The sequence below is a fragment of the Gouania willdenowi genome, chromosome 11 (genome assembly GCF_900634775.1).
Source record: "Gouania willdenowi chromosome 11, fGouWil2.1, whole genome shotgun sequence".
Lineage (NCBI taxonomy): Eukaryota > Metazoa > Chordata > Actinopteri > Blenniiformes > Gobiesocidae > Gouania > Gouania willdenowi.
The window spans coordinates 11,117,161-11,249,942 of NC_041054.1; the positions used below are offsets into that span (position 1 = coordinate 11,117,161).

The 132,782-nt window shown below is 38.2% G+C and overlaps 4 protein-coding genes across 6 annotated transcripts; 2 read left to right on the plus strand and 2 right to left on the minus strand.

The window, feature by feature from the left end:
• Positions 1 to 6,244: 6,244 nt before the first annotated feature.
• On the minus strand, positions 6,245 to 7,693 carry fabp4a (fatty acid binding protein 4a). The gene is made up of 4 exons (XM_028461485.1): positions 7,533 to 7,693; positions 7,142 to 7,317; positions 6,919 to 7,020; positions 6,245 to 6,521 (listed from the first exon to the last, which is right to left on the minus strand). The coding sequence occupies exons 1-4, from the start codon at positions 7,603 to 7,605 to the stop codon at positions 6,468 to 6,470; spliced, it is 405 nt and encodes a 134-aa protein (XP_028317286.1). The 5' UTR covers positions 7,606 to 7,693; the 3' UTR covers positions 6,245 to 6,467.
• Positions 7,694 to 9,170: 1,477 nt separating this feature from the next.
• mrpl53 (mitochondrial ribosomal protein L53) lies at positions 9,171 to 11,919 on the minus strand. Its single transcript, XM_028461486.1, has 3 exons — positions 11,788 to 11,919; positions 10,560 to 10,672; positions 9,171 to 9,377 (listed from the first exon to the last, which is right to left on the minus strand). Exons 1-3 carry the CDS (start codon positions 11,880 to 11,882, stop codon positions 9,259 to 9,261), a joined length of 327 nt encoding a protein of 108 aa, XP_028317287.1. The 5' UTR covers positions 11,883 to 11,919; the 3' UTR covers positions 9,171 to 9,258.
• A 6,616-nt stretch (positions 11,920 to 18,535) lies between these two features.
• On the plus strand, positions 18,536 to 71,233 carry pag1 (phosphoprotein membrane anchor with glycosphingolipid microdomains 1). 2 transcript variants are annotated; one of them, XM_028461961.1, is made up of 9 exons: positions 18,536 to 18,731; positions 54,800 to 54,835; positions 56,750 to 56,978; positions 58,954 to 59,011; positions 60,201 to 60,297; positions 60,418 to 60,587; positions 61,436 to 61,846; positions 69,683 to 69,742; positions 70,503 to 71,233. In XM_028461961.1, exons 3-9 carry the CDS (start codon positions 56,794 to 56,796, stop codon positions 70,854 to 70,856), a joined length of 1,335 nt encoding a protein of 444 aa, XP_028317762.1. In that variant the 5' UTR covers positions 18,536 to 18,731; positions 54,800 to 54,835; positions 56,750 to 56,793; the 3' UTR covers positions 70,857 to 71,233. The 2 variants fall into 2 exon arrangements, with proteins under 2 accessions (XP_028317762.1, XP_028317763.1); XM_028461962.1 differs by lacking the exon at positions 18,536 to 18,731 and adding an exon at positions 51,908 to 51,929.
• Positions 71,234 to 76,475: 5,242 nt separating this feature from the next.
• Positions 76,476 to 121,041, plus strand: znf704 (zinc finger protein 704). Of its 2 annotated transcripts, XM_028461951.1 has the most exons (10): positions 76,476 to 77,053; positions 85,231 to 85,418; positions 110,135 to 110,238; positions 110,377 to 110,472; positions 111,872 to 112,149; positions 116,574 to 116,674; positions 117,664 to 117,949; positions 118,918 to 119,055; positions 119,128 to 119,219; positions 120,727 to 121,041. In XM_028461951.1, exons 1-10 carry the CDS (start codon positions 76,790 to 76,792, stop codon positions 120,839 to 120,841), a joined length of 1,662 nt encoding a protein of 553 aa, XP_028317752.1. In that variant the 5' UTR covers positions 76,476 to 76,789; the 3' UTR covers positions 120,842 to 121,041. The 2 variants fall into 2 exon arrangements, with proteins under 2 accessions (XP_028317752.1, XP_028317753.1); XM_028461952.1 differs by lacking the exon at positions 110,377 to 110,472 and having other exon boundaries at positions 120,727 to 121,039.
• The last annotated feature ends 11,741 nt before the right edge of the window (positions 121,042 to 132,782 follow it).

Genomic DNA, 132,782 nt, shown 5'->3' on the forward strand with positions numbered 1-132,782 from the left:
CCAGCTTCGCCCCCCCCCCAACCTCCACCACAGGGGCCATAAGCCAGCTATGTAGACGGTGAACCCTCTCCAGAGCAACGGACCAGCCAAGCAGAGCTATGCTCGCTGAGGCCCTGACTCTCTCTGCAGGGGAGGCTGGTTGCCATGCATCAAGATTTATTTTCCCTAAAGCTCACAGTCTAGTTGTACTCACATTTCATCAACAAGTCTGATGTTTGATCAGCAGAGCTTGGCTGGGCTGGTCTCTGAACCTCATACTCAGAAAACGCTGTTTAAATCAGATATATCTATGTTTACATTCACATAAAGTAGAGATTTACGTTTCCTACTTTAGGTTTTTATCTAATCAGGTTTTCATCAATGTTAAAGGTATTGTGGAGGATGTTATTTTGGCTTCAAATTCCAGGTAGATCATCAAGACTATTGGTCCTCCTAAGTGTCAATCATTCTGACGTAAGGCTGTCGTACGTGCTCGTCCCTAGCTAGCTTTCGCTTGCTGCGCATGCGCACGTTCAAGTGTTTAAAAGAGGGTGAATCACTAACTGGAAACGGACTCGGAAGAGCATCGTAGTGGTATGTTTTTGAGTCAGATTTGACAATAATCAACCTAGTAGTTATTAGTGGAGAATTTTATCCTAATGTAATGTTTTCTCCTTTGTGTTTTCTTCGCTTTTTCTATAATTGATCAAATAAAATTGAGCGAGTTCAACTTTTGGTGATTTTCTTTAATAACTTTTATCCATTAACTAGTGGGTCAACAAAAGACATTGCCACGGTTACATTATGTTTTTAATTCGTAATTAGTGATTTTGAATCAAATTATTTGGAATTAAAGTGTTCTGCTTCGTGTTTACATGGAAATACTAATTCCGAATTGAAGTTTACATGGAAAACCAGTTTATTCAATTCCGCTGTACTGTAGGTCTGTGGGTTGGGAAGGCTCTGATTGGACAGGGGGCGAACGTGACGTATTCACGTCTATCGGGAAAAACTCACTACAAACCTTTTTTTTCGGCTACAACATAAAAGACCACATGAGAACTGTTTTCACCTTTATTTTTATTATAGTTTTGAAGCAGCAGCTTTTTCACTTTGTCTCCGCGGCGCAGAAGAGAGGTAGAGAAGCGGAGAAGAGAGATAGAAGTCCGTACTTTGGTCAATCAAAGCCAGCGGTTAATGTAATAGTTGCGCTGCCTCCACCATAGAGGACGATGAGTGAAAAATAAACTTTATAATGATCCGCACGTCATTAGTGAAGCTCTGGCGCTTCATGCCCCAGTGAAGCCGTTTCGTTTGCCGAGGTCCATGTGTGTAAAAAGTCTGTGTGTCTGTCTGCATGTTTATGCCTCTGTCCGTCCACTCTTTTCATTATATCCATGTCTTTTAAGGCTCTTGTTAAATAAATAGTCTCGGCTGGAGTCTGGGCGGCCATCCTGGACTATGTCGTCACCAGCGCATCATGGCGGCAAGTTGCGCATGCGCAGAACGACCAGAATTAATTTAAAGCGGAATTAAGTGTTTACAAGAAAGAGGAATTACTTAATTCGGAATTAAAATTGGAAAGAATCAGCCACCTAGTTCAGATTTAAGATGAATTCGGAATTACATTTGCATTAGAAATTAGGTGTTTACAAGGTCAGTTTAAGAGGAATTAGATTTTATTCAGAATTAAAGCACCCATGTAAACGTGGGCAGGTCCTTTGCTGTATATATTAAAGGCTGTATTATATTTACCCTAAAGCTCTCTCTGAACCACTGGCTGTAAAAGTGGCTGTTGTTAATATAAATTTCAAAGGCCTCCAAGCTGTGTGAAGAGGAAGCACATCTTTGCATTCCAGAACACAAACAGTTCATGTTTGTGAAGTCATCCCAGCAGGAGTTCCTGTCAAGGTTTTTCACTCTGAGGTAGTTTTGTATAGCTCACAGGAAGGATGGTGGACATTTAAGAAAATGATCCGATGGAAAACATTGCCTGAACAATAGAATACTCCAGAGAACACTGTGTGTGTGTATATACGTAAACTATCCCACTGCCATAGATTCAAAAGTGTTGAACTAGTCACTCTTTGGGCTTTAAATCCAACATAATCCGTCTCAGTTTATTCGCTCCTCTTCCTGCTACAATAACTGTGTGACAGGACATGTGATCTGAACTAATCTGGTGGTAATTGGGAATAATTTGGTCATTGAAATGTGTTTGAGCATGCTGAATATATGTGGGCACTGATGGACAAGCAACACGATAGCGGCTGCTTTGTTCACACCAAGCCTCCTTTGTGCTGCAAAGAACTCTGTGGCCTGCAGTGTGGTTTGTTTTCTGGAGAAAGAGCATGAAGAGCATGAAGGGAACTTCTGTTTGGACAAACTGACTTCAAACACAAAATCCTTTCACTGTTTAAACCTAAAGGTGCAATAATCTATATGTGCATTTCTTCCAAGAAGTGTCCACATTTCTAGAGAATATTCTTAAAACGCGTATCTCTAAAGATTGAAATGAGGTTTTTAGTACATGTTAGGAAATGCATCACAGTATAGTGATGTGCAGTGATGTTCATGACTCCTTGTATTTTATCTCTGACATTAAAACATTTAGTGGTTTTCAAACCTTTAACCAAGTCCATACTGTCCAACAATACAATATCAATAAAAAACTACATTAATTTTAATGTAAGGCCAAATTACATTTTTATTTATTTATTCTATGCTTATTCTGTTCACAGGAACCTTGGCCGCTGGATAAAACCTCTAACTGTGCACAATAGAGCACATAGAGGAGAGTTAGAAAGACAGAATGAGGGATGAACACGGGTTTTAATGTGGTTTCAGACCATGGCTGTACACAAACACCGTGACCTTCTCATGCAGGTGGTACGGCTGGTTGATGTTGATGTAATAAAGGTCATATTCTGTCTGCCCCCATTTTACTGGTTCACAAATCTTTTTTAATCTTGCTGTGTAGCAACAGGAAGCATTTGAGGGAAGGGAGCACAGCTATAACTCAGCTTTAACTTCTGAGGTTCAGCACATCTGATGTTTGTTACAGCTTGAAAAGTACAAAAGAGAAACACACCGAGTTTCCAACAACCAGAGAAAATCATGTGTTCGGTATGTTCCAGTGTTGGGTATTTATCTTATATTTTATAAACTTTAGAAGAGATTTGAAAATAAGTACAGGTTGTGACTGAGTAAAGTTGGTCTGGTGGATGATGGAGTTGTTCTGTAGGTCAAAGGCACTTCCCTGCCTTGTAAAGTACAGCGAGATAACCGCTACCTCTGATAAACACAAGGAATACGGAAGCCATCCGTCAGTCCATCACCTTCTGACCTTTTTACTAATAGTTCCACAACAGCATAACCCCAAACAGCTGCCAAGGTAGGATATAATGAAGAACTTCAAATCTTGATTTCAAATGTGGTGCAAATAAAACACATGGGCTACTCATTCCGTATATCATTCGTTTTTCATTATGTAACAAAAACATGATAAACGAAAAAAAATAAACACTAATTATTTGATATTTGTTTCCAAAACCAAAATGAAAAAATGGAAAACGCCTTGTTTTTCAAATTCAAGCTCTTTTGCTTCGGTACAGAAAACGAAAAACGGAAAACAAACACCTTTATTTGTTTTCTCCATTACCAATTTGCCAAAGTATGCGACCCGGAAGTGTACTCACATCCGACGCTAACGGCTATGCTAACGGTAGTTCGGCATGACAAGATCGCTGCTTCCAACTGTGCATCCGAAACGTGTCCTTTTCGCTTTAGCTGGTGTTGGGCACAGAACCTCCTCACAGACATTTCAGAGGATTTAGAGACTCCTAAGTGTTGCAGAGCGAACGATATCTCGGAATGTGTAACGCTTCACTTCCGGGTCACGTACTTTGGCAAATCAGTAATGGAGAAAACGAAAAAAGGTGTTCGTTTTCCAATTTTCGTTTTCTGTACCAAAGCAAAAGAGCTTGAATTTGAAAAACAAGGCGTTTTTCATTTTTTCATTTTTGGTTTTGGAAACAAATATCAAATAATGAGTGTTTTTTTTTTTTCAAGTTTTTGTTACATAATGAAAAACTAATGCACGAATGATACATGGATAAGGAAAATTACTGGGTTCATGAACCATGGATCTTATATTTATGGTGTCAAACCAGTTGATAGGTAACAGACTTTCATCAAACGTTGTGGTTATTCTGAGGTCTGTACAGCTGCTTGATTGGAGAATCATGTGAAACCCAACAGGAAAGAAGTCATCTGTCTGACCTGTGATGCACAGCTGCACGTTAAACAAACAAGCAGCCTCTGTGGGTCGGCCCTTTTGTTCGCTGTGCGTCTTTTCAGGTATTTCTGACTGTGAGAAAGTAGACACAACGAGAACTTAAAACTAGAGCAATGAATCCTAACTTTATCACCGAACTCGTGGAGTAGGAAAACCGCATGATTACAGGTCTTTACTGTTGGGAATTGGGAAAAGACCACTGAAATGTGTGGTTGATGGGAAAGCTGCTTTAATCCTCCCTTCTCTCTGTTGGTGGTCCTGTCCAAACTTCATTGAAGCAGAGCTAATTTACTTAATCGGTTCTCGTGTATTATGATATAAGGCAAAACTGGGATTTAGGATTTTCAGGCCACTTTGCTGCCTCAGCAGATGCTGTTCTCATTCAGTGGACACACTTTAGTGTTTTAATAAATATCATATTTTCTTATGACTTCAGCATTATCAATATGGTTTTTGTTTGATAAAGTGCAGTGAATTGTATCCAATCTTTAGAGACACTTTGATCACCTACATTAAACAGAGTGATCCTGTTTGGTTTGAGACTTAACAATCCAGCACAAGACTTTAAATGTGCAAAATCTGGCAGGATGATAGATTTTTACAAGTCCGAGTAATCGAGACATAACGGAAACCGGATTAGGGCCAATTTTGATGGGGAAAATAATTTTGGGCAAATCAAGAATAAAGCGAAATGTCGAGATTACGGACAATTAATATTTGCTTCAGGGTGAACGGTACAGGTAAATAAAACAAGGGATACTAAACTGGAGTGACGAAGGGGTACCAACACATTTGAAGAGAGGCTTGTTGCGTACACAAGACAGAAAATGTTGGAAAACACTAAAACTCTAAAAACTGAAACTCTAAAGGGCCAAATTCATACCCCAGGTCTGACATTCCACCATAGTTTGTCATCGTGTACACCAGCACTATTAAGGATCCTGGGGGTGCTGGAGCACATGGACATGGACCCTGGACAAGTCGTCATTCTGTTCCAAGGCCATCAAATACAGAAGAACACAATCTCAGGAAGACACAGATTCCCTCCCGCAGTCTCCAGACATTTTAAAACAACATCATGTACGTGGAAACACAAGTACACGTTGAAAATGTAAACAAGCTCAGAGAGAACATGCAAACTTCAATGAGTTTGAAGAATCAGAACCTTCTACCTAAAGGCCAGCATTGCTATACTACTTCCCCTCGCAGGAAAACGTCTCTATTTGTCTCCCTTTTTTTACAAGCTGTGAGACAACATAGGTTACTTTTATGTTTCAGGCAGTTAAAGACTACATCCACTATACTTGTTGACCTTTGCCTTCTGTTCATGTTGATACTGAACGCTCTATTGTTCCAGCCAACGGGGTACGAACGCCCGACCCTCGATTCCACCTGCTTCAGCTGTTTTGACCATTACACCCAATCAGTGCTGCAGTCTCCCTTTCCTGTCATGGGAAAGAGTCCGTCGCCGCTCGAACAATCTCAAGCACACAAACACACACACATAAAATGGAACTTGACCAGAGAAAAAAAGGGTGGGGTCGTTTGCTTGGACGACTCAGATGCTTTTATATGTGCGATGGGAAATGTTCGTCCTCCCAAAAAGGAAGAAAGAACACATTTCCCTGCTGACCCCTCTCACAACTCCACATTCCTCTGAGCCCCTGCCAGTACTAATCATATATCATCGGCACCACTTGTCGCACGGAACATGTGTACGATTTTCTAACTCCACATTCCGATCACCATGGGGAACAAAGCTAATGGAAGTCAAAGGCCAGTGGGAAAGCCAGAGCATGTGGATCATTTATGTGAATTAAAAGTTAGGAGATTAGTGTCCCAGATTAGGCATATTCCCATTAGAGCCCATTTTTCTGTTACATTCCCCAACATTAATGACTGGAACACATCACTTAGTAGACATCTGACAAAACCTTTCATGTTTGACAAAATTCCCCAGACACGTACAAAATTGAGACAAATCTTTATTCAAAATCACCACAAATGCATTCTAATCAAGCCAAACGTGTCATGTTTGAGAACAGAGACACAATATTTTTTTTCATGTATAACAAAGTGAAAAAAAAAGAAGAAAAGAGAACACGCCATCATTTAAAGTTTGGTTTTACGCTCATTCAACTGAGCCTGTCAATTAGGAACGTGTCCAAGGAGCGAAAAATGAACGGCGACATCATACTTCCTTTACGTATGTCCTCACTGCCACCACATCTCCCATGATGCATTTCTGCAGGAAGAAAGAGATCTGGTGAGTTAGGCTAAAAATACATGGTTGAGCGTACATTGGTATCAGTTCATTTTAGCAAAGAGAATCATCATTTCTGTCATTACGGTAGTTTTTAAATCAACTGATGGCCTTTAAGTATTAGTATCAAAACTTATTCTTATAGTATTAATAATACAAATACAAATAAATGTTGTAGCAACACATTCTGGGGTCAGGGTTCAATGTCTGCCAGTGTGTGTTTGCTCTACATTGGACTGGTGACCTGTCTGGGGTGGGATCGGCTCCTGTTTTGTCATACAAGTCTGATCGAAAAGTATCTGTTTAAAGTCTGTTGACACATTTGCTGTTTTTTTTTTGTTTTTTTTTTTTTTTTCTGGAAAAATCCAAAGATCCTTACCGCTATCAATTTCCCGTCCGCGATCTCCCTCTCTATATTTGTCTCTTTCCCGTCCCAGGTCTGTTTCTGCACAAGTTTTCCATTTTCCAGAGTGACCACAGTCTGTATAGGACACAGAGACAAGATATCAATAACAGCACAGAGGAGGCAAAAAACACAGTATTCTAAGGAATGGCTTGACTATGTGATGGGAAGGGTGTGTGTTATATTCAAGCAGACTGACCGTGGTTTTCCTGTCGTCTGCGGTTGTCTCATCAAAGGGTTTGTTGAGGGTGAACTTGATTTCCGTGGTCTTGAAGGTGCTCTGAGACTTCATGCATATGACGCCATTATCGTCCACAGACAATATTAGGTTGGGTTTGGTTCGGTTTCCCACCTGCCGGATGGCAAAGCCCACACCTGCATAACAAAGGACAACATTATGTACAATATGTAAAAAAATAAATAAATTTAAAAAAAAGTTCTTTATAACTAACTTGAAATGTTAGCATGTATTTTTCTACCTACATAGTTATGCCATCAAAATACATGAAAAGGAAAAAAGCTCTACCATGATATAGAAAATGCTGTAGCCTATTATATTAATATATATAAAAAAATATGCACTTTCTTACCAATAGCTTTCATGTAATCATCAAAGTTCTCACTGGAAACCATCTTCCAAGTTCCAACAAACTGCTCAACCATCTTGCAGACTATAGCTTGTGATGTTCCCTACTCTAGAAAGTGACGCACTGACCACTACTGTGGGAACCAGTCACTGAGCGCTTTTAAAGGGCCAGGACGTCCTTTAGACGCGCTGAAAGCAGCCAATCACAGTCACTGAAGTCACACAACTCCCGCCTGTAATGTTGACACTGCTTTGGCTGCATGTTTGCAGTTTTACATCGAGACAAACAATCCAAAAATGACTGATAACCAAATCAATACATTTTACGTTTTTATTTATTTTTAAATTGACCAATAAATAATGCAAGCTCAATATAAGATTAGGCAACATTGTTTTGTTTATAAAGATTGAAAAAAAAAAAATAAAAGAAAAAGAAAATGCTAAACCTTTTGTTCCAGGGGTTTATATACTGTATATAGTTCAAGCTTTAAATCACAGCTACATATAATAATAAAATGTAATATTTTTTATTTAAAATACACTTTACATTTTACAATTGTGTGCATAAAAGTCCTAATTTACGATTACAATGTTTTTTAGTACATATGTAAATCTTAAAAGTGTGATTACCTTGAAGATATAAAATCTTCTCTGATTGGCTGTATATTTTCTCTTTTTCAAAACCCAATTGTGATCTAAAAATGTGAGTTTTAATCTCAGACAGTGTTTTAATACCTGTTACCTGTCTTTTTAAAGGTGCAAACAATGTTTTATTCACCATGTTTTCCATAAACAGAGGTGAAACATAGATTAATAGGAATACATGTTGGTTTGTCCTTTGAAACTGACATGAGGATCAACGAGGGATACTAAGCTTTCATTTTTTTTCTTCCTTCTGGGCTTCAAAGTTTAAGAAAACATTTTTAATGGAAATGTATTTATGCAAAATGAGTGTGACAGTAATTCTCTGTTACAGATGTAAAAGCAAAGTGCTCAGATCACTCACATTTGAAGCCACTATGAGGCAACCTTGATATTGTACTTTCACAGATCGTAAATGGAAAAATGTACTTAGTTCTTATTTAAATCAACATGCAAGAAATAAAGTGATGTAATAAGGTAGAAAAAAAAAAAGAAACAGATACACACCCTGCATATTTTCACTGTAAGGTCAACATCACTGGTCCAAAAATATAAATAATCTAAATCCTTTAATAAGAAATCACAAAAAACCATTTATTGCTAAATCATTCTCTCCCAACTTTAAAGGACCTTGATCTTTTTCGGCATGTACAAAAAAAGAAAAAAAAAAAAAAAAAAAAAAAAAGTGAATGTAACCATGTCGGAAATAAACTGAATAAATAAAAATAAATAAAAATAAAATAAATCTTCTTATTCTATGTTATCGCCATTAATTTGACAACCTGTCACTCAATATGTGCAGTAACTAAGTTTATTTAAAAAATGGCTTTATTACAGTATTTATATCCCAAGTGCTTCAACATCTTTTAAAGCATGAAGTTGTTTTTTAGACTTTATTCCAGATTTGATATCTTCATAGTCTCTATTTTCTTGAAGAAAAGATGATTCAGATGATTCCTTAATGTGTGAAAAAAGGTCAATGAACACCCGAGGCATCACGTCATCTCAGTCATATCTCTTTATAATACAGCGGCAAACACACGTAAATACAAATAAACACAGCACTGGGATCCCAGACAAGCATGTGGTCATTTTTTGGCTCCTGGTTTGCCCTGTGGGTCTTTAGCTATGCATCTGGACTGAAACGCATCCAGCATCTCTTTGCAGGTCAGCTTGGCTGCTTTCATCCTCAGCGTCTCTCCGTCCACTGCCAGGAAGACACGAACAGGAATGACACATTGTTCAGGGAGGACAAGGGGGGAGTGAAGTGCCAGTAAAAGTCAAGGAAAACATAGCACGGCTGACCCTTGGCTGGCTTTAAAACTGCTGCTAAAACATGACTCACAGTGGGAATCAAGTTTAATATGTGAAAGTTCAACAACATTAGCAAAAAAAAAAATATCCTGTTTCATTACTGCCTGACTTTATTATGACAAAACAAAAGTATCTTGTGCACTTTCACTTATATACGATATATTGCATATATTATCAGTGAAGAAATTCTGAATTTATTGACTGCACTAAATCCATTTCACAGGAATTACAAAACATTTCTTTTCTAAAGGAGAATTTAAAAAAAAAATTGAAAATCGAGTTTGAAAGGATTTCCGTTTGGAGCTAAAATTGTCCAACGTTGACGTTTGAATAGTTTTGCTTCCTACGCAAAAAGCTGAGACTGTATTGCAAAGCCCAGCTCCATATATTCACACATGGACACGCATGCATGCGCACAGTAAATTTGTAAATATCCACTCCTCACCTATTGTCTCATTGTACTGTATTATCTCCGTGTATCATGTATATACGTATATTGTTTTTGTCATGTCTTGTATGTTGCAATATAAAAAATAAATAAAGAAATGTAAAAATAAAAATAAAAAAAAATCAATGTTTGGCGCCAGTATATCGATAATGTACGGCAAGACAAAATATCACAATATATCATTGTATATACACAATATATAATTTTAAGCACTTGGTAGATATTTAGGAACTTCTCTATTCCAAAAACTGCACAGAACACACTTTTTTAAAGTCTCTAGCTGAATAAGGCAGCAGGAAGTAGGCGTAGGCAAACATATTTATTTTTAAACAAAAGCTTTTGGAGAAAACCCAAACGCTACTGCACAAAGGTGCCACCAACATTACAGAATGTGTTTAATGAGTAAACACTGTTTGTGTATATGCTTTACAAAACAAGTCCAGTCGTGATAAGAATTATTTCAATCTAAAAACAAGAAAACTTGGTAAAAAATGTGTACAATAATGTCTCACGTGACTTAAAGAAAACAGTGGGAGCTAAAAAAGAATGATCTGGGTTTCCCTGAAGGAGAAAAAGAAGAAAAAAAAGATGGGGCGGAAAAAAAGTCATTTTCAGTTTGAAACTCACCATAAATCACTTCAACGAGAGGATCAGATTGATCGTGTTTCACCGTGGTTAGAACTTCACAGTTTATGTTGGTGGATCGAGCTTTTTCAGAGCCCACACGGACAAGAAATTCCCTGCAGGGAAAAAATAAGAAAACATCAACGTCAAGTAGAGATGGTGCTTTCAACAAAGACAAACATGATTAATCCTAGAGATGACACACATTCAGCACTTAAATCAGACAAGGGGAACAGGTGGATGTCCCCAACTTAAACGTACAAAATGACAAGAAAAAAAAATCCACACAAAACCACAACAAAAAATAGAGCTGGGTATAGTTTCAAATTTCCCAAATTGATTCCATTTGATTTCAACTTGATTTAATCTGATTACATTTGACTTTCAAATGTACATTTGGTTCAGGATATTTCAGTCACACACTGTAAATACGTTACTTGAATGTGGATGAGATTCTCAAAGATCTAATGCTGTAAATGAGTAAAAAGTAACTCTAACTTGGTGCAATATTAATAATATCAATGTTTACATGAGGAATTGAGCCCATGCAACACTGCATTACACATGTATCGAATAATTAATTTTAGGGGTTTTTTGTAATCAATATCGAGTCACTCAATGGAAAATCAATGAATAGTTCTTTTTTTTCTTCTTCAAACCCAGCCCTAATCCAAAAATACACAAAATTAATCCAAAACCAACCACACACACGCACACACAATATGTCAACAATATACTAAAACTAAAACTGAAAAACACAAAAATTACTCCAAAAACAAACAACATTACAGATAAATACACATGATGGCCTCAAAAATACTAAACTACAGAAAAACGCACAAAACAATAACAAAAACACACAATTAGAAAAAAAATGTATTAAAAAAAAAAAAAAAATACAATGAAAATCTCCAGAAAAGTCAAACAAAATTACCGGAAAATGTATGGCTACAAAAATAAACAAAAAATATCAGAAAAATATACCAAAAAAAAAAAAAAAAAAAAACATAAAATGAGAGAAACAAATACAAAACAACAGAAATACAGACAAATCACTTAGTTTATTACTGTATGAATGCTGAACAGTAGTAAATACAGCTATAGCTTCTGAAACAGACACTAATAGATCTTCTGTCAGAAGGACACAAACGGTCGCCTTATCATTAAAACTTCATCCTATTCTGTCACAAACAGATACAGAAAGACACACAAACAGACCCGCGTGTCTCACCGTATGGACCGGACATTGGACTCGAAAGGACAAAACTGCACCGTAATCTTCTTCACAGCTTTCAGCACCACCGTCGCTCTACTGGGAGCCGCCATGTTTGTTACTACAGTGACCTGTGAACTCTGAGAGATATTAGCTGTAATGCTCTGTTCAGCCGCTAGATGGCAGCAGTAGATTAATTACACAACAATATTGATACCAACAAGTGTTGCTGAAAGGCGCCAAATGTAAAAAAAAAAAAATTTAAAAAAAAACACACATTTTAAGATTATAGCTAGCATATTTATACCCTGTTGGTATGGGGCGCAGATTGAAAAGTTGGGCTTGCTAAAATAAACAGCAACTTTTTGCAACATTTAGCAAAAGAAAAAGACACGTTTAAAAAAACTTATGCAAATTTAATTTTATTTTCTATTTTCTATTTTTCTATGTTACTTTCAACCACATTTACAGCAATATTTGTGAAGAATGTGATTTTTTTTTCTCCTCATAAAAATACAATGTCAATGTTACATCTAAATGTAGAATCTAACTGTAAATGTTAAATATTAAATCCAAAAAATACATTTAAATCTAAATGTTAAATCTAAATGTGACATGTAAATGTAACATCTAAATGTTAAATATAAATGTTACATCTAAATGTAACATCTAAATGTTACATCTAGCTGTTAAATCAAATTGTTAAATGTTAAATCTAAATGTCACGAGTGAAACGAAATATTTAGCTATTATGCAAATTCACCGGAAGTACCAAAATAAAAGCTCAATAATGCGAACGATTTAACATTATATTTTACGTGAAAAAAATAAATAAATAAAAATGTTCCCACAACTTTTACAAATCTGGTCAAAAGTAGCATCAAAACATTCACATATGTTTTTAAAACATGGTTTGTTGCAAAATGTTGCAAAAAAATGCTGTTTGTTTTAACACGTGCAACTCTACATTCTACACCCCATATGTTGGAGATTTTGTGGATAAAAGATTAAACTTTGACCATGAACCATGCATTTTTTTGTTCATCTTCCACAGAAACTATTTAACATTCACAGCTGGCAGTCTCTAAAAATCAACAATGTACCACCCTTTTCATCCAAGGACATTATTTATTTCATGGGCAATCTGGACTCAAGTATGTCCGATGTCATAGATATTATTTTAATGGGTAAATATTTTATTCATACTTGTAAATGGAAAGACTCTACACCTTTGTGTAATGCCTTTATTATTATCTGGTTCATCGATTACTTCAAGTCTCTTAAATTGATCAGACAAAATACCTAAAAGGGCACCAAAAATCCTGGATTTAGCACTTCAACTAATTTCCATTCACAATCCCCATAAAAAATTCTTATTTTATTGAAATAATTCTTTATATTTAAGTTTTATTTTCATACTGACATGTCTCAGCAAAAACACACTTTAGTGTATCAAATGAGGAAACATTAAGAATAAAAAACACTGAAATAATGAGAATTGAGAAAGACTGTCTCAGTTATTTTATCAAACTAGTAATTACTTCGTCAAATATACCAACTTTTTAAACAATTAGGCACATTTTTTTATGCTGCGTTCACACTCAATGCGTCTTCTACGGCAGCGGACGCATCTGTCGTACGAAACGTACCGCAGGGTCCGCAGGATCAAAATATGTCCCCAATTCGCGTCATACGTGTGTCTGAAGCAAAGCCCCACCCACCAGCTTCTACTCCATGGTTGAATGGGTGAACAGACCGGTGTCTGTGTTGACGGCCTGATGTCATCGTCAACAAAGACTCTGATTGGCTTTCGTCATGCAAAACAGCCGTGGGAGTTCAATATTTCCAACTCTTGTGAATGTGAGGATATGCGTAAAATCGGGAGCGCGCTCGCACGACCAACGCACTTGGCGTGCGGATCGAAACGCACCGCCGCACAAGAAAGATTTCGCATCTGGAACGCATCTATCCATTGACTTTGTATGTAATCTGGACGTACGGACATTTCGTGACGCATCCGGTGTGAATGCAGCATTATTATACTAATGCTACTTTATGGAAGAAAAATGGAATCCAGACATGATCTTCTTGCAGTTTGTGGTTTTTTTGCTTTTGGAAACCAAATAATCAGAAAACCCACTACAGCAAATGTAAAATGATAAGCAACAACAACAACTGACCTACTTCATCATGTCAACTCATCCAATCAAATTGAAAATACTGGCCGTGGCACTTTCTTTTAATTCATACTCTTTAAATGAAGTTAGAGGACATGAGGAAGGAGAAGATAGAAGACTGTCAGGAAGTGAGTCAATAAAGGACGAGCAACTCCTCTGCAAATAGTCAATCAATGACAGATCCAATAACCCAAGATTAGAAGGACAGTCCCCAGCTGGTACTGTTTCCTCTTTACACTCAGCTGACGGAACAGGTCGAAATCATGTGAAGACAACAAATGACAGTTTAAGCCGATCATTTTTGCAAATAGAAGTTTTGAGAAATTTCACAAGATGAGTTTTACAGCAGAGTGTGGAACAACACGGGTGTGTAACTCGCACTTTATGAGTGTTCAGCATTTCCCCCATGATTACACAACTGCTTTGAGTGATCAGAAAGGTTCCTGTTTTCAAATCAAATACAAACACTGCATACTATTCCCCTTATCTGTTGGTTCAGCCCTGAACCTGAGCTCTCTGCGTCGCCACTGACTCCCATGACCTCTACTCACTGTAGCAGCCAGGGGTATTTATAGGTGCACTGTTTTCAGGGCGTGTGAGAAAAACACTCACATCAATGGTGGCTATGCTTGTGCAATTCATCCAAACTTCAAGACAGCAACTGACTCTTTCCTGAATGTCTGACAGGCTGACACAGGCGGTGACAGTTGGACAGTAGGGAGGCACACTGCTCTAAAATTAGATGTACATGCAGCTACTCGGAGGCATAAGCATTTCCTTTAAACACCCTCACACACTCCTAATATGAGCTTAAACTGCACTGTAAACAAAGTAAAAAAGAAAGTTGGGGAGAGGCCATGGAGAAACAATGAACAGTTGCGGGGCAATCGGACCACAAAGGAAACAGGAATTGCTTTAACGCAGAATCTACTGCATCAAGGTTTCTTCTGAAGTGAAATTTGGAAAGGACACGTGCCTTTTAATGAATGTACAAGTACGTAAAAACAATGGATTTAGCATTTCAGCTCATTTCCATCCATTGTCCCCATAAATTAGGGGTCACCAACCTTTCTGAAACTGTGAGCTACTTCATAGGTACTGCATAGTCCAAAGGGCTACCATTTAAAAAAGAAAGTGTGTATTTATACGGTTGCTGTACGGACAACCCCTGGTGCTATTGGTACATTTACCGAAGTACACGTACGTAGCTTCTTAGGGTTAGGATTGGGGTTAGGGTTAGGTTATAACTAGGGATGTAACGATTCACTCAACTCCCGATACAATTCGATTCACGATACTGGGTTCACGATACGATTCTCTCACGATTTATTTTACAAAATGGGACTGTAGACAATTTAGAAAATACGGTACTATTTTCCTTTTATTTTTCATTGTCAAAAGAATTCCTTGATAAACTATTCAAAACAATGCAATTTAACTAAAAATAAATCTTGAATAAAATAAATAAAGGAATAATACAAATGAAAATGAAGCCTATTAATTTAAATTCTGGTTCTATAATAAACAATCCATCTAACTGAGCTTTACATGTTGTTCTGAGAAGTAAAAGCAGCGACTCCTAAAACTAGTATTTTGATACATAAGCTATAATATATACAGTATATTATATATATATATATATATATATCTGAAATATTATAGTTTTCTATATCGCCAAAATAGAAAACTTGATACATCTTGAATCTCAATATATCGCCCAGCCCTAATTCCTAAATTATAAAACAGCCTAATTAAAAACATAAATGTGTATATGAAGCACATTTGTTTATTTAATATACTTATAGTTTATATATATAAGTCAACACGTTGTATATTTACTGTTAATTCCACATTGCTTGTCTTTAAGTTATACATTAACATTTTATTTTCATCATATTTTTTCTTATAAGTTCTCATTCTCACTCTCTGATATTCACTAGTGACTTATTAGACACATTTGTTGCATTCTTTAACACTTTTTGAAAGCAGTGTATATTTGTGGGGCTTGTGATTTTTCACAGTGACTGTGATAGATGTTAAAATCTCAGTTATTAATCTAACAGAAGGTGTAACTGTGTCCCATCCTGCTGCTCTTTAGGAAAATAAACTCTCTGTCACATTTCACAACGTATTTACACCAGTTCTTTGTTTTTTTCGCCGGAACGTCTTCATTCATCATCTCTTCTCTGAGTTGTTTCTGGGTTTGTTGGTGCTGTCGGCACTAATCTCGCGAGAAGTGCCACCAAGCCAGGCCATTTCAGGAGACAGTTCTCGCGAGGCTAGTGACGGCGTTCAGTTTAGTGAGGCATCTTTTAATTATTATTACATTAAAATACGAGATATTTACGGGAAAATACTAATACGGGAAGACTGCGGGAAAGAGGGGTGAAATAGGGGAGTTTCCCGGCCAAAACTGGATACTTGACAGGTATGCTCATTGGTGACTAGAGTTGCTAAGGGCCCCTCACATGGTCCAGGAGGGCTACCTGCTGCCTGCGGGCACCGTGTTGGTGACCCCTGCTATAAATGGACATTTCCTCTTGTTTTATTGACACTTTTCTTTATCTTTAAGTTTTACTGAGCAAAAACACACTTTGGTGAATCAAATGAGGTTTCATCAAGAATAAAAATACTGAAGTAATGTTTTGGACCGACTTTTTGAGAAAGACTATGAATAGTCACTCAGCTGTATTATCAAACTCGTAATAACTTTGTCAAATATACCAACTTTTTTAAGGTTTCTTCTGAAGTAAATAGTAATCTGTTCAGAATTTGGAGTCTGATGTGTGTTTAAAAATTGCTGCCAGGCATTGGCTTTGTCTATTGTCTGTGTATGTACTACTGCGACCCCATGACCCCCAAAATGCCACTCATTTTTGCATCTCACTACTGTTACAAAATGTTGTTTTACTGGAGTTCACACCTTGATGATAACCATAAGAATCTGATATTTTCAGTTTTAAGGCTAGAGCAGCACTCAAATCACAAAGATCCAAAGAATGGTTTCTCGTGCTAACACTAACACGTTTGTTTTAGTGTAAAAGGAGCACAGAACGCTACACCTATATATGGTGTTCATTACAATGGCTTTAAACCCATACGCCTAAAAATACAATTCTGATGTCAGGATCCTTTTTTTTTTTTTTTTCTCACAGAGACCCATTATTAATTTCCTTCCTGGTTTTAGCTTTGTTCCTCATCCAAATGATATGAGACTCATATCACACCAGATTTTGTAACTTCTTGTCAACCAAATAATCGTAGAAAAGTGATGGTTTAAAAAGCAAGACAAAGGAAACTTTGTTTTAACTTAAGTCTAAAAAAAAGATAAGATAAGATAAGATGACTAACACAAATGCTTTGTTTGTATACTTTAAAAAAAACAAAAACTTAAATCCACACCTATTAGTTATTAACTAATGAACTTTTTAGATTATTTCCAGGCCACTAAAGAGCAGGAATGCCTAACGAAAAAGATGTTGTTTAAAAAATGTTTTGACCACGATGTTATTGCCCTTAAAGTCTTATCTATTTAGATTTTAAGAAAAACTTGTTCTTATGTTGACAATTAAAATACATCCACTAACACAGACTTGCGCAAATGGCCCTCAGCCTAATTTTATGCAGCCCCCAAAATGACTGAAAAACATACAAAAATGACAAAAAAAAAACTCACATAATAACAAAAGAGCAAACGATATTAATATGTAAAATGACAAGAAAACAAACAAACAAAAAAAAAAAATCACAAAATTGAATCTGAACACACAAAACAACCAGCTCACACAAAATGGGAGAAAAACGGGAAAAATGACAGAAAAACACGCAAAGCTTATTCAGGACGTGTCATCATAAGAGATGGTTCACTTTTATTAGAATCAGAATCAGAATCAACTTTATTGACCAAGAGTGTATTAATACACACAAGGAATTTGTCTTGGTGACCTGTGCTCTCTCAGATAGTGTAACATTTAATAATAACAATCAACTAGAATAAATAAAAAATAAATGAAAAAAGAAGTATAAACATAAAAATAAGAGTAGTTAGACTAATATGTGCAAACTAAATAAAATAACAAGATAATAATAATAATAATAATAATAATAATAATAATAATAATAATAAAAACGAAATAAAATAAAAAATACAATAATAATAATGATAAGATGATAGTGCAGTAGTGCATTGATGAGTAGTGCAGGTGAACATTTAAATGAAAATATTATGTCCATGAACATTTCGCTGTGACAGGTTGATCCAGGGTTATTAGGTTATTTATTAAAGGCTCAGTGAATGTGATTAATTGTAATTGAACTGTAGTAACTGAGAACGTAATTGTAATTGAAAAAATAATCATAATTCTTGTAATTGGGGAAAAAAATGCTGGTCACTGTAATTGTAATTGAACATGGATAATTGAAAACGTAATTGTAACTGAAAAATGTAAACAACGCCAAACCTGCGTGGGCCAGTAAAGGTTGAGAAACACTGGACTACTAGTGGATGTTCCCCAAATGACGACTACATCTCCCATAAAGCTTTGCGGTTCCTCCATTCCTCCTCCCTCCCTCAGCAGAGGTCTGGGCAGTCGGAGCTCGGAGCGCTCCACACTGAAAGTGAAGAGCCGAGGAGGGACACGGATAGCGCCCACTGTCACTGAACGCAACACGGTCTCTTTGAAAGCACCGCATCCCGTCTCTGAATCCTGGTTCACGCTGTAGCTGCTTCAAATTCCTGATTTTTTCCCCCTTCTTCTTCTTCTTCTTCTTCTTCTTCTTCTCCTGGTAAGTCATCGTTTCTCTGCTCAGTGTGTGTGTTCGTGTGTGTCGCTGCATGGTAAAGTTTATGGTCGTGTGTGTGTGTGTGTGTGTGTGTTACTGCGGCTGTCAGAGCTGATGCTGGGACTGACTTGTTGCCTTCCTCTGTTTCCTGTTCATAAGAAGCTGCAGCAGTGACTGTTGTTATTACTACTGCACTACATGTATTACAGCTGCAGCACAACCTATACACACTCAATGCAAAACTCTGCATCCATCGCATTATCAGGACGAGATGATCATGTGACCTCAGTCACACAGAGAATCTTCTCATGTGTGGTTCCTTCCACCAAAGTTACACATGTGCGCATTTTTCTGACGTTTTGATGAGGTCAAATTAAAATGTAGAGGTTATGTAGTTTTTTGATTTTTTTCACCCTTTTTTTTCAGTCGAAGTGTTAAATTGTCATCAGTTTTTCGGGTGTTCATCACAATGCACGTGAGCGTGGACTCCTACTGACGACTGTTAATCATCTATTTTCAGTTCTAGTGCATTTTTATTATTTTTTTTTCTCTTGCCCCACCTTGGAGTAATAACAGTCACACTTTGATCCTTAATCCCAGTTTGTGATTGGCTGGGGGATTCTTTGATCTCATTAGGAAATCGTTAAAATAATGGAGTTGATTAACGTTTCAAGCTTAAGTTGTGTATAAATGGGCAACAAGTTGCACAAAGATGTGATTGTCAAATTAAACTGAAGGCCACATTGTCAACATTCATATCAGCAATAGGAATAATGACCAACCTGAACATCAATACAGTAAAGAAGAAAGGGTTTAGTTTGTTTTTCTTATCGTTTTATGTATTTTTCTTGTTACTTTTGTGTGTTTTCGGGAGTCATATATTTGTATTTTTGTTGGCATTGTATATTTTTTTTTCATTGTGTATTTTGCTGTTGTTATGAGTGTTTTTGGCATCGTTTATTGTATTTTTGTATTCCTTTGTGTGATTTAGGGAGTCATTTAGTGTATTTTCTATTCTATATTTGTGTTTGTGGAGCAATGTTGTGTTTTTTATTTGTCATTAATATTTTAAATCTGTTTTTTTGTATTTTTGTACTTGCCTTGTGTATTTTGCTGTTGTTATGAGTGTTTTTTTTGCCTAATTTGTTGCATTTTTGTATTCTTTTGTGTGTATAAGGGAGTCAATTAGTGTATTTTCTATTCTATATTTGTGTTTATGGAGCCATTTTGTGTTTTTTTATTTGTTGTTAATATTGTAAATCTTTTGTTTTTTGTATTTTTTATAGTTGTCTTGTGTATTTTGCTGTTATGTTTTTTTTGCATCATTTGTTGTATTTTTGTATTCCTTTGTTTGATTTAGGGAGTCATTTAGTGTATTTTCTATTCTATATTTGTGTTTATGGAGCAATTTTGTGTTTTTTTTTATTTGTCGTTAATATTGTAAATCTGTTTTTTCACAATAGTCGTCTTCTGTAGTTGTCTTGTGTATTTTTGTTGTACTTTTGTATATTTTTCTGTAATTCTGTACGTTTTGTGAGTTATTTTTGTGTCATAAATTTGAGGGACGCACAAAATTAGACAGAGGGCCGCATGTGGACCCCGTACCGCCAATTGCTCATGTGTGCACTACGCAGAGGATGTGAATGAACCAATTTCATTCTGATTGAAACCTGCGAAACCTCCAGCTCCTCAAACTGTGTCAGCTCACCTCCAGTTCACACAGACACGGACACGTCTGATCTGGCAAACAGCAGTGGAACACCACAAACTGACATCACCCCCATCCCCTTCCTCCTCCTCCTCCTCCTCCTCCTCCTCCTCACCTCGTGTTGGCAGAGTGTTTACCAAGCAGCGGTCTGGCTCTCCCTGTTCACTTTAGCAAACACAATCTGCACTTTGTTTAAGCTTCCCTCTGCATTCACTCCACTTCCTCAGCCCAGAGGCTAAACATTAATGTCTAGTTGGGTTGTTTTTTAACACCTGAGAGCATCTTTAGATAAGATCATGGTCATCTTCACCTCTGTGACCAATGTGCTAACATTTGTCCTTTCAATCCTGGATTTGGAACGCAGCTAAAATTAGCTCATTTTCAAATATTGCATAACGGTATCAGCGCATTTCAGGGAAAAAAATATGGCTTTTGCTCAAAAGCAATGTGTGCGCGGGGAATTATATTTTGGAATTCCCACACCAGAAGTTAAAATCTTTAAAGCATATTAGAAAACCTAAATAAATGAGAAAATTCATTATTAAAAAAATATAGACAGGCTGAGGATTAAAATGCAAATGGCCAATATTCTTTAATTCTTAGGGTCTGACATTAATATATTTATTTTTTTATTTTTTAATTGAAATGATTCAGTTTACTCCAGTGGTTCCCAACCTTTTTTGGATCGTGAACCCATTTTGATATCAAGAATTTCTGGCGACCAGGGCTGAACAATTTTGGAAAATAATCTAATTGCGATTTTTTTTTTTCCCCTCAATATTGCGATTGCGATTTAATATGTGATTTTTTTTTCTTCTTCCAAGAGCCTCTTGTCATGTATTTTTCAATGAACACAAGCAATAAATCAATCTGTTTCATAATAAACTATTTCAGATTTATTTAAACTTAAAAAAAATATAAAATATACATTTTAAAGCACAGATTACAACAATAAAGCAAACAAATCTGTGGCTTCAACATATTTAACTAACATGTGGACTGCACTTCTTAAACACTCTCTGAACTTAACAGGACAGTACAAGACAGGACAAGAAGAAACATTTTTTTTTTGCAGCCTTCGCGATTAGAAACCTTTGTTTTATGATATCGCGATAATATTGCAAATGCAATTAATGGTTCAGCCCTACTGGCAACCCTTAAGACATTTTTTTATTTCTGTAGAATTCGTTTTTGATCATGTTTGTTATACTGGATTAGTGACAAGTTCTGGCAGCTCAGTTTTTTTTTTTACTCCATTTTAAATAAAATGAGAAGAACTACATTTATATGTGACAAAATGATAGTATAGAATACAGATTGTGTTTTAATTTGAAATAGAATAATAATGAAACAATCAGTCATTTAAACCTGTTTTTATTCATTACTAGACATCTCAGGGGCCCGCATTTAAACTCCAGGCGACATCACATAGGGTCCTGACCCCAAGGTTGAAAAACACTGGTTTACTTTATTCATCATGTGATTGGGAATGGACGACAATAAAATCCAGTGGTAGAGGGAAAGATTGGGAACATGACAAAAGTAATAGATTACTGATTTATTTAGATAAATGTAATAATGCTACCAATGGGTGCTGCTAAAACTGATCTATTATGATTAGAACTGCTACACAAAATAAATGCAGTTAAGATAAACCCATGAACTGACAGCACTGTTGGGGAACTCACCATAAAAAAGACTAAAATAATAAAATACTGGAATGTGTGACGATCCATTCAGGTTATCAACTCATTTTAAAACACCTTCAATTGCATTGTGGGATGTGGAGTCCTGTAGACAGATGCATTCAAGTGTTTTTACTCCATTCTTACTGTAATGAGGCCATTTAATTTCAGGCCATTCCTTTAAAAAGGTTAATTTTGCAAAAAATCTGTATATGATGAGATGGGTTTACTTGACCATTGTGGTCATGTGTTGCTGCAAATGTAATGTTGGTGAAATGTGTATAAATTACAACAGTATTTCAGATTACTAGTTAAGGACAGGATGTAATTTTTAACTTTTTTACATACAACCCTGAGTTCATAGAGTTTCTGTCCAAGGTTAGTGTGAAAATCAGCTTTTTAAAGGTTGTTTTTTTTTTAATGAAAAACCCTTTTGGTTTTAAAGTACAAACAAAGTGTAACAGGAAAACGTTGAAACACAGAGCAGACATTTAAAACCATTATTATGAGGGAAGATGAAGGAAATATGGCTAATTTTAACAATAAAAAGAGGATATTGATCAGCAGAGCATGGGTTGGGTTACTGCTCACGCTTTCTCTCTCTGTCTCCTCAACACTATCGACCCATGAAAAACAGTTTTTTCATTTGTATGTTACAGTTTAAAGGGCACTTTTTCAAATTCTATTTGGGGTTATTCATGAGGATCAAGGAACTGAAGTACACAGTCTTCTAAAGCCAGTCTGTTGTGTTTCAACAAAATGACCACTGACAGGTGAAGTAGGTTCTGTTTTGATGCCTAGAAGTAGTCGAAAATTGTTTTTATCTTTGACAATAATGCCAATCTTTAGCATTATCAGTTTATTTGTCTATATTTAGCGACTGTTAAATTTGTAAATGTATCAACTACTTAGCCATTAGGGCGAGATTTTCCATCTGATTAAGGAGGGTCCTGTTCTGTACGACCAGCACAGCAGCAGTGCTGAATTCTGCCTAATTTTTTTAACATGAAGGTCTTTCCACTCCGTTACTTTTTGTGGTAACGGAGTGGAATGGAGCCATCACTCACTGAGGGGCAACCCAATGGTTCCTGTTGTAATACCTAATGTCCACCATTGCCTTTTTAAAATTTGACATCAAAAAGTTCTTCTCGAATTTCCATAGATACAGTTGATGGTAACGGAGTGCTGAAATTCATCTATCGAACCTGCATTACAAAAAACTAGCAGAACTAGAAAGCTAGGATTTTTTTTTTGCTTTATTAAAGGCACACTATGCAACTTTTGGCCACTAGGGGTGGTAGACCTGTAACTTTCACCTCAAGCGCCCCTAGTGGCCACAAGCGCTGCAGCACTGTCGCAAAAACCAACAAACAGTCAGTCGGGCCAGCCTCAAATGTCTTTTGATTGTGTATGCAGACAGTAGTTGACCTGTAACTTCGGGATAAGGAGTGGCTCTCAGGGCTGGGTCGGTCAGTCTGGGGTGTGAAGCGGGGCTGGGCTCGCGCCGCGGCTGGAGGAACAGCCGCCGCCATCCTCCTCTCCCGGCGCTCGACCCCCCTTGTATCGTGGGTGGCGCTCCCCCCCCCACTCCCTGGCCTCGTCGCCGTCGTCGGCCCCCTTCATCAGAGGTCGGCGCGGCGTCCGGGGTCAGGGCGGACAGGGGACGGGCGACCCGACGTGTGCGCGGGGCAGTGTCTGGCACCGGGCGGAAGGCGAGTCGGTGGAGGGGGCCGGTCTTGGCGGCGTCTTTTTAGCCTCCTCAGAAGCAGTTTTAAACTTTTTGCTTGCCTCGGCCATGACCAGGAGTCAAACAGGCGGAATAATACTAGCCAAAGCCTTAACCCAATGTGTTTACCCGAGCCTGTGGTCACGTGACTGCCGTAAAGTGATACGTTCTCCAGGCATTCTCCAGGTCACATGACCTGACCAAAGACGGTCCGTCTCTCTAAACTTACATGGGCGGTATTTCAAGAGGTAAGCCCTGGTCGGAGTATTGATACAGCCAAACGCTGTATATTGGCCTGAGGAATCATTTAAAATAACTCGTATGGATCAACTCTTTAGGTCAAAAAGTCTGCGGTGTGCCTTTAAGTAATGCACGCTTGATAATTCAGTGGGTACATTTTTTTCCTGAAAACAATATTCTAAAAAGTATATGGGCCCAGACATACTTTTTCCAAAATGTGCCCCTAATAAAAATGTTGCACATTTAGGTGATCAAATCACTGGCTGTTTAGTTTACAACTGTTACAAGTGGCAACATGTCAGGCATGGTACTTGTTTGTCCTCACCCCCTTGTTTTTCACTATGTTTGTGTTCAGGTGTGTACTGTACTCATGGCAAGAAGCAGCAACACTGCTGATCTCAATATGTCAACATACCAGACTTAAGAATGCAAAATCCCAGACAAGTTTGTGCGTCATGTGTATGTTTGTATCACTGAGATTAGCCATCGCTAATCTATCTATCTTCCTGCTTGATCATGCTTTGAGAAACACTCGTATTGAAGTCAGACACACATAGATTTCCTGACACAGTTTAATGCTGAAGTTCAACCTGAGCTTTTAACTGAGCAGCAGCAGCAGCTCCGTCATGCCTCGCACTGATCAGCTGGATTGACAAATCCTCTAAAATCTCTCTGGCATTTAAAACCTTCCACCTGTTGACTTAAAATGCAACAGCGCTCAATAGCACACAAGGGGGCATGGAGGAAAAGACAACAGCCTGCTTTAAACCAAGCAATAAAGGAGTGGCAGAGTAGCTTAGAAAATCTTATACTTTAGCAGATTAATATGCAATTTTTCAAGCTCTCCTATGGGTCCAGGGTTTGTTAGTCTACATTCCGATCATAAATTCCCTTTTCTAATCTTGTAGCGAATTCCTTCTGGTCACAGTGATTGAACTATTTAAACCCGTGTATCATTTGTTCATTAGTTTTTCATTATGTAACAAAAACATGAAAAACAAAAACAAAAAAACACTCATTATTTGATATTTGTTTCCAAAACCAAAATGAAAAAACGGAAAACGTCTTGTTTTTCAAATTCAAGCTCTTTTGTTTCGGTACAAAAAACGAAAAAAGGAAAATAAACACCTTTATTCGTTTTCTCCATTACCGATTGCTCTGCGGCCGGGTTATTTCCTCGTATCTCCAGCACATCTAACTCGGTCACGCTTTACAGCGATGATGATGATGATCATGAAGAAAGATTTTAACTGTGACTCGGACAGAATGCGGCCAATCCTCAGTCACACTGCAATAATCTGATCAAATCAACCTGTTACATTGTTTATCAATGAAGGCATTTCAAATTAAAAGTGAACTTTATCATTTTCATGGATTTCAATGACATTTACATGCGTTGGGAAAACTTCCATGTTCCGTGATTTCTAGACAGCCCAAAAAAAATGGCATCACCACCTCCTTTCCTTCAGCCCACCTTCATTCACACATACGTGCTTTTTGGCTCCTTACGCGCGGTGGGCGTGTCAGCAGCCTGGACTGGAGAACACGCATAGGAGAGAAGTGCGTAACTGCAGATACGCAAGAAAGCGCTTAAGTCCAGACGGGAGAATAGACCCCTATAAGAAACCACCACACCACTGAGTATGCAGCATCTAGCTAGAAATCAAGCTAATGCTAAAGCTAAGCTAGCGCGGCAAAGAGCCATTTGGCTGCTGTTGCAAACTTGTATTACTACTAGTGTGGAATTATTCTACAATATTCACTCATCATGACAGTAAAATAGACCATTCTAAATCAATCTACTGCAGTAATTCCTCTCTCAACCAACCAGTAGAAAATGCTGTGAACACCTGATTATGCATGAAAAAAATATATACAGTGAAACCGTGATATACATTTAGCCCTACAGATTCATAATAAGTGTGTGATACAACATGATTTTTCCCTAGCGTTAGGAATCTTAGGTTGAAGCTCAGCTTAAGTTTATTTGGATCAGGCTTTTGTTGTTTAGGATTTTCAGCATAAAATGCCATTAAAAAAAAAAAGAATGTCAAGAAGAAGTGACCTTGGTCTTGTGACTTCTTGTTCCTTCCTATTCTAGTAGCCATGTATTAGAATGTGAAGACTTCATCAGTGTTTTAGTCATTCTACAAGTGGTTTTATGCCAGGCTTTAGAACAAACTAAATACTTTGATTACATTGTGTCATTCCTCAGGGTTTCTGGTAGGAATCATGACTGCATTATGCTGATTTATGTTCTGGTTCATCGTTATTTATCTTTTTGAAAACAAAACAATCAACCTTAACAAAGGATTTCTTTAACCAAACTTTGTTTTTTAAGCCTCTCACATGTTCAGAACCACTATCTAGGTTTTGTGAGTTTTGTTTTAAATTGACTTCAGAAACATAAAAGATGTTTACACAAGTGTAGGGATCTTTCTTTGTGGGTAACTCGTCACAGTTCACTTTACTCTCAGAATTCCTTTGTGTGACTGTTTCCTTTTCTTAGAGGTCACGTTCATATTTCCTCTTCCACGAGATTTACCAGAAGACAAGCCACACATGTTTTTTTTACCAGCTAGAATATTTCAGGAGGATTGGCACTGAGGTCTGGGGGATATTTTTTTCCAGATAGACTTGACAATGTAAGGTTGGTAGTTCATACTTTGTGAAGAGATTTGAGCTCTCATACAGTTCTTTGAATTTCAAAATAAATTGTTTATCTTTATGATAAAAAGCTCGCAAATCATTTTCAAGCTTCCTCATTTAGACACATACAGTACCTGATAAATGTAGTTTGAGCATACACACGTTAAAGGTTTGGGGCTTTGTTAAAGGTACATTTGTTAATATCAAAAATGTTACTTATTTAACCAAGATTGTCCCTTAAAATAAAGCACACAAAAATAAAAAAACTAATTTCGTGTTTCACATTTGGACACATGAGAAGGCAATCGATGACACAAATGTAGTACGTTTTCGCACTTTTAATTGCCTTTTTATGGAAACGCAAATTGTTGCTAGTTTGGTAAAGGATCCTTGTTTGGTATTGTACATTTTTCAACAAAGTAATTTGACAAAACATTCATAATTTTTTGGAATTAATGCAAATTAATGTGGGGAAAGCTAGTGCAAAAAAACTTAGCACGCTGGTGTAATGGTTAGCTCCTTTCTCTCACAGTTTGGAAGGACCATGAATATTTCTAAATATTTTATTTGTACAACCTAAAAGAAATTTCTGATTTCCACTTTGTAATTTTTTTAGGACATTCCAGATTCTGAAATTTTATTTCGTTATATCCATATGTTCCGGTGTTACTGTAAATTGTTGCGTAAATAGTCTTTACTTTATATCCACTGTTTACCTGATTGTGCCATGTCCTTTTATTTCTTGTTCATTCTATTTGTGTGCTTTCTCTTCCTCTTTCTATATTTGTTACTAGGATACTTGACTTTTTTTTTTTTTTTTTGTCTTGGTTTCTGCAGCTACTCTAAAAACTGTACACTTAAACAATAACATTAGAAAAAGTGAGTCCTACCTACAAGTGTTATCTCATTCAGTTTATTAATATTAATACAAGTTATAGACAAACAAGGTGACGGTTTAAGCTCTGCTATTACCAACTGTCTAATAACAATATTTTGCACATATCATTGTCTATGGCACTAACACAACAATGCTTATACATTTAAAACTAAGCTTTGTCACTTGTGACTTGTGTTATATGTGGCAGCATTTTAATTCTAATATTTATTCAGTAGAGATGTAACGAGTCACTCAACTCCCGATACGATTCGATTCACGATACTGGGTTCACGATACGATTCTCTCACGATTTAAATACTATACTATTTTCCTTTTATTTTTCATTGTCAAAATAATCCTTTGATAAACTATTCAAAACAATGCAATTTAACTAAAAATAAATCTTAAATGAAATAAATAAAGGAATAATACAAATGAAGAAGAAGCCTATTAATTTAAATTCTGGTTCTATAGTAAACAATGCAAAACTGCACAATAGTTATTTTTCATTTTTAAAAGTGCAACTAAAAATGTTTTTTGTGCCTTAACAATTGGACTTAAAAAAAAAATCAGTCATTGCATTGTATTTACGGCAGATATTTGTTTGGACCAGCAGAGGGCGCTGGTAGCCCAGTGGTCGATTGGCATGCAAATATTCATGCAGTGAAGAAGAGATGATATGCGTTAGCAGCTAATAGAAAAACGTGACTTTTACAGATATTCATGTAATATTACAGATATTCTTTCGGTGCTAAAGGGGTAAGGAATCATTTATGAAAATGTTTAAGAGTAGAAGGTGGCCAGGAGGAAAGTAGTAGCAGATTCCACCCGCCGCCTACACTTTTAAACAAGAGAATGATAAATATATTTTTAAAAAGTACTGCGATTCAATTTTCAGAATATCGATGTGAACCGTGATACCTATGAATCGATTTTTAACTGCCTTACGATTAATCGTTACATCCCTATTATTCAGGCATTTTCACCATATTTGCAGTGAAGGACAAATTCAAAGGATTTATGTCACTATGGTAACACCAGCAGAAAAGTGTCCCTACAGGAACGTATAGACCCTCAAAGAAAGACTCCTAAACTCCGCTTTACCATCTTAATTTCTACAGATATTTATTTTTTAATCAATTGTTCAGAAGTAAGTAATCATAGGTGCTCATACAGCCATTTTCTGAGGTGCTGCTTCATCTGTTGGGATTTCCTGTTTGTATCTTTCTGTCTCCCTTTATTTTCGCCTTCCTTTATCTTCCAGTTTGTGTCACTGGTTAAACTCTTTGAATAAGCCGGTTGTTGTTTGCTTCTTCTGGTAAACACGCTTTTACAATTCAGACTGAAACACTGGCAATGATTAAACGTAAAGGAAGGGAGAGAGAGTGTCAGATTCACACAGTGTGTTTGTCATCTAGACAGAGAACTGGACTGGGATGAATGAGGAAACAGATTTGGAGAAAAGATGTTTGAGCCAAGTGGGAGAACAAAGAGTATATTGTGGAAGTGAACTGAGGAGCCTCTCAATTCCTGGACAGTTGATCCCTGATGTTTTTTTAGATTCCCTTTAAAATGATTGAGGAACTGTGTGTGTTTACTTAGGGCGTCTGATTTTATGCGATTCCGGAAAATGGCCGAAAATCACGGAATTTACTTCCTGAAACAAAAATTGGACTATTTCATTTCAGTTCTGTGTCTTTATTTTCTGCTCTAATGCAGTTTTTATATTTATATGTTAAAGTTTTTTTTATTCAGAGAAGGTTTTTCAGGAATTTTTTTTGACATGTTTTGACTGTCAACTGCCAGTCTTCCTCAGAGGTGATATGTCCCGTGGTGTCCCTACACTGTAAACCTGATTAAATAGAGTTCTACTAACTTAATTATGTCAAAATGGTGCAACATTTAGTTCTTTTTTGAGTAACTTTAACTAATCATTTTTGAGTAATGCAGCTTTATTTGTTTATAAGTAAGCATAACTTAAAAACACAACTTAATAGAATTAAGTAATTACGTGCCAAGAATGAGAGAGTTCTGTTATTTCTGTTGTTCCAAATAGGAATTATTTAAAAATAAGCTTAAATCATATAGCACTTTGATTTCACTGTTATCAAAAAGCAAAAGTACCCAGTCATCCAACCTTTTAAGTTCTGGAAAATTTTGACTTTTAAGTTAATCAACTTTTTAAAAAAAAGTTAAGGCAATTGATTGCCTCAATTCTTTTGAGTTCTGGTAACATATTCGGGTTTACAATGTACTAGTTCTCTAATAAGGAACACATCGGGGCATATCAAAAATTTCCTGAAAAACCTTGTTTGAATAAACGAAAACCTTAACGCATATTTCAAAATTGAAGACAAAATGAACTTACTGGAATTAGTCTTTATACTTCTTTTTAATTTAATCTTGTCATTTTCTCAGGCAGCAGTTACTAGGGCACCCACGTACGGATTATCCAATAAATTGTTTTCAAGTATTCTTCACATCTGCATCTTCAGTCAGTGTTGTTGTCGTGTCTTTGCTTTTTATATAAACTGCTCTTTCAAAGGTCAGCGAGGATGTGATGTGCGCGTTTAGCCTAGGGTTAGGATTAAGGTTGCACTTTTGAAAAACGACACAGGATGCAAAGCTTAATTGCTGTTTGCTTTGTGGAAGTTCTACCTTTTCTATGAATAGTTGTAGTGAGAGTTGTGATAAGATGAGTGGAGATGAAGGGAACAATGAAAGTCACTTAGCTCCCAGAGAGAGAGGAAAGGGCAATTCTTTGATAGACAGAAGAGCTTATGAAGTAAAAAAGCTCAGCACAGCTGGGTGCAGCAATCAGGGACCCATGGCTCCAGATGAACACAGTAAAATAGTGCAAGAGCCGAGAGGGAAGTAAAGGTGGAAAGCAAAAGGACAATATAAATAAGGGAACAAACACAAATCGTAGGCAAGGCAAGAAAAGGGGAATTCCACTTGTTCCGCTTTTCACACACAGGATAAACAAGCACTGACCACAGTAACTAACCTCAGCTGCCCAATGGTTAAAATTGGAAAATCTACTGACCTGTGTTTGACTTCTTGACTTTTGATCATGAAGACCCTTACTCAACTTGCTAGACATTACATTCCCTCTAAAAAAAAGTTCTTCCTACCATGATTTTTTTAAATCAAGAAGCGACAAGTTTATTATGTTTGATGGTAAAAAAAAATGCAAGTAATCCAAATGTGTTCAATAATAAACAATTCAACAGAAATAATAAACCCTCATTTGTATAGATTTGCACAGTTTTTGGAAGTAGAACTTAAAAAGTAGGCAGTGGCTATCTGTACGGTTGCCGTATCAATATACCAACATTCTATCCGTACGCATCATGTTTATTTTCTGCGTCTTGGTTTTTGCTCTGATTTAGTGTTATCCAGTGTTTAGTGTCCTGTTTGATAGTCAGCAGGTTGCAGGTGCTGAAGTATAGTATCCCACAGCAGAGAAACTGATGGCAATAAACTTACACAAGCGTTCAATTAAGGAAGAAAATTAAAAGTCTGAGTCAGAGTGACAAATGAGGCTGGTGATTCGGTTGTTTTAAAGGGTTGGTTTACACCCTTGTGTGAAAAACTAATTTATCTCTGTGTCAGGCTGTCAGAATATTTTATTCTTTTTAACCCAACTAACAAAGATGCTTATTGTAAACCTCTGAATCCTAGTAGATCTTGGAATATCTGTCTATTAACTCAACCTCCACTGTAACTAATCACTCAGACTGCATAGCCATGTCCTCTCATTAGCCATGCTATGCACCAAATGCTACACTGCTAAGAATTTGCAATGCTGATGTTACACTTTTTTAAATCTATAGAGCGATCTAACAAAATCTGGATTAATATACTTATTCCAACTTGGCAAATGAATAAAATCTATTATTATTTTAAAGAGGATAGTAATCAGGACCCAAACCTGAGCAGAAACAGATCATCAAGAGTAAAAATAGACATGCAACAGCATCTGTGAACAGTGATGTGTTTTGTATGAAGGAATCATGTGATAACTAGAATATTTGCATTTCCTGAAGATAATGCAAATGAGGATGCAGGTGCTGGCCCACGTCGGACTGCAGTAGCTTAGCATTAGCTAGCATTAAAAATTAGCATAAAATTAGCTTAAAATTTGCATTAACTGGCATTAATATTAGCATTAATCTAGCATTAGCATAGCATTAGCTAGCTTTAGCATTAGCCTAGCATTAACACTAACCTAGCATTAACCTTAACCTAGCAATAGCTTTAGCACTAACCTAGCATTAGCCTAACAATAGCATTAGCCTAGCATTGGAACCAAATTAACATGAATGCTAACCTAGCATTAGCATTAATCCAGCAATAGCAGTAGCCTAACATTAGCACCAAAGTAACATTAGCCTAGCATTAACACTAACCTAGCATTAGCATTAATCTAGCAATAGTAGTAGCCTAGCATTAGCATTAATCTAACATTAGCACTAACCTAGCATTAGCATCCGCCTAGAATTAGCATTAATCTAGCATTAACATTTGCCGAGCAATAGCATTATCCTAGCATTAGCAATAACCTAACATTACCATTACCCTAGCAACAAACAGTGTAGGAAGAGTTAACACAGACGGAAGAAAAAAAACGGATAACATTCGTGAGTTTGCCTCCTGCATCCTCACTAATGAATGTAGACTAAAATGGATGGAAGGGGACACAGTTATTAAGAAAGGAAGACATAAATAACCAATAGATAAGAGAGATAATCCATCAAACTACAGTGTGTATTCATTCATAGTCACAAACAGTTTAACAACGGCCATGCTAAATGCTACTAAACTGTACAGACACACAGCCTAATCATCTACATGTATCGTCTGTGCGATCTGTTGGTTGCCAACCTCCTGTCACCCTGGGTTACATGGTTGCTAGGGGAAGGATGGGCTAACCAAGCATTTACCGTGGTGTCAGCTGTGTGGGTTAAGGAGAACCTTCACCGTAGACGTTTTGCAAATCTGTGAGACCACTAAACAAATGTGGTTAATGAGGAGTCATCTTTAGTGTCACCGCTGTCCGTACAAACAGGAAGTCTCATCATCACCATCCTCCTGTTTCAATTCACTTTAGTAACATCTTTTTTTCCACAATTAGCTGATAAAGTTAACACATCATAAATGGACTTCCTGTTTGTGTCCATTTATCAAGTTGTCATGTTGACGGATGCCTGTGTTTGCTAATTGGAGCTCAAATGTTTTGTAACTGTAAAGTGCTTAAGTTAATTATGATGCCCCATTACAATGGGCTGAAAGTTCAGAGTGTGTGTGTGTGTGTGTGTGCGTGTGTGTGCGTGTGTGTGTGTGTGTGTGAGAGAGGGAGAGAAGGTTTGTGGCGCCGTCAGAGAGGATATGTCTGGCAGCTGTGTCATTTTACTGAGAAAAAGGATTATGGGAGAGTAACGACCACCGAGCAGGAGGCTCCACGTGTGTAACTTTGTTCTTTGACTGTGTGTGTGTGTGTGTGTGTGTGTGTATACACGTGCCTGTGAGCGTGAGGGAACCTGTTTGTCTCTATTTTGCCACCAGTAACTCAGCACTGAGGCATTTGTAGCAGCTGGTGTTGCTAAGAAAGACGTTACCTGTATGAATACACACAAGGTGGTTGTAAAATGTAAAAGTTTTTAATACTAATTTAATTGGAATTAGGCTGGCTCATTACGCTGAATCTAATATAATTTTTGTACAGTAAGATGTATGTTAGATCAATTAGAGCAGGGGTCGAAACTCACTGGCCGAACCAGAAAAGTACACATTTCTTTGAGGGAAAAAGTGCAATCAGATCATTATTGTGCTGTAATTTAAGTCACTCTTTACTTTGAACAATGTATGTGATGGACTTCTCAAAACATTCTTAAAGGTGCAGTCCATAACTTTCAGATCCCTCCCTCCCGCTGCTGTCTTGCCCTGCCTCCAAAGTCCCTCCCTCAGAGGAGCTAAGAGCTAACGTTAGCCCAACAGCAACATCACAGTAATATAACATGTACTGTTAAAAGCTTATTACCGCAGCGCTTCTCTTTCTCTCAATGTGCACACACAAATCTATCAGCAGCAGTGTAACAACACAGTGTCACAGCAGCCCACACGGAGGCTGCAGTGGTGGCAGTGCGCACATGAACAAACAACACATACACTACAGAGTTCTAGTGTAACAATTACAAATCAATCATAATGTAAATCAAGCAGCAGTAAATACATTTCAAGCAGAAAAGTCACCAATTTCATCTTCTACTCCTCCAGACCATACACTATAAAAAAGACGGCGCTCCAGGCACTACCTTGCTATGAGCATTTCTGTGTTTTGGCCACGACGGAAGGGGGCGGGGGCTGTGAGCAACAGCTGTCAGACAGTCCATCAAACACAATCCTGCCTCTGATTGGTTCTTTTTGCTCGGTCGCGGTGCATTCTGGCAATCTGCCAAAGGCTGCAGGAGCAGCAGGAGGGACTCGGTGAGTCTGTTTTTTTTACACAAACTACTAGTTTCATGAAAAGCTGTCCTTACGTACTGACAGCTTTAGCAAATATGACAAAAAGTCACTTTTATAAAAGTTACGGCCTGCACCTTTAAGCATAATGCAATAATATTCATGTCTAGTATTTGACCTAAAGGATGGATGAACTTGCATCATTAAAAAAAAAAAATACCGGCAATAATATTATTAGGGATTTCTACATGACTATTTGTGAGAAAGGGTAAGTTTTGTGGAAAAATGTTATAGCAAACAATTTGTGATTAAATTCTTAAAAAATTAGCATAGAAATATTGCAGGGTTCCATATACCGGTATGTCAGATTAAATCATTTAATTTATGAATTTAGAAGAACAGAAATATTTGCAACTGAACCATCCAGTGCTAATGATGTTTACTTTGTAATTTTCATTTTGAACAAAATCCTCCCACAGGCCGAATAGAAAGCTTTGGCGTGCCGGATTTGGCCTACGGGCCTTGAGTTTGGAGGCCAAATGGCTTTTTTTCTTTTTTCTTTTTTTACTTTAAAAAGTTGGTTTTTTTGGTCCATGTCTTTTCCAATGTGGTACACTGCTGCATCCTTAACCCTTTTCTCCTGAGCGTCTGTCTTGTTGTATAGGACACTATGGGAAAATGAAGAAGCTGCTTCAGAGCCAGGTTTTCATTCTGCTGTGCAGTTTGGATAGAAACACACTGCTGAGACTCCAGTGTGTGTTTCCTCTGGAGATGTTGAAATATGTTTGTCCTGCTGCTGTAATTAGCAGACATTGCCTTCAGATAAACTTTACAGTGATCAGTGGTGGCTTTTCATCTGAAATCGACGAAGCCATCCAATTTCCACACGGCTGATTTGCGAGTAGGGACGTGAATCTTTGGGTGTCTCACGATTTGATTCGATTCCGATTCTTAGGGTCACGATTCGATTCAAAATCGATTGTCGTTTTAACCGATTCTCGATTCAAAAATTGATACAATGCAATGTGTGTTAAGGCAAATGATGGCATCAAAACAATACAGTTTGTATAAGATCATTTTAAATAAACTGATTCCAATGATGTAATCACACAAAGGCAAACTTAAGACGAAAGGTAACATTTATTCATGCTAAACAAATAAAAACACACTCCTTGTGCTGTCTATGTAATACATTGTAAGTTGGGGTCGCTGTTGTTTCCTGTTGGGATCATGTGATGGACTGTAATTGGAATTCTTCTTGCTTTATTGATAATAACACAAAGTTTAGGAATCTGAACATCTTTCATTAGTTTAATGTTGTCATATGACATACACATAGAGTACATCTCGAGTCCGCAGTGTGTTGGAGTGGTAAATTGTTTGCCTCTTAAATGTCTTTAATTTAAGTTAAGCTTTAATAAATTGATTTACACTGCAGCTAAAATAACATCTAATAATCCATTCTGAATGATCAGCACTTTATCTACACTGCAACTAACTACAATTTTGCCATTAATTATTAACCTAGCATCATTTTAGGTCTTCTTAATAATTTAGTATATTTGGGTTTAGGCTTTATGACAGGTGCACAATAGTAGGGCTGGGATGATATGCTTTTGTCCAGAATCCCGATGTGATTTGATCATGAAACTTGAGTGTGGATTCGACTTCTATTGTTCTTCTGATTCAGTTTGCGATTCGATAAAAACGATTATTGTGATCTCCGTATTTTCCTACACTAATAGAAATAAAAGACCAGTCACAGTCCCAAAAAACAATGCAGATCACAAGTCAGTCAGTTGGTCTGACATTTATTTCAGCTGCACATGATCACATATGCAGACATGGTCAAATAAATAATTTATTAAATAAATAGAAATTTTAAAGTTGATTCTAGGAAGAAATATACATTTCCCACCCTTACATAATACAAGGTATTCTTATTACTATCCATACATGTAAGTTGTGCCACCATGTGACTTGCAGGTGCCTGCACGTTTTACATTTTTGTTTTAGCTTCTAAAAGACAAAACAGTTTAAGGTTATATATATATATATTTTTTTTAAAGCAGAAGTTGTAGCCAAAAATAACCAAGGTCATCAAATACCATTTTGTACCTACAAACTGAAGTACAGGAAAGAAAACCTGCCCAGTAAGCAGATTTACCCTAGTTGGCTCCATGGGTTAGTGAGTCCCATATGTGCCGCTGGCTTTGAGTCCAGGTTGTAACACAACGCATGTCACAAACTACACCTTCTGCTTCTCTTTTCTGTGACATTCATAGTCTTTCCTCCATGAATGAATGTGGTACCCATTACAGAATCCTCTTATGGATCACCAGATCACTTGGTGAATCAATTATTCATGTGTATACACTGGAGTAGTGTGTAGCTATCATGCAAAAACACTTATTTTGTCATTTGTTGGACTTGAACACTTAACATCTGGCCTTTTTGAACATTGTCTTTTTCCAAAACAATCATTAGAGGATGAGGAAGAGGTTTAATGAGTTAACACTGACATCTGTTCTTCATCCCATCCTTTTTTTCTCATTATTTTGTTGTTTTGCTGGGACAGTGAAGGCTTTTAATATAAACCAGTGGTTACCTTCATTAAAGTATGCAAGATCTTTAAAGTCTAAGTTCAAGAAAGTAAAAGTAAAAAAAAAAAAAAAGCAGGATACGTATTTTGTTTATTGAATAACTAATTAAAAGTTAGGTACATCCTTTTGTTTTGAAGGCTATTTTGAACTTTAAAATGATTTTAAAGAGTAACTAAACCCAGAGGTTTTGGCTGACGTGTGTCGAGGCTGGAAGTTCAAAAAATGCCTTGATTATGGGCGGGGCTCCTGGAGCAGTTAAGACATTCCCAGTCTGAACTTTAAATTATCCAAAGAATAATCAATGCTACGCTAACTACCTACTCAATATTCACTATAATTCGATAGTCGCAATTCTCTCAATCCAACCTGCTCTCCAGAGATTGCAGAGTCGAGTTTTATTGGAGGGGCGGGGCCAACAATCCTGGTTTTTTAGTACAAAGTCATTAAAACATCACAAACCACCACTTTCAGCCAATAGCAAAATTTGACTGTAATTGTCGGGTTTAAAACCCATAGAGGACAGTCACTCTACCATTTTTACAACAATAATTAATTAATTGACTAAAATGTCAAGAGTTGGACAAGAATAAATCAACAACACTTCTTCATACTTTATACAGCTCTGAAGCTGTGATGTAAAGTGAAATTAACATAACATTTTCATTCCTTCTCGGTTTCAAGAGTACACACTTGGGAGCTCTAGCTTTTAGATTTGCTTGACCATTGATCAATGACCATTTATGTTAGAATGCGGGAGTGTCCGAGGCAAGGTATGAAGAGAATTAATCTGTGCAACTGGGCTGTGATTTATCAAGTGCGTGAATGTTTCAAATGTTTCTTGGCGCAGCACATTTTCAGATTTTTGGCGCACGCATACTTTTTGTTGACCTCAGGGACCTCGTTCTTCAGTCATTTTGAGGTTTTTAAGTCATTTTTTTAAGTTGGGTTTTAAGTTAATTTTAGTAGTAGCCGGTATCGGAAAAAAACTTAACCGATACCCAGAGGTGTAAAGAGTACTGATGTATCAACTCAAGTAGAAGTACTGTTACTTGATTGAAATTGTACTCAAGTACAAGTAAAAAGTAGCTCAATAAATAGTACTTAAAGTAAAAATTACTAGTTACTTTTACCCCTCCACGTTTATCTTTGGTAATAAATCTTGCCACGGTTCCCTTGCACACAGTAAACATCTCATGTATAAACTTTAAAAAGGACCAATTCTTGCACAATTGGAACTGCATTTATTTTCCACAAAGGCATCTGTATAAAATAAAAGGTGTTTGTCAAAATGTACAATTCTTTTTTAAATAAGAACAAAAAAAGTTGAGAATCACATACATTCTCCTACGCTAAAATAGCATTTCTTCACTCAAAACTACTACTTTATAATGCCCCCTTTCCTGCTTTCTTTGTATATTCTCCATAAAACAGGCAAGAACCTGCTGTATATTACCAATATGCTACCAGAACAATAACTGGCTCGTGAAGCTAAGCTTACGAACAACAGGAACTGTAGAACACGACTTGCAGAAGTCAAAACACAGGAAATTAGCTGCAGTTTCCTTTTACTGGTCTAGACGTGTTCCTAATTAATTCCCCCAATGTGGGGCTCTGATCAGCCTGTGAGTGTTACTGAAATATTTTGTTGGTGTTGCTTTGGAAGTGAAGCAGTATTTGACCCATTTGTGCCCCCCCAGGACTGTGTTAGTCCTACTGTAATCCCTCATCGACCCAGAAAGTCATCTCTAGAGCAGGTTGTTATGTGGGCCGTGAGCCTAATGATACGACAATGGTGTCATATGGTTTAGAAAGTGTTAATGTTGTTAATGTTGTTCTGAACAATAATGTAATATTTACCAGGAAGCATCAAGGAGCAGAGGTCTATCATTAGTGTGTAAGTGACCGATAAATGTATACAAAGCAACTGGGTTAAAGGTTGACGCCCCCTCATAAAACAAAACAAAGCCTGCGGATTACAGTAATGCGTGTGTATCTCCTCTGTGTTTGTGTGTGAAAAATGATACAGTAAACATTTAGAGTGTCGCGATCCGATATCAGAGCTACAGTATATCAGAAAAAAACCTAATATTGGATTATATAGGCCTGCATCTAAAACCTTCAATATAATGTATTGTTTTTATTGGATTCATTGATGTTATTTTTCAGGGTCTTCTAATATATATTTTTGTTTATTTTATTCCATTATAATGATATTCTTATGTTTAAGGTTACATTTCTGTAACACATTGGTTGATACTGAATGGGTCAATTTTTCTCCTACCTACTGTTCAGAATCAGAAAGTACATTTTAAAACATCCATCCATCCATTTTCAGACCCACCTATTCCTGTTTGTCAGGGTCGCGGGGCATTTTAAAACAGCACAAGGAATTTAACTTGGCAGTTGGTGCAAAGAACATGCGTACCAACACACCGAAGCAGCCATCTGCGGAGCCATCATACTTAGATGAAAAGTGGAAAACACAAGGTAAGGAGAGGGGAAAAAGGCAGGTCCCAAACTATGCTGCTCTTTTAGAGGGGGAAAAGTGTGAGACTAGGAAAAAAACTCCAGCACATAGAGGCACCAAAAACACAGTTTGAGTAATATCTAGGGATGTAACGATTAATCGTAAGGCAGTTAAAAATCGATTCATAGGTATAACGATTCACATCGATGCTGTGAAAATTGAATCGCAGTACTTTTTTTAACCAGCAAAGGGCGCTACCCAGAAGTGTTGGCGGCGAGCGAAATCTGCTACTACTTTCTTTCTGGCCGCCTTCTACTCTTAAACATATTCATAAATGATTCATTACCCCTTTAGCACCGAAATAATATCTGTAATATTACGTGAATATCTGTAAAAGTCACGTTTTTCCATTAGCTCTGTCTGCTAGCATAGCATCTCTTCTTCACTGCAAAATATCTGCATGCCAACCGACCACTGGGTTACCAGTGCCCTCTGCTGGTTCAAACAAATATCTGCCCTAAATACAGTAAAATTACTGTTTTTTTTTTTTTTTTAGTCCAATTGTTAAGGCACAAAATACATTTTCAGTTGCACTTTTAAAAAGAAAAATAACTATTATGCAGTTTTGTATTGTTTACTATAGAACCAGAATTTAAATAATAAGCTTCTTCTTCATTTGTATTATTCCTTTATTTATTTCATTCAAGATTTATTTTTAGTTAAATTGCTTTGTTTTGAATAGTTTATCAAGGGATTCTTTTGACAATGAAAAATAGTGTAGTATTTTCCTAAAAAAAATAAAGGAATATTTTTCAATCATTTATATACAGTCCCATTTTGTAAAATAAATCGTGAGAGAATCGTATCGTGAACCCAGTGTTGTGAATCGAATCGTATCGGGAGTTGAGTGAATCGTTACATCCCTAGTAATATGACTTGATTAAACCTTTTCTAACATTCCACATTACAATATAAGTAATAAAAGTATGGATGATTTGTGCTGATATTGTATGGGACCAATATTGTTATCTGCTAAAATGCAAGGCTGTAATATCGGTATTGTATCGGAAGTTAAAAAGTTATATTGAGACACCCTTAGTAAACATTGGATTCCAATTTTAAATCTAATCCAGTGGTTGGTCTAAAATCTTAACAAACCTCCCCATGAGAAACATGTAAAATGTATCAATCCATTTCAGGCCCCTCTAATTGTTTAATGTATTTATGTGACCTTTATTTTGAAATGCCATCTTAAGAAACCAGTGTTAGAGTAACAAAATGTTCCTTCGCATTTTAGTCTTTCCTCTTTAGTTGGCATAGAAATGGAACAATTCTGGATTTTTTTTTCTAGATAAGCTTATAGTAAGACATAGAAATGGAACAATTCTGGATTTTTTTTTCTAGATAAGCTTATAGTAAGACATAGAATGGAACAATTCTGGATTTTTTTTTCGAGATAAGGCTTTAGTAATGCATAAAAATGTAACAATTCTGGATTCATTAAGTTTTGAATAAGGTTATAGTAAGATATAAAATTGAACATTCTGGATTTTTTCCTAGTTATAATATATAGTTATAGTAAGACAAAAGAACTGGGATACTGCTGCATCTTTTCCTGATGTTCAGCTTAATTTCGCACACAGGATACTTAAGGATAAACAAAACGGCTGGAGGTTATATCCCAGAATAAAGCTGCATTCCTGCTTGGTCTCATGGGAATCTTCTGGAGGACAGTGTGTGATTTGAGTAGAGGACAATCCCAACAAACCGTAATAGCCTCTGGAGTGTCTTTTTCCACATGGAACCTTCGTCTCACGGCCTGTGATGAAGAACTTTGTGTGTGTGTGTGTGTGTGTGTGTGTGTGTGGCCTGTGTACATTCCACAAAATCCCCACGAGAATCCCACAATGCATCCTCTGCAAACTAGCTAACATTCTGTCCTCAGACCAATAAAGCATCCCTGTCTAAGAAACTAACATTTAGTCGTGCACACAATTCAAGTTTGTCGTGTGCTGCTCTCCCTCCCAGAAAACGCAGATATCTAGGAAACCATGTTACAACCAATTCTTTGTATCAGGCGAGCCGATTGCAGATGTTATTTTGTGCCCAAGCAGCTTAGGGCAGAATCTGCAATCTCTTCTCTGGCCCTGTTCACTCTGCTAAGTCTTCATCAAGCGATGATTGTATGCTCCTTGCTGTGTAAACGGCTTAGCTTCTCTATCTGGCTCATAAAAACGGATCGCGTGTTCTCTTATGTGTTGCGTTCTTGTTCTTAGTCAGAGTCTTTCTAGACATTCTCAGAAAAAAACCCCAAAGAAACATCTTCCCTGTGCTGATAGCTGGAGTCCCATTAGCTGTTATTCATAGACAAATTAGCTACTAAGCACCCAAGTCATAAAGACAGGCCATAATGGATGTAATTATGATATCATCAATTGTGTTTGACATGTAAGTCAGTGTGATAGAGGAGATAAAGGTGCCCATCAGTAGCAGTGAAGCAGTTCTGGAGCAGAGCAAAGTGGAGCTCTTGGAGAGTTTAAGTAGATACTACGGTAATAGGCTCATATGAGTTATAGTCATGGAGCAATAACAGTTAATGTGTGTGTGTGTGTGTGTGTGTGTGTGTGTGTGTGTGTGTGTGTGTGTGTGTGTGTGTGTGTCCATGCGTGAACATGTGTAGCTGGGCTTTGCAAGATCCGTAATAATGTCCAATAATGCTGCACAATTTTATCCTTGCATGCCAAATGGATTGTCCTGGTGTTCACAAACAACGGAATCCATCTTGTGCCGTTCCCATCTTTGCCTTTCGAAACCGAACCGAAACGGTTAGAAGCAATCATGAGGCAGTGTTGTGGTTTAGGGCGGGATATCCGGATGTGACAGAGGCAGAAGCGCCGAAGCAAAACTGGCGCATGCGCAGTAGCAGGGAGAGGAACTAGCTTGGCGACCGCTATTAGCATAGCTCCGAATCAAAATAGAAAGATGTTGATGCAGGAGGATGGTTAACGTGCTCTTAACTCGCATACTCGTGTTACAAAAACAGCAAAAGTCACTCAATGACATAATGACCGCAGCATTATTATCCCTAAAGAAAGTTTTCACCAGCGGAGCCTTGTTGTTGCTGTAGCAGCGTCTCTGCGACGCATGCCGTAGACGACATCATCATTTGTTGCCATGTGATTGGCTAAAACAAATCATGGTGGACAGGTGCTTTGCCCAATCAGCTTCAAGCATTCTGTTCATGTCCCTCCCTGGTTCCGAAAGGATTCGCCAGACACCGACCCAGATTGATATGGAGAACTTGAGTTAGAGGGAGGGGCTACACATCAATCTGGCTCTTGCCAGGTTGTCACTGTTTTAGCTCAAAACGAAATCCCTTATAACTTGATTTTCAATTTTTTTTTAAAAAATTCCCCTTTAAAAAAACAAAAAAACACATTTAATTATTGCAAGTATTTTCTTTTAATCGAAAAAGTGAAAATGAATGTCCATATTGGGAATAAAGTGCAACTTCAAAGCTTTTACAAAGAATGTTAAATCCCCCTGTCGGTTTGGTAAAATAACAACCTGCCCAACCAAAAATGAATCCCTCAGCATTTAAAGAAAAAAAAGAGAGAACCTTGCTTTAGAAAAAATAACCTCACACAAAATTCACATTTAGAAAAGAAGAAGTTATCACGTTAAACATGTGTTTGAAACTTGTTTTTCAGCAGTCTGTAAAGGGAGAGAGGCTTTGCCATGATTACACATGACTAAATGGGAAAATCGGTTTTCCAGTTTTGACTTTTTAAAAATTCCCCTAAATAAATAATCCAATTTCAATTTTATATCGATTAATCGTCCAAGCTTAAATGCCAAATATACACCCACAGCCTGCACTGACCAATGTGACAGCTGATCAGCTGTTCCCTGTCAGCTTTCAGAGTATCCAGAAGAATTGTATTTGTTCATAGTGATAACACAACATAAACAGCAGTGCAGTGTTTACTCTATGTTTTGCAAAAATGTTTGTTTTTTATTTCTTGTCCACTTTTCACATACATGTATTGATCTTTAAATAAGTTATGATCAGGGGTTTTGGTTCCTAATTTACCAACATTCAAAATGTAATTTAGGGTAATTCCGTACTGCACTTTAAAAAATAAAATAAAAAGTTACTTCAAATTATTAAATGTTGTTTTTTATTGTAAATAGTAGATGTGGTATCATGTTTTCTGTCATCAGTCAGTTTAATGTTTGTCTCGGACAATGGATGAAATTTAGCTATTGTGCTAACTGCAGCACATTTATGTTGACGCTGTTTGCTGACACGTTGATTAATTAATATGTCATGTCCTAATTCAAATAAATAAATAAATGAAATGTACAGCATTTTTCAAACAACTCAGAGCATACTGTAGTTCATCCACTTTTCCTCCCACAGTGCCATCACCTTTCTCTATCTTTCCACTGCACAGTTTCCCATTTAATCTAACAGCTACTGTATGTTAGGATGGATTCAAACAATCCTGTGAATGTGTCAGAATGGAAAAGTGTCTCTCCTCTCCTATTCTCCCACGTCTCACACCTTTATTCTCTCTCTGTCACTCTAATGTCAGTCCTCTCTATTGGATTGTCTCTCTCCTGGCAAATCTGTGAATGTTTTTTTTGTGTGTGTGTGTGTGCATCCTTGTGAATGTGTGCCAAAATAATAATCAACGCGGGTGTGTGACTGACAGCAGATTTTCTGCCACCAGCCAGCTTTCTGTTTACTGCTCGGCTGCACGTTCTGTTGGTTCATTTGGTTTTCAGCTCTCCCCTGGGAACCGCTGAGCTCATCCTATTAACTGATTTCTGAAGTGCTGTGGCAGCCACTTCCGCCTTTGTAAATAAATATTCGCCTGCGTTATACATTTATTATACATGCTCTTGCCCTCTAGCGCATGTAGCTGTTGAATGGTGAAGCCGCATGTTGCCAGAGGAGGCTCAGATGTGATTATGTTGAGTTTTTGGATTTAACGGTGCATTAAAAAAAAAAAAAAAAAAAAAAAAAAAAAATCTATGTGCATTGTTAGGCAAAAGCAAGCAGTAATAATCATGGGTCAGGCAGAAAATTGATTGAAAGCACAATACAGTTGGAGATATTGAATGGGAATGTTGATTTTCTAGTATAGAAACAATACCAACTACAAAAGTCTGAACTTGCATTTATCAAATTAGCTATCACACTTTACCTGCATCCACCCGTGGGGGATACAACGCCCGCACTTTCCTGAAAAACATAAATTCATCCCCTTCACTTTTTACAGAGGGATTCATTGTTGAAAATGTATTGGTCCAATTAGATTCATTGAATGGTGACGAAGCCAATCACAGCAAGCCATTTGACAAAGCTGCTGTTCCATGAAGGTAAACAGAGTTAACAGCGATGAGTAAAGTGTAAGTAAAGTGACAAAAAAATGAATAATAACTGGCAAAAAATGGTCCAAAAGGAGCAAAAATGTGGCACGAAAAGAGTGAAGAGTGATTAAAATGTGCCAAAATCAGCCGAGTGGCAAAAAAAAAAAAAAAGAGAGAACAGGTAAAATCTGGCAAACGATAGTGAAAAAGGGCAAACATTTGGAACAAAAAGTGGCAAAATGTAGGAAAAAAGAAAACAAGAAGCTTATTTGGATGAAAAGTGTCAAAAATGGTTAAAGAATCTACAAAAATTGGATGAAAGTGTCAAAAAGAACGTGCAAAAATTGACAAAAATTAGGAAAAAGGGATATTTATTGGCAAAAGTGGGACAAAGGAAGTTGCAAAATGGCCAAAAAAAACATTTCTTCCTTTTAAGGTTTTCTGGGGAATAATAATTCAATTCAAGCCACATGTTGAGTATCATTGACTTAATAACGGCTTCATCATGTTTTAGTAAATTCATTTAGTAAACTAAATTGGGAGTCGACGGCTGCCCTACCCTTAGAACACCCTCACTTTAAAAATCACTGCTCCACTCCTGCCTGCATCTATTTTGTAGAAAAAACAAGGAATAATCTTTTGCTTGTAAAGTGAGAAATATGAATGACTATATTTTATAATCTTACAGAGTTGCTTGTGTGTGTTGCTGTTTGGATACATCCATGTCTGCAGATTTCTGCGTGGATGTTGTTTCTCGCCCGACGCACCCTCCCCCCCCTCTCGCCCTCTTCCATCCATCCTATAGGGGTTGCCATGTATGCTCAGCTTCAAAATCCCTCCCAGCTGCCCCCCCCCCCAACTGTCCGCCTCACCCCCAGCTGCTGTCTCTGATTGTAGATGTGCCCTTTGAGTCTCTGCAGGCTTCCATATTTTACCATATCTTTGCAGACTCGGAGACGTGTTGATTGTAGGATGGTTCGGGGGGGGTGGGGGTTGATTCTGAAGGACACCGTACAGACAGGTTTTATACAAAGGGTGACCATAATTGAGCAGAAATGTAAGAACGGTGAAAACTCCATTCCATACATTGCAGGGAATGTTAAGGGTTTTTTTTGTTTTTTTTTTACTTCTCCAACTGAATAACACTAGAATAATAAAAGCAACAGTTCACGGTCCAACTGCCAAGGTTATGAAATCTAAAAATGTGTAGTTAGGCTGCAGAGTGGATAAAAACCTAAGAGTATACTATTCAATGAATAGAAAAAAAAAGCAAACTGTGTCCTTTAAAATTGCAACTGTAGCAGCTTCAGGTTTTACTAGAACTTGCATTTTTAAATAAAAAATGACTTTATATTGGTTTCACTACAGTAATATACATTGCTTTATCCTCATTCAAAGGGCCAAAGTTGAAAAAGTTATGTTTACTCCCTCCCTTGCTATTCCACATTTTGTATAAAGTGAGCTCCAACCGGGTGAGTTGGATTTTTCCGCCTTATGTCATAAAGCGGAAACTCCTCCTCCTGACAATCCTGGCTCCTCCTACCCTATAAGAATGTGAGCTTCTCCCTCTCAAATCACCTCGCAGCTAAAACAAATATGGCGAAGCAGGTTAATATCACAGTTAATGTATTTACATTCAGTATTTAGATAATCTAGTATATAGATAAACCAAAATGCATGCTCGCAATCAGTTTCAATTTTAGTAGCCGTTATACCGCCTTGTATTACCTTTATGGGTTGATCTGACGTGTTTGTGACCCAATGCAACATAGTGGTTGGACAAAACAATGGACTATCATCTTAGATGGACTATTTCTGTGGTCAGAAGAGGTGAGGAGGAGAAGGAAGACTGTTTACGCCTAAAAACAGCCTGTTTTTAGGAGCGGTCTGAAAGTGACTTTTCATCAGAGGGCTAAAACCCTGGAAAACAGGCAAGTTTGGTGAAATTAACCTCAAATACTATGTTGTTGGGGTTCGTAGAACAAATGGAGATGGGTGAAAAATGGAATAATACTGAACCTTTAATGAGACCTCACTTGATTAGTGACAAACACTGAAGTAAAAAGCCCATCTCGAGATAGGGATAAAGATTGATAAAGCTGGGAGTTTTTATGAAAAAGAAGGATGACTAAAAGGGTCACCGTCCCGATGCACAGGGTGATACTAAAAACATCTCAACGGATATGAAGTATCACTTAAAAATGTTGCTACATCAGCCTTAGCCTCTCTCTACTTTAAAATGCACACCTGCAGCCATTAGCAGGCCGCGCTTTCATCTTCAGCACAGCAGGATCACTTTGGTGCAGTGGGGCCACAGGAGCTGTGGAGGGTCAGACCTCATACCTCTCATCCTGTCTGGGTGTCTCATAAACCCACCCCTGCTGTGATTGGAGCCATGTAAAGATGGATCACATTTCCATTCAAGTCTCTTATGTTCTCCCTCTCTCGCTCTCACACACAGGCGTACACACCTCTATTAATTCCCTCTGCTGCCCTGGGTTTTTCTCCAAAGGGTTGGTGTCACAGGAGGCGATAAATGAAATGCTACGTGAACATTTTTAGAGACACAGCAGCACAAGCAGCTCTAAGGCGTGGCAATGGCAACGAGAACCGGGAAAAGGAAGAGTTGCGTCGTGTTGATGGTTCTAAAATACATCGTGCGTGCATGCTAATATTTGCATGTGTCCGTGTCTTATTGGTTCATTTGTCTGCAGGCATCTGTTGCATCCCATTATTAGGCTCCACACTCAATGATCTAAATGGATTAATACACAAATCCAAAACCCCATGCTTCCTTTTCCCCTTCCACACGGATAATCCCTTTATCTTGGCAGCTATTCAAATAGACTATTGCCACTGAATAATGATGTGCTTTGTATCTACTCTGCTCATGCTCATCTTTATGTCAAGGTGACAATAATAGAGAAATTATATGCATGGACACCGTGGATGACTAAGAGTTGATCTGAATGTATAGCTTAGTGCGCTTTCAAAGACAGACTTAAACAGACTTTACGTCTTCTTCCCACAGGTACACAGCTCATCTCTCAGTACGTAGCCCCACCCTGGATTTAACTCCAGAAGGTCACTTACAACGTGACAGACAAATCCTAAAATCATTACACCAATCCCCTTTTTTTTTTTTTTTTTTCTACGTCTGCATTTCCATATTTATAAGACAGGCTTGGCTGCATTGTTTAATCACTCTGAATTGCTTTGCCAGACAATTACTAAAGCCTATTGTTTTAGTGTTTTATTATTAGCCAAGTGGCGGCGCAGTCACAAAGCTAATCACTTTTTCGAAAATGATGGAGGGCATTTTCATTATGGAGTGTAGAGAAGGAAATATTTGCTGTTATAACGTGACAAAAATAAGTGGTTTGCACTTTGTTAGATTTTTTTAATTAACCACTGTTTGCTAGCTTAACAGATTGAGGAATAAGTGATTGGGAACTTGTAATACGGCATACGCAGGGGGGCAGCTCAATCTGGAAGCTGTGGCTGGGAGTTGTGCAAAGGCCGCATATAAAAGAAACTGAATTAAAACATGGCATATGCTGATTTACACTTAAACTGCAAGCTGTTCTATTTTCGTACCGCCTTCTTCACTTACTTAAAGGAATTTTCTTTTTTTTTTTAATCTGTCAACAAGTATTTATTGTCTTTAATAGTCTCTCTTTAAGATGCTGTAGGTTTGAATAGTCCAGTCATGTGACTTTGTTGTTGTCCAACAACATATTTGCACGTGTAGGTTTTCCCTCCATCATTAGGTGTGACATTAAGGCTTGATAGTGCTAATTAGAAGCAGTTTGATACTTGTGAACTAAAGCCGTAATGCTTGAAAATCTTTTTTAAACATGAAGCTATTCATAGCGCATCCTTTTTTGTCTCAAGTACCCCTTTCTCTTATTTCGGAATCTAAGTACCCCCTTTGTCCGACTACAACATTTTGCTTAGAAAACTATTTTTATTTAAAAACTATAGAGCATAATGATGGAATGAACTAGTGATAACACACATTTTAAAGAATCTCATTTTGTAAAGTAGTGAAAAGAAACAGTATTTAACACAGTGGTTCCCAACCTTTTTGGGATTGTGACCCCATTTTGATGTCAAGAATTTCTGGCGACCCCAAATAAATTTTTTTGTAGAATTAGTTTAGTGACAAAGTGAAAGTATAGAAACAGCTGTTTTCATTTCTAAAAAAATTCAAAAATGTATTTAAATTTGTCAGAAATTTCAGGCGGCTCCATTTAAACTCCAGGCGGCCCCACATGGGTTCCTGACCCCAATGCTGAAAAACACTGATTTAGTGGCTCCTGAATACATTTATTTCTATAGTTTTTATCATTTCCGTTCATCTCGAGCCTGGGGTGGGACATTTTATTTGCTAATTTTCCTCTCTCTCTCAAGTAGACTCTGTAGTGCCATTGCATACCACTAGGGGTACACGTCGTACCCCCATTCGAGAAACACTGCTTCAGTTCATCCTTGCATTTTTGGCTCGGTAACACTTGGAAAGACATGTCTGCAAGTCGAGAGGAAACGAGAAGTGGAAGTGAAATTGAAAGACTTTAAGATGGCGAATATTAATAATTAGAGTAGGTTTGTCTCCCACACAGACAATTGTTGTGTCAAATTCATCCACAGATCATCTGATCATGTAAATGAATGCCTGATTACAACACAAAATACATACTGTAGCAGGAGGGTGAGGTGAACGGTACAGTGTGTGCCATGGTCGTTTTGTTCCGATAAAGCTGCAAACTTCCTCAAGAGGACTGTCACCGCAATTAGTGCAAAAAGCCAGCGGTGATGCAGCTAATCCATTAGCTAACAGCAGAGTGTTCATGTTAGGCTTATTACAGCTGCTTCAGCTCTGCTACAGGAAAACATCCACTGGCCTTTCAAGACTTTGAGGGTCATCTGAGAAATGGTAGAATTACAGTAAACCTTACATGTAAATTGGCTGAAGGGTGCCCTACATTAACCGGAAGCAGATTTTATACACATGTGTTTACTTTACACAATCCCCACACCAATACACAAAGGCCTCTGTGGAGCATAATGGCTCGAAAAGGTCAGAAGGGGTCAGGGAACGCTCAGGGAAAGGCAACATTTGTCATTTATGGTGAAGAGATGAGACACATGTGGACATTTGTGTGGCTTTGCAGCTGGTCAGGATCCAAGAGGGCATTGAAGTCATGTGACTCACTGGACTGTGGTTAGAAAGGGAGAAGCATCAAGAGGCCAAGTATGTAAGGTCAGGGTGTTTTCTTTTCTCTGCAACAACAGTTGTATTGTGCCCGACTGTTGTGTTTTCTCATGTGTCAGACCATTGCAAACGCTCCTGAAATCTGAGATACTTGCTGTGTTCTGCGGTCCCATTCCTCTGTGCGTAAATCGTGATAGAACGCTAATATCTGTAATACAATATGGGACGGAAACAAGAAGGCCCTGCTGAATTATGCAGTTTCAATTTTACCATTTAGCCAGGATGGATCAATTTCTCCAGCTCAAATCATTAACCCTAAGGATGGCCAGTGTTACCATGGAAACACTGATCCCCCCCTTGTCAGAGAAACCTGTTTTTATTCCACTGAGTGCTGCAGACACACATGCATACAGACTAATTGATCTGCAGATGATTTGTGAGTTAGATTTTTGAGAGCTGGAGTTTAAAATGTGAAACACTCCTGTTGCTGCTCGCTCACCCCGCAACCACACGCACACACACACACACACACACACACACACACACACTTCTAATAATGTCATAGTTGCAGGTTCCTTTGATGCACAGTGATGTATTTGGTGCAATGGGGTTTTGTTTGGGTGTCTGCAGGCGCTTCTGTGCATGTATTTGTTGAACCGCATCATTGTCTCTGTCAGGAAGGGGGTCCCTCTGCACTGCAGTCTGTGAGGAGCTGTAATTTATCAACCAATGTGCGACTGGGTGTGTACGTGTGTGTGTTTGTTTGTGCAGAGTGTGTGTGTGTGTGTGTGTGTGTGTGTGTGTGTGTGGTTCAAGGACTTTATTTTCTGCATCAGACTTTCCTTTAGGGTCTCCTTCCTCCACCCAAATCACTTCATCTGCAGTCTATCTTGCTCCCCCCATGTTTACACTTTTGATCTGCTCTTCCCTCTTTGCACACCCTTATACTCTCGCCCCTCCCCTGATCCAGCCCAACCCCCCCTACTATCCAAATGGCCCTCGGGGTCAGGACACAAGATGCTCATTTCTGTGTATGTGTGTGACTCTTTATGGTGCCGTCATGCTCATTGTGTTTCTGTTTGGATGATTTCCAACTGTTGGCATGCATTGTTGGTCATTGTCAGTCGTTTACATATATTTCTGTCATTTCTTTACGTTTTTTTAACTTCTTTATAATTGTGTGGCTGTGTTTCCATTACAGTTTTTTGCAAAATAAAAGCAATATGTCAAAAGTTTCGACAAAGTATAATTGCGCTTTGAATGTATGTCCATTGAAGGTTGTTTTGGGCAGGAGCCTCGTAACTCCTCGTGAAATCTCATCCTGCGAGACTTTGCTGCAGGAAGATGGACTGCTCATAACATTTTGTATTCCTTTGTTGTTTCCTGTCTAATGTGGCAGTAATATTTGTAAAGTATAATGCTAAGATATGTTTCAGTCTCCTGTTTACGTGAAACCGTGCCATTCTGTGATGTGTAATTCCGGAAAAAGTGTTTCCGTTGCGCGGAATTCCTCCTCGTGAAAGCATAAAAGCTTTTTAGCGATATTTCAGTGTTGAAATTCAGGCGTTTCCATTATCAGTTTTTATTGCGCTATTTTTAGATGTTGCGCATTTTCAAAGGTAATGGAAACGCAGCTGTTAGCCAAAGTTCTTTCTTTTCTAAAAACTACCTAAGGTTATTTATTATTGTATAAATCTCCACAGTCCTAATTTGAGCTGCTTCCTGGGGCTCATTTCCCCAGCAGCAGTCAAACTATAAACCTGTATACAAGCACCCAAAGGATTCTCACACGCTGCATAACTCCAAGAGCATCCAGGGAAATTATGGCAGTGATTTAATTGAAGGGAGTAATTTTTCTTTAACAGCTTGTCTGACAGATGAAACTCCCTCACACGCCTCGCCGGAGGCCAGGTAGTGTCTGCTTGCAGAGCCTGCAGGGATCACATTTGATGCTTCGGCCCCTTGGCTCTGGTTCTCTCTCTCTCTCTCTTTGTCTCTGCTTATGTGTGTACAGTTTGTGATGGTAGCTTTGGGATTTCACCATTAAATTCCCAAAATGCATGTTTTTTCAGTGACATTAAATATCTGGTTTTCCGATCCATAATGGGATTTTAAAATACATATTAGCCTGGTTACTGTCGAGGGATTATTCTCCCATCAGAAGGTTGGCAGACAAATGCTAAGATGGTACGTGTCGTGTTGAAGTATTCATGGAAAGACATTAAACCCTGTTTTTTGTGAATGTGTAACAGCTACAGATACTATGAAATATACAAGTTATGACGATATAAAGAAATCTATTTATACCAGTGGTTCCCAAACACTGGTATAAATGGTTACAGGAGCACATTGCAGGGGGTACTTGTGAAGACATAACAATTACCAGTTAATTTAAAAATAATCAAGAAATGTTCCCAGTTCCTTTTTAGGCTTTTTTTTCTTTTTGACAAATTCACCAAAAGCTAACAGTACTATTGCTCAATAAATTACTATATTTTCTTGTAATTTATTGAAACAGGATTTTCAGATCTTGTAGAAGTCATTTTTATCACACTTCTGACAATAGGAGACAATAATTAGCTACATTTTACCAAGGTAGACCATGTTTATCCCCTTCCACACAAAGTGGATGGGGATAGGTTTGAGCCCCGTCCGTCTGTGCGTCCTTCCGTCCGAGTTAAAGGGGACAGCTTTTCTCAGAAACCGTTTATGATAAGATAACCAAATTCGGTGTGTGGCTTCAGGGCATCAATACCTTGATGGAGTTCGAAAATGAGAAGCGCGCAAATATTTTTTCTGGATTTATTGCCCTTGTTCTGTTTTTTGTACTCTGTTCGAGGTATTTTCAAAGGGGACAAATTTTCTTAGAAACTGTTTAAGATAGGATAACCAGATTTGGTGTGTGGCTTCAGGGTATCAATACCTTGATGGAGTTCGAAAATGAGAAGTGCGTAATTTTTTCTTCCAGTGTTATTGCCCTTGTTCTGTTTTTTTACTTCGTTCGAAGGTATCTTCAAAGGGTACAGCTTTTCTTCGAAACCATTTAAGATAGTTAGTCATTTTATATTTATTATTATGTATACATGGAAGTTCTTTGATTTAGGACATTTAGGAAAATGTTGTGAGTTATAATGACAACCAATCTGGCGGGGGATGTTGATGACTATGTCTTTTTGTTTATTATTGAAATAATCACATAAAAATTGCATAGTATTTAAAAATAAAAATGAATTCCACTCATTGTTTGAATTAGTAGATTAAGCCTTAGGGAACCAATGTTGGAGACACTTATTTATTTCTTTTTACCACAATGGATGAAGTTAGCTTTTCTACAATAATGACAGGAACAAGTATTTTGATTCCCAGTTTAGCTAGAAAAAAATCCACATATGTCAAACAGGATTCTCATAGTCATGATAGTCAGTGGTTCTCAAACTTTTTTGGCTAAGTACCCCCTTTCTCTTATTTCTGAATCAAAGTACCCCCTTTGTCCCACTAAACCATTTGGCTCAGAATTCTATGAAAAAACATAGTGATGGAAATAATAAATCCCATTGTAAATAAATAGAATGAAACAGTATTTTTTGCTTAATGAATAATGTTTTTATATTAATTTTTTTTTATCGTTTCCAGTCATCTCCCACCTGGATTGTGACCAAGACTGACCTTTGTATTTTCAGTTCATGTTCTAATCAAGATCATTTCCATCATCACTATTATGACTATCATTTTAAACTAAAAATAAATATTATAAAACTTTGTATTTTAATGTTTTCGTTAGTTAATTGTACACTTTCTCTCTCTAGTACCCCCTGGAGTGCCATCGCATACCTCCATTTGAGTAACACTTGTCATAGTGACATCAAACATTTGCAGTGACTAAATATGACAGCTGATTAGTTGTTCCATGTGAGCCTACAAATGACAAATTATATTCTTTATTAATAAAATACATAATATTATGTTTAGTTTTGTCGGTAGTTGTCTGAGGGTTCAATTGACATTGTTTTCTTACTTTTTACTGTAAATTACAACTTAAAAATAATTCAGCAAAGCAGTAACTTGTTATATTTTAATGAATTACATGGATTAAAACCAGAACACAGACCCATCACCTCCAGGAAACCTCTGTACATTTCCTACATTATTTTTGCTCCTCATCACCATGAATAGAGTTGATGGTTAGAGGCAAATGTTGCCATGGTGACTCGGAGCTGGGACGAGCAGTAATTATTCAGGTTTAAGTGCCAGCCGACACACAGCGGAGGATAGTGAGGATAGTGACACCCAGACAGGAGCTACCTCTGGAATCAGGAGGTTTTTTTTTTTTTTTAATTAACAGATACTTTTGTTCTTGAATCACTACATTTCTTTGCAGAGTAGTGTATAAGGATGAAGGTCAGTGTGTACTGACTCAGGGTTTTTTTTAGATTTATAGCTGAAAAACCGACCCTTAGGAGGTGTGTGTTCATGATGTAAAATATGGTGGTGATTACAGCTGAGGTTATGTGTTTGTTATTACCCTCTCAGATGCAGGATTTGGCAACGGTACAGATTGTATATGCATGAGGGTGTGTGAGTGTTTGTGTGCATAAAATGTACAATACAAAAATAGTAGGGCTGTGCGATTAATGGCCAAAATGATAATCACGATTATTTGTAATCAATTTTGTAATCACAATTATATTCACAATTATTTATCATGTTTTGAAAAAAATCTGTTTTTAATACTTTTATAAACAAACAATGTGTGTACAGTTTACAGTGCAAAACTACACTTTAAATAAGAATTATAATTAAAAACAAAAAAAACAAGAATTTAAAATGGACCAAAAGCTAACTGAATAAATACACTATTACAGAGTGTAGAGGCCTTAATTTAAATGTAAAAATTGCTGATCATCAGGTTAATTTAATTGTGGCAACCAAAATCGTGATCACGATTAAAATTTCATTAAATGTGCAGCCGTACAAAAAAATGTTGTATATTGAATTGCATTGATCCCTTCGTGCTTGCTTATCAGACACTGATAAACTGACTATTTTCTCTCTTGCAGGCGAGGCCGACCTGACTAATCATCCAAGGCATCAAGGTAAGACATTGTTCAACTGTTACACAGAATACAAAGTCAACAAAAAAAATGACGCAGGTGTATTTCCTCTTTTTTTTTTTTGTTGTTTTTTAAAGTAGGTAAAGTTCCCTTTAAAACGTCTTGGTTCCTTGAGCTTGCATAGTCTTTCCCCAGCTCCCACACTCCCCCAGATACATTTGCATAGTTGAGCAAAGAAGCACAATGGAGTTTTTCATCGCAGGCCTCTGAATACTCAGAAAACCTTTATCCCAGACCGGAGTTTGGCTCACAGAGAGTAAATGTTAACTCTGATTGAAAGGAAAATAGAGGGATAGTCCTGTATGATCGTGACCTTTTTTTTCCTATTCACTTTTGCATTTCCATGTGATCGTCTATACTGCACTTTGCTTCTCAGTCTCACACAAATTTAAACCACCCACCCTGATCTCTGCTGATGTTGAGTCCCCCCCCCCTTGAATCCACACTGGGCCCGTAGTTTACAGATAAGATCAGGAGGTTCCATCAGTTCAGTGAAGCTTAACTTTAGCTGATGGAGACGTGAGGAGCCTCCTGATGCTGTGCTCAGAGCTCAGCCACCAGCTGTGGAGATGTGAGGGTCACTGCAGCAGACTGAGATGGATCTGTCTGACTCTGCACTGCAAGGAACACGCTTTCCTCTTGTGCCACCTGCTGGTCAAATAGACTTTAAAACGACTCATTGATTTTTAATGTTTTTTCACCTGCTTGTATAATAAATGCTTGTGGAATGTGGAATGCAAGAATTGTAGTGGAAAAGCAGCGTAAGAAGAGCTCCTTGACGTAATTTTTGAATGACTTTACCTCAGTTTAGTTTTTAGAGCTACTGTTTAAGGCAGGGTTTCAATTTGTATTTATATTTTTCTATTTCTATATAGCTTCTATTATTGCATTGTTTATTTTATCTTCATTGCACAATTTTTCGGATGTCTTTTGGGTTTTCTGTGTGTTGCCTTCTGATGACTTTTTTTAATTGCGCTTTCATGACAGTAAAATTTCCCCACTGCACGATTAATAAAAATACTCTACTAAAGATACTCCCAAACTTTTAGTGCCCAAGGCACACCAACGGACAAGTAATAATCTGAAGTCACACCTATTGTGGAAAAATAGCCTTTATAACTGGTGTTTTCACTCATATCATTTACAATATCTGTAAATGTGCAGAATTATTTACTAATGCCAAATAAAATGTTACAATGACAACTATATTACTCATGAAATATTTATTAACTAAATATTTAAAAAAAAATGTTTGCCTTTGTATTATATAAATAAGTGTCACAAAATCCCACGGCACACCAATGTGCCGCACACCGTTTGGGAACCACTGCACTTTACTCTACTAAAGATACTCTACTCTACTCTACTCTACTCTACTCTACTCTACTCTACTCTACTCTACTCTACTCTACTCTACTCTATTTCCAAGCCTGGGGACTGTTTTCAGCTTGAGGAAAACTTGCAAGAAAATCCGTGATCTTAAAGCAAATGTTATAGTTTTTTAGTAACAGCTTTTGGCAACAAAAAGTTTTGGACCTTTAGTCTTAGGATCTGTAATGCACATGAATATATGAGAAAAACAGTTCATAATATTGTTAAAAATGCACTTACCATTGAAAAAAAAAAAAAAAAAGTTTTGTTGAATTGTGAATATTATTTTGTATTTAAGGATCGTAATTGGAATGAAATAATAAAACTGGAGAAACCACAGCAATAAACATGAGCAATCCACTACTACAACAACACAAATAAATACAACTACAAAAAAAGATAAATTAAATTTCAGCTTATTCCAAAAACTGAATCCAGTACATGAACCTAATGACACTGCTGTCATGTAAAGCAGGCGTTTTTAACCCATCTGTGTTTGGTTCCCGTTCCCCTCTGTTTTCCCAGCTGCTACCTGTCCAATGTCCTCTCCACCCACACTGTGATGTGCCATGGCTCCGGTGCTGAGCATTTGGTGGGGGCCGGAGGCAGGTGTACTCAGGTCGACGGGGGCGGTCGCAGACGGCGCAGCGCCGTGGTTCGGGGGAGGCCAACTGGCCCTCGTCGCTACCCTTAGCGTACTCGCCGCACTGCTGCTGGTGTCCGTGCTGCTGCTGCTGTGTGCCAGCTGTCAGGGGTGAGCGCCTCTCAGTGATGTCATCAAACAGCGTGCAGTGTCAGCCAATAGGAACGAATCCATCCACCCATCATTCACTGCTGGCATCTTTGATTTAAAACGTATCTTTTCTCTATAACATGGATGTCAAACTCCTTTTATTTCAGGGACCAAATGCAGACCAGTTCGATCACAAGTTTGCTGAAAATTTTAGGCGGGAAAAATAACTATTTCAACATTAATGTGGCCAAGTTTGTCTTTCCAGTTATAAATTAGACTTAAAGTATGGAAGTCATCAACAATATCTAAGCAATAAGTGACAGATACCTAAACATCATGTGATTTATTTAATTTTTCACCATTTTTTATTTAACTTGGAGAGGTTGTGTGGAATAATTTGAGGAAAAATTGCAGGATTTTTGGAATTTTTTTAGTTCTTCAACAACAGTTTACAGCAGAATTATTTGGTAATCATCACAATGATTCATTTTCACTTTTCTCCTGCGGGCCAAATCGGATGCTCTGAAGGGCCAGATTTGGCCCCCGGGCCTTGAGTTTGACAAATGCGCTCTACAAGAACAAGTACAGAAGACTGTAGCTGAACTATGAACAAAATTTTTGTGGAAAACTGTACCTGACACATGTATACAAAACTATATTCATGTGTAGTGTCCACCTAATTACTTGGATCGCTACTTCCTACTTCTGGGTGCAGTGTCTCGACTCCACGACTCCTGTGAACCACGAATCCGTAAAAATCCCCATCGTTTCCTCCTCAGTTCACAAGCAATGCCGGGTCTCGCTGCATAGACTGGTGTAGCATTAGCACGGAGTGCTAACAGCTGATATGTGTAAACAATGGATCCGTGGCTCCAAGCAGTGACTCCCAACACAATCTGCAGCAGAAAAAGTAGTGCAGTTTGTATTTACATATATGGCAATAAAGTATAATATATATTTAAACAGCAGTGTTGTTTTAGCTGTTAAATAGTTGGAGAGGGAGGAGCTCACATTCTAGGAGGCGTGTTAGGTGACGTCACTTGCCAACGTGGGCAAAATCCAACTTTCCCGTTTAAAGCTGAATTTTTACAAATAGTGGAATAACAAGGGAGTGAGGAAACATAACTTTTTCAACGTTGTCCTTCTGTATGAGGCTAAAGGGATGCACTTTAGTTAATTTTTTTGGAATGCATGTTTTGTTTTATTTGAGGGGCTAATATAAATGAACAACTTTGTTGTGCTTTTTTTTAAAAAGCAAAGGCTACTGGAATATTTAAAAAATGTCAGAATATTTCAATAAACGTTTACTTTATTTAAAAAACATGTCAAATGTATTCTAGGCTATTTATGCACTATTAAAAAAAAAAAGAAAAACATAAGCGCATTCGATATTCAGTATTCGGCCAAATTTTCACTTCGGTGCATCCCTAGATAAAATATTAAGTAAGAAAAAGCATTTATTGGGATTCAAGTAAAATATGTCCATCGTGCGACACACATCAAGATGTCGCACAAAAAGAACATCAAAAAACATGTTTGTACGTAATATATAATATGGAAAAATAATGGATAATTTTAGAAAAAAATCAGACCCAAAGCCTTTATTTGTATAGGCTTTTATTTACTTATTTAGTATTTATGATACAGTTTAAACATGCATGATCATGCACATACAGAACTATACAACCTAAACCTAAATATACAGCTGCATCTAAATACTTTTAGATTTGTAATTAGTCTTATCTTTTTAAAACTCTGTCAATCAAGACATTTGAAAATATCATCTTCTGCTTTGATGTATGCGAGGATTGCTTTTTGTTGTGGTTTTAGAAGCCCACGTGTTGACAGAAGAGCATACGTTTACAATGCGACACTCTAAATGCCTCTAAACTCTAATGACTGCATTATCTGGCTTATGCTTTTATTACATGCACTGTTTAATCTATGAAATGACCTTTAATCTAGTCCTCCTTGTATCTCTGTCATGTTTTTTCAGGCAGAAAAAAACAGGAAATGGACTACAGGCTGGAGACCATGAGAACCTGATGAATGGAGTAAGTTTAATTATTGCAATAATTATGCTGAATCATAGTTTAATTTAGCAGCATTAGCTTGCAGATGAGGGCTAATGACGAGGCTAGTTGTGTGTGGGAATGAATGGATGAATTGTTCAACACTGCTTTGGACGTTTAGAGTCAGATGACATCATGTCTAATGTTGAATCACAACCTTCCAAACAAGTCGCGATAAACTATAGGTTAATCATTATTTAGTGTCCAGAAAGATACACTGTGACCTCATCATTCTCCGTTAAACAATTTACAGCAATAAACCCCCCTAACCTGTGAGAAAACTGAGGACTGTTCATGTGACATTGCAGATTTTGCTAAAAATAAAACAGTCGAGGATGAGGTAATCGATTGAGGGGACATAACATGACATCATTGACAGCAGCAGTAGGAAGAGATTTGGGCCACTAGGTGGAGTGCTGTGGCTTTTCATACCCAACCTTATGCTCTCATATTAGGAAAACAACTAAGCTAAACAAAGGGTAGTGGTGTTAGGCTTGTTTAAGATGGGTTTATGTGTTCATAGGCTTTATTCTATGTGATTCAGGCTGATAAACTGACTCTTTAGGTCACGATTCCATATGAATGAATGTGGTCTTTAAATAGAACAGATGTCAGTCGTATTTGTGAATATCTCAACCTTTGCCAGCGACAGGGTCCTCTTTGTGTTGCAGGAAAAAGTGGGAAACGAATTTTCCTTGTAGCGTCATTCCTCCTCCTATTGTTTTAAATTGTCACTAATGTCATCTCATGATAATATTTAATGTCCTACTGCTGTGGGAACTTCTGGTACTGAATGTTGGATCACCTGAGTGTGCTGAAAATCCACTGTAGGGACGGATAACGTTGCCTTAACCTAAGTATGTGCTCAGGAAGCTTAATAATGAGATTACTAGAAACTTTTTTCAAGTAATCATTAGAGATGCTAACAGAAAGCTAACGCAAAAGGGGAACTTTTATTAGGGTTATTTATTTTAGGCTCAATAATTGTGATTCATTGTAATTGAAATTTTGTAATTGAGAATGTAATTGACTTCCTGAGGATAAAAAATAATTGTAATTTATTTGTAGTTGTGAAAAATTGCTGGTCACTGTAAAAATGGGTAATTAAAAGCGTAATTGTAACCTAAAAATGTAATTGACCCCAAGCCTGTGTTTATCATTTGTTGTCCAGGTGCCGGAAAAAGAGACGATCAGCCAATCAGCAGACAGTCCAGTCACTGACATGGCTGTGAGCACCTCCCTCGATGGTCCTTTAACCTGCGGTACAAGTAAGATCGCTGTTATTTTTTGTTCTTTCTTTTCTTTGTCGCTCCTTTTAGTAAAGTAAACCATTGCCTTTTTTAGGTTTGTTGCCATTATGTCATCTAAATCTCTCTGTATTGGACCAGTCCTCACAGACACACAGGACACCAGTCCGCAGTTGTCAGAGGAGATGCTCTCCATCCAGTCAGAGCTCAGGTCCTCCAAATGTCCTCAGGATCGTGAGCTTCCCAGTATTCCTCCCAACAACAGCCTTATTGGTGATGGACCCCCGGCGTCGGGGGATAGCACCTATGAGGTCAGTGTTTCAAGTCACCTTTTCAAGGCCCAGCAGGAAAATTTAGGCTTAAAGAAGGAAAAACATTGGTCTGGGTCAGGGTGGGGGTCATATACATTTTTCAGTTCCAATTATGTTTTTAATTACAATTCAATTATGATTACAGTGACCAGCATGTTTTTTTCCCAATTACAATTAAATTACAATTATTTTTTACCCTCAGAAAGTCATTTACAATTACACAATTGTCAATTACTAAAGTTCAAGTACAATTAATCACAATTCCTGAGCCTAAAATAAATAACCTAAAAAAAGTTAACCATCTCTTATGATAATCTGCAGTAAAATACAATTATCTATCATCTAATTTATTTTCTATCTATTGGTTATCTTATTAGGCTTCCTAATCAATTAAAATATAGATATTAATATTTTTGGTGTTTGCATCTGAGCCTTTTATGTGTCAGTATACCCTTCAATTTTTGATAGCTTGAAATGAACATTTAAATAATTGTTAATTACATACAGTGTGTGTAGAACTGTATATAGGACTGTTACGTGGATCCCCAGTTTTGCTTTAAATTATAATTGTCAATTTTTATAGACATTTCATGGCAGTTACAATTACAAAGTGAATTAACGGAACTCAATTACAATTTAATTACGATTTTGACAGAAACTGATTTTTTAAAATTACAATTAAATTTATAATTATGCCATCATTGTGATTAATTATCAATTATGTGATTACAATTATAATTGACCCTAACCCTGGTCTGGGTTGATCATTGATAAGGTCGGAGGATAAAAAAATAAATGCTTGATGTTAATGGTCAGAAAGTAATAGTAAATGTATTTCTATTAAACAGGTGGTGAAAGAACTAGCGGTGGCATCCCGGGACGTGAGTGTGGAAGACTCTCTGTACGAGACGGTGACAGAGCTCAAAGATCCACCCACACAGCTGAGCTTAGCTAACGGTACCATCCATCGGAACCCCGAAGAACCCCTCCCTCACTCCCAGCTCAACGGCCACCCCAGCCCATGCACACCGGAGCGGGGGCCCCTGTGCGTGGGAGTGGAGTACGCCTCTGTTGACTTGAAAAAGAAGAGCCGTCACAGCGTGGACATGGAGGCCAGAAGATGCTCTGAGAACATTCCTTCACACAAATCTCTGGAGGTTGAAGATTTGCCTCCGCCGGTACCAGTGAAGGTTCTGGATGAAAACGATAACCATCCTTTGGTGAACGGGCTCGCAGGGACCGGGTTGCACAATGGAGAGGTGAGGACTGATTTGTTGATTGATCCTGGTCCAACTTTCAACATTTTAGTCAAAGTATTTCAATTTGACATATTTTGTGGTAAAATGTCAGTGACTGCCCTCTATGGGTTTAAACCTGGCTATTACAATTCATTTTTGCTGAGAACAAGATCATGTGATGTTTTGGAACCATCTTGCACGAACAAGCACTGTTAGCCCTGCCCCTTTTATAGAAACTAGCACCTGTGGGCTCTACAATCTGTGTATAGATTGTATAGAGAGGTATAATATTGAGTAATGAGTAGCTAGTTAACGTAGCATAGATTGTTCATTGGAGATTTTATAGATTTTACTGCTCCAGGAGCCCCGCCCACAATCAAGACCTTTTTTTGAATGTCCCTCCTAGTGGCAGGTCAGGAGAAAGCAGGGCTTTAGTTACTCTTTAAATGGGATTGTCCATAAACACCATACATCATCTACTGCTGCTTTGTTTTCAGGCATAGAGCCTATAGGATTTCATCAATCTTCTTTTCCTTGGATCACTACTGTACATATTATTATGGGTGCAAATTGTTGTGTAATAGCGGGAAAAACAGTTAGCTAGCAGCATAAATGACGACCATTCTTTAGCAATCATGCTGGGTGTAGGCTTCATACAGTCGGTAATATTTTCACTGGCGTTTATTTGTTTGTTATTCTTTAATCAGTATTATTAACATTTTCACCAAAATGTTGTCAATCAATCTTCCTTATGCCTTGGAAGATTCAGTTAAATTTTGGAGGGGACCCAAATCAATACATTGATTCTAGAAATTTCAAAAATGCATGCCTAAATTTGCAATTGACTGCTCTTTATGAAATTTTCATCGTCTTTCATCGCTATTTCTTCCAAAAAAAAAATGTGCTCATACACTTGGACCTACTGTATCATTATTAATGAGGATAGAAATGTATTTCATGCCTTTAGATGCACTTGATCATGCTACCATGATCATAATCATTGATCCAGATAACTGCCAATATCTGTTCTTGATGATTATTATACATCTGTATTTCTTTAGTTGTATTTCATATATTATGTATCGTGCGAGGAGTTTCACCCACAGCCAGGAAGTTGGTGCCCAGGAAGTTAGATCATGTGGATTTACAAATACCATTGTGGTTTCACTGGGAATTATACCACGTTGTACTTTGTCTGTTGACTAGGGCTGAACGATTTTGGAAAATAATCTAATTGCGATTTTTTTTCCTCAATATTGCGATTGCGATTTAATAAGCGATTATTTTTTCAAGGGCCTCTTGTCATATATTTTTCAATGAATACAAGCAATAAATCAATATAAACAATTTCAGATTTATTTAAACTTTAAATAAATATAAAATATACATTTTAAATCACAGATTACAACAATAAAGCAAACAAACCTGTGGCTTTACGTCTTCAACATATCTAACTAACTTCACGTTTCATGATTCATGGAAACATGTGGACTGCACTTCTTAAACACTGTGAACTTAACAGGACAGTCTATAAATAAATAAATAAAATAAACATATACATAAATAAATAAAATAAAGCTTACTAATATCCAGTCAGTAATATCACACATACTAAAGTGCAGGAAAAGTAAGGATAACTATTATCTGCTTTAACCAATTGGACATTTTTTAGGTAAATCAAACTCCCAACAAACTTAAAAAAATTTTTTAAAAAAATGAGTTTTATGATATCACGATAATATCGCAAATGCAATTAATCGTTCAGCCTTACTGCTGACCTATTAGGGTTACACTCTTAATAATCTGTAATAATAGACATTGACTTGTATTACAGAAAAACGTGGGTAACCTTATGGATTTTGGATTCCTAATATTAGAATCTAATTCTCAAACTGAATAAAGTATGAATAACTTTATCTCTCAGACTAATAACTATATTTTTCTTTTAATTTGGATAAAATGTCATCCTTGCAGTCAGGATTATCTTCCTTTCCACTGTCCTGAATTACCCCATCTGGACTACACAATGTAGAATATTCTATACTTGAGAATAGTAATCTAATTCACTATTACTGAGTGAATATGTCTGGAAAAAGAAATCATGAGGGCCAAAGAAAAAGACAGGAAAGTGTCTCTCCACCATTATTATCATCCGCCATCACAGCGCTGCTTCAGGGAGATGGAGAAAATGTAGGTGAGAGAAATATGAGGTGCTCAGAAGAGGAGGAGAGGAAAGTGACAATAGGAGCAGGAGAAAGTCAAAGATGGAACTGGGATAAGTGATGGAGAGATGATGGGAGGACAAAAAGCTGAAAGGATGAGGAGACGTTCAGGCGAGGGGGGAAACAAAGAGAGGCAACAGGAGCCGAGACTTCAAATGGAAAAAAATGTCTTTTTGCATTATGATTACTCAATCTGTAACTCTACATAAAGTACAGCAAATATTCTATAAGCTATGGGAGACTTTGACTCTTTACCCTTTATATATTAAACTTGAATTCTGTATAATATCCTCGGCCTGAGCAGCACTGTGTGCCTCTTATTGGCAACTAAAGCTTTTTTCAAAACTTGGCAAACAAGATTGGAAATTGTCTTTTTTTATGGATTTTCAATTTTTCCTGCAAATAACTTTAGTTTTTAAAAAAAAAACATGTGGATAGTGTTATTTTCTGAAAAAAAAAACAAAAAAAAAACATTAATAAGTCTGTCTTATTGGCTGACCATAGCTAAAGCTAATACCTCAAGCAATGTTGCCACGATCCAGAATCTCCACTCCTGCTTTATTAATAATAATAATAATAATAATAATAATACATTTTATTTATAAACACTTTCAAAAAACTCAGACACTTTACAGTTAAAACAATTACACACAAGTCGAAAAAGAAACGAACAATAGCAAATACAGAAAATACGTAACAATCACAAGTTAAAAACTCGTTTAAAAAGGTGAGTGATTTGTATCTCATGTACTGTATATGTGCTAATACATACAGTATAGCATGCAGGTGTTTGATTTGTATCTCCTCCACTAACAAGTTTATTATTAATAATATTAATAGTAATCAGAATTAATCAGAATCAGAAAAAAAAAACTTTATTTATCCCCGGGCGGTAATTAGAAAGGCAGACGGGGGCATATTAAAAAAGTAATAATAATATTAATAAGAATGAATAAAAACAGCACTAATAGCAATAATTATACACAGAAACACAGAAAACAAGAAGGTTGTAAGGTAAACTGAGTAACAAGGTGCCATATGCGAATGTAAAAGTTAAAAATATTTAAGTATCTATATATATATATATATATATACACATATTTAAACAGATTTTTATTATTTATGTTTGAGGACATTGGCAGGCCAGCTGCCAGATACTCTAAGAATAGTAATAATAATAATAATTGTGCCTACTGAAACACATCTGCTCTCTTTTGTGCAGCAGTCGTAAACAGATCTACATCAGTATTTTTGAATAACTAAAAGCCCTGTTAATCAAATGTGGATCCATCCATTCAATATTGTAGCTCTGAGAAAAACAAAAACCTTCAATATATACAGTACTCTACCCTGAAGTTTTCGGTCTTTGTTTGTTTGCATTCTTTTTACTTTCTCTTCTCTTTTCAAATTCTTTCTTTTCACTGTTGGAGCCAATTAGCCGTCTCTCATTCGGACACCGGGCGAGCGCAGCCTCAGCTGACCTCCACAGTCCTGATCGAATAAGCTCGTCTACATCACCACTCATCTCAAAACCCCTGGCAACGACACGCACGCACACGCACACACACACACACACACAGCTAAAACGACTCGTCTAAATCCCCTCCAACAAACGTATGGTGAATTTAGGGTTAAACTTAAATGTTTCTGACTCCCCATGGTGTTTTCCCCTGGATGGCTATCATATGTAATTTATCTTGTCTAGACTATGAAGGCTACGTGTGTGTGCGTGCGTGTGTGTGTGTGTTCAGTGAGCACCAGCTGGCCACCATCAATATGACAGTAAGCTAAGCTTCATGATGGATGATATGTGCTCGAGAAACACACACACACAATACACACTGAACCAATGTGTAGATGTCTGACACGTATCAGGTAACAGCTCAGTGACTTTATCTCTGTTTTTCCTCACACAATTTCAACATATGCAAGCAACACACACCTTGTTTTTCCACTTGAAATGATCTCCCATCACACACAGCTACACACTCACACTAGCCTCTTCATGACCCTTTATTTGCATCCTTTCTGATCCGTACTAGGTAAACACTGTTTGATCCTTCATCACCAGCAGTAGCAGTTATCAGTAGGCGTATTTAGTATTTATTATGAGACCAAAGGAATGAATTTAACATTTTACCCATTTTTCTGCAACTACGCCAAACTTTGCCATATTTTAACCTATTTAAATAACTTTTTTTGCTCCTTTTAATGCAGTTTTGCTACATTACTCCCATTTCTGCCACTTCATCAAATTTCAATACCTTTTTTTGCACATTTTTTAAATGTTCAAGACATTTTTGCACTTTTCCCACCTGATGTTGCATATGTTGACCCATTATTGTCCCTTTTAACCAGTTTTCACTATATTTCATGCATATTTTTGCCTATTTAACCACATTCACGATTTGTCATGCCCATTATTTGCCAGTTTAAACTAATTGTTCCGACTTTTCTGTCACTTTTAAGCTAATATTGACTGATTGAAGTTTTTTTTACCGGTTTTTTACCACTTTTTCTGTCCGTTTTTGGCCACTCTAATTTTCAAATTTTAACCAATTTCTGTGGTTTTTAAAATCACATTTCACCACCTTTTCCACCATTTTTGGTCACTTTTAACCCATTTTTGATTCTGATTGAAACAACAATTTCCATCTTTAAGATATTTATATACTATGGCGCAAATAATGATAAACTTCCAGGATAACAGTAAATATTATTCAGATGAATAAATAAATGTGGTTATCAAAGATTCATAGAACAATGGATCATCATTTTGTTGACTTTATGGATGGGCCCCAAATAGCTCTCCCCTTTATTCCCCCTTATAGATGGCCCTGTCTCCAGACGACTGTTCTTCATTGTTCATGTCTGTGTTCAACCACCTTCAGATACAGTGGGGGGTCCTCGGCCTCTGGCACCATTAGTTTAGGGTTCGCTGGCTGAAAATGTTGAGAAGCACTGCATTCGAGGCACAGTCCAGTTAAACTGTTACATTTTTCTGAAGGAAATCAGTGGATGAAAGACATTTTTTTTTATATATATATATATGTGATGACTAAATGATGTCTATATATGATGACATGGAGCTGACAGTCTGAGATTATTGACCGTACGTATCCACATGAACATCACCTTGACTGACACCCTGACACCTGTGCTGTCCATCCTCTCAGGCACCTGTAATCAGCTTACAGGGATAATAATTGCATTCTCTGTAGGTCACTGCATCTCATACATACATATAAACCACTGACATGTAACCCAGAGCTGCACATACGCTTGCTTAGTTATTTTAGCATGTGGTGATATTGGTCTGTCAATCACGTCCTTAAATTCAGGACAATGGGAAGGTGTGTCCAAACTTTCGACTGTTTTATTATCATCAGTTTGAAAAATCGATGATAATAAAAAAATATGTTGCATGATTTTATTTTTAATGAGCAACAACCTCAACCATTTGACAAGTTTGTGGTTTTTTAACCTCACCATCTCAGTAAATGTTTACTCACACAGGGTTTTTTTTTCCATTGTATTTTAAAAGCCAAACTTAACACATGGGGTTTAGATTATTTATATTTGTGTGGAATTTGTCTGATTTAGATTGAATGGATTTAAATCTCAAAGGATGGCATCTATCACATACAGTATAAGGCCCTTTTCATCAAAAGTAGTAGCAGAATCTTTAACGTCTTTTAAATCACTCCTTAAAACTAGGTTTTATACACTTGCCTCTTATTATTTGATTTTACCTTCTCATAAATGCTTGTCTCATGTTTGGGTTTGTAGCTTTGTTCTTCTTTTTTTTACTGTTGTATGTCAAAGCACTTTCTGAACCCTTGTTTTTAAAGGTGCTAAATAATTAAAGTTATTATTATAAGAGTACTCTATATATCCATCAGCCATAACATCATGACCGCTAACAAGGAAAGACTCTTTTTCACGCAACCTGATTGTAATATGGATGTGTTTAATGCAAGTTTCAAATTTTGTGTTTTAGAAGTAGGAAATGAGCATGAGCGAGTGTAAAGAATACACAGTCATAAATACTTTGCTACAAGTAATAAGCTAATGTAGCTTAAAAGCACCACACTGCGCATTCGCGAACACCGTAGGACCATTGTAAAATTGACGCACTGTACTGCCCACGTCTGTCCAGCCAGCTCCTGGTCCATCACATCACCTTCTTTTCTTTTTTAAAGCTCTTTTTGCTGAGATTTGCGAGCGTCTCTCCACTTCCGGGTTTTTCTTCTTCGTTTGTTTTAATGGTGACGCTTCAGTGTTCTTCTTTTTCTTCTAATTTGTACGTTGCATTTCCGGACACAAGACCCTGACGTGCCGTGTATGAACGTACAGTGTGAGCAGTCAGATCGTGTCAGAGTGTCGGTCCGTACAGTGTGAGAATATGAATCGTGAGATGTGCACATTTGGGCTCTACGTCTGAGTCTATGCTTGGGACATGCAAAAAAATGTGCCATTGCAAAAAAAAAATATGGGGAAACATTGTCACCTGTGTTCCTGTTTAATATATGTGCTCCTCTGGGGCCAATCAGCGTAAATGGTTGGTTAATTAAAGTTAAAAAAAAGTGACATCTGCTTAAAGAGTGTCTGCTGGATCAATAAAAGTAATCATGTGTTCAAACAGGCGTTTTCCATTAAGGGCTCGCTCCTATCCGCACGTGTTTGGAAAGCATGTGTCTGCAGGAAGGTAGTGCTGCGTGCAGCTGACGTTGGACACTTTGATAGATGATCTCTGTGCGCAGGTTTTGCTTTTATCTCCTACTGCGATGTGTCCTTAAATGACATCAATTTCTGAACAGCTTTCCTGTGTCCTTTATATCAGCACGAACACCAGCATCTCTAACCTCGTATTAAGTTTAAAATCAAATCTCTGATGAAACGTAGAAATCCGTGTTCGCCGCTCTTTTGTTTGGTTTAGAATAAATTGTTTAGTGAGTGCTGGCTGGGATATTGAGATTCCTTTTAGGCTCCTAAAACGCTATGTGCTGCTGTCAGATGGGCTTTGTTGATTAATGGCTCCCTCATCGATCATCAGTTGAGGTGGACACAGTCCATGTAGAAAAGCATTACATTCTGTGCCACTTACCAGCTCCGTTTGCTCAATAATTTGTTTAATGAAGGGCTGCGTTAATACAACATTAGCCTCGCTGGTGTTCGCAGGCAAAACTGCAAACGCAGGGAACTTTCAATCTGTTGGGAATGGTTTAGGATTTCACTTCCCAAGTTGAGGAGATTTTTCTAAAGTGCGTGTGTGAGAAAGACTCGATCTGGGTGCAAATTATACAGGCTGTCAGTCTATTAAAGACCAAACTCAATTACACTTCATTCACTGCAAAGGTCAGCGGATGATGTTGAAAGAGAAACCAGTTGTACACGTGAACTCACCTCAGGTAAATCTCGATCTAAGCACGCAGATGTTACCCGTGATACATTTTTTGCTGCTTCTTTGTTAAATGGAGGCTGTGCGTTTTGAAAGCTGCTTACGTTTTCTACCCAAATCTACCACCAAAAGGTCCAAACAGCTGCTTTCAGGTCAAGTGAGCACTCGCTTTGTGGCTTAGTCGCTTCCTTTTAAACTCCTGAATCCTATCTTTTTTGTTCTTTTCTCCTCCAGTTACACTCCCCTCCGTCTCCTACACCGGGACTCGACAACCACTTTCTATCAGACAATGAGGTAAGTGTGTGTTGAACTCCCTTGTTGCCCAAAATGCAGCTCGCAGTCCCGAGACAGCAGCACTTTTCTTATTAGAATGATCGAAACAACATTTCAGAAAGAAAAGGAAAACATCAAAGTAAATATCCTGAAAAAGTTGTCTGAATAAATGAAACCTTAAAGGGGCAGTATTATGAAAAATCCCTCTATAATGGTTTTACTACAGTGATATATTGTACATCCCTTTAGCCTCATTCAGAGGGCCAAAGTTCAAAAAGTTCTGTTTCCTCCCTCCCCGTAAAAAGTTATCTCCAAACGGGCGAGTTGGATTTTTCTCGCCTCATGACTCGTAAGTCGGAAACTCCTCCTCCTGACAATCCTGGCTCCTCCTACCCTACATAAGAATGTGAGCTCTTCCCTCTGAAACTACCTCACAGGTAAAACAAACATAGCAAAGGCAGGTTGATATCACAGTTAATGTCACAGTTAATAGTTTTACGTTCAGTTTAAAGATAATCCAAAGAATCTCAGAACAATTGGAGATGGTTGAAAAATAGCATAATACTAGACCTTTAACATATTTAGTGTTGTCATTTTTTTTTATCTGTTTTAATGATGTCTGATAAATTTAATTAAATAATGACAGCATTTTATGGGTGTTTTTGAGGTATTCTGATGTCGAAAAATTCGATATTATAAGATAGCAGCAGGTCGAAATGTGGGTCAACCCGAGTATATTCATGCATTGAACAGATTTGCCTCTGGTCTTCCTCTCTTTCAGTCAGATGTGTACTCCACAGTCAACAACACCAACTGTGATGATGGCGCCTATGAGGAAGACAGAGAGCACGACTACAGCAGCATTGCAGAGATCAAAGGTCTGGTCCCAGTATCCTCCTCCAGTGACCTCTACGCCACCGTCCGAGACATCTACACCCAACCTGATGAGACCCAGGCGGGAGTCGACCCCACACCGGACAGTATGGACCCCGGTTATGAAACCATCCGCATCCCAAAGATCAGTAGCTTGGATGATGAACATCTGGATGTGCCAGGGCCAGACATTATTAAGACAGAGCCCGACTATGAGAGCGTTGGAGAGCTCGGTCTGAACCGCGAATCTTCCCGTCTATGACTTCTTCAATTTTATTGACGGCAACTAATAGGAAGGTCCTTTACCATCACTTCATGCATACATCAGAGTAAAGCTTTAAACCAGCTTAAAATAGTTCTTTCAGAAATAATGTTAAAAAAAAAAAAAAAAAAAAACATCTGATGAAAACATCCTGTATCTATGAACAATTATTGTCATCACAGCTTTGGTATTATTTTACCACATTGGAACTTGACTTTAGCATTTACCCACTAAGGGGAATGTCAATGGTACGCAAGCCTTAACAGCACTTGACTCAAAAAAAAAGAAGAAGATATCAAGCAGAAAACATAAGCTTATCGTCTCAGCTAGAAGTCATGAGAAAGTTTTAGGGCCACACATGACAAAAAAAAGGTCAACGTTTGAAACAAAATATGAGCAGAATCAAGGTCCAATAAGTGTACTAACTAAAGAAAATGTAACTTTGATATGTTTTACTGTCCACAAATATAAAGCATGGTTAGGAAGAATCTTTGGCAATTTGATAGTTGAATATCGCTGCATGATCAGGCCTTTAAAGAGTAACTAAGAGTTTGGCTGATGTGCATCTAGGCTGGAAATTCTCCAAAGAACATTCTATGCTATGCTAACCCTAACCAAATTGAAATATTTTGGCTAAAATGTAAAGACTTGGACAAGAATCAATCAACAACACAACTCCATACATTTGTTTTCACCAGAAAAAAAGTAGTTTTGGGGTTTAGTTACTCTTTAGCATGTGAAATTGTGTTGCTTGAAACTGCTTAGCAGATGTCGTATTTTGTTAAGTCAGCTTTTTAACAGCTGGAGCTGATTGAGTGTAAAGCAGACAGGGTGGTTAGAGTTCAAACATCACATCGACGGTACTGAACAGAATGAGATGCACCAATAAACTATTGACGCACTGGGTGCACCTTGAAAATCTGTTAAAGAGAAGGATGCCATGTTTTTTTTTATTATTGTTCTGGTAAATGTTTAGACTGTTTACAATTTACAGAGGGCCTGAAATCAGGATAGCCTCCTATTGAATAGTTCACTTTGTGGTTTTAATTTTTTTTTTTTTTTTTTACTAAATGTGTCCTTTTATGTTCTAAATTGAGTTTGAGTTTTTATCCCAATGTAATTTCAACAATATTACATCTAATATTCGCATCTATTAAACCTGATTATTTTTGTGTGGCCCTAAAATTCTTTTGCACAGTACTGATATCTGAGATTTGTGAACAAGGAGCGACATTTCAGTGCCATATTCTTGTGAAATTCCTGCACTTACTACTCGTATGAAGACATGATTTCTTACACAGTGTCTGCGTCTTTTGAGCGCCTTCCAGGTGACTCAGTCTCATGTTTTATGGAGTTGTCAGATGATGTGTTTCTAGGCTGTTCATTGTCAGGTTCGCAGTGACTCAAATTCCTGTGTGTGGGTGTTAAATGGAAGAAAAACAAAAAAAATACAAAATTAATGTGATCTGTGACCACATGGTGAGCAGAGACAAAGACAGCGTTTGATAGCTCACATTACCAAACAGAGCATTACCACGGTTAATGGAGTCATCCGTGTAACCAAAAGTAAAACACAGTGTGGGGGATGATGTCATAGGGAAAGTTTTAATCATTTACGCTGTTTAAATGCATTTTTCTGTCAAACATGTTTCTATGAAAACGTCACCATCATTTTAATTGATGCATCGTGTTGTATTGAAGATTAAGGAAAGTTACAGTTTGGTACATTCTAGCATCCTTTTTTGTTTTCTCTTTTTAAGAAGTTTTCAATTTTTTTTCTTCGTCACTTTTGCACACAAGCTAAAGCCACTCAAACGCCTTCTAATATAATGAAGTGACACAAGACGTTTTGTATTGTATTTTTAAAGGTTTGGTACAAGAAGTAGAATTATCTTCAGTTGGCACTAAAGCACAGGAAATAAATCAGGTACCACATTTATATAATCAACTATAATCATATCCCGAATACACAACTGCACAACTTGAACCTGTATTGCTTTTTAAGTGTTTGTATATCCTATATGTGATAAAATGCCAACAAAGGCTTGTAAATAGTTACAATACTATTTTAACCACTTGTTGCTCACTGTAATATTTATGTAAGCTTTGTTTTTTTGTATTATTATTATTTCTATCATGTCCAGAAGTATGTTGTTTTTTAAAAGTAAGTCCAAACAAAGCACTAATGTGTACCGTATCTAAACCGTTTTGTGTTCAGATTGTTGTGGTATGAAATTTGACCAATTTCGTTTCAGCACTCATTTAAAAAAAAAAAAAAAATCCCTAACAGGGGACAAACATATGGTACAATCTCTTGGGTACAGACACATGAAGAGAAACTTGGTACTTTTTAGCTGAATAAAAGACACAATCAAGAAGAACTCTCATATGTTGTTTGATCTTTAAAAGCTGCTGAGGATGATAACTAACTTAGTTATTTTTTAAACTGTACCTGTATTTAATCTAAATGTTCATGCTATAGTATAAGTATAGCCCCAAACACGCTGCCAAAGTGACATTTCTGGTGTGTCAAGGAGTAAAAGTAGTGCCAAAAACAATGGCGAATGTTGTTATTGTGGCTTTCCATTGAAACCCTTTTTTTTTTATTATTATTATTTTTTATGTTAGCTTCGTCCCCAGTGGCTTTAAAAGTAATAGAGGCTAAAACAAATGGGTTGAGTTGGCTATGTTTTGCTGTAAATAATCTTTTCCTTTTCGTCGCCACGGCATTGGCTTCCCGTTCGCAGAGACTTTGGTGTTGTTTCCGTCCATCAAAATATTACAGAGCTACTCCAGCATTATTCATGTTTCATCTGATGTGTTGGAGCTTGTTTGTGCCTCAGATGTACCCATCCTCATCTGCCTGGCATTGAATTCAGAAATAAAAACAAACCTGATATAGTACTATTGCAGTGAAATAGGATTTATGATGCAATTCTCATCCTTGTATTTTGAAATAAAAAGGAAAAAGTTGAAAAAAAAATCTGCCAAAACTGTCTTCTTTTTTTTTTTTATCTCAGTAGGGCTTTGTCCCCACATATACTGGCTTGGATGCAGGTGGTGTCATTGGTTAGAACGTATTTTCTGTTGATACAAAGCCATAAATGACCTCTATGGAATTGATATGCCAAAGGCGAGGCGTTTTAGTGCCAAATCTAATCAGGGCAACACAAACAGACACGGTAAATAGATGCTTACCTAAAATTACTCATTCTCTGGAGCTGTCTGTGGTGGTCACACACGCACACACACACCCCCTGGAGGTAACGAGCTGAGAGCTCTCTTGCCATTCCACCCTGGGTTCCACTCCTCCCCTAATGAGACCATTTGTTCCCCTCCTATGACCAGCAGATAACCCTATGGTGACGCTCGCCTTTGATCAAACAGCCAGGCTGCTTTTGGCAGTTACGTCCACATCTGTCACTCCACGCTGTCCACTTCCATTCTCTCTGCATGTAAATGTTTCATTTTTATGACATCAATTGTTGTATTTAAAAATACACACATCATAAATGATGTATTTTAATGTAATTGAGTGATTGTATAATATAAGAGTGATTACATCTGGCAAAAAAAACCTTTGACTTAAGATAGCTAATTGTTGCTACTGATACATTTTTCTTAAATCAAGGAATAACAAAAAGAAATAATGCAAATGTTGCCTTTATTTATTGACCTTTAAAACAACTAGATTTGGACTCAACTCAAAAGTAAAGGAACAGGAGTACATTTCTATTGCTTGATGTATTCATCACTTTTTTAATGTATGTCTGAAGTGCAAGTTTCCTGAAATATTTAGCTATTTGATTAACAAAATTATGATCAATCAAACTTTTTTTGAGAAGATTTTTTTCTTCAAAAGTGAGTTCAGATAAATAACCATGTATTTATTGTCTATATCTGCTTACTTTAGAGTGTGACAGAGCCAACAGACAGCTTGACTATGACATGTACACGCTCTAATATTCCTACAGCCTATTTAAAGACTCCAGACAACCTAACAGACATGAATAACACTTTACTTGAAGTTTTATACTTAAAGCTGACATTACGCTGTCATTATCTGTCATTAGCATGAATAAGGTGTTATGAAGGCTTTGTCATTAGGTGTTGTTCTCTAACTTGTGACATATTTGGAGTTATGTTGGTATGTTTTGAGTTAGGTGGAGGGATCTAGTGGGGTTATGTAGGGTTAGGGTTAAGGTTAGGGCTGGGGGTAACGAAGGGTTAAGGTAATGGTAATGAACGACACTTAATGACAGCCTTCATAATACCATATTAATGCTAATGACATGTTTCATGTCATAATGACAGCATAATGTCAGCCTTTATGTATAAAACGTTGAGTAAAGTGTTACCCAGACGTGTGGACTGTGGGACATGACTGGTAGTATGAAGTAGAAGATCCTGTTATTTTAAAACACACATAGTCAGGGTAGTAATGGATAAAAAAAACTTACCCTTCACAAAATGCTCTTCACATACTCGTGTGTATTTGTAGCTTGTAGGTTTGATGTCCGATCTGTGCAGATTTGCAAGTCACTGTCTTTGACGTCTGCGAGTTAATCCTTCGATTTCTGTCCCTTCACGCTGTTTAACAGTAGGTAGCTAAAATGTACCTTGTTGCGAGCAGAATTGTTACGCCCCCTGCGCACATTCTCCCATTTTGCGCTTTTCTCACGGTTTTCCCCCGTGTTGTAAATAAAAGTTGTCATAAAAGATGGCGGAAAATTGGGTCAGAGAGGATCCATGGGAAATTCGTGACGTCGACGCAAACGACCTATAGCAGAGTCAGGAGTCAGGACATGTTTGATCAGTGTAGCATTGATGCTAATTATTGCCAAACTAAACAGCAGTTAATAAAGGTGTCTTGAAACAATAATATCATACTGTATTTGTATCCTGTCATTATTGCAATTAACACTGTTCTACATCTACTTTTTTTAAAGCGCGATAAGTTTTTAAACTCACTCCAAAATAAAGAGATTCTTTACATTCACTGAAGCCGACCATAAAAACCTTTGGAACCTTAACAGATCATAGTCATTTTGGAAGTCCCATGGCGCCTGAAAACTAGGCTACATGCCTGCACATCTAGGATATTGCATTTTTTTCATTATTATTTTTCCTTCATAGCTCTAAATTCAGACTTTTCTCTCCCTTCTGTGTGCCTCACTCCCTCCCTCCTGATCTCACATCCATCCTTGCGTCATTGTTTTGAATGGAGGTGTCGGAGGAGAGGGAGGGAGCGTCGGGGGCTTGTGGAGGCGTGTGCACAGCCGACCAATCAGAGGCCGAGGCGGCCGCCGGACCCGCACATGTTTACAGGCAGCATTCCGCCGGTACTGGTCAGCTCGGTGGGACTCTCCTGTGGACTGGATCACAAAAAAATAGGATCTGGAGTCACCAGAGAGCTATATTTTTACTCATAGTCAGCGGAGTAACATATAAACGGAAGCTTTTTTAAAATTATCAGTACATTATGACACATTTGTGACATTAATGTTGCATCTAAGTAAATGTTGTTAAAAAGTAATGATTTTATCTGGTCGTGTACAAACGTCGTTTAGGGGTTCCTGGTTGGGGGACTGTTTCCGTGTTTGTCGCCGACCGCGGAGCTCTCGGGGAGCAGTGAGGAAAACAAACAGCTCGGACGGAGCGGGCTCGGCAGCCGGTGGACGTGGAGGCTCTCCGGTGGACCGTTTACAGATTTCGGGTGCTAATTCTCAACTCTGTCGGTGTTTCGACGCAGTTTTGTAGTGTTTCTCCTGTGGAGCATGTCGCTGCTTGTGGATAGTTTGTCAGGGCTTTTGGAGCGCACAGTCTGCCCGCTGCGGCTTTTTCACGACGTTGTTTACCGGTTATAATTCGACGTGTAATCATTGAATGTCGCCGGTTTTTCGGCTCTAAACACACACGGACACTTTTCGGCCATGCACACCAGACGTCTGGTGAAGCGGTCAATCCTCGGCAGCCGCGTTTATGCGCCGAGTCCGACCGGGGACGGCGCCCCGGTGACAGGAGTGGTTCAGGCTGTCAAGCAGGAGAACCGGGACGTGTCGGCCACCGGAGCCCGGCGGTCCAGCGTCTACACGGTGCTCATGCAGGACGGCAGCCTCAAGGAGTTCTCCGAGGAAGAGATAGCCGCCGGCTTCAACCACACTGCAGCTAAAGGACCGTTCAAGTCCAGCCTCAAGGTGGGTAACTGTGCAGCAGAGGGCCCCGGGTGGTGTTACGGATCCGCTGGTTACTCCGTTAACTGATGGTGTGTCCCTATTTGCTCCTGTTGATAAAAAAATAGGAAAATGTCGTTCCTTATAGGGGAAAAAAAATACTTATTTCTGAGGCTACTAACAAGCTGAGGTCCAGACATTAAAAAAACCACTTGATTATTAAATCTAAATAACATATTTCCCCCCTTCTTTGTTTAAGATTACGCCATACATTAAAAAAATAATTAAAAATCAGTTATTATGGAGTTATTATTTTGGTTAGAAATCACAATTTTTTTAAAAAAAATTTATTTCGATCCTCTAACTTTAAATGCCTTAAAAGAAATAATTTCCCAAATAGAAAAATCGTAATTATTACTAATCTAGAATAAAAAGAGTAAAATAAAATGTAGTTATCTGATTCTCATTTTGCTTAAAATAAATATATTCTCAACTTTAAAAGAAGGCTTCTCAATGTAAATGTTTGTCTGAAAATGGGCCAAGCATCGAGGTTTGAACAAAAGTACATTTTTGTGTGTGCCACACATGTATATATCTTTAAAGGGCCAAATTTAGCTTTCAGGTTAGATGTTTGACACCATTGCTATGTTTTATTAGCAGATGTTAAATGTAATGATAAGATTGATTTTTAATTTATGTTTCTTAATTTAATTTTTAGTGTGCATAAAACGGCAAATGCTGTTGATTCTTTGCGTCCACATTAAAGGCTAGCCAATATTAGCTTAGCGGACTTCATGATGAATTAATTTAGTGTTTTATGTTATTTTATTGTAATGTATTTTAAAATGACATAATTTAAACATTGTTTACACTAACCCACAAGCATGTTAAAAAACCGCGGAACTCGATCACGACTTAACCTGAGGACCAACAGCGGCGGAACACCGTCAGGCGGGCAGCGCGCCACTGTTTTTGTTGTGCGGTGTTTTGCAGCGTTTAACCGCTTCCTGCACGGAGCGGATTTAACGATGTCACCGTCGCTGCAGCCACAGAGACAAGAGGAGAGGTTTTTAACGACTGACACGAAGCGTGCATTGCTACAGAAGAGCTGCAGGGTCGATTTAAGCACAAATCATATGAAATAATGGGCTGTCATTGCATTTGGCGACGTTAGATAGGGTATATAGGACAAAGGGCTTGCGCAATGTTTATATGGGCTAGTGGGTGGGAATGATGAGGCAAACAAACAAGCTGTGACTGCAGCGGTTTGGACTGATGCAAAGAGGGGATCCGATTTTTTATTTTTATTTTTTTGCTTAATCTTTTTTTTTATCACCAAATATTTGCAGTGCACCAAAACAACAATTTAAAATTACCCTCATACATAATTCCATAATTCCTATATGGTGTGGACTGATTCCACATAAGGCTACTATTGTTTGAGTCTGTTTTAAAAGTAGCTCATGATGATTTCCTGTGGAATATGAAGGAAATGATAAGTTTCTACACACATACTACTTAGTTCTTCTAAACCCAACTTGAATGTTTTCCTGTCACATGGTTCAAAGAGGTGAATCCAATCCAACTCTTGAAAGAAAAACAAAACACTGTTCTGGCACAGGGCAAAGTGTGTGCGTGTGTGTGTGTTGTGCTTTTTATAGTAAGGGGAGTAACTCAGGATTGTGTGTAGCTAAATAACAGCTTTTTATGGTCTGATTTTTTGATTTATACGCCGTCTCGCTTAAAGAGGGAGACGCCTGTGTTTTGGAGCTCCGGATGAACTAAAGCCTGTGTCTTGTTTTTAATAAGCCAGATATTTTTGCTGCCACACTATTTAAACTTTATTTGCACTCTTTTTACTGGATGGCGGTCAAGTGCGAAACCAAAGCTGTCACGTGTTATTCAAAACCCCACACAGTGAGCTGTAAAACACCCAAATGCTATTGTGTTGATTTCAACAAAGGTGAAATACCTATAATACAATGCAAACTCTGCCAAATTTTTTTAGCATTATTTTTTGGTGTGCAATGCTTCTGCAAACGATTTCAGTTTTGCACGATAATAATGTTAAAGTAATGGTGCAGAGGAGAGTTCAGTTGAGGCTGAGGTAGTATTTCTGTCAGCACAATGGTCAAGTCTCTTTCAGCGCAACTCCGTTCCCACTGAGGTCGAAAACAAGCCATAAAATGAGGAGGAGGAGGAGTCTGCTGCTCAGTGTGCATCTGTGTGGCATTTCACATTTTGTGCATTTGTGTTGTTTTTTGTAGGTATGTTGGCCCATATTGTGTTTGTACTTCCAATGACTGAGATCTGACTTTGGGTGAGGGTTGTTTTTGAGAGCTTGATGTTGGTTTAAAGCAGCAGCTGCACAGCCAACAAAGAGGGCACCCCCAGGTTGGCAACGGGTGGCATCCTCCAAAGAATCTGGCTGTTGGCACTAAGCCCAGCACGGCAAACTAAGGACCCCAATTTTTGTTGGGAAAAGGGGGAGGATGCCACTTGTTGACTAGTGCAACTGTGTGTATGTTTTGCATGAGCTAAGTTGCAGCAATTATTTGGTGCTGACGACAGTTCTTTACTGGTTTTATTGTGTCGCAACTTGTTTGTGTAGCGCTAGCCCCAATATGGGGGTCGCGTCAAGCTTGTTGACAGATGCTGAGTGACTCTTTTGTCCTGCTTCAGCAAACCAAGGATGGTGAGATCTGGTTTAGCAGCATCAGCATGAGTCCAGTGCCCGATTAACCCTTATTATTGTCGTCAAATAAACAAGTAGCCAAATCCAATTTTTTGTGTTCTCTTGTGTGTCCGCTTCATAATTGTCCTGAAACTATTCCCAAATGGTTCTTTCATGCACGGTTATCTAGCTCGTGGGCTGCTAATCTTCAATGATTATATGCCTTTTTTTATTGGTAGATAACGTACAGTATGTGCGAATATCACATGTCTAAACCTGAAAATAACAATAACGCCATTAGCAACAAAAACAATTTTTGGGAAGAATTTCTGCTACTAAGATACTGAACGCTCAGCACACTAACAAAAGGGAAGTTCACACTGGGTGAATTTCTGCAGGAACAGGAAGTGAACTAATGTTAAGAACAGAAGAGGATTGAAAAGTGTTTTACAGTAAAAAAAATTACATTTCAAACAGTAACTAAACCCCAAAAACCACTTTATCTGCTGAAAACAAATGTATTTGGGGTTTTTGAAGTGTTGTTTGTTGATTGAACCTAGTCCAACTTTTTTCAATTTGTATTCGAAAAAGTATTTGGTGTATATTTTGTTGTAGAAATGTAAGAGTGACTGCCCTCTATTGGTTGAAATCTGGCTATTACAATCAATACAATTTGCTATTGGCTTGAGAAATATGGTTAGTGACATTTTGGTGGCTTCTTGCGTCACAAACCACCAATTTTGGCTCTTCCCCTGTTATAAAAACTAGCACCTGGGGAATCTGTAATCTCTGGTGAGTAGGTTGGATTGAGATAATTGTGAATAGAAAAGTAAAGTGAGTATTGAGGGTAGTTGGCATTACTTAAAATGGTCTTTTATAGTACAGACTTGGCATTTGATTGATTTTTTTTTTAACTTCAGCCAAAACCCTTTAGTTCTATTTCATAATATTTTGGTGAGATGTCCTCACTATGTCGCCTCGGCTACATTCCTCAGAATACCTATTTCACTTTGCCAATCCTGATTGGCCGGTGAAGCGTATCAGTCCGACGGGAGAACCTCCCACCTCCTATATGAGGAGGGGACGAACACGTCATTCTTAAATCTCTTCTCCTGTCAGCTACCTTGCATATTTTTGGCTCTGACCAGTTTAACTGTTTGCAGGTGGGATTTTCTTCTTTTCTTGCCGAATGAACGCTGGCAAGGCTAATACCGAGCTTAAGACCACACCAGGTCGGAAGGTAAAGGTTTAACAGCACTTACCTCGCTGTGTCCTTCGCTGCCGCAAAGCGTGAAGCTCTTGAGCTCCAGCTCCGGCTGTCTGCTCCCTCCAAACGCTGTTTGCTCCGTCGTGCACGTTGACCCCAGCAGCCCGTTCAGCGCCTGGTGCCTCCACAGAAGACTGGCGCAGCTTCTGAGACCTGAGAAAGGTTCCTCTTCCCTCCACACAACGTCACGGTCCACGGCTCCAGCTGGGGCTCTCAGCAGAACCTGGCAGATTATCTCCCCCCTTGACGAGGATGTCCTCGTTATTGACTGTGAAGAATTTGATGGGGACTCTTCCGACCCACCCCTCTCAGGGATGGGCAAAGGATGTTCGTCACTCCGGCCCGTGGTGGACTGCTTTCCTCCTTCGCTCTCCCTTTGCCAAGGCTCAGTCCTCTGATGACTGGGAAGAGACGATGGCTGTTGCCCCCTCCTACATGTCCACAAGTACGCACCCACAACACGTCAAAAACAGAGTGATGTGCTCATCACTCATGCCTCTGAGCCAATGACCAGTGGCAATCCTAAATGTGAAAGCGTTGTCTGCCACAATAAACAGGGTGATAGTGGTACCCGTTATCTCCATTCAAAGGGAGGCTTCGGCCCCCTTCTGGTCAGAGACGGCGCTCCTCCCGTGGTCACTCTGTACCCCAGAACAAGCAGTGCATGCTTGCTCCGGGGATATGGCGCTGTCCCGCCGAGAGGGGGCTCCTCCACTGTGGGAGCATTCCCTCTGGGGTCAGATGGCCGGCCGCCGACAGGGGCTCCACTGCGTCGCAGATGGTTTCCCCCCTCGTGTGTGGCCCGCCGCCACCAGGGGGCTTTGCCACTGATGGGAAAGCCTCCTGCGGCTGTGCGTCACCGCTCTTGAGTTCTCTGGCTGCATGCAGCATGTTCCCAGGAGAGGGCGCCACCATTCTGCTGACTACACCTCTCACAGTGAGGTCACCGGAGCGCCCGGTCCTCTCTTTCCTGAGGATAGACAGATGGAAGGCGCTCGCAGCCCCACCCTTGGTGTTAAGGACGTTATCGAAGGGTTACAGACTGCAGTTTGCGCCTGTCCCTTCTAGTTTTGCTGGCATAGTGCACTCCTGAACCCGGGGAGATTCAGCGTTACAGGAGGAAATCGCCTCTCTGCTGCACAAAGGAGCAATCTCAGTGGTCTCCAAACTAGGGGCGACCGGGATCCGTCCCATCCTTGGTTTTACGAGCCCTGAACAAGGGTCTCAGGAAATACGCTTTCAGGATGCGCACGCATTCCTTCTTCCTACGTCTGGTACGTTCAGGAAAGACTCGTTCACGTCTGTCGACCTCAAAGATGCGTATTTCTACATCCCGACATATCCTCCTCACAGAAAGTACCTACGGCGAATGCCCCGCTAAGGAGGCGGGGCATTCGCTTGGCCACGTATCTAGACGATTGGCTGCATACATGCATCCTGCTGTATCACCTTTCCGATCTCAGATTCCTCCCACCCTGCACAGGGTGAGAGAATATGGCCATTCCCTGATCCTAGTGGCTCCCCACTGGGTGGCTATGCACTGGTTGGTTGAGATTTACCAGCTGCTCTGTGCTCCCCCTGGCAGCTCCCGCTGCGCAGGGATCTGCTGTTGCAGGCAGGAGGCGTGGTTTTCCATCCACGCCCAGAGAGTTTGGTGCTGTGGGCCTGGCCCCTGAGTGGCGCAATCTGTCGGCTGTAGGGTTATCACAGAACATGATCTCTACCATACAGAGCGCTCAGGCCTCCTCCACTAGGTTTCTTTATGACTCTAAGTGGAGGGTGTTTGAGAACTGGTGTCTCCAGGAAGGCCACGTTCTTTTCAGTGCCCAGTGGGTGTGATTCTGTCATTCCTGCAGGGCCTGATTGACAAGCGCAAAGCCTTTTCCACGGTGAAGGTGTATTTGGCGCCTGTCACGTGGGCTTTGTGGACAAACTGGCGAGACAGCATCTGCTGATATGCAGATTGATGGTTCCATCATGGGATCTGGCAATGGTTCTGGAGAGTCCTAAGGGACCCCCGTTTGAATTGATGGGTGAGACGGACCTCAAGTTTGCCTCCCTTAAAGCTGTCTTGTTACTGGCTCTGGCTTCGGCCAAGAGGGCCAGTGACATAAATGCGCTCCCAGTGTCGTGCGCTCAGCTTTCCCCAGGTGATGCAAGGATCATTCTGAGACCCAACTTGGCCTTCATGCCGAAGGTGGTGGGCTCATGTTCTATCATTGACCTGCTGTCCTTTTCTACCTCACAGGGTGAGCAGCGGCCTCATTTGTTGTGTCCTGTTCGTGTGATCCGCACTTATATGGACAGGAGGAGCGGTCAGCTGTTCGTCTCCTGGGCCAACCCCGTAAGGGGATGCCTGTCTTTAAGCAACGCCTGTGACACTGGGTGGTGGAGGCTATTCCTTTCGCTAGCTCGAGTCAGGGTCTGCAGCCGCCTTCGGATCTGCGTACACACTCAACTTGGGGACTTGCCACATCCTGGGCCTTGTTCAGGGGAGTGTCTGTCCAGGACATCTGTGCGGCGGCGAGCTGGTCCTCACCCCCTCACATTTGTCTCTTTAATGCTGGATGTATGCTGTCCTGATGTAAGCAGGCTCCTCTCCCCTGGGCTGGTGACGCTCGGTAAGCTTGTCTGCACTACGGGAGTTTCCATATCCCATAGTGAGACATCTCACGAAATATTATGAAATAAAACTATAGGTTACTTTAGAAACCCCGGTTCTATAAGTAATATGAATGAGATGTCTCACCAGACTCACAAGACTGCCTTTCTTTCTGGAACGAGGAGAAGAGGTTCGCTTACTAAGAATGACGCTCACCTGTTTTCCTCTCCTCTTATAAGAGGTGAGAGGTTCTCCCATCAGACTGATGCGCTTCACCGGCCAATCAGTATTGGCAAAGTGAAATAGGTATTCTGAGGAATGTAGCAGAGGCGACATCCCGTAGTGAGACATCTCACTCATATTAATTATAGAACCGGGGTTATGAAAATAACCTATAGTTATTCTTTAAAAATGCTACAGTTGCTGGTTTATTTTTGTCAGTTTTTTGTTTGTACATTACTTCTCTTCTGTGATGTAAAACATTATTTTGGGAAACAAAATTAAACCCCAAGGATTTAAAAAAAAAAATATTTAACTGTGTTGGTAAATGTTGGTGCATGTCGGGATTATCCATTAACCATCACATTCATTCCTGATGGATACTGTATTATCGGTGCCTAACTGCGAACAAAGAAACACATGCATTAATGTTTAATGTCAAGGATTTCATTACATTCTTTGTCATAACCTTTGACCTGTAAATGTTTAAGTCCTAGCTCGATCTAACGTCAGTAGGTTATATATTTGAGTTGATGGGAGAGAGCAGGACAATGAGAGGCACAGAGAAGAGGAGGTCTTTTTGTTGTGCGCGCGCACACACACACACACACACACACATCAGTTTTGATGCATGCGGCTCTCGTTTTGCAAACGATCGGGCATGATTCTCAATATCCTGGTTCTGTGAAATGCTGTGATTTATAAGGCTGCTGAAAGAATGGAATTGATGTTGGTTTTTAACTGCAGATTAGACTCATCATACCTAATCTTCCTCAAGCCAAAGTAATCCATCTTGTTGTTTTACACAAGTCTGTTTCCACAGTGCGCCTCGTGCACCGCTGAGCACTTATTTTACCAGGCAGATTTTTCTAAATGTATCTCTTTGCTTTTTTTTACTGTTTGTCCTGATTGGTAATCATATTACTTCCCCCAGATTTACTGTTTTGGGGCACCTCAGGTGAGCCTGCTTCTGTGTGCGCACACAGTTGTTTCTGTATATGGCTTATTGGCAGATTATTTGTGTCACTTTTGCTTGGACTTTGAAAACTTTGCAACTGTAGGAATTTTAAGAAATATGGTTTGTTTCAAAATAAAAGCTCATTTGAAAGTTTTATTTTATGAAACATCAGCCCTTTGCCAGTCAAATCTTGTTTTTACAACCACGGTGAAAAACAGAGCCCATAGTAAAAATTGTAGAACAAAACCATACTTGGTAATAAAACTTTTCTGATTCTGATTGAATAATAAAATCGATCATTTTATTATTAAACTGCAGTAGAATGCATGAAATAAACATAACTCAAGGCATGTTGAAAAAAAAAAAAAAAAACAACAACCTCTACACATGGATTAGTCACCATTATTGTGGCCTATAGCTGCATCGGCACTGTGATTATTTTTGTTTGGCACTAAACTATTCCTCTTGCATCCCATTACAGCACAGCTACAGTAATGGTGCTCCAGACGGTCAAAAGATGGAGGGCGGATGCCTGAGCCCGGAAACTGTGGAGGAGCAGCGGCTCCCTGATGGCAAGCGCGTCAGCCGGGACCCCGACACCAGCTCAGTGTCCCTGCTAGAGCAGAAGCGCAAAGTGGTCTCATCCAGCATCGATGTCCCTCATGCCAGGTGGGACCCACAGTGTTTATTTATAGATTCCTAAGCATGTCACTCACAGTTGAGAGAGTGAATGTGAACCAGGCTGAGTTCATTGAAAGTTTGACATAGATGTGTCATCGCACAAATAGGGCACAGGATATATGATGATCTGACATGTTTATCCTACTGATCCTTGAAGATTCTTGGAGATCGTTGATCACAATGCAGTTTGACAGGAGACCCATTTTTACCCCTCTCGTCAGTAATTCTTTATATCTAGTTAAATAATCAGTCCTGTATTCCTTTATGTCCATTTCTAAAAAGTTTTAAACTTGTGAAAAAAATCAAAATTTTGGGATAGTTTAACACATTTGAAGCCATATTAAACTAGCATGAACTAATGTGAAAAAATGTGTGGGAGAGCAACTGTTGCTTTCATATTTTGCTGAATGCGGGGTACGTAGTCCATCTGATCCTTTTCCTTGCAGCCGACAACTCTCCACAACTGGAAACAATTATTACGTAATGCCCTAGTTGTTGTTGGTCCCCTCTTTCAGTGTACACTCACTATGTTGTTTACATGGACACAAATATTATTTCCAGTTTGTTCCAACCACAGAACCAGGTCCACAATAGGGCAATTAAACTTTAATAGACAGCTGCTGAAGTGTCATCTAATAAAAAAACAACAGACTTGAACTATTAAATGTGTATCACAACTCCCTGTAATGTGTGGCACTGTTATCAAGCATCAATCCCCATTACTTTTCTTTATGCTGCTGGAAGAATCTAATCAATAGAGACTCTAACATTCCAGTAAAAGTCTCCCATTAGATTAGCCCACTGCGCCCCGAGCCACTGCTTTAAATGAGAAGCTTATTTGTGTTTGAATTATTAACGAGAGATGGGGATCCTGAGGTTTTACACCCGTTTTTTCCATAGGGATTGCAATGGTAGTTAATGGGTGTAGTGGAAATGTTTATCGATCATCTCACCTTGCTTTCATATGTTGGCTTGTTGCCTCAGCTGTGGCAAAATTTTTCTGTTCATCTTCCAAATTAGACCATCACAAAATAAGGCCAAACTGAAGAATGGTGCTCAAGACAGTTTTTGTAGTTTTGTATCTTTTCCTTGTTTTTTGGGTCCAAGTTTGTTATTAGTCAAATTACAAAAATTTTAAAGTTTGAACACAAAAAAAAAACCCAAATTTTGTTTCAAAATTTCCCCAATTTTGTTTCTCGGTTAAACCATTTCCATGTCACATTATACTTTTCTTTTTCGTTTCTGTTTCCCTGTTTAGATGACTTTACTGACTATTAAACTAACTCCGTGAGCCACACTGCTAACCCCTCACCCTACCGTTTCACAGGAAAAATACTATGGAAATGTGTGAAATGGTGCCAAAAGATAAATTTTGTTTGTGGGCAAATTACCCTCAAACATTAAGCACAAAATCAAGTGCACCCATATGATTGGAGATGTAGCACTGCCAGTTGAACTAATACAATAACTGCTAAACCTGTCTTTGTACCAGAGCCATTTTAGATTTGAAGGCAGTCATAATAACCTGAACCCCTGAACCAACAGATTCAAAACACTTGAGATGAAGCTCTGCATTCACTTTAAGTCACAGGTCGACCTGATCACTAGTTCAAACATAACAAGTAGCGCAACATTTTGAACATGATTATGGGCAGAATTGGACATATTTGTCTGTTTATCACACTGTATAGACATTCACTCACATGTTTTCTGGTGGAAAAAAGTGCCTAAACGTGTGATATTGTCCCAAAACATGCATGTGAGGCATTTCCGTATCATGTTGGGTCCTAATTTTTAATAAAGTAAGAGGAAAAACAACTGGTCCGATTGCTTTTTCCATCTGAAAATGTGAATCTTGTTTTTTCCTATCCATATTACACAATAATCAGAAGCCCCATGTTTATTTTAAAGATCAAAACACAATACAGTTCTGTTCCCGTAGCTAATGAAAGAGTTTAGATACCTGTTGCTTTCCAAGATAACTCAAGAGTGACCTAGTCTTTGTGCAACATTTTTATTGCCCTTGAGATGAAGCTTCATGACTCTAACTGTCGGCACTCCTGTAACCGATTTTTCAGGCCCCTTTCCGGCTTACAAGACCAAATGTGGCCACTGCCGACTGAAAAGTAACATTTAACTGTAATAGAGACAATAAACGGGGTGCGGAGACCTAAGGGAGAACGTTTTAAAGGAAATGATTGAGCAGATGGAAAGTAAAAACAGTACGGGGAAAGTAGCAGAAAGGGATAAAGAGGATGGACAGAACGGTAGCATGTGAAAATGATGCCAAAAAATGAAAGGGCAGAGATAATGCTAAAAGGATTTTTTTTCAGAGCTGCCTCTCCAAGGAAGTCTGACCTTCAGGTTGCTAGCTGCTTTCTAAAAGTTCCCCCTCGGTTGGTGATTGACCAAGAAAATCTCTTGCTGTTTGACGGTTCTCAAACTAGAATATAAAGAGTCTCCTGCCTCACTGGGAGTCCCTGAAGTAGCCGAATGTCACATCTGCAATCATTGGGGAAAGGACAGGAAAAATGAGTGTGTGGCATATTAGATATTAAAGCCCAGGGGTTGGTTGTAGTTGTATTTCAAGGTTCTGTCAACGGTTTCAACTCTCATTATAGCTTTCCTAATTGCATTTATTTACAGCACATTTCCCTGCCTTGCATTTTGTCAGAAGTCGTGTCAAAAATCAATAGGTGTCATTTTGTGATTGACCTGTTTTCCGCTCAGCTGCAACTCCCCAAAGCCTACAAAGAAATCATTTTTTTAATAAAACATTCATTCATGTACTGTCGTGAGAGGCAGAGAAGAAAAACGCCTGCTGTGGCAGATCCTAATGTCTTTACACCATGTTTTATTGTGTGAGACTGTGTCTTGACTGGATTATCGGACATCTCGAAACGTTGACAATCTGTGGTTTTAGCCAGCTGCTTTGCCTGCTCCTTACTCTGTGGGCTCATGTGTTTTTCTGTGCAGAAAGGAAAGGGCAGCTGAGGGCAGAGCAGTGGAAATGACTGGTTTGGTTTTTGACAAATAACATTGTGGAGACTAATTGCTTGCAGGGGAAGTGAGATATAACAGTAGATGAAGATGAATCTACAGTGAGCATTTCTTATTAGTACAAAAAACTTAGACAACAGATATTTAGGATAGGTCCTTTTTTGTTGCTAGAAGCCAAGTCTTCTCATTCTATTACAAACTGGAGCTCTTTATTGCCTTATTGGAAGGTTTTTGATAAATGCTTTAGCACATGGGATTTGGTTATGTTGGCATCCAAACTCATAATCTGAATCGCTTTTTCATCACAACACATTAAAAACACACTTCACACGAAGCTCTTCTGCATTCATTTTCACTCACAGGATAATAGGATCACTAGACAAACCGTAACACGTAGTGCAAAATTTTGAACGGCATTATCAACGGGATTGCACATATTTGTCTATTTTTCACACTTTCTAGACACTCCAAAGGTTTAGTGGTATTAGAATGTGTGCAAACGTCACTCCATGTTCTAATAAGGAGTACATAGCCGAAGGAATCAGGTGTGCACAGCTGCTGCGCTTCCAAATGCGCCCTCGTTTCATTTGTCATTTTATGTCAAATGTCAGTGCTTGTGGGCACTGACGTCTCCACATTAAATGAGCAAAATACTCATTTAAATAGGGGCGGTCTGCACTAGTTCTGCTCATGCACTATTCAATTACTGCAATCTTAGTGAATTTCGTGCAGCAGGTGAGGAAACTGCGTCACTAAAGGATTTAGGGAAGCAACTGAATTATCATTCTTTATTTGAGATCTTATTGAATCCGGCCCCCAGTCATAATTTTTCCGGTGAAAAATAGTATGTATGCCTGATATTGTCTCAAAACATGCATGTGACAAATTTCCATGTCATGTTGGGCCTGATTTTAAATAAAGAGAGAGGGAGATAAAAAAAAAAAAGTGATTTTTCTTTTCAGAATGTGAATTCCATTTTTTTTTCTCCATCTATCAAAGACCCTACTCATTATTGCAGATTGGGATTTTCGGTTCATCAGTCAGTCTTGCCCTGTTTACTACCGTTCTTTCTTTCTTCTTCAGCCTGCCCATTTGGTCTTTGCATTTGGTTTCTAGTTCCCTCTGTTTACACCTGCCCACCTGAAAATAAGCATGTTATATTGTCTATTGATGTGTTTGCAGACCAAAGATTTCAGGGTGCTGCCTACCACCATATGCTAAGTGCATCAGCCAAAATAGGCCAGGAGAAAAGGCTCAAGACCAAAACAGTCCCAAAGGGACTATTTAATGGAAGTATATCTTGTGCTAAAGTGGCGAAGGTCTGAACCAGTTTGTTTACCTCCTGTTTGTGATCATTTTTGTCTTTGGAGGACTTATTTTATATTTCTGAAACAAAGCCTCCGCTCTTACCTTTTTGAACTGTGTGTTTGTTTTTGTGGTGAAGCAGGGCCTCTCGAATTTCGACCTAAGTGTATTGAGTGGAGGATGGGTTATGCCAAAACTAAGTGATGGGGAAAAGTGGGAAAGAAGCTTTACCTTTGCCAAAATAAACCGTTTTCCTGGTTTGGGTGCAAGATGAGTCCAGAAAGCATGAGATTATAATCTGAAAAACAACTCCACAAATCTGTTTCACTGCTCTGACTCTTTGTTTCTCTTAATGTCAGTGTGATACTATCAGTTTTGGTCTTGACGGCGTTTTCCATTACTGCACATGGGGAAATAATGTCATACCAAATGTATTTTATTTTGTAATGATGGTTCTCAGAAAAGCCTTCAATTTCAATTTGCAGTTGTACGACGTCATAAATGTTCTTACATATAAAGAAAATTGATCACAAAATTTTGTGGAAACTATTGACATCAATTGATGTCAAAATTGATTAAATGTTTCCACACAAATGCCAATGGGAAGAGAGTGAACACTAACTGTAAATATAAAGATTTTTTTTAAGGTCAGAAAGATTATGGTCACTCAGTTATATATAAAATATAACACTGAAGACCTGTTCATGGTTTGTATTTCTGCCTCCTCTGCTGAGGCTTTAGCTTTAAAAGTCCTAAAATGGTTTTCTTGCATCTCCCGCTGTGCAGGAGGAATAATCACAAATTATTCAATATTTTTCTTACTTTGGTAAAATACCTACATTCATCAATATTTATGATAGTTATGGTTTTTAAAAGAAATGTCTCCAGTGTATTACAGCCTTTCAAAGGAGATTTCAAAATCTGTTACAGGTTTAGCCAAACAGCTCATCACAACAGAGTGCTTTAATAGGAAAATCTCTGGCTTTATAACAGGACAAACATTGGCGCTCTGTGTGGCTTATGTGGGATTTTAAGGTCTGATCATATCTCGGGACCAGGTGCATTCATGTTTTACAAGGATCAGCCGAGTCTTAAATTCAGCTTTGGGAGTATTGGCTAACCAGCGTCAACATGCTAAAATGAGGGTGATAAGATCTCATTGGTGTCAAGATTGTGCTGCAACTACCACATGTATCAGTGTAATATCAGTCCAGTGCGCCCTCTACTTTTCATTCTTTGGCTAATATAATTTGATAAAATAATACAAAGGGAAATGATCACATGTTCAGATGGGAATTATTATAATTGCAACTCAACAGATTTCAGTTTTACCTAGGGACCACATGTACTAAATAAATTACCCCCCAATATCTGCATTTTATGTGATGCATTCACACGGAATAACCAAAGCCTGAGATTTTGCTGAAATTTACTGACATCTGAAAACGTGAAACAGTGTGTGAGTTGATGTTAAAACTACTTTGCAGGCTTTTGACCACAGCTTGGTGCTGTGTTACTGCAAGTGCTAGCCAGCTGTATTAAATAGAAGGCTACAAACAGAAAAAAAGAGCCTTACCGCACAGTGCAAAGCATGACGTGATCTACCATTTGCTTCTGATATTGCTCCTTCTCTTCAGCCTTTTATTTTTGTTGCCATACGTTATGGGCCGATAAGGTTTTGCTGGCCTGGGACCCAAAAGGTTTTCTAAAAACTCCAATGCAGCCTCCATTCTTTGCCAAAAGTAAATAAACTGGCGTCCCGGTGTCACGGCCTGAGTTTCCCTCGTACTGAGATCGATTATGAGCTTATATGCGCATGCGCGGAAACAAAGCAATGCGTAATCACGCATCAGATCCTGCCCATTTCTGTCCAAATCACAGAGATGCCTATTCGCGTTGGATTAGTATTATCACAGAACCTTGGAGATCAGCAAAATATAGTTGGTTATTTGCTGGGGAATTTTTACTTTACAAATTACTGACATGGCCGATGCACGAGATTAATGTCATAGACATTATCCGCAATTATTACAAATTGCATGTGGTCCCTAGGTAAAACTAATCTTGTGCGAATAGGGCTTTAGTTAGCATAGTTATCAGAAGATTACTTAAATGTCACACAATGAGTTTCATTTTTGCATGAGCCAATAAGGGACTGCTCAACAAAGGGGTGGATAGTGTCGCTTGTTTACAGCAAAAAGGTTGTGGGTTCGATCCCTCTCATGGTTCAAAAATGTCTATGTTGGGTTCTTTGGAGACATGGATAGGGCTGGGAGGACTCTGAGTGTTAAGGCTTGAAAGCTGCCTAAAATCTTTATTGTTTTAATCCAATTGGCCTTTCAAGATTGGTCGATTAAACTGGTTCAGGAAATGAGTCGATGCTCTGTGTAATGTGTTTATTAGCATGCACTGTTAGCTTTCCATAGCAACTGACTCGTCAAAGAGTACCAACAGGTTCCTTTTATTTTCTCTGCAAAACACGTTTACTATTAATCAAGACAGAGATGTGTGTAATAACTGTGTCAAAAACAACAATGCACCTACTCTGTTTTTCGATTTAATTGCATATGAAACTAAAGCGACCATAAATAGACGTGTTTAGGTTTGAGATGCCTTAGCGATGGCTGCAGTTAACCAGGAACAGTTCAGTTAGCTTTGGCTCCGACATAAAATCGCATGTAACTTCTGTAATTTTAATAATTTCAAAACATGTTTCATATGTATTCGAAAAACAATGACGTTTTACATGAAAATGGAAATGTAATTGCATAAATATTGATGAAAACACTTGGAAATCAATAGCAATAATTACTTAAAAAATATTGTCTTTTTTTTTTGCATAATATTTGAAGGAAACTGTATTTATTATTAAATTATTTTGTGGTTGGACACGCCCCTACCAGATATTGGTGTTAAAACAAAGCTACAAGCATTGCGCACGACCAAAGCCAATGTCAAATTTAGGTTGCGTTTGACTTTTTAAGGTAAATATCAAATTACATATTTTTCAATTGTTGAACTTAGGGGGGGAAATTTGTTTTACCTCGGTTTGCATCTGAATGCACTGTTTAGTGAAACACTGTTGTTGTGTTTTAGACAATGTTGCTTATATAGACCTTTACCTAAATAAAAAAGCTCATTTAAAGATATTTAGATTATTTAATGTTTAATTGTTTTATGTAATAACAAAGCGCTGGAGGATTTTTTTTTTTTCATCGCATAAATCTGTTAAATATAGAATAAGATAATAGCATAAAGACTGCAAAAGGTGTGTGTTTTATGATTACTTGATAAAAAATTGATAAATTAATCAATTACTTAAATAATCATAATAATTCTGGGTTTACACCTTGTGCAGGTAGGCGCTGTCTTGCAGAGCCATTACACAGAGAAGGAAATTTAAAAGCACACTTATTCCACAGACTCCAATGGACCCATCATACATATGTTTGGGATGTGGGAGGAAATTTACTGACCCTTTCTATACAGTCTAGCATGTTCAGGAACAACATTACTTTCCATCCCTACATTATATATGAATTATGGCCATAAATTTTGAAGCTCAGTGGCCCTGTCTACTTTAAATGATTGATATCATATACACAGATAGGCTTTATTAATTAAAATGAGGATGAACTAATTAAGACTGTGGTATGAGGGTGTAATAATGGTAGCCCTCTTTTTAAATTGAGTGTCACACATGGGTTTTATCACGGCTGAGCAGAGAGGAGGTCGCGTGGCAGTGCGGTGGTGAGGGTTGGGAAGGGGCTCCCATCATTTAGACATGTGTTCTGGTAATGGTGTTTTTCCTTCTAAGCATGTTGGGATTTTCTTTGTCCGTCATTTGATAGCAATTTCCAGTTTGGAACTTTGCCAGAATTTACTGGACATTAGCTGCATATCTTATGCTAATATTATACCTTCTATACTGTTGTAATGAAATGTGTGTTTTAGAATATTTTTTAAAGAAATTAAATCACGTGTGTTGATTCATTATGGGGATGCTGTATAGCTATAAACGGGCTTTTAATAGTGAAAGAACCGGTACTTCTTCCCACTCCCGTTTAGAAAAAATAAATTTTTTTATTTAATTTTTTTTGCTTTGCAAAATATTTATGCCTATATGATGTATTCTGTTATTTTTCTATGGATACAAATAAAAAACTAAATGTTTTTCAAGCCGATATTTTCTTCATTACCTGTCCAGTTCACCAAGTATTTTTTTCGTATAAATTCATTGTTTTTTCCCCAGAAAAAATAAAGCTTTCAGTTTCACATGTTTTATCTAAATGATAGTGCATCAAATACAGCTTCTGTTGTTATGTTGATCAGAGACACTAAAATAAAGAACATTAAACTGTTTGTTTACCTGTATTTTAGCTCCCTTAATGACTAATAACCATAAAGTCGACATGGGGTTTTAATTCCCAGATGTGCTCTGATGGAACCTTCTGGACTAACAGATGTAGCAAAGTTATTCACACCGTGGGAGAGAATGTAATGCACTTCATGTGGCTGTGTGTCATTTGACCTCAAAGTAAAAGGACGATTTCCATGCATGCTATTCGATTTCAGTGCTCAGATTTTTTTTGATTTACTGTTTTTGTCTGTTTGTTTTGGTGTCATTAATTTTTAAAAATGTATATTACGTTTAGGCTGTATTCAGCGTATACCCTTGATTTATGTTGAATGTGCTGTTGAATGATTTTCAGTAAATCAAGTTGAGTGTTTTTCCATACTAAACCACAGATGTCTAACTAAAAAAAAAAAAAGATCTTCTGCTCTAAGCAGGGGGTGGTAAAGTTAATTGAAAGTTATCCATTAGCTAGTCCGACATCTAAGAACCATCTGCTCTAAACTGTTGTTGGATAAGACAACAGTGAGAGATCCTTTTACTTCATAATCTAATGAGGGGCCTGAGTGCTCTTTGGTGTTTCCAGAAAGATCTAAAGCTGCGAGGGAGCAGCCGACCATAACGGCAAAGAAGCCAATGAAATTTAAACGTCTCATCTGTTTTGCATGCTTTCACTGACTGAGCCTCAAAAATAGACATTCAGACAGAGTCGTGTATCAAGGCCAACGCGGCATCATGTTAAACTCATCCGTTATTCACCATCTTTTGTCGCTCTTATTCTGGTTTTCGTTCTCTGTCACATTCTCTTGAAAATCAATTTGACATTCAAAAGCCTGTGAAAGGATGAACTTATTTCTAAGGGGTTAAAAGTTGAAATGGTAAAACCTGCCTGTACCATAATTAAGCCTCGCTGCAGACCAACCAACCTTCAACTGAGAACAAGATTCCATGGTTGTGTCGGTCTCTCTGCAGGGGTTCCCCTCTAATATTCCCTCTGTGGCTCCTAAACTCACTTTTCTTTGTCTGTCTTTTATCCTCCTCCACCATTCTTTGTTCTACAAAGGCATTTATCATTAGCTTTACCTGCAAGCTTGCAGCGAATACCTTGGTTAGTGTACACTTGAACACACACACACACACACACACACAGACACACTTGGAGTCGCAGTGCACTAATGCGGCTATTGCCTGAAGGTAAATGTTGTCCTTTTGTGCTCAGCTGTGGTTGGTCCCTTGTTGCTCTGCATGGTAGGTGGGTAAACAGGCAGCAATGCCATTTTTAGGCTTTGAGGTAGATTATCAGTGTGTCATTGTACAGTGGGGTAAAAAAGTATTTGGCAGCCATTGGTTGTGCAAGTTATCCCACTTACAAAGATTAGAGAAGTCTGTAATTTCATAGGTACACTTAAACTGTGAGAGACGAAATGCAAAAAATAATCTGGGAAATGACATTGTATGATTTTCAAAGGATTTATCATGTCTTGGCCATGGTTGTCAGTGCCCAATCATTGCACGGGCCTGATGCTTTCGGATCCTTTCAACGCATTCGCGAAACACGTCTACATCCGGTCGGCCTATTTTACTGCAGTACTGTGTACCAATGATGAAAATTACAGACCTCACTCATCTCTTTTTTTTTTAAACTTTTTATTTATAAAATTTTTCATCAGGCTGGGCAACCTGACTCAAAACGCCACTCCCTTTGTTGTTTTTCTTGTTGTTGTTGTTGTTGTTGTGTACACGAGTTAAAATCACTACTCCTGTGTTATTTGTTAACAGATCAGGCTGAAATTTGGTGGGTATAATCTATGGATGAGTACGCATCTACGCTCTGAGCCCGATTTTTGATTTGGAGCCCCAAAAGAAAAAAAAGGACAGTCAATTTCTCATTTATTTGCGAGTCAATTATTACAACGATTGGTGGTACCGAATCATTGGCACATACCAATATATAAATGGGACCCATTACCCTGTTCGTATCACGGGGGCGCCGAGGGGCCCCATTTTTCAAATGACTACTCCTTGGTTAGTTGTCGTTAGATCGGAATGCAGTTTGGTATGAATACTCTGAATGAACACACCCCTTTTCCGGTAATTTCAAAATTTATTGGAACATAATCGTGTGATATATTGTTTCAAAGGTAATTCAACGTAGATTACGATTTTACGTCGCATAATTTGATTTGTTTTACTCAGTGGAACCGAGTCATTTGACTGAATTCTCGGGAGCATGGTACATGCTATTCGGCACGAGGACGTTCCGCTGGCCCGGCCGTAGTTTAAACAAACATTACATGACAACAGTATTGAGCATATTGTCAGTATCAACATAGATTAAAACAAAAAAAAACGATATATATATATATATATGACATTTTTTAAAAGAAGGAAAAAAGGGGGGGTACCTTGAATTGAATTACAGTTGTAGGTGCTATGGCAGACCCCTCTCATCTTTTTAAGTGGAACAACTTGTTCAGTCGGTGGCTGCGAAATACTTTTTTGCCCCACTGTATGTCTGTCTGTGTGAGGGTTGGTAGGCATGAGTGCACACATGAGGGCTGTTGGTATTCTGATGACAGCTGGTACAGTTACCCTCTGAACCCCCTAATAACAACAACAAAGCTGCAGTTTACCCAAACTATAGATCTATCACCTCCCTTCGTTTCTCCCTCCCTCACTCTCTCGTTCTCTTTTCCCTCCCATTCTTCCCAGTAAACAATAGGAGCAGTTGCTTTGGTCACGTGAGCCCTCCAGCATCTGCAGACGGACTGGGGTGTTGTTTTGATTCTGGTTTTCCCATACTGGACATGACCTCCTAATGAGCAGGAGTGTCTGTGTGTACGTAGGCGTGTGTGCAGGTTTTGAGCTCCGTTATGGGCGCGGACGGCTATGTTCTGCCAAGTGTACGGGTTGTACGGAGTGTGTGCATGATTCTGCACATGTGCCTCAGTGGGATTTTGTGTGTAAACAGAAACAGTTCAGCAGGAAAAAAGAAAAATGTGTTTACCAGTGATCTCTCACTCACTTTCCCTCCCTCCCTCTCTCCCTCCTTCTTCAAGCCTCCATGGAGGGAAATATGACACTCCCAATAGACAGGCTCAGAAAGGACTTGCCAAAGTTTAGCTCTGCATACGTGCACACATGCCCACACATTAATCTGCACAGCTGCACACACTCATCTGTATATCATAAATAATTCAACATGGGTGCTTTTTTTCCTGTAGTTTACAGCAAATTTTTGCTTGACAGTTGCCATCATCACACTACTAACTAGAGCTCGATTGATACAGGATTTTTAGGGCCGATACCAATACCAATAATGGGGGTTATAAAAAACCAATATCTGATGTATCTGGGTCAATGATCTGACACCTAAATATTCTGTCCAATTGCATTTCCTTTAGTAAGAAACAGTTTTAAATGCATAAAAATATACTAAATATGTAGTAACTTAGTATAATATATTTATATGCTCTCCTTTTTTTTTTTTATGTTACTCACTAAATTACTTATGTAATGACATAGAATCACCACACAGAAAATAGTTACTACATCAGTTACATATTATAGTCCGATGTTGATTAATATTGATGATTGCTGAAATTGACCCTACTTCTGTCTACAAACCTTTGACACAAGTCAACAATATATTATGTTGGGGTTAGCATTATATATTGTTATTTGGCAAAAAATACCTTTTTTTTTATATTTTCAGCTGACCTTTTCAGCTGACCTAGTTGATTGTTTATTATTGAATGTTTCACTATTGGAGAGAGCACAGTTGACCGAGTCAAATTCCTCGTGTGTACAACATACACTTGGCCAATAAAGATGATTCTGATTCTGATTCTGATTCTGATTCTGTTGGTGTTCGTTCAGGTCTTTCTGATCTACGAATGCAGTCGCTTAATGGCCAGTTGAATGTATTGCATTGGATAAGTCAGTGGTGGGTATAACCCTGGTTTTGTCTCATTGATCTTCACTAAGTCAGAGGGCAAACCGAGACCTCCATTTCCTCATTCTTTCTCTTAATCGTCCCATTGTGTGCTTTTTCACGTACAGCGCTCGTTCCCCTGTCCATGCCTACTCTTTTCTAACGTTACTTATTCACACTGCCTCACTGCCCAGATCACAGCATAAGCTTTCTAATGTTGATCTCTCTCTCTCTCTCTCTGGACTCTGATGCTTTCTATCTCACCTTCTCCATCTCTCTCTGCTTTCCCGCTCATTTCCTCCTTCACCCCCCCAATGATCTGTGTTTTTCCCACTCTCCTGCACTGTGGCCCTCCCTCTCCTCCTCCTTTGTCTCCTTTCTCCACTGCCTCCTCTGTGGGTGCACATGTTTTTTTCTCTCTGACTGACAGAGAGAGATGTTGGCCTTGTGGGATAAGCTAACTTACACTAGCATATGAAATCAGCTACATGCACAAAGCAGCGGGATCCGAGATCTGAACGCTGCTGGTTTTGCTATTGTCTTTTTTTTTCTTTTTTTTTATCTTTCTTAAACCTGTTCTGAGAAAAAAAAAATCTTAAAATTTTGTTTAATCTTCATCCTAATTTTTTAAAAATAAAATAGAAATAATATGCTGTAGTTTTTATTAATTAAAGCAGATTATTATGCACATTCCTAATGAAGTATGCAAAAACACCAGTCATTTGCCGTTAACCCCATCTAGAAAGGTTAATGATTAATGATTGGCATTCATTCCCCATGTGAAACTGATCAACAGCGAAACGGCATCATTTCCTCGGTTATTTGACGTTAACAGCACGTTGCGTATTATGTTTCTTTATCATCAGCAGCAAGTTGTGAATAAAAGCGTGCAAAACTGACCCAGATGTTAATTGACAGTTGAATGAAATAGGGATTCTCTTCTTTGTGTGGTGGTGGAGATATGAGCAGCATACAGATGCATGCACAGGTGGGCTGCGTCCCAGGGGTCCGCATACATTTTTGCAGCACAGGCGTTTTTACTTTGTACAGTTTTTGTTTATTTCCTTAAAGAGCAGGTACACTCTCACATCCTTTTGTTGGCTAGAATTACGCTACACACGCAGATGACAATCAGTAACAATCAATGAAGTGAACATGTTACAATGAAGGTCAGATTCATTTATAAGGCAAAAAAATAGATGTGTTTAACTGACAACTCAGGAAAGATGGATGGAATTAGCCTTTGCTGTTCTGATTTTTATGCCACTTTTAATTGTTTTGAGTACATACAATGTCATGTGTATATATACTTTTTAAAAGCTGTTAGATTTGCAAGAAAACAATGTAGAATAATTGTTTTTGTTGAATCTTAAAGTCAACAAGTTATACTCATTTGGCCAAAAACAGCATAGCATAAAGAACTGTTGTGTAATAATTACCCAGGGAGGTAGAATATAATAGAATGAATCTGTTTTTTCACTTTGTCTGCACATGCTGTCAAAGGTCAACACTACAAGAAGTGCAATCTTTCTAAGACAACAATGCATGTTTTGTTATTGCAATTAAATAAATGAATTTATTTTATTGCAAAATTGTGACCATCACCAGCCCTCCCTAAGGAAGGGTAAGAAACACTTCATTATAGGGAGGATATAAAAAGAGAGGGCAGTGATACACCAGAATACACCTTTATTGATTCCCATAGGGGGAATTCATACGTTGCAGTGACACTATAGAATAGCAAAAGCTAAAATAAATACCAACATAGGATAATAGTGCAAATATTCAACTGTGGGACGGACATAGATTAGAAATAGATAGAAATAAAATAAGTTAAAATAGAATTCAAAACAAAACAACAACAGCAGCATAAAAAAACCACAACAATGTGCAAATGGCAAATGTTGTTGTTTTTTTGTTTTTTTGGGGGGGGGGATTTGTTACAGTTACATATGAATGAATGTAAGTGCTGGTTATCTGTAGATGCTGTAGAAGCCTCTTTGTGTGGACTTGTTGTCATGGTTGAGAAGAAAGAAAGAAGGGGTGGGCTCAACGCTCTCTCACTCTCTATCTCACTAGCTCCCTCTCTCCTCTTTATTGGGGTCTTCATCTGTTTTCTTTTTCTTCCTCTTTGATCGTTCACAGTCTGTGTCACATCCAGCAGTAAATTAATCAACCAATGGACTCCTTCCAACAGATTAAACTGCCCATTTTTGCAGCTTGTTGTCTCCCATTCTGTGTATTGTTTTTTCCCACAAAGAAAACTCCAACTGACCTGTGACGGGCTTATTGGCTTCCTGCTGTAATGTGCTTTACTGTTGGTCAGGAGAAAAGAAGGAGGGCAGGGAAAGTTTTGAGATGTTTAATTATTTAGATCTAAAGGAAACTCCTTCAGATTAGGAAATTAACTGATACACAAAGAGGAAATAAAAGTGGAAGACGGTGGAATTCAGGGGTAAAAGTAAAGGGGGAGGGGGGAGAGTAGTAAATGGCTTTTAGGTAAATGTTGGCCAGCAGATCCTTTGTCCTGCTTGAGGCTGTGTGAAGCCATTGGACCTGCTGATAGGTCTTTTATAATGCTCTCCATCAGCTCAATCTCCAGAGGCTTTATGAGCACCTTCAGCCAATACACACACACACACACGCACACTAATACACACTGCCTTCCCCCCTCCTTTAAGATGTAATTGTGAGAGTGGCCCCTTACTTCAGTGTGTGTATCGCTCTCCTGGGAGCTGAGGCGATAAAGGTGTGTATCGAAGTGTGGGCGTGTCTATCGCGCTCTGCTGTGCTTACAGTCACAGCGTTTATAATCAGGCTCAGCAGCGCTAAAGGGCTACTTGTGTGTGTTTGTGTCCATGTTTTACGGCACTTATTGACAGTGTGTGTGTGTGTGCGTGTGTGCGTGTGTGCGTGTGTGCGCGTGTGCGCGTGTGCGCGTGTGCGCGTGTGTGCGTGTGTGTGTGTGTGTGTGTGTGTGTGTGTGTGTGTGTGTGTGTGTGTGTGTGTGTGTGTGTGTGTGTGTGTGTGTGTGTGTGTGTGTGTGTGTGTGTGTGTCCATCCAGAGGGCAGTTGAAGAGAGACACACAAAGATGGCTAAATTGTTTCACTCTTATAACCCTTATTCTCACAAGAGTTCATGTCATCCAACTAAGCAACAGACTCACAAACACTATAGAGTAAGGCATCCAAAGCTATAGATATATAAAGAAGGACTGAGGAAGCATTTTATAACCCACATCATTTTATATTCATCATGTTCAGTGTCCTTCATGCTATTGCAATGCTATAGAAAGGAGCTAACTATGCAACATGAGCAGAATGATGACCTTTACGTCCTTTTCTTTTGTTTATTTCCACATGTTTAACATATATCCTCTATTGATGGTCTGTTTTTCAGGCTAATCATTCATTACTGACTGCTTCTTGTTAGTCCACTTTCTAATTCGTTGTATATTATTATTAGTATTAATATTTGTTTTCAGTGCATGTTATTTTATTGTAAGTGCCTAGAGCTGGAAACAAATCTGTGGACATCATTTCTTTCAAACTATGTTTAAAACTACAATCAATGCTGGAGCTTCTTTAGAACCTTGAATCCGTCAATATATTCTGCGAGTTCATGATCTATCCACAATCAGAACGCAGATGAAGAATGTCTTGCTTTACCCCACCTGCAGATAAAGTATCAATGAAAAGTAAACCCACACAAAAAGATCAGATACTGTATCTCCTCCCTTTGTCTGCTCACAGGCTGCATTGTATAGAATAGATGGAGACTGTGTTGGCTCATGATTCTTGTTGAATATCATGAAGAGAGAGAGAGAGAGTAAGGCAGATGAGCGAGGAGCCCAAAGGACGCACACGGAGGAACAAATGATGAGACTCAAGAGGGCGGAGGATATTTACCAGCCAGAGGTCCTCGTGACGCTTGCTTTGTTCGCATCAGTCGAGGCTCTACGTCTCTTACACATTCCTGCAGATCCCAGCAGAAACATAAACATCTCACTGAAAGTGGCACATGTGGTCACGCCCACTCACACATGCACACAAAAGCAAAAATCTCTGACAGCCAAACACACGCAAGGCCAAATAAATATCTGAGAGCTGTACAATCCGTATATTCACTTTGCTCATTAGGGCACGTAGAACATCATTTCAAGGCGAGTGCGATTGTGTTTATGCCTGTATGTGTGCCAAGAAGTGTTATCGCTACACGCTTCCTTTACCCCGTCTCTCTATTTCCATCTGTATTATCATCATCACACATTGTCACCATCATTATACAGGTTATAGTCTAGTTATACTTATTTTATTACAATTATAAAGACTTCACCAAGGCTTCAAAGTTCATTATTGGAAATTGTTTGGTTCCTCTGGGTTTTGGTGGTGCATTAAAGGTAAGATATTTGTTAATAATCAATTCCTGCATCAAATGTATTACTTGTTTTATCTAAATAAAGAAAGTCACTTGACTCAATACTATAATACTATGGGATCATGCTTTTATCCTTGTTTGACACAGTTTAGGTCAGTCAATATTCTTTTTTTTAATTTTAAATACAATGTTTAAATTCATGTTTAGTGCAAAATAAATGGTGATAAAGCAATTTTATGTTTTGGGTAATTAATCCACAACTACCATAATATCAGAGTATTAGATCAGATAATGGTCCTGCTTTATCTACGGTCTTTGTTTCAAGACCATGTTTCAACAAGGGGAAAATAATCAGTTGTGCCACTATGATTGGTAACCAGAATTATGGCGTGGACATGTTTAGTTATGGCTCTAATCACTGCCTTTTGTCTAAATCGGCTATAAATGTTTGTTTTGTGCAGCCACAAGAAGGTCTTGGTTTATAGTGACGAGCGACTGCTTTAAATTCTGTGTCAAACCACTGCGAGTTGGAACAATTGCAATGTGACAAAGAACTAATTGAAAGTGTCAAAGCATAAAAGGTAACACACACACACAGCGTATGAAAGCAGGATTCAGCATTGATCACGTTTGTGGAGAGAGACACCTATGGAGTAATGAGTGAATAATGGTTAATGTCATAAGAAAGAAAAAGATGATAGTCTGCAGTCTGGTTATTGCTTAGCGTTACTACTTTAACACAATGGGAAAGCCTTGAGTGGTGCGTGTGCACGGCACATGCGTACGCCTGGCCCCTTGGGCACCGCATAGGGTACAACCTTTGACCTAAAACACTTATCTGGGACATACTTACTGAATATATGTACTTACTGAATAAATTCCCTTTGATCCCAAATGCTTGGCTGTACATAGAAATCCCAACCTATAGTGCTAATCTAGGACGCACTCCCAAAGCATGCCTGAGCATGTCAATCAAAGGGAGAATGTGCAGAGGATCATTTGGCCTCATCTTTGTTGCTCACGGGTATAAAAGTCTTAATGGATGTGCACACATACACATTTATTCACAGAGAAAACATTCTTCTACCCCACAGTCATTTCTACCATGTAAACATCTGTACAAATGCCTGTAAACATCATAGCCTTCTCCAATAAATGTGTTGCTACGACTGTTATTGGGACGTGTTTACATTGGAATTCAAAAGTGACCCATTCGCATAAAATCATTGGACACCGATTTATCAACAATACTTAATAAGTGAAGGTAGGTAAGAATATTGGCAGTGTTCAAAGAGCTTAGTTTGAAAAATATATTAATTGATTTTTTTTTTGTGTACCTGTTAAGTAATAACTTTACCAAGCATTTAGCTGAATATACATGCACAGGAACGCTTGAAAAATCCTCACAAGACTGTTTAACACTTAATGCGGCTCAAAACGACGTTTCCTGACTCGTCAATGACAAAATCCTGCTGTTTAGACTCTAGGATAATCAAAAAGAAAATATACACATACATACAGTATAATGTATAAAACGCAGGCATTGGCATGATGTGACATTGTCTACTGGTGTGCCATAATATTGGTGCAACTGAGTCTGAAAGGATTGAAAGCAGAGCCATGGATAAATAAATAAATACACACGAGCATCTGTCTTAACATACATGTGTTGTGCATGCATTGATACAACACCCAACACTTCATGCCAGTTAGTGCAAGCATCAGCATATGACGTATTGCACAAAAAACTGTTTTATTGTCATTGCACAAAAACACAGAATGTTAATAAAAATGACATGTTATAGGAATTGTGTCCCTGTGTGTCACTTTATGTGTTGTGTGTGCTCTGCAGTGTTAAAGGTAGTCAACTAAAACCTGCTAATGCTACTGCACAATAAGCTAATCATAGGCACACACGAGTCCAAATCATTAGATGTAGTGTGGCTCTCTGTGGAATAATTTAGTAGCGTCTTAATGATTTCATCACGTGAGCAGCCCTGTACATTCAAGTGACATTTCCTATTCTTTAAATGTAGCTCGTATGCAGGATTATTGTTGTTACGGAGCCCCAGACATGATATGGCAAATGAATAAATAAATATATAAATTCTGGCTACAAATGAGCTATGACTGCACATGAAACGCTTATTCATGCTCACAAAATAGTAATTAATAGTAGTAATATCATTCCTGGACAGCTGGGTAAGCAAATGGAGCGCACCTTCTCTAAAGTCTAAGGTGGAGAGGCTAAAGCTACACAATTGACAGGGATGGTATGGTTTATTTTATACTTTAAGCTAGGAATGAGCTACATAGACATTCTGAAAATTGCAAGGAACCATTATTAGAGGCATGTAAACGAAATATTAAGAACCAGTTTATTTTAATGCTAATTTCGTGGCCACAAATTAGCGTTTTGTGCGCACGTCGTAGCCAAATTTTTACCATGTCATGTCTGGGGCTCTGTAGATCACATAACTTTCAAGAATTCTCTAAAGTCTCTTAAATCGCAACGTCTTTAACAGAGATGGACACAGTATGTTCCTCTTACATTTTAAATCTAAATTTCTTCTTTGTGTCATATTTTTGCTCATAAAGCTGTTGAAAACACATCTTTCAATCTTCCCTCTGTGGACAGTGAGTCTTTTTGCTGCCATAAAACTGGATTCTTCTTATAACTCATGCTTTCAACCTTCCAGAGAGACAATATGTGTTCATGTGTAAACCCACACTTTTATATGACGTAGTTGAAGAGTGAAGACTCCCACCTTACACAACTATAAGTAACACACACATCTCCGTTGCACCTTTACTGTATGTGTGTCAGGAATGTGATTTTCTAAAAAGGGTCGTTGTCATTACTATTCTTGAATGATTGTGGACGAGCATGCCAATAGTGATGCTGTTCATAAATACAGAATGTGTCAATCAAAACAAGCTCTGCCCTTCATGCATGTGTACTCCGTATCATACAGTATGTGAAGAGTATGTGTGGGTGTGTGTGTGTGTGTGTGTGTGTGTGTGAAAGAGGGAGGTGGACGGAAACAGATAAGCTGATGCTAGAGGGAGGAGGAGGAGCTTTCTGATTTTTAAGAACTCATGGAGGAAATGGGCTTCATAGTCCAGTGGTTGTTATTAACGACTGGCCCTCCCTTCACCATGCGGCTTCAAAGACACCAGCCAACAACACACATACACATTTTTGTTCACTGCTCACTGTGCACTGCAAAAAACAAAAGCCAATGGAGCTCAGAATGTGGGAGGCAAAGTTTTGAGCAACACAGCATGAGCGAGAAACACACACAGGGATTCAAAGTGAGTCCTGCCGGGGTGAAGGGGAGGTGAGGTGGAGGAGTGTGTGCTGGACTCACAGTTCAGTTGTCTCCATTAGAAGAGATGGATAGTTTCTGGATGTCGTATAAAGTAAAGCTACCTGTTGTTTGGTGCAGACAGACCCTGGTCTATTATTTTGGAAGATTTGTTTGGGGGGATGAATTTTGTTTCGATGTGATCGTATACCTAAGGATGGCATTTCCCCCTTCCTCGGAATAACAAGAAATACGCTTTAAAGCAAAAAAAAAAACTTCTGATAGATATGCTGTGTTTGAAATGGCTTATTAACGTACTACTCATACTAAGTCTGACCTTAAAATGATTATGTGGTGCATTCACATAGTATGAAAAGATTCAGTATACGAGAAATACCCGGATGTACACTATATCAGGACATTTTTTAAGTGTGCACGGTGGGCACACTTAAAAACCACCCCATGATGCTTTGCGAGCAGAACATAAAATCGTCCTGGCACCGGCTTCAAGCTAAAAGTCAAACATTCCCTTTTCAAAATAAAAGAATCTCTTCTTGTCTTCCATTAGTTTTTGAATGCTTTTGTAAATAGGGCCCTTGTTTTGAAGTCAACCAGAAGTAGCACAATGGTGGATCAAATGACCACATGTTCATATTGGTCACTTTCTCTCTTAAAATGCTTTCAGAACTTTCAAAGGTGGCGATTCTGGCAAATCAACGGAGATATTTAGCCTCAGCGTGCTTCAGGTTTTTGTCATTGTAGGTTCGAAATGCATCTTGGGAAACTTGGAAGTACACTTCAATGGTAAATGTCACCATCCTAACCATACTTATAGTATGCCATTTCAAACACAGCCATAGTTAGATGTGTGAGCTGTTACAAACAATGTTTGCATCAGAATAAGGGCCTTTATCAGTGTTCAGTTGTAATTTGAACTCCTTTATGTTAGCCTTTTGTTTTTAATAAGCCGCTTTTTAGTCAAAGTGTGCGTCACACACTTCTTTAGCAGCACTGTGCTTTACAAATGATGAAAAACCACAACATGCAAACATATCCTTGGCTCCCATTTACCTGTCAAAACAGCATGGCGTCCGTAACCTGAACCCCTGTTATTCTCTCTCTCTTCCTGTTGAATGTTTTCCTTGGAGCTTGATACTGCCCGTCCCCCCACAAAGCTGGCTGCTTCACTTCAGACGTATACACTGGTTGACCCTGCCACTTATGCTTCTTGTTCTCATGCGGGCGATTTGTGTACTCCAACAGGCTCACAGTGGCTACAAAAAAAAAAAAAAAGAAGAAGAAGAGACACATCTGGCCATAAACGTTAAATCATTTCTAGTGTTCCTAGTGTTGGTCGGCAGGTCATCAAACAGCGCTCCTTCCAACCCTAAGAGGGAGCTGTTGTTTTACAGTCTGTGAGGGTTCACCTGACATATTTCTGCTTGAGATTTTCATTACTTTTATCCCATCCCTGAATTTCTGCACGTGCATGTGATTAGTTCTGCTCTTCGTAAGTGATCTCCTTTTCTTTTTTTATCTCAGCTCCACTGCCTCAGTGAGCAGTTCACTTCAGAGCGTCTTTAACCAGCCGAAGACGCACAGTTTGAATTTGTTTTCATTTTGTTTAATGATTCAAGAGCACGGGTGTCAAACTCATTTTTGTTTAGGGACTAAGTGGGCTGCAGATTTTAGGGAGGGAAAGAAAACTATTTTAACAATATTGTACTTTGGTTTGCACTTCCACAAAACAGCGACAGAGATCCTTTGTGTTAGTTGTGTAATGACGAAGCTGTAAAGACGGGATGATATTGGAAGATAATAAAACACAGAAACATCCGCAAACATTTGGGAGACATACTGTAGCTACGAGAGACAGAGTAAATTCTGCCCTGTGCTGCATGTATAGGCTGTAATATCACCAAGGTCATCATTGTACCGGTTGTAGTTCCTACTGCATATTTACAAGATTATCAATTTCATTTAATTATTGTACATTGTTCCTCTTATGAACGTATACGGAGGCTACATCTGAATGAGGTAACCTTTTAAATAATAATAATTTAAAAATAAATGAAAAATAAAAATACATCGTGTTTCCGTGCAGTAGGAACTAGTCGCTGGTGAATAAAGCCCAATAAAATCCTGTAAAACAATAACAAGATTAAATATATCCTCCCTGGTAAAAAAAAAAAAAAAAAATAGTAGCTCTAACAACAGACACAATGATACACTTGGTGATATTACATCCTGTGCATGCAGTATGGGGCAGAATTTACTCTGTCTCCAAAATGTTTCCGGGTTTAGTATCTCCCAATGATGTTTCCTTTGTAAAGTTTTGAGAGTTTTACACAGGACGATGTTTTATTACAAATAAGTGAAGTAAGCATAATAATAAAGCACAAGTTCACACACAAAACGCATTCCTCAGAAATCACTGACCAATATATTATTACCCACCCCGTGTATCCTGTGTCACAAGTGGCGTGTTTAACCACGTCCCACCTCCAACACACGTACAGTCACACAGCCGTGCTCTGTGTGGATGGAAGCTTTGATAAGGCCGCTAATGACCAGTGCAATTTGGGGAAATCCCCCTTTGTTTCCATGCATCCATAGTTTGACCTCATACATCATAACCTAATTATCACTTTTCCTACTGTGTGTTCTGAGATTTACTCATATTTCATCAAAGGCAAATCTAACCTGCCATTGTCATTGATATATCTGTGGTGACATGATGGCTTCCCAAGGTGAACAGGAAGCAACACACGGTGGGGGAGTGTAAGTAAAAATGCGTTTTCTTTTTTTTCGTTTTTTTGATTTATGTGGAGGATGTAATGACATCATATTCAACAGCAGAGACTGTCATAAATTAGGCGTTGGCTAATGCAGGAAGGGGCTTTTTCTGTGTTGCGCTCTTCTCTTCTTTCAATATCTTCAATTACTGTGCAAATGTACCACATTCTCCAACACTAATCCAATTACACACTAATTCTTATAATTCTTTATTCAGTTTTAATGAATGTTGACCACCAAACCAACTAAGGATAATAAAACTACACTAAGTATCTTTGTCTGGAAAGGCACAGTGGCTTTATTACCACTGAGGTTAAGGAGGCCATATTCAGCATTATCTTCATTAGATTTGCTTCTTCTTTTTTTTTTTTCCCAACCCATTCCCAGCACCCATGATCCTCTCTGTGGAAAATGATCACGACTTCTGCTCTATCGTGTAACTGAACAAAAAGCTACGGTCTTCCATGATATCAGACATCAGTGTGTTGAGGTTTTTTTTGAGTGATTTCCATTCAATTTTCTATGGGTTCAGGTTTGAAATTAGAGCTGCAACTAACAATTATTTTTAGTCATATAATCATGATTAGTCTAGTTGACTTGTCATGATTATTTTTATGTTTTGAAGCACATATTTTGGACTGCTTTTTAAGCACGCCTGTGAAAGTGTCCCTGTTGTACTATGGCAACATGTTTTACAGAGAGGAATTAAAAAAAATGACATAAAACATGTCTTTGTAATGTAGTTGTTATATTTAAAACAGAAAATGTAATTGAAATCACAATAAAATCATGAGTGAATTGAATATCACAAACTTAAAGTGTAAGTTGTCTTTAACAAAGTAATAGTAGTAAACAAAGAGTGTAAATCAGTAACTTTAAAAAGCTGAAGCTAACCTTGTGGAGGTAATGATGTTTAAACCAATTACATAGTTTTTTTTACTTTAATGAAGTCCATAAAATGAAATAATAAATAGCATCTTGTTTCATAGAATCCTTACAAGTTAGGAAATGTCTAATGTTATCCAAATCACATAGGTGATAATAAATGAAAGAGGTTTTTAGCAATAATTTACAAGCTTAAACGACGCGTCGATGATAAAAAATTTTACATTGTTTTTGTAGTCGACATTCTCGATTATGTCGATTAATCATTGCAGCCTTATTTGAAATTAGGGGTGTGAAAAAATATCGATTTCACGATATATCGCAATTTTTTTGTGTGCCGATTTTAAATAGTTTTGACTCAATTTGTCCTCTGAATGAACAATATCTTCTGATGAACATATACAGCAACTTGATTTTTCATCTCTACGTTTAATTTTGATTGGGTAGAATATCGCAATATATTGTGATAATATTGTATAGTAACCCAAGTAGTGTGATACATATTGTATTGCAACATCCTTGCCAATACTCACCCTGTTTGAAATCAAGCATCACGTTTAATTTTCTAGTTTCAATAAGAAATGCTGCCGCTATTGACTAGCCACATGCTAAGTGCTACCTCTACTGGAAATTAAAGAGAAAAGATAAAGGAGACTGGATGGCACTTACGTTATTATTGAATCATTCTTTAACTAGACAATTCAAGTAAAAGACGTTCCTTCTATGTTTTCTGTGTTTGAACAGGCGTTCCGAAGATGAAGTGGACATGGACAAGGTCACGGCTGCCATGGTGCTCACAAGTCTTTCCACCAGCCCGCTTGTAAGGAGTCCACCCGTCAAAGTCAGCGGTGAGAACCCTTTAAAAGCCTCCTTGTCAATTAGCACATGTGCTAACACACTTAAAACAATATATCTGGGTAACTAATGCAATTGTGATGTCTACATCAAATAAACAAATAAATAAAACTTAATTTGCAAATTCACAGGCCTGAAAACTAAAGCAAACCTGCCCGAGCTTTGGGAGAACATGCAAACGCCATGTTTGGTTGTAAGAGACCAGAATTCCCAGAGAACAGTAAAAGGTAATAACTTGTTTGATGAAGAAATAAATATCAAATTGACTTCATAGGCAGTGCCTCATGTCTACTGTGGATCACACTGTCCATTAACCCTTTAGTCACCGTAAAATGTATAAGATTTAATCCATAATTTCATGCGTCAGGCCTGGGCAATATATTGAGATTTCTATTTTGGCAATATAGAAAATTACAATATCACCTACAATGATATGTTTTTATTTTATTTTGTATTAAAATAAGCTATAAAATATTTTGTCATTCAGGAGTCGCTGCTTTCACTTCTTTTCATAACATGAAAAGCACAGGTAGATGATTTGGGTGCGTTCCTAACTAACTCGGACCTTACCCTAAACAAGCCACACTACAGACCTCACTCACACGTGCTGTCCCTTAGAAGAGAAAAAGCCAAAAGTGGCACATATTTTGCAGCTGTTTGTTAATAAATGTGCCATTCCGGTAAGACTTTGAGTTAAAAAAATCGAGATTTATAGCGTATATTGTCATTTTGAGAAAAATAACCGAGATAGGAGTTTTGGTCCATATCGTCCAACTCTACCATGCGTTAGTGTTTATTTTCTCTCTGAGCTGTTGATTCATGAATGCATGTGGAAGCATGTCTACCGCCTGCTGTGCTACAAGATTGGCTTCTCATCGAACCCTGAAGAATCCACTGAAAAGCCGTGTGAGCCTGAACTTCTGCTATTTAGCACGGTGGCAGAAATCCAAAGTTCCCCTGACACTGCCATCATATGAGCAATGCATTCATACAACAAATACAGACATGCAGCCAAGCATTTGCATAAAAACAAGCATCATCACAGGCCAACATACTTATACAGCCAAATAAACATATACAATATAAATGCATGCACAAAGGAGGAAAGATCACACACATTGTGCATTTTCATCAGAGCATTCAGTAGATTGTTGTACATGCTGCACCCTTTGAGAGCAGCTGGTGACTCCTTTGATATTCTGCCAGAACATAGTTGGAAAAATGAATACTTTACCTCCTAAATAGCATACTTTAATAACATTTGTCCTTAGCTGTTTGTTTTATGGACGAAAATAGTACAAAGGCCACTTCCTCCTTTATTTGAACTCTGTGCAAGGAAATAGAAACAGACGTCAGCAAAGAGAAAAGAAGACAAAGATTAAGACGTCCTTTGTAAAAGCTTTTCAAAATAACCGCGTCTTTTATCTGAAACCAACACAAGGCTTTGAAAGTTGCTCCGTGGATCCACAAAAGTAGCCTTGATTCTCTTGTGTCGCACTGATGAGAAGTGCTGAGTTGTTCCTCAGTGACTACAGATCAAACAAAGATGACAAATGAAATGAAATGTGAAATCCTGCCCTTGTCTTGTATTCATCTTACTTTCTCCTATCACCTCCATCCTTTCAGAGGGTCTCAGCGGTTCATGGAAGGACAATGGCTCGGTCGGACCCTTCACGCCGTCCAGCAACAGCTCGTCGTGCGGCTACTGGAGCTGGTCGGCTCCCAGCGATCAGTCCAATCCCTCCACGCCTTCCCCTCCACTCTCTGCAGACAGCTTCAAACCTTTCCGTGTGCCCAGTTTGGGCGGCGTGGGCTCCGGCTCTGCAGGGCCTGAGGACCCCAGCCTGGAGGAGCAGGATGGAAGCAGTCTGCTTTTTGATGAGCCCATTCCTCGCAAGCGCAAGGTAAACATGACTCAGCACTGTCTTTCATTAACAGGTAGATGTTAGGGCTGCACGATTCTAGTCAAAATCATGATTATTGTGCATCAATATTATAATCACAATTATTTATCATGTTAGGAAGAAATCTGTGTTTTTATTACACTACTTTTAAACAAACAGTATGTGTATAGTTTACAGTGTAAAATGAAGCTTTAAATAAGAATTATGCTAAAAAAAGTTAAAAATTAACCTAAGAAGTTAAAATGTTCCAAAGACTAACAGAATAAATACATGATTACAGAGTGCAAAGCTAGTATTTTAAATATTACCGATAATAATAATAGTAATAATAATAATAATAATGAATTTTATTTATAATACCGATGATCACGATTAAAATTCAATTAATTGTGCACCCTACTAGTAGATTTAGGGTATACATATATATGTATGTCAGAGTGACTGCCCTCTATGGGTTGAAACCAGGGTATTACATTTGATTTTTGCTATTGACGGAGAACAAAATCATGTGACTTTTCGGACCATCTGCTTCACAAACAAGCACTGTTAGCCCCGCCCCTTTTATAAAAACTAGCACTTATGGGCTCTACAATCTGTGGTGAGTAGGTTGGATTGAGAGAGGAGTGAATAGAGACGTATATTGAGTAGGGATGTAACGATTCACTCAACTCCCGATACGATTCGATTCACGATACTGGGTTCACGATAATACAATTCTCTCACGATTTATTTTACAAAATGAGACTGTAGACAAATTTTTTTTTTGGGAAAAAAACTAGAAAATATGGTACTATTTTACTTTTATTTTTCATTGTCAAAAGAATTCCTTGATAAACTATTCAAAACAATGCTATTTAACTAAAAATAAATCTTGAATTAAATAAATGAAGGAATAATACAAATGAAAATGAAGCCGATTAATTTAAATTCTGGTTCTATAATAAACAATGCAAAACTGCATAATAGTTATTTTTCTTTTTAAAAGTGCAACTGAAAATGTATTTTGTGCCTTAACAATTGGACTTTTAAAAAAAAAAAAAAAAAAAAAAACGTGATTGCAATGATTTACATCATATTTGTTTGGACCAGCAGAGGGCGCTGGTAACACAGTGGTCGGTTGGCATGCAGATATTTTGCAGTGAAGAAGAGAAGCTATGCTAGCAGACAGAGCTAATAGAAAAACGTGACTTTTACAGATATTCAAGTAATATTACAGATATTCTTTCGGTGCTTAAGGGGTAATGAATCATTTATTAACATATTTAAGAGTAGAAGGCAGCCAGAAAGAAAGTATTAGCAGACTCCGCCCGCCGCCTACACTTATGGATAGCGCCCTCTGCTGGTTAAAAAAAGTTCTGTGATTCAATTTTCAGAAAATCGATATCAACCGTGATACCTATGAATCGATATTTAACTGCCTTACGATTAATCGTTACATCCCTAATATTGAGTAATGAGTAGCTAGTTAACATAGTATAGATTGTTCATTGGAGATTTTATATGGTGTGTCTTGGGTGTGATTCTATGCATTCAGGGTCCCTAGGAAACCGGCCAGACAAGATGTCAAAAGAGGACATGTCTGAAATGTCTTTAAAATGCTGCAACATAAGCAGGAGCTGCTTAATTCCTTTTTTTTTTGTTGCATGAACCACCAAGGCTTAGGATGTAGTGTAGACACCGACTGATTGGCTGAGAGGGATATGAGATAGGAAAGGACACACAGCCAAATTGCTCTGGTTGTGCTGTCCAGATGCCTTGACCACACACGCACGCACGCACGCACGCACGCACACACACACACACACACACACACACACACACACACACACACACACACACACACACACACACACACACACACAGTTTCTCCCTTACTTCTCACTTGAGCTCATCTCATTCTTACACTGCTGACAGCTCATCCCATCCACAGCTTCCCTGTCACCATTAGTTTTATATATATATGTATACTGCACAGTCCTTCTCCTTATCAGTGCTACATCACTCGCCTGTTTGTTGGTTTCATCCATCTCCTTTCTCCCCCACTTCTTGCCCCGCTCTGCTGTTTTCATCCCTGTGCGCCGGTGACCTCCCCAGACATTTGACCTTCATTATTACTTCTCAGGCTTTACATGCACTCACTACATTACAGCAGTGATGACGTTATTCCTGCCACAGCAAACAGGAACATAGCACAGGCCTCACGTTGCCTCCTTTCAATCAGTAGAGAAGAAGGAGAGGGAGACATTATAGGAAAATATAAAAGTAGGATACAAGGAAAACCATTCCTCAAAAAGCTTGGAGCTGTATATGCTACCTTTGTTTAATATGGCATGAAAATACCAACATTGCTAGTGCATAAATAATTATCTCAGCAATACAATACCATGTAACACTTCTGTTTAACCAGAATTCTTAATTTATTTAAAAAAATTTTAATACAAAACTCCCACACAGTCAGTAATTCACAAAATAAGCTTTGTTGCAGAAGGCACAGTTGACTGTTATGTACATGCAAATTATAAACGGGAGATAATATAAAAAAAACCGAAAAAAACTCTCATCAAAATGAAATGACCTCCTCTTACAATAGTGTGACAGACAGGCCTACGAAAGCATTTATTGTGGCTCAGAGTGGGAGGCCAAGAGGGTGCAGTGGAAGCTGGCAGGGCTGGAAAACAATATTGAGTCTCTATGAGAAACCCATAGTGTAATAATTAAAAGGAGAAAGATGGAAGATACAGGCTCCACAAAGCGAGGGCCACAAACATGTGTTTGTTTGATCAAAGGGCCACATTATCAATATTAATATCAGCATTTAGAATATTTACCAATCAGAGCATTATCACATGGAACAACAAAGAGTTTTATAGTCATTTTGTATGTTTTTTTGTCCTTCTGTTTATGTTTGTTGTTGTCTTGGTGTTGCTTGTTATAAGGCATTTTGTGCATTTGTTGTCCTTTTGTGTCATTTTCCTGAAAAATGTATGTTTTTTTTTTTTTTTTTTTGGAGTAATTTTTGTGTATTTCTGATGTCGTTTTGCTTGTTTGTTAGTACTGTAAGTTTGCGGAGTCATTTTTTGTGTGCATTTACTTTTTGTTTTCTGTAATTTTGTATATTTTTTTTAGTCATTTTGTGTATTTTTGAGTATTATCTGTGTTTTTATTGTCTATTACTGTATTTTCTTGCAATGATGTAAATCTTTGTATTTTTTATGTATTTTTGTTTTGTGTATTTTTCTGTCATTTTGTACTTTTACTTTGGGGGCCGCATAAAATTTGACTGCGGGCTTACAACTCCTCTCCCGGGTTGGGCCTTTCTAAACTACAGTGAAATAGAGTCAAAACAGAAAACTTACCCAAAATACAAAGATTATACAACATTCTCGCACTTACACACACACACAGCTATTTACAAATGGGAACAATTTTGGTTTTCTTTCAGCCAAGACTTAAGCCTAAAGGTGGATTCATTAGCTAAACTTATAGCTGGTAGTCGACTGAGCCCATTAGACCCAGAGCACTGAATGTTTTTATTATTGTTGTTGTTGTAGTTGTGGATTGATTGATTCACCCCATTATTATGAATGAAACTACAGGCCTCCACTGTGTACTATCTGAGTATTGATCAGTTTGTGTTGTCGTTCAGTCACCTGAGGAGCTGATGGCTAATTAAGCTGTGGGTTGTTGATCCAGCCCTCATAGAAACACACAATCTGTGTTGTTTATTTGTAATTTAACAGGGTTCCCGCGAATCCTTAATAATCCATGAATCTAAAAATAAGGCCTTAATTGTCATTAAAATGTCTCAAATCAATGTTTCAAAAGTCCTAAATTTTAACACATAAGTATGATTTTTTGATTATTAACATTCTTTTTTTTTTTAAATGTATAATGTACCGTAACATTGCGCATCACGACAGCTGCATCAACTACAAAACAGTGATATGTTTGCAGCAGGAAATGTAAATTTAACGAAAATAGCCTGTCCAATGTAGATTTTTCATAATGGTTTTTCTTTTTTCTTTTTTAATGTTGTGGTTTTATAGATTTCTGGCTATTGTTATAGTAATCTTGTGTGTTTTTGGAGTGATTTGGATCATTTTAGTGTGTTTTATTTGTGTATTTTACTGTCATTTTGTGTGTTTTCTTTGGGGGCTGCCAGTTGTACGTCTGCACTAGACACTAGAAAAAGTTGACCTTAACCTTATGTAATTGATGTGGCATTTTTTTTTACTGTGAAGTTAGTCTTAAATTTAATATGAAATCACATTAAAAAGTCTTGAATTTAATTAGATTAAAGCTGTAGGAACCGTGTCTAAAGACTTGCATCGTGCAGAGTTGAAACACTCCCTGTTTTAGTGTTTGGTTTTTGTTGCAAGTGTAGTGTCTGTGACTCACTGATCTGTCGTGTGTTTCCCCTGCAGAACTCGATGAAAGTGATGTTCAAGTGCCTGTGGAAGAACTGTGGCAAAGTGCTGAGCACGGCTGCTGGCATTCAGAGACACATCCGCACCATCCACCTGGGGTGAGACAGACACACCGACGCACCAAACATCCCCCAGCCTCGCTGTCAGAGCAGCAGATTAATGCTTTATGGATTAGCAGCACAGCAGTGATGATTGGGGGGGGGGGGTGTGGACAGGTGATGGGAAAATGAGTGAGGCGGTAAACAATCCCATACAATGAAATGTATATTTATTCTGACATTGAAGTGGATATTGACTGCACGGGATCATGTGTGCTTCCATGACCCTATTTAAATCAGTTTTCAATGTTAAGACATGTCTGTTATTGCTTGGGTCAGGGTTGGGGTCAGTTGCAGATTTGATCATTTGATAATTAATTACAATCATGGCATAATTAGAATTGTAATTTAAAAAATTTTGTTGCTGTCGGAATTGTAATTGAGTTTAGATAAATGACTTTGTAATTGTAATTGCCATGAAAATTCTATAAAAATTGTCAATTATAATTTAATGCAAAACTGGGGAACCATGTTACATTTCTAGATACAGTTCTACACATATGTAGCTAATAATTATTATTAAAATATGTTTCATATCAAGCTTTCCCACATTTTACCATTGAAAAAAAAATGAAATCTAGTTGTATACTGACACAAAAGAGGGTCAGATGTCCACACCAAAAATATTAAAACCATTATTTTCATTGCTTAGGAAGCCTAACAATAGATAGGAAATAAATTAGATAATATATATTTGTTTTTAGTGTATTTCACAGCTGATTTAGGACCGTTATCATTAGAGATGCTAAATGCTAAAGCTAACACAAGAGGAAGGTTAACTTTTATTGGGTTATTTATTTCAGGCTCCGTGATTGAGAACATAATTGTAATTGACTTACTGAGGATAAAAAAATAATTGTAATTTAATTGTAATTGGAAAAAAAAATGCTGGTCACTGTAATTGTAATTGAACATGGGTAATTAAAAATGTAATTGTAACTGAAAAGTGTAATTGTCGGCATGTCTTGGTGCTGTAATGGTTCTTCCAGGCGTAACTGTGACTCAGACTGCAGTGATGGTGAGGAGGATTTCTACTACACTGAGATCAAACTCAACACAGACTCGGTGGCTGACGGGCTCAACAGTTTGTTGCCCGCGTCGCCCTCCGTCCTCTCTCCGACGCTTCCGTCCCCGTCTCCGCTCCCGTCCCTCGGCCACCCGCCGGACCCCCACAGAGCCTCGGACCCAAAGGAGCCCCACGCGGGTGGCGCCACCCCCCTCAGCCGCTCCGCACCCAGCGCCCTCTACCTCGTCCACACAGACCACGCCTACCAGGTCAACACACTCAACACCTTACATGTGCCCCAATGATTATGAACAACACAACAATGTCACTTGTCAACACCAGGCTCGATAGCGGCGCGGCGGCGCTAACAGTTGGGGGTTCATCAATATACGGCTGCTGGATTCAATAAACAATTACTAACATAAAATTGCTATTCACACATTTTTAGGATCAATAATTCAGTAGAAATATTGATGTTCATGCCAGAAAGTCTGAGCAGTTTCTTTCATCTTGGGATAGATACCCATACTTTCAGGCAAGGTTGGGGTCAATTATAATTGTCATCAGGTAATCGATAATGAATTACAATTATGATGTAGTTCTAATTGCAATTATAATTGAGTTCCAGATAATTGGCTTTGTAATTGTAATTGGCATGAAAATGTAATAAAATGCAAAACTGTGGAACCATGTTACAGTTCTATGGCTTACACATACATAGTTAACGTTTATTAAAATAAGTTTCTTATCAAGTTTACCTACGACCTTACAGTTCTCTTGATCATTTTACCATTAAAAAATGTATATAAATCGAGGGGTATAATGACAGAAAAAAGGCTGGAACACCCACACCAATAATATTAAAACCTATATTTTCAGGAATAAGGAAGACTAACATTGTAACCAAGAGATGAGAAATAAATTGGATGATAGATAATATTTATTTGTGTATTTTACAGCTGATTTAAGACATGGGTCAAAACTGACTTCTGCTAACAGAAAGCTAACACAAGAGGAAGGTTAAGTTTTATAGGGTTATTTATTAAAGGCTTAGTAATTGTGATTAATTGTAATTGAACTGTGGTAACTGAGAATGTAATTGTAATTTACTTTCAGGGAGAAAATGATCATTTTAATTATAATTGTAATTGTAAAAAAATGTCAGTTACTGTAATCATAATTGAGTTGTAATTGAACATGGATAATTGTAATTGAAAAATGTAACCCATACTTTCAGGCCACGGCTCCAGTGTCGATTCCGTCCAGTAACAGCAGTAACTCGCCAGGCTCCGCCTCCACCAGCTTCACTCCCACCAACAGCTCCAGCTTTAGCATCTCCTGGCAGTCCCCGCCCGTCACCTTCACTGGGAACGCAGTAAGAGAGGCTGGAACACACTTTAACACACTTTGTGTCCTTCATGTTCACACTTCGGTATTTCCTCTGCAGGTGTCGCCAAGTAAAAGCCAAGGATTTGGTGAACAGCGCTCTCAGACCATTGCAGTACTTTCATCCCCTCCCAGAGCTACCACCGCCCTCAGGTACCAGTGGCTCATAGAAAAAGAAATGATCCCCGAGATATCAGCATCATCTTTTCATGAATATACTCTTTTTTTTTTTTTTTAAATGTAATAACGTGTTGTCTCAGTAGTTTAACACAGTGGTTCCCAACGACTAAGGCTGCAACGTTTAGTCGACATAATCGATAACTTTGACTACAAAAATTAGTCGATGCAGATTTTATAGCATCGTCGCGTCATTTAATCTTGTAAATAATAACAAAGGATAAAAACCGGCGCGTGGCCACTTCCTGGTGCAGGTCCTTACATGAACTGCGAGGGGCAGGTCCACTCCCACTTTACCGTTTCAATGCTGGAAAATGGCAGACCAAAGTGTTGAAGAAGCCTGAAAGCTTCCACCTAAAGTTTCTAAAGTGTGGGAACATTTCAGCGAAGATAAAACAACAAAATAAGTTAGATGTAAACTATGTGAGGTACAACTGGCTTTCCATGGTAAGCGCTAGCACCCCGCAGCTGCTGTTCTACGTTCTTCATGTCCAGCGAAAGGTGAGATCATAAGTCACGTTGATATCTCAAGAATCTTTTAATTGTAATCACATGCAGATTTATTCATTAGCCAACAAACTATGATTGAAATAGTTATTACGTTTGTTTAGTGCTTATCTGTCATAAAACTACGGAAGAAGCTAGCTACGTTAGCAAACGCTAGTTCAGTTTTGTTTATTCATAATTTGCTTCACTAAACCTGCTTTGAATTAAAACACCTTGTTTTCTGCTTTTACTAGCATTAATTATGAATAGTAAAATGCTTTCATCTGCCATCAATTGTGTAATTTTTTATATAATATTGATAAATGATTAGATTTTTCTTAACTTGTAGGTAATCTGATCATTTGTAATATGTATACTTTTTTTTTTTTTTTTTTTACAAAGTGTTTCCACTATGATTAGTTGTTCACATGCACTTTGTATTGTTTAATTAAATTATTTTTTTTATTGTGATCACAATTTCTCATGTTGAAAATACAACTATTATGAAAGCATTATTTTTGTCCTGTCATTGTTTTATTTCCTTTCTGTATAAAATGGTGTCAGAGTACAACAGGTTCACTTTCACAGGTGTGACGATTTAAGCCGGTGGTTTAAATTAGTGATCCAAAAATATGTGCTTCAAAACAAAAACAATAATTGTGATTAGTCAACTGATCGAAAAAAAAATGATTGATAGATTAGTCGACTAATCAAAAAATAATTGTTAGTTGCAGCTCTAGTCGTGACCCCATTTTGATATCACAAATTTCCGGTGAAATTATTAGATATTTCAGGCGACCCCACATGGGGTCACGACCTCAAGGTTGACAAACACTGGTTTAACCAGTCTCAAGGTTCTCAGAATAAATAACTCCAACAGGTATGTTTTATGTAAAACCAGGCCCAAGTCTGAGACTGAAGATGAAAATACAAAAATCAATCATCAGTGAATTTGATGAAACCAAATAACACGTCTTCTGTTTTCTCTCCTCTTCAGTCGGAAGGTACGTGGCGAGGGAAAGAAGTGCCGTAAGGTGTACGGGATGGAGAACCGCGACATGTGGTGCACGGCGTGCCGCTGGAAAAAAGCCTGCCAGCGATTCACCGACTGACCTGAGCGACGGCGTTCACTGAAGTCACGTTTGTACCACCAGATGAAACCAGAACCGTCTTTGCATGCTTTTGGTTTCTCTTCAGCTCCAAACCTCCAGCGTAGCTCTGACACCCGCACAGCTTCACAGAACCCGTTCCAGATATGGAAGCGACACACGAAAACGGCAGAACTCGCCTTTTTTTTGTTATTTTTTTTTTTTAACATTGCCGTCCAGAATTCCCAGTTACTGCCGCGTCATTCCACGTCTTTTCCCAGTTTTTGGGGAAACCCCAGTGCAGCTAAACCGTGTACAAACAGATTTAAAGATTTCTGTTGAGTCCAGTGGTGCATCTTTCTATGTTTTGTACAGCTTTGATTTTTAAAAGAAGATGAAACCTAAGGAACATGCCTGGGAAAAGAGCAAAAAAAAAGTCCAAAAGCTATTTTATGTGTTTTGTCATAAGACTAATTAATAACTTTTGTTTATTTTTATCCAAAAGAAGAACGAGCCTCTTTGTTGAACTCTTACTATAAAAAAAAGCATGGCAGTCAAACTCGCAGCTTTTTCTTCTTTCTTCCTTCAACTTTGGTCGTTTGTTTCTGGATCACGTTCACCACCTGCTCCACATCACACCTCTGAGGGAATGTAGGACTGACACTGTGACGGATAAAAAGGCAGGAAGGACAATGAGAGGTTAATGATCAATGCAAAAAGTAGATGGAACTTATTACACACTTTAAACAGCAACACAACGACGGAAATCCTCACACAATCAAAGCAGGGGAACATTTTTCTTTGCTTTTTTTTTTTTTTATCAGGGATGTTTCTCTACAGAACGCAGCAACCATCCATATGCAGCTCTATCTCAACAACTTCTCCGTCTTTCAACCAAAAAACTCCATCTCTTCTTCTTCTTCTTCTTCTTGTTCAGCGTGGTTCTGCTTTGATGTTACCGTGCCATGTTTCGTGTCAACAATGTTTATATTTTGGTAAAACCAAGACTGTTAACGTCGCTGTGTACGAACCCCTCTGAGTGAAACGAAAGCACTTCTTTACCACAAACCAAGAAACGAACAGCCCTCTCCTCCTTTTTTGTCCAAACAACTTTTCCTTTTTCCCCCAAAGGGAACAAAAATGACTGTGTTTACATTTGTTCACACTTTGGTGATATCTCAACCAACGGAGGAGGACTGAATACCAAAATTGAGGCACTTATAATGTATGTGAGTGAACGAGTAGTTGACAATGAAAGGTTAGCAAAAGTTAAATGTTTCCACTCTGCACTGAGGTTGTTAGGCAGGGGGGGCGATGAGCACTTATTTAGTTCCCTTGTTTGTTTGTTTTTGTTTTTTTTTACGTGCACTACACACTCTTCTTGGAGGACCTCAGCAAAAACGCTGATTTTCTGACAATGACCTGCTTTTCTAACGTTATCCTCCGCTGTCTGATTGGAGCAGCTCTGATGACATCACTGTGGTGCTTTTTTGGAGACGGCCAATCATGTCCAAATGTTGTTACCTTGGTTACTAAAAGAGAAGCGAAGGAGAGTGTTTGTTTATTTTTTTATTTGTTGTTGTGGCTCTGACTTGTTTAACTTTTTGTCTTCTAGAACATTTTTTTGGAGCTTCTGCTTGGCTGTGAATGTCTGAATTTGATTGGTTGGCTGAAAAAAACCCCCAGAAGTCAGTGTTCTCGTAAGCTAGCTAGCGTCTTTTTTTTTTTTAAGTAAGAAGACAGGTCACATGACTGTCTTCAAACCAATAGACTGGCAGCTAGTGTTTCTCAATCTGTAACCATAGCAACATCTCTTAAGTGCTGCCATATTTGGAGCAATCAGTAGTGGGCGCCTGTTTCATTGCTTTCTTCCATTCACTCTGATGTGTTTCAGTGTTTTTTTATGTTGTGTGTATGTGTATGTATATATATTTCTATATATATGAGCATCAGCTGTTTTCTCTTTGGTTTTTGCTCACACGTCAAGGTCTTTTTTTTTAACTTCTGTTCAACCTGTTTAGCTTCTTTTGATAGATGTTTTTTTTTTTTTTTAAGTTGATTAACTTACCCCTAAAACAGATTTGTTACCATCTCAGCGTATTATCAAACATAAATCTATATTGTTATCCAGAAAACAGTTGTTTTTTTTTTCTTCTTCTTCTTTTTATATCTAAGATATGTATATATACACATCTCTATATAAACACAAATCTATACATCTTTTTTTATTTGTTCTCATGTTCTGCTTGTTGATGGGAACTCCCAGCCTGACTCCACACACACACACACTCTGCTCATTCTGCTCGGTATAATTGAACGTTTCCTTTGCTGTGGGTAAAAACCCACTGGTGGTTTGTGAGGGTGAAGCAGCCTAAGGGCAGTATGTGTTCCAAACTCCTCCAGGGATTTATATAGTTACCTATCCCAGGCCAGGCTGGTGCTGTGTTTGCGCACGGAGCGTCTTCCACCACTAGTGTTTGGATCTATCACATGAATCTGCAGCAGTCCACAGACAAATCCAAACAGGAACTCTCAGACTTTTTAAAAATAAAATAAAAATGATTTACAATTTTTGTATTCTATCACTTTTGTTTCATAACGGTTAGACGCTTCATTTCCCACTCACTCATTACGATGAAAGAGTTAAAGTCACTTTTCTAAAATGCTGCTCAAAAGATTTCCTCCATTGGCTAATTTCCCACATGTCAAACTCAAGTTCCCCTTTGTTGTAATTCTGAATCCTTTGTCCACCTGCAACATTTTGCTCAGAATACTATGAAAAACAACTATACAGCAAAATGATGGAATGAATGAGTGATAACACACATTTTAAAGAATCTCATTTTGTAAATAAGTGGAAAGAAACGGTATTTTTTGGGACCGTAACCCCATTTTGATATTAAGAATTTCTGGCAACTCCAAAGAATTCGTTTTTGAACAAGTTGAGCATTTTAGTCGAATTAGATTCATATTTCACAAAGTGAAAGTATAGAAATAATACACAAATTCAATGAAACATTAGCAGCTCTCACATTTTCCCCCATGCTTGTCACATGATGGAAGTCAATTTTTTATCTCAAATTCCCAAAATCGTGCAATTTTCTTCAAATTATTCCTAAAAATGTCCCCAAATTACTGAAAGTAAAGATCCTGCAGGGACTGAAATATGAGTCTTATTGCTTTGATATCATCAGTGCCGCACATATTTTATCATCTATTTATACATGGAAGTGCAAATTACAGCACAATAATGATTAAATTACTCTTTTTCTGTGGTCCGTCTGTGGCCCCTGAACTAAAATGAGTTCGACACCGTTGGACTAGTTGAAATATATCATTCTTAGGGTGTAGTTTAAAGGACATTTGTCCAGCAGAGACTGTATTGGGTTTGTTTTTGGTCTGTTGCTATGACAACACTACGGTCCCATTTCAGAGGTGCTGCCAAGGTGGGATTTGTGCAAACCTTCCATTCTGGTGCTTTTAACTGAGTTTAAGAAGGAGTGAGCAGTGTGTGCCCTGTGTTCATATCAGTTCCACTCTGTACACATTGTTGTTCAACATGAAAATAAAAAAAAAAAAAAAACAGCCTGAATCAAGTGTCCAGACACAACGTTGGTAGTGGAGCTGTTCTCTTTCTCCTTGGTCATCTTTATATTTCTCTTTACACAAACACATTCACAAGCACAGGATTTAAAGTCAGCTCATGATAACACACCTGAGACAGTATCGTATATGCTAAATAACCTATAAGTATCAGGTGATGATATTGCCTCAGGTAACAGATTTAAACCGTGTACGTCAACTCAAGTTTTTTGTGTATTGAATGCAAATAGTATATAAAAAAAAGCATTGTATTACTTTCCTGTATTATACCAACAGGGTTTTTTAATAAGCATCGCTAATGATTAAGCTAGAAGCAAGCCATTCTGACATATATGGTATACAGGTAGTTCACAAAATTAATTTTCACCAAATTTTGTCAGATTTATTTTTGCCTTGTTTCAAGTGACTGTGTAAGCATCTGGATCAAAAATCACTGCACATTTTTCCCATTTTCAGGAATAGTGTTTGAACTGTTGTGATGTTCTTATCCATTTAGTATAAACACAGGGAGAGACTATTAATGACCATACTTACCTTTATATCCTTCAAATTTGTGACATCTGTGAACGTTGCGCAACCTATGCATGACGTTATATTGGCAACATATTTGGTACAGATGTTCAAAATGGCAATTGGAACAAGGAAAAATGCCATCTGGCAAAATTTGGGAAACATATTGTGAACCACCTTAATATAGGGTTTAGTGAGTGTTGTGATGGAGTCAAATAGAGCAGGAAACATGGTCAAAGAAAAACGTTGAGGATCACAATGCAAGATTTGCACCAGATGTAGCGATTATTTGCCTTTTTGTAACTTTTGTGGTCAATCTGGCAGACAAACACGCATCACATCATTTCATCTCCCTAATGCTACCAAAATAGCATTTAATTAACCATCGTCCCCTTCACACGACTCTGACGTCCTCAGCGTTCTGGACAGAAACAAGCCCCACAATCCAAACAAAAGGCTGCTCCTGTTTCACCAAAAAAAAAAAAAAAAAAAAAAACAAATGCTCATGCTTATGAGGACCCTTCTGCCTTTGATTTGTCATCCAGATCCAGCAGCAGCAGCAGAGACTGGTCCAGCTTTTGTTCTGTGGAGTGTTTACGCTACCATTCCTCCTGCTGCTGCCGCTCCATAAAGGGCTGAGCGTTCAGCTGTGATTCATCGTCTGAATAAAATCAGATCATTCTGCATAGGGAAGGATAATAAAGCGCTCCTGAGTTACGAGGACCTTCTCCTTTTATGTGCACCCTCACACACGTGTCCAGTGTAGTGATGGCTGTGGCAGCACCAGTTCATGTGCCGACAGCTTTATAACGACTCGTGCTTTATGTCCGCGATCCTCGGTGAGATCTATATACAGTATTTCATACACGACAAGGCTTGTTTGTGACAAGATGCTGACACCTAATATTCCTCACGTATCAGTGGATATGAGCATCAGCCAGGGGTGGACTGGGACAAGAATTCAACCCTGGCGTTTTCAGTCCAGATCAGTCCACTACATTATCAGAGACACCATGGAGAAGCTGTTATTAAGTCAGTGGTTCTCAACATGTGGCTCTTATGTCTTCATTTTAATTCTTATTCCCCCAAAAATCCTGAAAAGTGGGAAACGTTTTAATCCCTTTTTATCTTTTTCCTTTGGCCATTTTGTAACATCCTTTGTCCCATTTTTTTTCGGACTTTAGCTACTGTACCTTTTGCCTATAAATATCCCTTTTTTTCCTATTTTTTGTTCTTTTTGACACTTTTTTGTCCGTTCTTTAATTTTGTTTGGCCACTTTTCATCCAAATAAGCTAACTTTTGCCCAATGAATACCACTTGTTTTCGTTCTTCGCTACCTTTTGCACTATTGTTTGCCACATTTTGCCCATTAAAGCTACCCTTTGCCATAACATACCACCTGGTAACTCTTTATTCGCCCATTTTTTGGCCACTCTTGAGTGCTTTTGGTCCATTTTAGTCACTTTTCAATCTTTTCTTGCCACTTTTGGACCATTTTTGGCCACGGCCCACCGGGACGATACCTGGTATGTCAGATGGCCAGTCCACCCCTGGCCTCAGTGTATAGATGAAGCTACACAACAGTATTATTAAGCTAGCGTATCAGTGTGTCCATGTGCTGCCGTCTTTTGTTCATCCTGTCTTTGAGTTGAAGTGAAAAGCAACAGGTTGTGCCTTTAATCGGGATGCCACGCCCCCTCCTCGCTGCCTCACCTTTGGCAGTAGGTGGCGCTCTGCGGGGGGGGTCAGGCTCTGAGGTGACCTCAGCTTGGGCCTCATATGACCTCTGAGCAGAAACCAGGACACGAGTTCGAGTTTTATGCAACTCAGCTGGGCTGTTGTTGGTTAAAAGGAGGAGGAGGCCCGTCATTCACTCAGGAATGTGAGTGGGGAGGACAGTACGAGGGTGTGTGTGTGTGTGTGTGTTGAGGGGGATGTTGTTCCTCCTGAGGATCAAAGATAAAAGAGAAATCTTTTCATTTCTGCGTTCCCTTAATCTGCCTCCCTCTCATTCCGGAGGAGAAAACGAGTCTTGAATGTGCCTTGATGAGTTTCCGGGTTGGACCTGTGCTGTAGAAAGCCTGCAGCTGTCGATGGAGGAATGTTTCTGGTGCTGGTTATAGTCTGACTTCTGCTTTTTCTGATAAGGATTCAGAGTTTTGCATCTGGAGTTTGGCGTCCAGAACCGAGTGACTTTTATAATCGTTGTCGGAACTGCAATCTAATTATTCCTGTTTCGTGTGTTTTATCTTCTTTCTTTGTTTTCCCCAAACCCGACTCCTCCCCCCTCACCCTTTTATACAAGGGCTTGTGCATAACTGTAAGTCCACGTGAAGATTTGTGGTTTTGGTGCAAAACTAAACGTGTTTGGGAAATCAAGGACGCCTCGTTTCGAGAGCGGCCTAAGAAACAGCAGGTGAGACGATCCATTTTTAGCTTGGAGCTGCTAACAGGTTTTCATCAGCACCTGAAAAAAAAAAGGGCATCACTTCCATTTACAGTGTAAAACCAAGTTAATAAATCTGTTTCCACATTCAGGATTGTTAAAACTCCAAACGAGCCCAAACTCCATGTGACTTTTCACTTAGCAGCTCTTTTAAACTGGATCCTCCCATTGGCTGTTTCATTGTTTCATCTAATAAGCCTCCAATAGACCTCAAGTACTCAAAGACTGTCGTACTGGATTTTTACACTCTTTTTCTAACACAGTACACACACTCTTCTCTCCTCTGGTATAGCTGTATTTTTTAATCTGCATGTGCATGCAAATGAGGAGCTAATGGGAGGTTTTGTTTCAATGTGTGTTGCAAAGGAGGGTCGAGAGCAGCCAGGAACAACCAAAACACTTGCTGCAGTTTCTGGTGCTAAAAATGGTAAAGAAGAAGAAGAAGTGCCCCAAACTACTGTAGTTTGTAACAGCTTGTGTTTGACTCCATCTCATGAACTTCTAGGTTTAGGGTGAAGGAACTAATCAAGTGTTGAGGTTTTTTTTTTTATTCCGACAGGAAATGTGCTTTGATCAAACATGTTTTGACTTTGATCTCCTGACAGTCGAAACATGTCAGAAGATCAAAGTCAATTTCCTGAAAAAGTTAAAGAAAACCTTAACATATTATTAAAAAAGGAGACAAAATGAACTTGCTGGAATTATTGAAACTAATGGAGGCTCCGATGTAATAGTTCCTGAGTTTTATTTTGTCTTTTTCAGGAAATTGACTTTGATCTCCTGACAGTCGAAACATGTCAGAAGATCAAAGTCAATTTCCTGAAAAAGTTAAAGAAAACCCTAACATATTATTAAAAAAGGAGACAAAATGAACTTGCTGGAATTATTGAAACTAATGGAGGCTCCGATGTAATAGTTCCTGAGTTTTATTTTGTCTTCTTTTTGAATAGTATGTTAAGTTGAGGTTTTGTTTATTCAGACAAGGTTTTTCAAGAAGCATCAAAGCCGATCAGCAGAACTTCTCTGACGAAGACTGGCAGTTGAAAGTCTAAACACGTTAGGAGGTAAGAAATTCCTGAAAAACTTTGTCCGAATAAACAAAACCTCATCTTAACACAATGAAGACTCCATTCCTCCAGAATGAGCGGTTTAACCACAGAGCTCCAAAAAAAAAAAAAAAGAAAAACAGCGAACATGTGACATTTCAAACTTAATCATGCTTCGTCCATGGCTGCTCTCCACCCTGACCAGCGTGTGACACAGAAAACAAACCGCGTTTTGTAACCTTCCGAAGCCTCAAAGTGTAAATGTTTTCTATGTTGTTTTCAAACGGAAGATGCAACACATTTTCACTTCTCCAGTTGTGTTATGTGTGTTGTGCTGCACAGTTTTTGCTGTTGAAATGTTTCATTAACACTTAATGAGCTGAGGAGGTTTGTGTTTGCCGGCTTGGCTAAAGTTAGTGGGAGTGGATTTAAAAACAACAGAAATGACCTTCAGAAAAGCCAAGAATTGCTTTTTTAGATCGTCACCACAGCTCAGTTTATCAGTGATGATAAACCCCCAGACTTCAGTTTAATCTTTCACAATATGGGTCATTACAAATCCAACATAATTCATTATTAATACAGTGTTAACTTTGACAGCAAATTTATTTTTAGTCATTTTCTTTTCTATTTTGACTAAATGCAACTTAGTTTTATTAATAATATCTTTATTTTATACTGTACAATGCTTTTTCAAAAATAAAAACCACACACACACTTTACAATGAAAGTACAGATAATAAAAAGAAAAGATTATAGGTAATAATGAAAGTTTAAAGAGCTCTTAGTCTAAATTTAGTCATCTGGAATATTTCAGTTATAGTCTACATTTAGTCGACTAAAACATTAGATTATATTACTATTCATCAACCTCAAATTGGATTGTATTAATATTTGTAAATACACACATCGATCTATAAACGCATCTATCTATACATCTGTAAACACAATCATCTTACTTGCTATTGGATGATCATACACACAGTGAAAGCCAAGCCCATCCCCATTGTCAGATTGCACCAATGCGTCTTTAGCTGCTCAACATATGTTCCTGTAGCTTTAGCCTTCATCTAATGATGATGATGATGATGATGATGATATGCAGAGCTGATGGAGGAAGCTCAGCCTAGAAATCATTAGCATCAGCGTGCGTGTGTATATTTGCAATGACCGCCTGAGGTCCAGCCCATCTGCTCCACCCAGCATCTACACTACTCGTGTGTGTCCAAGACTTTGAGTGATTGAGGAGGACAATGAGACGTAACTTCTGTTATTATTATTTTTATTTTAAAAAAGAGAAAGAAAAGTGCTTCCAATAATTAAAGATTGGAGACAAAGTTTGGCATTAAGATTTTTTCATCAACCCTCCTATTATCCTCAAATATGACTATCACATTTCAGAGAGTGATTGACATAAAATGATTGACCCGCCAGACTTTTAAATTAGAATGAATTTATCTTGATTATTTTACACCCAAACCTGACCACAACAGTATGAATGAACCCCATTGGTTGTGGTGATGAATGGACCTTTCCTGCAGCTTTACACAGCTTGGGGTCAAATTGACCCCAGAGAAACACCAATGCGTGCAATATGTGTTCAGGACATTACAAAAAAAAAATCATGATATTTTTATGCTTAATCAATTGTAACCAGCAAATTATGAAAAGTCATGAAATATGAATCAAAAGAAAAAAAAAGTTTTTTTTAAATAATAAACATTGAATGGGGTCAATTTGACCCCAAGAATAATAGGAGGGTTAAAAAAAAAAATTTGAATCAGGCAAAGACGGGGCTAAAAAATACACTTAGAAAAATCCTCCCATTCCACTGACATCTTAGCCAAATAAGCTCCCAGTACGACAGGGAAAGGTTCTGCAGTGAGTTGATAATCTACTAGATTACTGTAGATTACTAGACGTTTAAATCCACACCTGCTCCCTGTGGGATGATCTTGTCTTGAGTTATTTAAAAGTCTCTGTCCTGTAAAAAACTGGAGTTTGAAAGCCTCATTAAGTGTTTTTGAAACAAAACCACACACGAGTCCCAGCGTTCAAACATCAAGGCAGCAAAATTCCCAGTTCAATCCAAACTGTGATTTTTTTTTTTTCAAGATGAATGTTCTTCTTCTTCTTCTTCTTCTACACATTATAACAAAGTAAACAGTATGTGAGTGTTTGAGCAAAGCTAATGGATGAAGCAGGAGAGGAGAGGAGAGGAGAGGATGTCTATGCCACTTTCTGTCTGTTATTTCCTCTCAGATCGCTGTGTGTATAAAAACTGCCACTGTTCTTGTTGTTAATGGTGTTTACTGACTTATAAACAGACGTTGCGTTCTGATGCTGTTGTTGTTTATCGATTCTTTGTACAGTTTTAGGCCTTTTCTGCAGCCTGATGTGTGTGACTCCAACTACCTGCAGGCTTCTGCTTAAAACTGAATAAAAGTCTTTTGGCAGCTGTTTGTTAACCGCTGGATGTGAGTGTGTTTTTTTTTTTTTTTTTTTTGTGCATTAATAAAACAAAATGCTGCAGGAAGTAGATCCCTACAATGCTGTGGTGCATAAAAAGGATTGTAGGTTCTATGCCAAAAAATATTTATTCGATTGTTAAACCGTGCAAGAAAACAACTTAAAAGTCCACTTGGGTTTAGTGTCACTTTTTCCATTTCACTTTATGGGATTATTGTAAAACTGTCTGTTATAAGTCATTATTCAGATGGATTCTTATATGGCTTTAATTTTGAAGTGCTATTAAAAAAATGAAATACAATAAAAAAAAAAAATAAAAAAAATCCCCCAAAGTTTCCAGAAATCACAAAAATGTAGGTCAAATGTTTCCACAGAGAGAAACATTGGGTTTTTATCACAGGATGTTTGGAAAATGTTAGCAAGTGATCTTCTTCTGGTTATCATTGATTCCTCCCACAGTTTGAAAACATAAACCCTGAGAGTGAAGGATCGTATCATTCTGTTGCTTTCTTGGCCAGGATAAGCAGCTATGGATAAATGGTGGATATTATAAAAATATATACATTGGATTTAAAGTTTCTAACTCACAATGATTTCCCTCCATTTGTGGAGGAATGTGTGGCTTTCTGGAGTGTTAAATCCTTAGAAAAAGACACGGGGAACTGGCAGCTCGGGGGACACATGTGGCCCTTGGTCTAATTTTGTGCGGCCCCCCAAAGTAAATGCAGAAAATGACTAAAGGACAGAAAAATACACAAAAAACCCCACAAAATAACTCCAAAAACGCACATTATGACAATAATGTGTCATATATCAAGTTATAGTGTGTAGTACAGCCGCTCCTTAAGCAATTTCCACCTGGGATTAATAAGGGAATCCTGATTCTGATCAAAACAACAACAAAAATACACACAAAAAAAAAACATCAGGGAAATCCAAAATGAGCGATAATTAAGCCAAATGTCAGAATAAAACACACAAACAGCCTTTGTTCTTCTTGTATTAACGCTCAGATTAAACTTTCCTTTAAATGTTGGCTTGAGTGTAAAAAATGTGGCCCTCGGGTCAATAAAATCACATTTTTGTGGCCCAAACAGTTGATGACTGACAGATGTCAATAATTTTGTATTACATTCTGTAGATCAGCACATTATAAAGTCATTCTTATTCCTTCCTCTGATTAATGCAGTAAATTCAGTATGCTGCAAAAAGTGAAAACTTAACATGATTAAATATTTTATTAAGGCAACGTATGCTGAGTTTTTGTGTAAGAGTATTTTACGTATTTCACAATCTAATTTTTATACGTGTTTTAAAGCATTTTGATAGTTTAGCTTGTTTTAAGTTTTATATCAAGGCAGTGGGTGAAAATAGGGACAGGATGTGAAAAATACCAATGTTTGTACAAGGCAGGGAGAACATGCAAACTCTACACACACAAGCAGAATCTTGGTTTGTGTTGATTGGTGAATATTAACTTTTTCTACCATGTAAATTTGACATTCAAAACCACTAACTACACATTTAATGTGCAGAAAACATGAACAGAAGTTTGAAATACCTAGTAACTGTTGCTATGGACACGGGATGGCTATGAGAGAAGTCTGCACAGCAGACGTACGTCGATAACATATGACAAAAATATCAGGTTGAACACACCCGACTTGCAGTAATGCTGCTATTTATTCATGTCTTTTAGATAAAAAAAAAAATTCTTTATGAACAGCATTTGGTGCTGATAATAAAATGTGTTTTCCAACCACAATAAATACCAACACTTTATTAATAGTGATGAGTAAAGCGTCTCATTGATGTTTTACACACACAGGTTTTAAGCTCATTTCTACCAATTTGTATTTTAATAAACCCCTGACATTTTTAGTTATTGCC

Excerpts from the sequence above, each read along its gene's own strand:
- fabp4a (XM_028461485.1), bottom strand. The coding sequence starts at position 7,605 with ATGGTTGAGCAGTTTGTTGGAACTTGGAAGATGGTTTCCAGTGAGAAC. Across the intron at positions 7,318-7,532 it reads TGATTACATGAAAGCTATTG|GTGTGGGCTTTGCCATCCGG; the intron begins GTAAGAAAGTGC and ends TTTGTTATGCAG. Across the intron at positions 6,522-6,918 it reads CGGACGGGAAATTGATAGCG|AAATGCATCATGGGAGATGT; the intron begins GTAAGGATCTTT and ends TTCTTCCTGCAG.
- znf704 (XM_028461951.1), top strand. The coding sequence starts at position 76,790 with ATGCACACCAGACGTCTGGTGAAGCGGTCAATCCTCGGCAGCCGCGTT. Across the intron at positions 112,150-116,573 it reads CCATTCCTCGCAAGCGCAAG|AACTCGATGAAAGTGATGTT; the intron begins GTAAACATGACT and ends TTTCCCCTGCAG. Across the intron at positions 116,675-117,663 it reads ATCCGCACCATCCACCTGGG|GCGTAACTGTGACTCAGACT; the intron begins GTGAGACAGACA and ends TGGTTCTTCCAG.
- pag1 (XM_028461961.1), top strand. The coding sequence starts at position 56,794 with ATGGCTCCGGTGCTGAGCATTTGGTGGGGGCCGGAGGCAGGTGTACTC. Across the intron at positions 59,012-60,200 it reads ATGAGAACCTGATGAATGGA|GTGCCGGAAAAAGAGACGAT; the intron begins GTAAGTTTAATT and ends TTTGTTGTCCAG. Across the intron at positions 60,588-61,435 it reads CGGGGGATAGCACCTATGAG|GTGGTGAAAGAACTAGCGGT; the intron begins GTCAGTGTTTCA and ends TCTATTAAACAG.
- mrpl53 (XM_028461486.1), bottom strand. The coding sequence starts at position 11,882 with ATGGCGGCTCCCAGTAGAGCGACGGTGGTGCTGAAAGCTGTGAAGAAG. Across the intron at positions 10,673-11,787 it reads TCCAATGTCCGGTCCATACG|GGAATTTCTTGTCCGTGTGG; the intron begins GTGAGACACGCG and ends TTTTCCCTGCAG. Across the intron at positions 9,378-10,559 it reads TCTCGTTGAAGTGATTTATG|TGGACGGAGAGACGCTGAGG; the intron begins GTGAGTTTCAAA and ends TCTTCCTGGCAG.